The sequence below is a fragment of the Oncorhynchus keta genome, chromosome 13 (genome assembly GCF_023373465.1).
Source record: "Oncorhynchus keta strain PuntledgeMale-10-30-2019 chromosome 13, Oket_V2, whole genome shotgun sequence".
Taxonomy (NCBI): Eukaryota; Metazoa; Chordata; class Actinopteri; order Salmoniformes; family Salmonidae; genus Oncorhynchus; species Oncorhynchus keta.
In genome coordinates this window covers 24,543,649-24,687,827 of record NC_068433.1, presented here as the reverse complement: position 1 = coordinate 24,687,827, position 144,179 = coordinate 24,543,649, and the positions used below count along the sequence as shown (strand labels likewise).

The window sequence follows — 144,179 nt, the reverse complement described above, 5'->3', positions numbered from 1 at the left end:
TATTTATATGCACTGTGCTTTGGGGCTGGTGGTGGTGTACTATGTCAGGCAGCTGTGGGAATGTTCTGTAGTGGCACAGAATGGAACTGCCTGAACCAGGCTTAGAATAGAGGATTGGGACATATTGGAAATTGGAATTAAAAACTGTGGAATTAAAGCATCACTGGTTCTAGTTCTAGATTTCTAGAACCCTGGTGCTATGTTAATTGGGTACTCTGTTGAACAGTCTGCTGGATTTACTTCCAAGCTCCAGATGGGTGACATCATCACCTGTGCCATCGTCGCCTAGCAACAGGAGCAGTGCTGAAAGCCAGGTAGGGGCTTCGTTGGTTGGTTTGATGGTGCCAACACCAAAGGATACTTCGGGATTTCGGCAATGAGGCCCTTTATCATCTTCCCCAGAGTCAGATGAACTCATTGATACCATTTGTATGTATGCAGTATGAAGGAAGTTGGAGGTAGTTTTGTGAACCAATGCTAGTTAGCATTAGCGCAATGACTGGAAGTATGGGTATCTGCTAGCATGCTACCATAATGGCTTGAAGACTATGGGTATCTGATACCCATATAATTCCAGTCATTGCAACAGATACTCATAATTTTCCAGTCATTGTGCTAATGCTAGTTAGCATCTTCCTTCAAACTGCACGCAGAGACAAAAATGGTATCCATGAGTTCATCTGACTCTAGTGAAGTAGATGAAGGGCCTCATTGCCAAGATCCCGAAGTATCCCTTTAATAATAACAAGTGATAGTGTGAATACACATGTGCAGAGCTCTAGTGACCAAATTGATACAGTTGTTGCATTATTGAAGTGTGACAGTTTCACACACGTGTACGCCAGTGGCGGTCAATGTCGTTTATGATGAGGGAGGACGATTTTTTTCATGAGCATGGCCTTATTTCTATTACAGCATTCACCCAGTTCAATGTAACATTTATGGTTTAAAATCATGAAGTATCAAGAAAATTAGATAACAATAACGAAGTCGGAAGTTTACATGCACTTAGGGTGGAGTCATTAAAACTGGTTTTTCAACCACTCCACAAATTTCTTGTTAACAAACTATAGTTTTGGCAAGTCGGTAAGGACATCTACTTTGTGCATGAGTAATTTTTCCAGCAATTGTTTACCAGACAGATTATTTCACTTGTAATTCACTGTATCACAATTCCAGTGGGTCAGAAATGTACATACACTAAGTTGACTGTTTCTTTAAACAGCTTGGAAATTTTCAGAAAATTATGTCATGGCTTTAGAAGCTTCTGATGGGCTAATTGACATAATTTGAGTCAATTGGAGGTGTACCTGTGGATGTATTTCAAGGCCAACCTTCAAACTCAGTGCCTCTTTGCTTGACATCATGGGGAAATCAAAAGAAATCACCCACGACTTCAGAAAAAAATGGTTCACCCGTGGGAGCAATTTCCAAACGCCTGAAGGTACCACAATCATCTGTACAAACAATAGTACGCAAGTATAAACACCATGGGACGACGTAGCCGTCATACCGCTCAGGAAGGACGATCTCTGTCCATGTAAACAGAGATCGTACTTTTTGGAGAAATGTCCTCTGGTCTGATGAAACAGAAATAGAACTGTTTGGCCATAATGACCATCGTTATGTTTGGAAGAAAAAATTGGAGGCTTGCAAGCCGAAGAACACCATCCTATCCGTGAAGCACGGGGTGGCGGCATCACATTGTGGGGGTGCTTTGCTGCAGGAGGGACTGGTGCACTTCACAAAATAGATGGCATCATGAGGAATGAAAATTATGTGGACATATTGAAGCAACGTCTCAAGACATCAGTCAGGAAGTTAAAGCTTGGTCGCAAATGGGTCTTCCAAATGGACCATGACCCCAAGCATTCTTCCAAAGTTGTGGCAAAATGGCTTAAGGACAGCAAAGTCTAGGTATTGGAGTGGCCATCACAAATCCTTGACCTCAATCCCATGGAACATTTGTGGGCAGAAATTAAAAAGTGTGTGCGAGCAAGGAGGCCTACAAACCTGACTCAGTTACACCAGCTCTGTCAGGAGGAATGGGCCAAGCTTGTGGAAGGCTACCCAAAATATGTAATAGGATTCTGCATCGGTTTGTGGTGTAAAATTGAAGGCTACGAATAATATAGATGAGAACTCTCTTGGGAGATAGTGTGGTCTACAGCTTATCATGAGGTATTCTACCTCAGGCGAGCAATACCTCGAGACTTCTTTGATATTAGACATCGCGCATCAGCAGTTATTGACAAATAGACACACATCCCTGCCCCTCGTCTTACCAGACGTAGCTGCTCTTTCCTGCCGATGCAACGAGAAGCCAGCCAGATCTATATTATCTGTGTCGTCATTCAGCTACGTCTCGGTGAAACATAAGATATTGCAGTTTTTAATGTCCCATTGGTAGGATAGTCTTAATAAACCTAGCCTATGAATGAAAGTTTACAATGTAGGTGCAAACAGGTCGAAAGAAAAATTTGAGATGACAGTGACACATGGACAAACAGTGACACATTCAATACTGCCTTGCACATTCTTGCCTGCATCTAACTTATCTAGAGAATAATCAATAGTCAAACAGTTGCAAATGAGAGTTTCTATTGGACAAATTCAGGTATTTTTAACCCCGTTTCGTTTGGTTCTGTTTAAGAAAAGTTTTTCAACAGAGTCGGCGGATTGAATACACCCCTGATCACACATAAACACAGTTCACTTTCATAGCAGCCACGTTGTATTCCTTCTTTCGTCTATGCACTCTTCTCTTCTCACCTTTTCCCTTTGTTTGTGGATTTCAATGAACAACACATCAGCTGCATGTGACAAGGTGAAAAAAAGTTCCCAAACATGTCATAACCGCTACACACAGCCTACATCGTTGTCCCCATATTAGCTAAAGTAACTTCCTAGTCAACATAGCTAATAGAACTAATGTGTTAGTTAACCCGCTACAATCATGCAGTAACATTACAGTGTATAGTCAGTTACACCGGCAGTTACACCAGTGGGACCTGGGCCAGTAAATTAATAAAAACCTAAATCTTACCTAGACTTGGAGGAGTTACAGTGTTGTGTTGGATAGTCATAGCCAGCTAGCTAACATAGCATCACTCTGTTTGAGTAACTAAACTAGCCAGCTGCATGTTGCTAGTTATGTAAGTAAGTGAAAAAAAATGACAATCTCTCTCTTGCTTCTCTTTCATTTTTGAAAAACTGTTTAACAATTGTCCTTCTCTTTTTGGGTCAACTACTCATCACATTTTATGCACTGCAGTGCTAGCTAGCTGTAGCTTATGCATCCAGTATTAGATTCATTCTCTGATCCTTTGATTGGGTGGACAACATGTTGCAAGAGCTCTGATAGTTTGGAGGACATCCTCTGGAAGTTGCCATAATTAATTGGCATAATTACTGTGCAAGTCTATGGAACGGGGTGAGAACCAAGAGCCTCCTAGGTTTTGTATGTAAATCAATGTACCAAGAGGAGGACGGAAGCTAGCTGTCCTCCGGCTACACCATGGTGCTACCCTCCAGAGTGCTGTTGAGACTACTGTAGACCTTCATTGCAAAACAGAGTGTTTTAATCAATTATTTGGTGACGTGAATATATTTAGTATCGTTTTATCTAAAAAGGACCATTTTTTCAATGTTTTACCATTTGTATTTTTATGAGGAGCTTCCACTGGTGTACTGCTACATGATACATAGCTATGAACCCTCAGATGAAATCTCACAAATGGTTTCATATCCTGTCTGGGAGAGAGAAAGAGGGAGAAAGTGTTTGTGGAAAGAGAAAGGAGAGTCAGTCTCAGTACTGGTTTCACTGACATGTTTATGGTGGTTGCTAATGCCATGTTCTGGCTTTTTCTCTCTCCCATGCTGTGGCTTTTGCTTTCACAACATTTGATTTTAGTAGTACTTCAGTGTGGTGTATGTCTGTACAAACGCTGTTCTTTTTCTATACTAGCTTGGGTTTTCCTCAACTCATTTGTTGATGATTGTGCACTAACACCAATATTAATTAGTTATGCATGGTAAGCACCAAATTAATAGAGTCATTGACTGTATAGCGTTCAATACAGATCAATATTGGCGTAGCACTACAGTACTGATATGCTACTGTATACCACAGCCTTTTATTCTTCGTTCATCAATACATATTAGGCCGAGTACTAATATTATGCATCAGACCGACCGGCACACCTTTCAACAGGCTCTGCCAGCCTGGCCTGATCACTCTGCATTCTTACGCATTATCGCTCCTCCCTCTGCCCCCCAGTCGTCTCCCCTAGCAACCAACCAACCAGGCTTGCAATTCGTCGTGCGATGACATCACCGGCTCCTTAGCAGTCAGCTGCTGCAGTGGAGAGGGAGGGGTAGAGAGCGAGAAAGAGAGGGAATTAGGGAGGGAAAGACGATTGGGGGGGGGGGGGAGAGAGACAGAGGGAGCTCAGCTTGTCTCACACACACAGCAAGTCTCTCCGAGGCTGTTCGAAACACGGAGGCTGCTCCCGGATAAGCAGTTAGCCTAGCGACGAGGAGCTAACACTTGGTGAGACAGCTAAATTAGTTTAGCGACCGACTGTCAGTCAACCATGGACGATATCTCAACCGAGGCCGACCCCTATCTACCCTACGACGGGGGAGGGGATACCATCGCACTGCAGGAGCTGCCTAAAAGAGGTACGCCATGATCCCCCCCTCCCCTTCCTTTGAATGGAGTTTGGAGGTTCGGTCTGTTTGTCCATCTGGCGACAGTTACAGTCATGGCGCTGGATAATCTAATGCTGTAGCGCCCTACTGTTGTTATAATAGACTAAAATGGTGTGGAATTGATGACTTAGGTCAGACGGGAGGATTGTCATGGTGAACGTGTTATCTAGCTTGTTGCCATTCTGCGACCATTCACCTGCTCGTCGATGATTAACCTTGACACCCACAATCAATGTGTCTGTCTCTCTCTGTGTGTGTGTGTGTGTGTCATATCTGCGTGGTGAATTAGAAGGGTGTGTAATTCTCCAGGTTTAGCTGAGCTCGTAGAATCAATAAATGGCCGAGGAGGAGCAATGTGTACTGCCTCCATCTTTATTCTCTTAGAATAAGCTGTTTGGTGTGTGTGTGTGTGTGTGTGTGTGTGTGTGTGTGTGTGTGTGTGTGTAGGAACACCTCTACAACAGCTTCCAGATGTTACTCAGCGTGGTGCTGATCCATTTAACATGCAACAGTGTTTCAGTGACAGGGAGGAGGACCTGTTGGGTTGATCTGTGTTGTTCTCTGCCAGATCTCACCAGTCAGTACACCACCTCCTGCACTGTCACGCACGCACACACACTAACATCTATAAAAGCATCTGCTATCCTTCTCATTGCCTCTACAAAACCTATACATTTTCAACAGGATTCAACTATTTATTCAGTGTTATGTGGCTATATCCTGGGTCCTTCTTTCACAGTTAGCTAATATGTTGTGTAATCGTCCCTAAGGCCTAAGCTATTCATGGCCCCAGCACTGAATCATATGCTTTCCTTTAACATAACCTACTACGTCACAAGGTTGACTGATTTGATTCAGCTCAAAAGAAAAGAAAACGACCAAACATCAGTCCTATTCCATCCACTTTCAGTTTTCGGTTGAGCTCCTTCATGTGTGTGTACATTTCCCTCTCTTTCTTATCTTTATTTTTTTTCTTCTGAATGGAGGTTGGAAGTTTGGTTATGTCTGTCCTTCTGGCTACAGTCATGGCACTGGATAACCTGAATGCTGTAGCTCCCTGCTGTTGTTATAATAGACTGGGGTGGAGCTTATGACTGAGGTCAGACGGGAGGACTGTCATGGTGAACGTGTGTTCGTGGATGACAATGTTATCTAGCTGGCTGCCATTCTGCGACCATTCACCTGCTCGTCGATGATTAACCTTGGCACCAACTATCAGTGTGTGTCTGTGTGTGTGTGTGTGTCTTATCTGTGTGGTGAATTAGCAGGGTGTGTATTCTCTGGGTTTAGCTGAGCTCGTAGAATCAATAAATGGCCGAGGAGGAGCAATGTGTGCCACTGCCTCCATCTTTATTCTCTTAGAATAAGCTGTTATGTGTGTGTGTGTGGTGTGTGTGTGTGTAGGAACACCACTATAACAGCTTCCAGATGTTACTCAGCGTGGTGCTGATCCATTTAACATGCAACAGTGTTTCAGTGACAGGGAGGAGGACCTGTTGGACAGATCGGTAGTGATGTCTCACTAGTCCATACATCTCATTCTGCACAGTCACACATGCATATGAACACACAAACTATAACATCTATAAAGCATCTGCTATCCTCATTACCTGTATAAAACCTATACATTGTCAACAGGATTCAGTGTTATGTGGCTATATCCTGGGTCCTTCTTTCACATTTAGATAATATGTCGTGTAATCGTCCCTAAGGCCTAAGCTATTCATGGCCCGCACTGAATAATATGCTTTCCTTTAACATAACCTACCACGTCACATGGTTGACTGATTTGATTCAGCTAAAAAGACAAAAAAATGTTCTAACATCAGTCCTATTCCATCCACTTTCAGTTTACGTTTGAGTTTCTTAGGGCGTGTGTGTGTGTGTATGTTAGTTAGGGTACGTCCCTGTCTGTAAATCTGAGATAATGGTGCGTGCGTGCGTGCGTGCGTGCGTGCGTATTCCTCTTGTTCATTAGATTTCCATGTTAAATGACCAGACACAAAAGACACTGCCAAAGGATCCCCTCTCTCTCTCCTCTCCTGCTTGCACGCTCTCTCTGCTCTCTTCTTGCTCTCCTCTCACTCTCTCTGCTCTCCTCTCTCGCTCTCTCTGCTCTCTTTGCTCTCCTCTCGCTCTCTTTGCTCTCCTCTCGTTCTCTGCTCTCCTCTCGCCCTCTCGCTCACCCTCTCCGCTCGCTCGCTCGCCCTCTCCTCTCGCTCGCCCTCTCTTCTCGCTCTCTCTCTGCCCTCTCTTCTCGCTCTCTCTCTCGCCCTCTCCTCTCGCTCGCCCTCTCCTCTCGCTCGCCCTTTCTTCTCGCTCTCTCTCTCGCCCTCTCCTCTCTTGCTCTCTCTCCTCTCGCTCGCTCACTCTCTTCTGTTGTATTGTGTAATCTGTGGTCAATACATTTAATTAAATAAAAATATGGTTATAAAAAAGAAAAAGAATGGCTAATAAATATAAATACACTATGTATTACAGTCAGTTATATACAATGTAAATACTTCAGGAATTAATGGTCATGGGATGGCAATCATACACATATCTGGCAGTAATATTTACGGTTTCTCCCTCACCCAGAATAATTCCCAGCTTTATATTATTTTTAAATGCACAGAATTTGGGAATTGATTGAGATATTGTCTTGAAAAAAATATTCTCTTATTTGGGAGTATTTCTCACAGTAGAGGAAAATTGCATCTCTGTCTCCACTTCCTCTGTCGTGCAGTGACCACACAGACGCTCCTCTTTGAGTAGCCATCTCTTTTTGTCTCTCCCTGTTTCTATAGCCAATTGGTGGTCGCTGAGCCTGTATTTGTTCAGGATCTGTCTCTGTTTTGTATCCCTGACAGAATAGAGAGATTCTGCCAATTTGTATTCTCTGTTGAGGGCCAAATAGCAATTTAGTTTATTCAGAGTTTACATTTTTATATGAGGATTTAATATCTGTAACAATTGAATTGATGTCCCAGTGTGTTTTGGATAATAAGGTTGTTTAGTGTTTTTAACAGCTGACGGGAATCTTTTCAGGGTTCAGCTCTTGGATTTCCAGTGCTTTGAATTGTAAGAATGTTTTGGGGCATAATTTCAAATGATGTCAAAAAGTTTGTCCTTTTCTTTATATTTACAATTAAAGGGAATCGTCCGAGTTCCGCTCTGCATGCATTATTTGGTACTTTCTTTTGGAGATTTAGGATAATTCTACGGAATTCTGTATATAGATTTTCTATTGGGTTTTTCTCCCAATGCTTATAATCGTAATTATAGGTTGAAACCCAAACCTCGCTTCCATCTTGTGGTAAAATTACACTAATATTTTGCACGATATTTGGATGGGAATATTGACTTTTTATGGAGTAGTGCATTCACTGCCAGACCAAATCCACCAGAGACGCATTTTTGTATTGTCCCAGGTAGTTGTACCACTGGCCATGTTCAACCATGGTATTTCCTCATTTGAAGGAGTGTCGACTGCTCTGATTCTTGGCATTTTTTCCCACTTTATCTCTCTTCTCTCTCTCTACTCTCTTGCTATTCTCGCTCTGCACTCTCTATTTGCTCTATCTCTGCTCTCTCACTTTTCTCTCTCTCCCTCTCAACCTGCCTTTCGGCCACATGATATTCCCTTAGCAGCACCGGTGCAGGCCAGGGTTAGTCTTGGCTTACTGGTCTCCAGCCCCAGTCAGTCCTGTTGCTAAGCTCAAGCGCCTTGATCTGATTTGCAGGACTGTAGTGCTGGAGTAGCCTGATACGGCATTACTGCACAGGAAGCTCCTGTGTGTAACTAAGCCCTTGCACTGAATGGTCACACTTTATCAGCATGTAGGACCTGAACACAAGGTGTGTGCGCATGTGTGTCTCGTGAACTCGTTGATCCATGTTGTGGTTGAATGTCATAAGGTGAATGCACCAATTTGTAAGTCGCTCTGGATAAGAGCGTCTGCTAAATGACTTAAATGTAAATGTAATGAATCAGTCCCTGCAGGCTTCTGTTTCCACAGTGTCATCATTCAGCTGGATGCTGTGTGTCAGCCTACTGTGTGACAATCTACAGTAAAACCATCCACTCCTCCACATAATGAAGCAATTGATATACATTATGTGTCTGTGTCTATAATTTTACCATCAAGAGGAGCAACCTGTTATTACGGTCCCAAAAACCAATTCACTGTCCGCCTATATCTAATTCAGACCTCACCCTCACCACGCACCTACCTGACTACCCCAGTACCAGCTCTACGCACTGTGGCTAGAAACCCCATCTCCACATAGAGTCCAGTCATTTCTGACTCATCATCAAATTTTATTAGTCACATGTGCCGAATACAACCTTAGAGTGAAATGCTTACTTACGAGCCCCTAACCGACAGTGCAGTTTCAACAAATACGGAGAAGAATAAGAGAAAAGTAACAAGTAATTAAAGAGGAGCAGTAAAAAATAACAATATATACAGGGGGGTGCCGGTACAGAGTCAATGTGTGGGGGCACTGGTTAGTTGAGGTAGTATGTACATGTAGGTAGAGTGAATGAAAGTGACTATGCATAGATGATAACAGAGAGTGGCAGTGGTGTGGAGAGGGGGGGATGCTAATAGTCTGGGTAGCCATTTGACTAGATGTTCAGGAGTTTTATGGCTTGGGGGTAGAAGCTGTTTAGAAGCCTCTTGGACATAGACTTGGTGCTCCGGTACTGCTTGCCTTGTGGTAGCAGAGAGAAGTCTATGACTAGGGTGGCTGGAGTCTTTGATAATTTTCAGGCCCTTCCTCTGACACCGCCTGGTATAGAGGTCCTGGACGGCAGGAAGCTTGGCCCCAGTGACCGATTAATCGCAATGACCGATTTAATTAGGGCAGATTTAAAGTTTTCATAACAATCGGAAATCTGTATTTTTTTTTACACCTTTTATTTAACCCTTTATTTAACCTTTTATTTAACTAGGCAAGTCAGTTAACCTGTTAAGTCGACCCTCTACTTTTTCGAACATTCTGTTAAAAATCGCGCAACATTTCAGCGCCCTGCTACTCAGGCCAGGAATATAGTATATGCATATGATTAGTATGTGTGGATAGAAAACACTCAGACGTTTATAAAACTGGTTAAATCACGGCTGTGACTATAACAGAACGTGCGTTTCATCGAAAAGTGCAGGAAAATCTGATCACTGAAAATGGAAATAAATATCCATGCGCGACTTCAAGGAATTGTTCAAAGTGAACCGAATTAAATGAGGCCGAGGTTGCAGTGCCTACAGCTTCCACACGTTGTCTAGAGTCTTGTCATTTGATTCAGCTTTGATTCTTGGTCTAACCGAATCAAGGGAATCGATTCCCTCCGGTCTCCGACCGGATGTAATGTTTTGGTCGAGCTCTCTCCAAGACATTTTTTCGAGACAGACACCTATAGAATTGACATCGCCTCCTGATTAATTTTATCGCTTATTAACGTGTACTAATACCTAAAGTTGCATTACAAAAGTATTTCGAAGTGTTTTGTGAAAGTTTATCGTCGACTTTTTGAATTTAAAAAAATGACGTTACGTTATGAAACGCTATTTTTTTCTGTTTATCACACAGTCTTCATAGATCGATATCTAGGCTATATATGGACTGATTTAATCGAAAAAAAGACCCAATAGTGATTATGGGACATCTAGGAGTGCCAACAAAGAAGATGGTCAAAGGTAATGAATGTTTTATATTTTATTTGTGCGGTTTGTGTAGCGACGACTATGCTAATTATTTTGTTTACGTCCCCTGCGGGTCTTTTGGGGTGTTACATGCTATCAGATAATAGCTTCTCATGCTTTCACCGAAAAGCATTTTAAAAATCTGACTTGTTGCCTGGATTCACAACAAGTGTAGCTTTAATTCAATACTCTGCATGTGTATTTTAATGAACGTTTTGAGTTTTAACTAATACTATTAGCATTTAGCGTAGCGCATTTGCATTTCCAGAGCTCTAGATGGGGCGCCTGCGTGCCAGGTAGGAGCAAGAGGTTAAGAATACATTCTTATTTTCAATGACGGCCTAGGAACGGTGGGTTAACTGCCTTGTTCAGGGGCAGAACGACAGATTTTTACCTTGTCGGGGGATTCAATCTTGCATCCTTACAGTTAACTAGTCCAACGATCTAACCACCTGCTTTACATTGCACTCCATGAAGAGCCTGCCTGTTACGCGAATGCAGTAAGAAGCCAAGGTAAGTTGCTAGCTAGCATTAAACTTATCTTATGAAAAAACAATCAATCAATCAATCAATCATAGTCACGAGTTAACTACACATGGCTGATGATATTACTAGTTTATCTAGCGTGTCCTGCGGTGTGTATTCACGAAAAAAGGACTGACGTTGCTCCAATGTGTACCTAACCATACATCAATGCCTTTCTTAAAATCAATACACAAGTATATCTTTTTTAAACCTGCATATTTAGCTAAAAGAAATCCAGGTTAGCAGGTGAAATTGTGTCACCTATCTTGCGTTCATTGCATGCAGAGTCAGTGTATATGCAAGTTTGGGCTGCCTAATTTGCCAGAATTTTACTTAATTATGACATAACATTGAAGGTTGTACAACATAACAGGAATATTTAGACATATGGATGCCACCCGTTAGATAAAATACGGAACGGTTCCGTATTTCACTGAAAGAATATACTTGTCTTGTTTTTGAGATGATAGTTTCCAGATTCGACCATATTAATGACCTAAGGCTGTATTTCTGTGTGTTATTATGTTGTAACTAAGTCTATGATTTGATAGAACAGTCTGACTGAGCGATGGTAGGCACCAGCAGGCTCGTAAACAGTCATTCAAACAGCACTTTCGTGCGTTTGACAGCAGCTCTTCGCAATGCTTCAAGCATTGAGCTGTTTATGACTTCAAGCCTATCAACTCCCGAGATTAGGCTGGTGTAACCGATGTGAAGTGGCTAGCTAGTTAGCGGGGTGCGCGCTAATAGCGTTTCAAACGTCACTCGCTCTGAGACTTGGAGTGGTTTTTCCCCTTGCTCCACATGGGTAACGCTGCTTCGAGGGTGGCTGTTGTCGGGTGGCTGTTGTCGATGTGTTGCTGGTTCGAGCCCAGGTAGGGGCGAGGAGAGGGATGGAAGCTATAGTGTTACTGGCAATACTAAAGTGCCTATAAGAACATCCAATAGTCAAAGATATATGAAATACAAATCGTATAGAGAAATAGTCCTATAATTCCTATAATAACTACAACCTAAAACTTCTTACTTGGGAATATTGAAGACTTGTGAAAAGGAACCACCAGCTTTCATATGTTCTCATGTTCTGAGCAAGGAACTTAATCGTAAAAAAGCTAACATGGCACATATTGCACTTTTACTTTCTTCTCCAACACTTTGTTTTTGCATTATTTAAACCAAATTGAACATGTTTCATTATTTATTTGAGGCTAAATTGATTTTATTAATGTATTATATTATGTTAAAATAAGTGTTCATTCAGTATTGTTGTAATTGTCATTATTACAAATACATTTTAAAAATAAAATAAAATCGTCCGGTTAAACGGTATCGGCTTTTTATGGTCCTCCAATAATCGTATCGGTATCAGCGTTGAAAAATCATAATTGGTCAACCACTAGTTCGCACTACCCCTTGAAGTACCTTGCGGTCAGAGACCGAGCAGTTGCCATACCAGGCAGTGATGCAACCAGTCAGGATGCTCTCAATGGTGCAGTTGTAGAACCTTTTTGAGGATATGAGGACCCATGCCAAATCTTTTCAGTCTCCTGAGGGGAAATAGGTTTTGTCGTGCCCGCTTCACGACTGTCATGGTGTGCTTGGACCATTTTAGTTTGCTGGTAATGTGGACACCAAGGAACTTGAAGTTCTCAACCTGCTCCACTGCAGCCCCGTCGATAAGAATGTGGGCGTGCTCGGTCCTCTCCTCCTTCTTCCCCAGGTTCCCCCTCCTCCGCCGCCGCCTCCTCTCCCCCTGCCAGCACAGACTGGGTCACTCACAAATCAGGTTGGTTGGAAGGTTACAATATCGAACTGGCTGACTGCTTCTGGCTGGGTGAGACTGTGGTTGTGTCCCAAATGGCACCCTATTCCCTACAACAGTGCACTACTTTTGACCAGAGCCCTGTCAAAAATAGTGCAGTATATAAGGAAGTACAGTGCCATTTGGGATACAACCACAGTCTCACCCAACCAGAAGCGAAAAATGCACAAGTCAGCACAGTCAGCCAGTTCGATGTTGTTACCTTCCAACCAACCTGATTTGTGAGTTGCGTTTAGTGCAGTATATAAGGAAGTACAGTGCCATTTGGGATACAACCACAGTCTCACCCAACCAGAAGCGAAAAATGCACAAGTCAGCACAGTCAGCCAGTTCGATGTTGTTACCTTCCAACCAACCTGATTTGTGAGTTGCGTTTGGGGCTGCGTTTTTAGCTGACTCTACAAGAACAAATGATTTCCCATTGGTCTTCCTCAGGAAGGGAAACACTGCCAGATGAAAGCCATTCACCTAATGTAGCTCTCCCTGCTCAATGGGAGCCTGCCTAGACCTACTTCTCTCCTACACGTATAGGTCCACATCAAAGGACTTGATATAGCCCAATGCTTTCATATTTCAAAGGCTTGGCTCGGGCCTTTTGAAACAAGGCTTTAAAGCATGGAACACACCGAGAATCTCATCGCTGATAGTCTGCCGATATGTACTTATCACAGTGGGGAGGCCGTTCCTTCTCTTGCTAGAACAAAAGCGGTACCTGCTGCGTGCCAACCCGGTAGTGACAAACCTACCGATTTGTACTTGTGGAATTGCAATGCCTATCGGTGGCCAACATCTTGACTATGAGCCAATCAGCGAGCAGGAACCAACACATTTTGTTGTTGAAAAGAGGGCATTTTCTCTGTACAAGTCAGTCACACTTCATATGCAATGTAAGCTATGCGACGTTAGCTAGATACGTGCACAGACGCAATGCACAAGCTAGTTAACAACTAATTAAATCACAATGAATTAGCTAGTGTCCATGAAACAGCTGCCTATATTAGCTTCTGAGTTAGTGCAGTGGCCAAGATAGCCATGTTGTGCTAGCTAGGTAATGTGCTAACATTAGCTAAATTGCTAAACATTTGGCTATGGGCTGGCACAGGCAGTATGGGATTATGGAGAATTAATTAAATAGTTTCTGTTTGAATGTTAAATGACGAGACAGAGGCATTGATGCGAGTAACCAGTCTTGTTCAGTACATGACAACACCTCCGGGTATCTCAAGCACCCTGGTAAAACACAAGAGTTGAAGTAATGACACATTTACCAACAGATGGCATCACTGTGCCATCTTACACCCATAACAGTTTCTTCTAGACTTGAGCGGTATCCAGGTTTTCATATTGTCATATCATACTTTTTCTCATACCGGGATTTACGGTATTACCGGTATAGCACACAAGTTGGCTTTAAATATGAAGAGAAAATCCCATTGGGCCTCTATTACCAGAATGCTAACAAACTAATAGTGAAATCACATAGACGCTGTTAACTAAACGCTAACAAGCGAAAACTAAACTCATTTCAAGACAGGCAAATCCAGCTCATAAAGTTAAACAAGCATAGCTAGCAGTTACCGAATGTCATTTTCTGTGAGTGTGAACATTTACAAGCGAAAGTGAACAAGATAAATTGTTGTGAATAAAAAGTTGTGAAGCATGTTTTTCTGAAGGAAGAGCACGAATCGATTCTGGGGGGGGGGGGAAATAAACTGACGTGCCTAGTTAAATTTAAAAAATGATTGGAGAAGAATGGAGGAGGGGAAAAAAAACTAGTAGGAAGCACAGGGGAAAAAAATGGCAGCGGTACAGAACTCATCCAGAGCTCTTTGACTTCTGGCAGAAAGCCATTATAAGATACACTACATGACCAAAAGTATGTGGACACCGGCTCGTCGAACATCTCATTCCAAAATCATGAGCATTAATAGGGAGTTGATCCCCCTTTGCTTCTATAACAGCCTCCACTCTTCTGAGATGATGTTGGAACATTGCTGTGGAGACTTGCTTCCATTCAGCCACGAGAGCATTAGTGAGGTCGGTCACTGATGTTGGGCGATTAGGCCCGGCTCGCAGTCGCCGTTACGATTCATCCCGATGGGGTTGAGGTCAGGGCTCTGTGCAGGCCAGTCAAGTTATTTCACACCGATCTCGACAAACCATTTCTGTATGGACCTCGCTTTGTGCACGGGCGCATTGTCATGCTGAAACAGGAAAGGGCCTTCCCCAAACTGTTGCCACAAAGTTGGAAGCACAGAATTGTCTAGAATGTCATTGTATGCTGTAGCGTTAAGATTTCCCTTCACTGGAACTAAGCCAAGTCTGAACCATGAATCACAGCCCCAGACCATTATTCCTCATCCACCAAACTTTACAGTTGGCGCTATGCATTCGGGCAGGTAGCGTTTTCCTGGCATCTGCCAACCCCAGATTCGTCCATCGGACTGCCAGATGGTGAAGCATGATTAATCACTCCAGAGAACGCCTTTCCACTGCTACAGAGTCCAATGGCGGCAAGCTTTACACCACTCCAGCCAACGCTTGGCATTGCGCATGGTGATCTTAGGCTTGTGTGGGGTTGCTCGGCCATGGAAACCCGTTTTTAATTAAGCTCCCGACTAACAGTTCTTGTGCTGACGTTGCTTCCAGAGGCAGTTTGGAACTCGGTAGTGAGTGATGCAAAGGTGGCATCCTATGACGGTGCCACGTTGAAAGTGAGTATGGCCATTCTACTGCCAATGTCTATTGAGATCGCATGGCTCTGTGCTTGATTTTATACACCTGTCATCAACGGGTGTGGCTGAAATGGTCAAATCCACTTATTTGAAGGCGTGTCCACATACTTTTGCCTATATATAGTGTGTCTGATGGTAACCATTTAGTAATGAATTTCATGAAGTGTAACTTCATCTCGTGCGTGTTGCACAACAGAGACTTGTCGATTAGATATAGATCGCTATGGACTCATCAGCTCGCTTTGTCCCTTTGTGCTATTTGCAAACAAACACTTGACTGGCTCAACTGTTCTGGGGAACTACGGTAAGCTTAATATTTGAAAATAATGTGACAGGTGAAATGAAGAACGCAATCTGCTTTCTCTCCAAAGGTATTGCACAAGTTGACTGCAGGTAATAACTCAAAGTAGCTACAAATATTCAAATGTATTGAAAAACTTAAAAGAAATAGCTCTGACAGTATTGAAAACCCACCCTGTGGCTTTTTTCAAATACCCGGTATACTGTATTCCGCTTAAGCCTACTTTCTTCATCTTGTTAGATAGTTATCTAGCTGTGGCCATCTGGTTAGTATCGACAAGGGCTTTCACAAAATAACAACATTAGCACAGATCGCTTGGAATCTAGACCATAAGAAATATGCACTGAGATGTATTGCCAAACAACGTTACTGCCACCGTCTGGTTTGGAATATTTTAACAATGCTGAGTGGCTGATGACTTCCAAGGTCTTTTCTGTGTGAACACGACAGACTGCCGACACTCTATTCAGAGGTACTAAGTACTGTCGGCAGGCAAACATTTGACAACCCTACCGGTGTCTGAGTTTTAACCGGTACGGAGGTGTCTAAGATTCCTCACAAATCTTTCTACCCCTGTGTAGGGAAAATAAAAATTGGTTAGGCTTATGTCTATATGTACAGTTGAAGTCAGAAGTTTACATACCCATTAGCCAAATACATCTAAACTGAGTTTTTCACAATTCCTGACATTTAATCATAGTAAAATTCCCTGTCTTAGGTCAGTTAGGATCACAACTTTTTATTTTAAGAATGTGAAATGTCAGAATAATAGTAGAGTGATTTATTTCAGCTTTTATTTCTTTCATCACATTCCCAGTTGGTCAGAATTTTATTATACACTCAATTAGTATTTGGTAGCATTGCCTTTAAATTATTTAACTTGGGTCAAACGTTTCAGGTAGCCTTCCACAAGCTTCCCACAATAAGTTGGGGGAATTTTGGCCCATTCCTCCTGACAGAGCTTGTGTAACTGAGTCAGGTTTGTAGGCCTCCTTGCTCGCACACGCTTTTTCAGTTCTGGCCACAAATTTTCTATAGAATTGAGGTCAGGGCTTTGTGATGGCCACTCCAATACCTTGACTTTGTTGTCCTCAAGCCATTTTGCCACAACTTTGGAAGTATGCTTGGGGTCATTGTCCATTTGGAAGATCCATTTGCGACCAAGCTTAAACTTCCTGACTGATGTCTTGAGACGTTGCTTCAATATATCCACATAATTTCCTTCGTCATGAAGCCATCTATTTTGTGAAGTGCACCAGTCCCTCCTGCAGCAAAGCACCCCCCACAACATGATGCTGCCACCCCCGTGCTTCACGGTTGGGATGGTGTTCTTCGGCTTGCAAGCCGCCCTCCTTTTCCTCCAAACATAATGATGGTCATTATGGCCAAACAGTTCTATTTTTGTTTCATCAGACCAGAGGACATTTCTCCAAAAAGTATGATCTTTGTCCCCATGTGCAGTTGCAAACCGTAGTCTGGCTTTTTCATGGTGGTTTTTGAGCAGTGGCTTCTTCCTTGCTGAGCGGCCTTTCAGTTTATGTCGATATAGGACTCGTTTTACTGTGGATATAGATACTTTTGCACCTGTTTGCTCCAGCATCTTCACAAGGTCCTTTGCTGCTGTTCTGGGATTGATTTGCACTTTCCGCACCAAAGTACGTTCATCTCTAGGAGACAGAACGCGTCTCCTTCCTGAGCGGTATGACGGCTGTATGGTCCCATGATGTTTATACTTGCGTACTATTGTTTGTACAGATGATTGTGGTACCTTCAGGCGTTTGGAAATTGCTCCCAAGTATGAACCAGATTTGTGGAGTTCTAACCATTTTTTTCTGAGGTCTTGGCTGATTTCTTTTGATTTTCCCATGATGTCAAGCAAAGAGGCACTGAGTTTGAAGGTAGGCCTTGAAATACATCCACAGGTACACCTCCAATTGACTCAAATGATGTCAATTAGTCTATCAGAAATTTTCTGGAAATTCCAAGCTGTTTAAAGGCACAGTCAACTTAGTGTATGTAAACTTCTGACCCACTGTAATTGTGATACAGTGAAATAATCTGCCTGTAAACATTTGTTTGAAAAATGACTTGTGTCATGCACAAAGTAGATGTCCTAACCGACTTGCCAAAACTATAGTTTGTTAACAAGAAATTTGTGGAGTAAACTTCCGACTTCAACGGTATGTTACCTGCTTGCCTATTAGTTCACTTACTTGTTTGCTCATCCCTGTGTCCTTCCTTCCCCCTAGAGCCACATCAGATGTGACTAATCATACCCCAGTGTTTGAGCTTTGATCACGTTCCCACTTCCCACAGATCACACCAGGTAAAATCAGTCCCAGGTTTCTGGTATTTCATGTTAGCTTAGCAGTTAGCACCTTGTCTCCTAGCATTTGTTATAGGTTAACCCTAGGCTTCATTAAAAACAGCTTCATTGCATCCTGCCAACTGTGCCAAGCCATACACGGTTAGCCCCTGGATAACATGGTCATAACATGGTTGTGTGAAACAGTCCTTGTGGGTAGATGCCATCCTCACTAACAGACCCCAGCACGATATCACGCATTGCTGGCAAGTTCAGCAAATACACACAAGCGGTGTGTCCCTGACCGCATGCCAAAATGGAGAAGGGTTATGAGGGTCACCAAACCATGGATCATCATCATAACTGAACTAGCTTAGCCTCTACCTTCTGCTGATTTTTCTTCCTCTTTTCTCTAAATATGTATTTACCTGCGTTGGGGCGGCATGTAGCCTAGTGGTTAGAGCGTTGGACCGGTAAAGGTTGTTAGATCGAATCCCAGAGTCGTTCTGCCCCTGAACAAGGCAGTTAACCCACCACGTCATTGTAAATAAGAATGTGTTCTTAACTGACTTGCCTAGTTAAATAAAACATTTAATATGTTAGTTTTGTCATCTATGTACTAGTACTTTCTATTGGACAATGGACTTTCTACTACACTATAAGCCAGTGATGGGCAACTTTGATGGTGGTGGGGGCCACAAAAAATCTGAACTCATCATGATTGGCTGCTGTGGCTTTCTGGTCACATCCATACCAACGCTTGCAGTCAGAGCCGTCCCTAGGTTTTTTAGTGTCCCTAAGTGAAATTTTGTTGCCCCTCCCGCCCCACCTTGCGATCATAACATTTTAGGGGCCTACCTCTTGACAGCGGAGAGAAAACATTGACAGTTTAGATTTAATTTCCTGCAATTTTACACATTTTGACATTGGGCGTAGAGAAAATGTTGCCGTTTTTAAAGCGGAGGGAAGATTATTCAATTTTATAACTAATTTCATGTAATTCTACACATTTTGCCATAGGGTGGAGAGAAATGTTTGCATTTCTCTTTCTCAGGCAAAATATCACCCTGGAAAAATACACAATACACTGTACTGTGTATCAGTGAGCAGAATAGAAGAATTTGCACAACAAAGAATGTCTCTAATTTCATGCATGCCCCCCAATTATTTACCACATACTTGAGACAAAAGCATTCTTTTTTACTTTGTTTTTGGACACAATAGTGACTTTGTTTTTTCTTGGATGAATTCCCACACCCTTGTACAGTTGTCAGTTTCATTACATGAGATTTCCCTCTTTCCCCCCCCCCTTTTTTCCCTTTCCCCCTTTTCTACATGAATGTAGACCTGTCTCTGTGTAATTCCTGTCACTCTGAGAATACTGTGAAGCAATGTTCGATAAAGCACGTACTTTTTAAAGACCCATCTTCTTGACGACTGTGTGCTGTTTTTCAGTGCTACGTCGCCGACTGTGTATCGTATCGGTGTCATTGTTTATTTCCCTCACATCACATCCACAGCAGAGATTGACCTTTTTCAAAATGGCGGTTGGCTGCCCATTTGAGTTAGTGCTGTAGCGGATGAATGGAGATGGAGCAGGGGTGGCCTAAGGGCTCTTCTCAATCTCTGCTTCTGTCTGTCTGTGACGTGTGCGCGAGTCAGCCAGCTCGTAGAAGCTATTTAACTGTCCCTTTTAGATGCTGTGCGGCGCTGCTTCTAACCAGCACAGCCTGACCTGACTGGATTTCGGACATCCGGCATTAGCAATGATCATCGGGCAATGATCGTTCTTGATTATCGTTACGATGTGGATGAATTAATGTAATCATGAAATGTTATTTAAAAAAACATTTTTTATACATACAACCGTTTTTCCCCCCTTATCAGTCATCTTTGGCAGTTGAAACATAGTTTGCCAATTTTTGTATTCGAATGCAATATTGCTACGTGTTCTGTGCTTTTGTAAAGATCAACTGATCGCGCTTAAAGGGTGACCAAAGTTGTGTGGTCCAATCCCTTATTTTGGTGAACTGGAAAGAGCACAGTTGGCGGCAGGCTATATACTGTGTTATACTCTAGGTGTGGCGTAGTCTACTTTATGACGTCTATCCGCGTAGGACCTACATCCTGTAATGCCTGCATCCAAGACACACAAAAATGGCAGACTGTTGCACTGCAGTCAGTGTTGTAATCCTTGGCCAGCGCTCACTTCACAGTCACACCACTACTGTGCCTCTGTTTCCCCCTGTCACAGTCTTACTACGACACAACCTGTTGTGTACACAGAATCATGTGACCGAAGGGAGACCCGCGTGTCCTTGCGCCTATTTTTATGGGGAACCGTTATCTGAGATTGTGAAACGAGTTTCGAGGAAGAGAACCTCACAGACTTGGAAGTAAACATTCTCCTTCACAGTTTAAACCAGAACGACCCTTTTTGGAAGGACATCTTTTAGAACCTGAATGAACTACTGTTTTGAGTCTAACCTCCATGACCAGTGAGTGATTAGTTGAAAGGAACTCAAGAGACCTGGATAAGCCTCGGTTTCTACCTTCTGTGTTCAATCTGCCATCAAGTCTGCAACTGCACCTCCATTTGGCTCCAGAGTGCCTGGGGGTGAGGGAGTAACTGATTAGGATATCTGATTATAACAGGAGGTGTGTGTGTGTGTGTGTGTGTGTGTGTGTGTGTGTACAGCAGTTAGTCTCTCTCCACCATGTCTGGCTTTGGTTTTGAGATGCAGCAGCCAACAGATGGATGGACGGGCTTTCCACCCAATGTTAATTCTCATTAGTTTTCGTAAGCCAGCGGCGTGTGCCGTGCTTCGCAGTGTCTTCCTAATGGGCCCGATAATGGAGCAGATATTTAGTGCTTCCGGGCTGACGCACACAGTGTAAAAAAAAAATGAAAAAATGAAGATGGAGCTGGGGTTTGGCATAATTTGATTTAAGGGATGACTATCATGTGAGAAGAAAGGAGAAAAGACGACAACACCACACACTGTTCAGTCCTCTGCTGGTAGGTTTCAATGTACGGGAGCAGCGTTTTGACTGCGGTTGGTCTTCGTTCAGAGGGCGGGGGGAATCCTCTCCCTTGTCTGATGTGACTGCATTAGTCAAAGATTGGGAGGTTTTCTCTGACTCTGTTACTGTTCCCTCTTTTTTTTCCCCCACCTGGGTTTCTCGGTGCAAATTGACCGGGAAGATTGTTACATCGCTGTCTGACCCAGATGGCTTCTTTGTAGCAGCATTTGACCCATCCAGACTCTGAGCAATCTGTCAGCGAGCTAGTACTCCACCGTTTGCCAGTCTTTCACAAGAACTTTCTCACTGACTTGCGCTCGCTCTCTCTCCTGTAGGATCTAACTACGTCATGTCTAACGGGGGCGGGGTGATGAGTAGCACCACCCACCTGCTGGACTTCCTGGAGGAGCCCATCCCGGGGGTCGGCACCTATGATGACTTCCACACCATCGACTGGGTCCGGGAGAAGTGCAAGGACCGGGAACGCCACCGCAAGGTGAGGACAACATTTACATTTAAGGCACTAGGCTGCTTTAAGAAAAGAAAGGCTGCAGAACCTGTGGCTCTGATGCAATGCATTTTATAGATGGATAACATTTGAGTCATTTAGCTAGTTAGTTAATAGTTACTCTAAAAAGGGGGAGAACTGTGTGTGTGTGTGTGTGTGTGTGTTTCTAACCCTGCTCTCTCTGTGTGTGTGTGTTCGCAGATCAATGCTAAGAAGAAGGAATCAGCTTGGGAGTTTACCAAGAGCCTGTATGATGCCTGGTCTGGGTGGCTGGTGGTGACACTGACAGGGCTGGCCTCAGGTAACACACACACGCAGTCACCTGAGCTCACCTGTACTAATAGCCAGTTACGGGTAATTACAGTAAATGTAGACTCATCATCGACAACATGTATGTTTTTCGTCTTGCTTTTGATGAAAGTCAACGTGACACAGGCTTAAACTATCGTTTCCTTCTTCTCTTCCCTGTCCTCTTCTTCATCCTCTCTCTCTTCCTCCCCTTCCTCCTTGTCCGATCAGGTGCTCTGGCTGGTCTAATCGACATCGCTGCTGATTGGCTGAACGACATCAAGGAGGGGGTGTGTCTGAATGCCATGTGGTTCAACCACGAGCAGTGCTGCTGGGGCTCCAACGAGACCACGTTCGCTGAGCGGGACAAGTGTCCTCAGTGGAAGAGCTGGGCGGGGCTCATCCTGGGCCAGGAAGAGGTGAGAAGGATTTCGTTGACGTAGGTGTTACAGGTTTCAGATGGCTGTTATAAGCACCTCATGTGCTGTAATATAGCAACTTATCGGTGTTATAAGCTAGCGGTTACCAGAGTAGAGAGGGACAAGTCAGGCAGAGGTGAGATAGGTATAAAGTGTCTTGACCACTGTTTAGACTGACTCCATGTTGTTATAGATGACACCAGGAGTTGATTTGGTCGTTCTATATGTGTTCTCCTGATCTAACCTCAGAACAAATGTCCGTATACCCTGTGTCAGTGTATTGACAGTTAATAATATGCTCTTTCTCCTCCTCCTCCTCCTCCTCCTCTGTCCCAGGGCCCTGGTTCCTACATCATGAACTACTTCATGTACATCTACTGGGCTTTGTCCTTCGCCTTCCTGGCTGTGTTACTGGTCAAGGTGTTCGCCCCTTACGCCTGTGGCTCCGGTATACCTGAGGTGAAGTCGTACACATGGATGCACACACACACACACACGCACACTATATATACAGTATATATTGTGATTCAGGAAGAGCGAGAGATGAGGATTAGCCACGGGGAGCAGTTGGAAATGTTTTGTTCGTCTTGTAAATTCTTAGTCTGAAGCCGTTCGGGATATGTTTGGACATTTACCTTTTTTGTTTCTTTTGTTGAATTTAGGGATAGTTTCTTCAACTTACAGATATTTCCCTTACTTAGACATTTAATAAAAAGGAAACTCCAGCACACCAGTGAGCTTAATGCGTCCTTAACGTTTTCAATAGACTCTTACGAACACCTCCCCTCCTCTCCCTTCTCTCTCCCAGAGAACAAAGGACATTTACATTGGCCATGTCTCAAGTACCTCTCCTTCCTCCCAAAGTGTGCACTTGTTCACTTCCCTTCACTGATTTGTAAGGAAATTACCGGTAGAAGAAATATGGTGGAAACTCCCACTAGCCCATGTCTCCACCAATCCAATGCTTTTAGGTTTGTGGGAAGTAGTGAACGAGGGCACACTTCAGGAGGAGGGAGATATTAATGGGAAACGCTTATCTTATTTCTATCCTCCCCCCACGTCTCTGTCTCCCCAGATAAAGACCATTCTGAGTGGGTTCATCATCCGGGGTTACCTGGGGAAGTGGACCCTGCTGATCAAAACTGTGACCCTGGTGCTGGCTGTAGCGTCTGGGCTGAGCCTGGGGAAGGAGGGACCCTTGGTCCACGTGGCCTGCTGCTGTGGAAACATTTTCTCATACCTCTTCCCCAAGTACAGCAAGAACGAGGCCAAGAAGCGAGAGGTGCGTGCGATTATGTGATCTACGGTTCTGTTAGGCGCGGTCAAATACAGTACCATGCAACTTTTATTGTCCAAGTACGTCAAAGAACGAGCCTAAGGAGAGAGCGGATATGGTTTGTGTTTGTATCTGTTGTATTACATGACCGTGTGGAGTTTTGTCTTGAGCCCTTTTCTGTGTCACCACATAGTCGGATATACGACTGTGTTTTAGGTCATTTCCTGTCGGTGTTTCCGCTGACTCGGCCTGTGTTTCTTTTGTTTTTGTCTTCTCTCCGCAGGTCCTATCTGCAGCGTCAGCGGCCGGGGTGTCCGTGGCTTTCGGTGCTCCCATAGGAGGAGTACTCTTCAGCTTGGAGGAGGTACGTTTTATACTGAATGTGTGTGCATGTGCCTGACTGTGTGTCTGTACATTGAATCACAGGCTATAATTTCCTTGCTCCCCTGCACCTGTCTGCCCCCCCCCCCCCAGGTGAGCTACTACTTCCCTCTGAAGACCCTGTGGCGCTCCTTCTTCGCTGCATTGGTGGCAGCCTTCGTCCTCCGCTCCATCAACCCGTTTGGCAACAGCCGTCTGGTGCTTTTCTACGTGGAGTACCACACCCCCTGGTACCTGTTTGAGCTTATCCCCTTCATCCTGCTGGGGGTGTTTGGAGGCCTCTGGGGGGCCTTCTTCATCAAGGCCAACATCGCCTGGTGCCGAAGGAGGAAGTCCACCCGCTTCGGGAAGTACCCCATCCTGGAGGTGATCTTCGTGGCGGCCATTACCGCGGTCGTGGCGTTCCCCAACCCGTACACGCGGCAGAACACCAGCGAGCTGATTAAAGAGTTGTTTACCGACTGCGGACCCTTGGAGTCGTCCCAGCTGTGCCAGTACAGGAGTCAGATGAACGGGAGCAAGGCGTTTGTGGACGCGTCTCCCAACAAGCCGGCTGGACCCGGGGTGTACGCAGCCATTTGGCAGCTGTGCCTGGCGCTCATCTTCAAGATCATCATGACCATCTTCACCTTCGGACTTAAGGTGAGGAACGGCAGGGGGGCAGGTGGAGTGCTGTCCAGTTAATGTGGTTGTATTGGGGAAATGATCAGATCGTGGCCTATTGCAGATCTTCGATTGTAGTCAACACTCCCAAGTAATGCTGATCAGGTTTGGGGTTGAAAGGCATTGAGCAAAATTGGAATTGGGATTTTAGTTCAGGATGTTTTTTCAACAGGAAATGTTCAGAAGTAGTTGGAGTGGTTCTTTGAGTTGTGGTTAATATCCCCAGGTTCCTGCTGGCCTGTTCATCCCCAGTATGGCCATCGGGGCGATTGCCGGGCGTATCGTTGGCATCGCCGTGGAGCAGCTGGCGTACTACCACCACGACTGGTTAGTGTTCAGGGAGTGGTGCGAGGTAGGCACAGACTGCATCACCCCGGGACTCTATGCCATGGTGGGGGCCGCCGCATGTCTGGGTGAGTTAAAAAAAATCTACGTTTATCGGTCGCATACAAAGATCTGCAGATTTTATTGCAGGTGCAGCGAAATCCTTATGTTTATAGCTCCAACAGTGCAGTAATATCTAGCAACACAATAAAATACACATATAATCCAAAAAGGTAGAAAACAAGTAAAGAATGCGCAATATCTTGGGCTGTGATGATCATGGAATTTTGGATGATGGTTATTGGCCAGCCAAATGACTACCGTCTCCGTAATACCGTTCGAATAGCATTTTATTTTTGTGTGTTGTTTACGGGGCCCTATGAAATCCCCCCAAATTAAGTTTTGTTACCTTGGTTTCTTGGTTTTATTTTTCAAGGTTTGTTTATTTTTATTCAGGTTTTCACTCAAATGTTTTACAATAACAACACAATTGTATGTTCTAAGTCCACAACACTGCTATGTTAAGTCCCCCATATCGGGAACTTTAAGCGGTTTTGGACCGGTTCCGACTGCCATTTTGGTGTACAAAGCGCTCTGTCAACGCCTTAGGGTCCCGTGCCTTATAATGGCAGAAATCTATCTGCTCTCCGCTACCACTTTCTCAGCGGAGCTGACTTGGAAGTGTCAGGTTTCATACCTACATTTGCGTAGGGATTGACGTGTCACATTTTCTGGCCTACCCAGACAAAGAATTGATTTACTCTTCCACCGAGCGAGTCATCCCAGCCTGTGAGACGGCATATGAACGAACGGTGACAGTCTTATCGGATCCAGCCTGTGTAGTTGAATCTTGCTGTGATATTCTCAAACGGATTTAGAGCTCTCAAATGTGAATAAATACTGCATTTCATAGAATTGAAACTATACCACTTTCTCTTGGAAATAGATGGACAAAATCACTTCGTCCTTAAAGCTGATGAGTATGAACACATTTGAATGGTGTCTTTGCGCCACTCAGTGGACGTTTAGAAGGAAATTCTCTGTCGGCAGTTATATGAAATAGTGCCAATATTGTACTGTCATTAAGTATGATCATATTTATTTTGCAGTTATCTTATCTTAAAAGTGTTTACTTGAGGCTGACGACTAGCATCAAACCAACTTAAATTATCTACAAAATGAGTTTTGCAACGACACAATTCAAAAGGAAGGATTACAGCTAATTTTTTTCCTTTAACTGTTCGAGATTCACAAATTATTATTTTGATTCCCGTGATTCCATTTACCGCGATTGAACCGAACCCCAACTGCTACAATGGCGAAGTGAATCATTCAATTTGTGAAAAATAATAATTCAAAAGAATCGATTCATATTAATTAAAGGAATCAATATTTTTCTTATATTGGGGCATTCGTTACACAGTCAATTAATTGTATTTTATTTCCATGATGGCCTTCATCCATAAACGTTGGTTACATGGTTATACGGTAATTGTGCCAGTCTAGCGTTATCAGAAAGAGCAATGTCAGAGTCCGGGATATAAATATAAATGGTGTGTATAGACAGTATATGAAAAGGTGTGTACAGCAATAGTTATATAGGATGAGCCATGCTTAGAATACAGTATATATGTATAAAGTGGGTCAAACGGTATGTAAACATGATTAAAGTGACCTGTTTTCAATGCCTTAATATACATGGGAGCACCAGTCTCTAAGGTGCCTGGCAAAGTACCGGCGGTGGCCGGTTAGTGATGGCTCTTCAGCAGTCTGATGGCCTGGAGATAGAAGCTGTTTATCAGTTTCTCGGTCCCGGCTTTGATGCACCTGTGCTGTTTCCGTCTGCGAGATGGTAAGCAGGGTGAACAGACCATGGTTTGGATGGCTGAGGTCCTTGATTACACTGAAGGATCTCACTGGCTGTGGGTCTGTCTGTGTTTTTATGGTTCTGTCTGTTGTTCTTACTCGGTGTCAGTTTCCCCTTGTGATACATTGCTATATGGACTGTGTTGGTCGATTTTTCAAATGTAATCTGTCTTGCTGTAAAGGCTTTGGTCCTCTCCCATGCAACTCTTCCCTTGTCTCCGGGTTGTTGCTGTAAAAGATGGCGCTGTCACTTCTCAGTCAACTTACCTGGTGAATAGTACGTGAATCATTGTGTTGTGCTCCAGGTGGTGTAACGCGGATGACCGTGTCTCTCGTGGTCATCGTGTTTGAGCTGACGGGCGGCCTGGAGTACATCGTGCCCCTCATGGCCGCCGTCATGACCAGCAAGTGGGTGGGCGACGCCTTCGGGCGCGAGGGCATCTACGAGTCACACATCCGCCTGAACGGGTACCCCTTCCTCGACGCCAAGGAGGAGTTCACACACACCACACTGGCGCGGGAGGTGGTTATTTACACACACACACACACACACACACACACACACACACACACACACACACACACACACACACACACACAGTAATCAAAACAAACAAACTTCACAAAAATGATTCACAAGTAGATGCATGATGTTCTTCCATTACTGTGTGACATCAGGTGATGCGGCCGCGGCGTAGTGATCCGCCGTTAGCGGTGCTGACGCAGGACGACCTGACAGTGGAGGAACTACAGGGGATCATCAACGAGACCAGCTACAATGGCTTCCCTGTCATCGTCTCCAAGGAATCCCAGAGACTGGTTGGCTTCGCTCTGCGCAGGGACATCACCATCGCTATAGGTGAGGAGAGATGGAAGGGTGTGTGGGGGGGGGTCTGATTCAACCAGACCCTAAGTTAAACTAGTATTTTATTCCCTTTCAAATACTTTAGCTGCACTTAATTTATTGAGCTGAAACCAATGGAATTGTGCCAAAAGTGTAAACCCTCCCTATCTGGCACTAGAGCTCTGCTACCCGACCCAAGCCTGACAGGCCCCTACATTATGCATCGGGTTAGGCTCGGGGAGGGCCTGTTTTTTTGTTGTTTTGTTTTTCATCAATAACTAGGGTACAGGCAGGACTTGGTAGCACTAACATTTTGAACCTGAGCCGTTTGTTCAAAGTCATATCTGACTAAGATCATAACATGGTGTCAGAGGTGCTTCATCCTCGTCAAATGTAAGACCGGAGACATTATTTCACAAAAAATAATAATGTTACTTGAGTTTGTCGAGAGTATAGAGTGACTCAAAGTAGCAGCTAATTGCTCTCTCATGCCTCGTCATTGAGCAGAGCAGCCCAAGCAGAGCCGTTGCTATGGATACTCCCAGAGCACATGCAGTGTGAGCAGCGGGCAGGAAGTGAGTGACAGACTGAGAGGAGCAGCTAATGGATATACTAACAGAGAAAGTTATTTTGGGTTTCAGGCCGGGCCTTACATTTTACATTTGGCACAAAAATTGGTCCTGGGGAGGGTAGGACCTAAACATCGCATGGGCATGGCTCGGGTACCCCCCCCCGACTTAGAAACGAACCAAATCTCATTTCTCGTTCTCCACCCACCCACCCACCCACTCCCTCTCTCCCTCCCAACTGTCAACAGAGAACGCACGGCGGAAGCAGGAGGGTATCCTGTTGACTTCGCGGGTCTACTTCACGCAGCACGCCCCTACGCTGCCCGCCGACAGCCCGCGGCCCCTCAAGCTGCGCTCCATCCTGGACATGAGCCCCTTCACCGTGACCGACCACACGCCCATGGAGATCGTGGTGGACATCTTCCGCAAGCTGGGCCTCCGCCAGTGTCTGGTGACACACAACGGGTGAGATGAGGGGTAGGGTGGCATGGGAAGGGGTGATGACTGGGGGGGGATCGGAGGGTTGGGAGTTTGTCCAAGCTGGGCCTCCGACAATGTCTGGTGATGCATAAAGAGTGAAACGAGAGGGTGGGGGGGGGGTGTGTGTGCTGGTGGTGGGGGAGGGGTAATCGCTAGGGTGGCTTGGGAAATAGGGCAGGGGAGGGGGGAATGGAAAAGGGATGAGGGAATCACGGCTTCAAAATGGGGGGTGAAAGACAAGGAGGGAACACTGGGGGAAAGAGTCTTCCTACGTCCTCCTTACCTCAGCCTCCGTGTTGGCAACCTGAACTAACACCTCAACAGGCAACACCGAGTTCCCTCAACACAAACCAGACAACACACTCTCAAGGTCTGTTCCAATATACACACACTACTGGAATTGGACATCATGCATTTGAAGTGATATGCTAGTCTGGATAATGGGACGTACTAGCCATGCATCGCCTCACTGTAGAGCGATGCATGGACACTGGGAGCCGTGGTGTTATAACCTGTTATAACCTGTAGGCTGTAACCTGCATGGCCTTTCAGCTAAATGCTAGCTGCGCTACTCTTACCAATATAACTACTGAAATACCACTTAACAAATACCAGACAGGAGACACTCACCAATATACTACCACCATTACTGTAGAACAGGTATCATACAGAGAGGAAACCTATCTAGCTTTATTCAGTAGCATGACTAAGAAGCTCTTAAGGAATGCAGTGTGTTCATTGAAAAATAGTGAGTGTAAATCATAGATTTGAAAAATTCCCGTCATGCAAGTTCGAGACAGAAAATTGTTGTTATCCAGTTTCCTTTGGAGGGACTCGTGTGTCTTGTTTTAGAAGTTGGTGGCCTTCAATTGTACTGTACAAGCTCTGAAGGGACACCTAGTGGTTAAAATAGGAATTACAGGACAGACAGTGTGCATCCAAAAATATAAACGCAACATGTAAGGTGTTGGTCCCATGTTTCATGAACTGAAATAAAAATCCCTGACATTTTAGTGGCACAAAAAGCTTATTTCTCTCATATTTTGTGCACAGATTTGTTTATATCCCTGTTAGTGAGCATTTCACCGTTGCCAAGATAATCCATTCCACCTGCCAGGTGTGGCATATCAAGAAGCTGATTAAGCAGCACGATCATTACACAGGTGCACCTTGTGCTGGGGACAATAAAAGGCCACTTTACAATGTGCCGTTTTGCACAACACAATGCTACAGATGTGAGGGAGTGTGCCATTGGCACGCTGACTGCAGGCATGTCCACCAGAGCTGTTTCCAGAGAAGTGTAGAAACCCTCGTTCTGTGCGTTTATTACCCGGCAGTCATAGTCTAAGTATATGTTTAAAGATGGATGTTTAGACACAGTCAGGAGAGGCAGAGTGACTGAGATTACAGATGACGGCAGTCCTTTTGTTTTTATGCATTTTTCTTTTTGTCATAATTGTTTCGTTTTCTATTGTTTGATGCCACCTTTGGTCTCAATGAATGTATCATTCAGTAGCTATAGATTTAGGCTAAATGTAGAAACATCAGACATACTATATCCTAGGTTATTCATCTACAATACTTGATTCCGTTACTACTCACAAGGTTAGAATCCATTACACGTGAACAAGGAAGTTATTGAAACCGACAGAAAGATGAATCATATGCACGAATAACACTAGTTGGCATCCAGTTGACACACATGCTGATATAAAATCACCATCTGTAGGAGTAGTATATTTATTGACCATTCTTTTTAAAGCAACACTATTAGGATTTGTTTGGCACTTTATGTTATGATTTGACACTGTTATGTCATTTTAAGTTATGTTTATTTATGTTTCTATAAGTTATTATTTTTGTGTTTTGTATGCTTTGTGCTGCTGTCTCTCTCTCTCTCTCTCTCTCTGTCTTTCTCTGTGTTTGCGCGACGGGCAGTCTCCTGAGTAACAGGTGTGTGTTTGTACAGGATTGTATTGGGCATCATCACTAAGAAGAATATATTAGCGCATCTGGAGGAGCTCAAGGAACACACGGAGCCCCTGGTGACTAGCCCCGCCCCCTGTCCCCTCCCATTCCACTGACCTCTCCCCCTTCCCCATTTCTGCCCACCTACCTAGGCGCGACGCATGAAAGTGTAACTGACAGTTCCCGTTTCCAATAGCAACCCACTCGTCTTACTGTGTCATATTTTCAACTCACTCACAAATGCACTCTTTTTTTTGTGGGGGGGGGGTGGGTGGGGTGTGTGCATCCACTTTCTCCTCACTGGATACCCTATCATTCACAAACACAAGTGCCACTCTGTCACTCTCTGGTCTCCCTATTCATTCACTACTAGTCATTAACAACAGTCAGTAAGATGTATATTTGTTTAAAGATCTACTTTAAATGAGTGGTGTTGTTATGGGTCCTTTTAATGTTGGACTTTGATGGGAACTGTCATTTGAAGCTTGATTAGTTAGATCCTCGTCACGTACTATTGCTCCACCGCCATTTCCATCAACGACATGCCACTAGCTATTAGTCCCTTCATCAGTAGTAGGGGCTGCTTCATCTGCTATAAGAAGTTATTATAGAATATAGATAGAAGCATGAATATACTGATTGTATATTGATCTCGTCCCCCCGTCCCTGTCCCAATAACTTGCCTACAGCCATGTAGCCATGCCTATTTTTTGTGTGTGTATCACTCGGCCCATCAAAAACCTTCACACGCAAACATTACATAATTTCACTTTAAAAGCATCCCAAATGGCACCCTATATCCTGTGTAATGCACTTCTCGTTCAAAAGCAGTGCACTATGAAGGGAGTAAGGTGCCATTTTGGACGTAGTACAGTTTGACTCCAATTAATTACTGCTTCTTCCTGTTTTGTTTTCTTTTTTTTTTGTCTTTCTTTTTACCTCTCCCTCTCGCTCCCCCCTCCCCCCCAACTGGGTCACCGTCCGTCCGTCTGTCTGGCGGACCAACAGATCGACGACATCTGACCCGACAACTCGTAGCTCCGCCGGCGTCCCCTTAACCGATTGGCGAGTAACCGGCCGCTACGTGGGAGCGGACCGTTGGTTTTTCTGGGAGGGGGAGATTTAGCATCTAGTGTCCCTGACGTAGGCCTAGTAGAACCCTCCTCCTGAGAGAGTGAACTCTATGGTGGTGAAGTGATGGTGGTGTGATGGTGGTAGTAGCCGTGTTGTGGTAGCTAATACCTATAGTATAGGTAGCCAGCTAAGACAAGCAACCCACATTCAACACCCACCCTGATCCTAAACAGTACCCACCCCTCATTCAACCCCCTCTCACCTGAACTCAACCCCCGTGCCTCACCCGCTGCCTCCCACCTCAACCTCCCTCACTTCAGATCTGGTCCCCTCCACTTCCTACATGTGCCCCACCTTCAACAGGCCTGTTCTGTAGATCAGGGACCGTATTCATGAAGCGTCAAGTAGTAGGTGTGCTGATCTAGGATCAGTCCTTATAATCATATTCGTTAGGATCTTAAAGGCTAAACTGATCCTAGATTAGCACTCCTACTCTATGACGCTTTGAAAGACAGCCCCTCATCACTCTCTCAGCTCAACGTCTGTCTCTCTCGCTCTCCAGTGTCTGCAGATGTTTCTCACGAAATCTCAGTTCAAGAGCACAAGTGTCTGTAGTTATAACAACAACAAAAAAGGCAATTCTAGGAATCAGGATGTCCTAATGGACATCTAATTATTATCCGTTTGCACAATGGTTGCAAACGGTATTTGACCCTCTATGTTTTATATTACATTTCAACCAATTGCGACCTGGCTCTCAGAAAGGAGTAACCTTTTTAAAGGGAGCCGGTAGCAATGAGCCTGAAGACGCTTGACTGGGTGTTCCAGAATGTTTATCCCTGAGGACTATGAAGGTTTGGTTGTTTGGTAAGGCAAGGTGTTCAGTCTTGCTCTTCCTAGTGTGTTCAGTTCATTTCCTCCCTCCAGGCTTCTAACGAGAATCACTCACTCACCATTCTCCCTTGGTTACTCACCTCCTCTCCACCTCGTATCCTTCCTTGGCACCAGTGGGACTCGTGTTTTTGTTGGCATGGTTGCAGTGACACTGACTGTCACGGTTGACTGAGTGGTTACTGTATTCCCTGTTACTGTATTCCCTTGGGCTAAAATGCAGATACAGTTTGGAAGAAATGGAGCATTTGCTTCTCTTGACTGTAGAATTCATCATTATTATTTAGTAATTTTTTAATATTTTTGATATAAAGCAACTTATCATTAAGTGTCAGGCCCCGAAATAATATAGATCCCCAAACGAAGGCCCCAACTGAATTGCCACAATTTTGTCAGTTAACAGAGCCCATTATTTTGGTTAGATAACATGATCTAACCAAATAAATAATATTATCATTCTCTCTCGATTGATTCCACCTTTGTATCCCCGGCCAAAACCACCACCGACCGGCCAACCAACCGCACTAGCCAACAAAAACACGATACAATTCTCTCCCACGCCAACCAGACTGTGCTCCCTGCCAGCTCATCACTGACTAACTCTCTTTTTTTCTCTCTCTCTATCCCTCTCAATCTTTCTCACTCCCCCCGATCTCTCTCACTCGTTCTGTCTCTCACACACACACACTCTCTCACACACTCTTTCTCCCCCTGCAGGCGTCTCCTTGGTATTATCACAAAAAAAGATATCCTTCGTCATATGGCCCAGATGGCCAACCAAGACCCCGACAACATAATGTTCAACTAGTCACCGCCTTCCCGGGTCGTCAAGCTGACGAGGAGGAAAGCGAGGAGGAGGTGGTAAACCTACTGGACGGCCGCGGCTCCACCCTATGACGCACAGCCCCCACCCCCACCCCTGGGACACACCACCCCAAATCCACCTCAATACTAAACCAGAGCCCTCTAGAGGCCACATGAAGGAAGAGACGAACAGACTCTAAAAGGACTTTAAAAATGGCTGCTGTGAGGGATGTTTTGGCCCCTAGGTAGCAGCTAGTACAGGCTGGGGCATAAATACACAAGGAATGCAATTTAAACACACCCCTCCATTTACATACAGAAACATACATACATACATACATACATACATACATACATACATACATGAGATCAGACTCACTCATACACAGATGCCACACAAGCATGCCACTAGCCGAATTGCACCTCCTTCAAACACACCCTTCATGCTCCTTTGTCCTTGTCCTGTTTCTATTGGTTCACGCTGGTGGACATTGCTGTGAGCCTGAAGCCTGGCTACCGAGGTAAGAGGTCAGAATGATCCGCTAGGACGCGAGGAGCGACCTTCAGACACCTCGACTGCTGATTGGCTGTCAGCCCTGCCAGGCTCCACCCCCACTGTGTCCCTCCCTCCCCACACCCCGTCCGTCCTCGAAAGCATTGTTTACCTGTGAACTCTCTTTGAGTGAGAGAATGCATGTGTGCGTTTCACCTCCACGTTCCAATCAGGTTGTCATAGTAACCCGAAACTACAAACTCCCACCCTCCCCCCTAAAAGCATCCGCCTGATATTAGACTGGGCGTTGCTCCAAGGTGTAAGTGTGGGTGAGAGAGAGTGTGTGTGTGTGAGAGAGGAAGGAAGATCAAGGGTACAAGCAGGATGTACTGAAGTAGTTAGTTAATGTCTGAGTGTTGTAGTTCAAGAACAAAATGTCTCTTTCTGATGTATGTGAAAACATTCTGTACAGAAGAGTCCGATACTCATCGGTTACATACCCCCTCCCCTGTTGAAGTAAAGAGTGAAAAACTCTGTGTGTGCGCGTGCAATTACCTTTTGATCTGAGCCAGGTAGGCAATATGCCATAGAGGTGTGTGTGCACGCGCATAAGTATCAGATGAGAAAAGACTTGTCCGTTTCTCCGACAGTGAAGGTGGGCAGTGTGTATATCAAAATAAATAGGAACACTAACTCAAGGTGAAGTTCTGTTACTGGAGGAGAAAAAAAATATCATTTTTTTCTTTTCAAACTATTACTAATGCAACTACTTTTAGAGTATTGATATATACATAATCAAGTAACTTTTTATGGCTTGTAATGAAACAAAGTCAAGACTGGAAAACCACTTCTTTTTTTTTCTTTTTCAAGTGAACAAAATAAATGGATGATTATGAGGATGTTGACGGTAATACTGCACAGTAACCATGTCTTAGATCTTTTACTTTGCTTTAATTAAGCTGCCTCATGGTGTGAGAAATGTGTCTTGTATTTTCCACTGGAGCTTAATCTTTTCTTGCATCTCTCCTCCTCTGCCTCGTCGTCAAGTACAACAATTCAACAGGAAATCTTCTTCGCATTTGTAGATTTAAAATCATGAATTGAAAGGACTGAAATAGGAGGTGCATTTCACAACACGTTTTTTGGGAGGTGTGCCAGTAACTCCTTTTAAACTTCAATAAAGTCTCTTGTATATCTTTGACTTGGGGATATGTAGAAGCACACAGTACACAAAAGGAAATAGTTTTGAACCCTCCATGTGTCAACCTAGACTCATGAAAAAAATAATATAGGATCGTATATCTGATTCACCCTTTAATGTGTGGTTCACCACAGGAAGCAGTGACCTCGATGCGTGCGCCAGTCAAAGGAGTCCCCTCTCGCTCTCTGGCTTTGTTTCAATGACAAGGTGCATAGAGTAGCACCTTAGCTGCTGAGTGAAGGCTATGGGTTGTGTCCCAAATGGCACCCTTCCTCTATATAGTGCACTTCTTAGGGAAAAGGGTGCCATTTGAGGCACATATTAAAGCGTGTGGAGGCAGGTGGTGACTTCATGTTTCTCTCTATTACATTGATAGTCTTAGGTCATATTCATTAGGCACCAAACATAATAAAACAAACAGGGAGGGACTTGTCCAATAAGAAACGGATATTTTCCGTTGCCAAATGTTTTAAAAACGTTTTCCATAGCGTGCCCTAATGCGGGGTTTCCTGGGTCCTCGGTGCACATTTAGTCTTTTTGCCCTAGCACTACACAGCTGTCTCAACCAACTTATCAAGCGTTGATTATTTTGAATCACCTGTGTAGAGCGAGGCCAAGAACTAAATGTGCACCCAGGGTGGGCCTCCGGACCAAGTTTGGGAAACACTGCCCTAATGGATTCAACCCTGCTGTTGGTTGACGAGCGCATCGTCCTTGTTAACCCATGTGGTGTCACAACACTGTTCTTTTCATAACTTCATACTGACTTTTATTTATGGTAGATAGTTGTACATTAATTGTATGATTACATTGATGGTTTGATTGTACATTTAAAACAATGTGTAAAAGTTAATTGTTTTAAATTAAAATTAGAAAATTGCAAAAATGTGTCTGAGTGGGTTCTTAATTCTATTTTAGACATGAACAGGATTCTGATAGTATTGAGGTGAAAGGATGAACACACCAAGTTACTGTCAATCCAACTATTTGTATGGTATTCTACTATACAGCATAACTCATGTGACACTTTTCTCAGTGAACAAGATGAATTTGGTGGTACAGTACACTAAACTCCACCTATGCAAAGCACAATAACGCTGATAGAATCCCCTCAGACCAGAAGCTGCTCTGTGGCCACGGAGGAGGAGCACTGGTGTGATGGTGTAGAGAAGCGGGAGGGGGAACACTAGTGTAGAGGAATGAGGAGGAGGAGCACTGGTGTGATGGTGTAGAGAAGCGGGAAGGGGAACACTAGTGTAGAGGAATGAGGAGGAGGAACACTGGTGTGATGGTGTAGAGAAGCGGGAGGGGGAACACTAGTGTAGAGGAATGAGGAGGAGGAGCACTGGTGTGATGGTGTAGAGAAGCGGGAGGGGGAACACTAGTGTAGAGGAATGAGGAGGAGGAGCACTGGTGTGATGGTGTAGAGAAGCGGGAAGGGGAACACTAGTGTAGAGGAATGAGGAGGAGGAACACTGGTGTGATGGTGTAGAGAAGCGGGAGGGGGAACACTAGTGTAGAGGAATGAGGAGGAACACTGGGTCAAAGAAGAGGGGAAAGAAATTCTGTACCACCCAGACTTCCAAAACAAACCAGTCTTTGTAAGCCTCTTTTCCTGTTAAGAGTTGGGAGCGGAAGAAAGACAGCTTCTAATGCCAGTCAGTTTGCTTTCAGTGCTCGCACAAAGTCAGTTTGCTTTCAGTGCTCGCACAAAGTCAGTTTGCTTTCAGTGCTCACACAAAGTCAGTTTGCTTTCAGTGCTCACACAAAGTCAGTTTGCTTTCAGTGCTCGCACAAAGTCAGTTTGCTTTCAGTGCTCGCACAAAGTCAGCTTGCTTTCAGTGCTCGCACAAAGTCAGTTTCTCTCACACCGAAGTCTCCTGATACAGTACAGGGATCTGGCCTGGCTTCCCATTCACATGCAGCTCTGCATGCCTTTGTACCTGTTAGGCTCCTTTTAAAATCCACTAGGCTATTTCTATGGGAGAGCTGTGTGCAGACTTCATAGAAGCTGGCTTCTAGTGTGTGTATGTACACAATCGCCGCCTGTATGCGTCACATTACACATGCTTAGGTTTACATTTACATTTAAGTCATTTAGCAGACGCTCTTATCCAGAGCGACTTACAAATTGGTGCATACACCTTATGACAACCAGTGGAACAGCCACTTGCATCTAAATCTTGTTGGGGGGAGAAGGGGGGTGAGAAGGATTACTTACCCTTACTTACCCTATCCTAGGTAAGGTTAATGCTCTGCTTCTACTGAACGCTCCTTCCGGCGAAGACTAGTGAGCTTAAACAAGTGTTCACTTGCGCTACTCATCTATAATGACCGCTGTAACTATGGTTACAAAAACAAGATGGCTGCCTTTTCACATGTACATTGGGAGTGAGTGAGGCTGATTGGAGGAATGCATCAGGTGATGAAGTGTCATGGTCCTTTCAGAGAGGGAGAGAGACCTACAGTAAGAAGGCACAAAGCTTTGTTAATGCACGATTAAAACAAACTGGAGGAAACCATGGTAACACAGCAGATAGATTTTATTTTCACTACAAAAAAAAGCCATCAAGAGCATCATTTTAAAGCAGAGCAACATCAAACCCACCTCCCTCCCCCGACTATTAAGCAGAAGGAAAGCATTTTTAGTCCGGTTAAAGACTAACCCAAATACATCGCTTTCATTTCACGTGTAGCCTCTGTTATTAAAGCATGTACGGAAGAGGGTTGGGGTTTGAGACCCATTCAAAACTTAAACATTCAAAAAAGAAAAATGGGAGGGGGGGGTATTGCATACCAGGAAACATAATGGGGACCATAAAGGCTAAATGGTCAAACGTCTAGCATGTAGGAAGTTGTGCATGATCCAAACACCACAGTGGGTCATAATAACAATAATTATAATGATGTCTAATGCAAAGTTTCAGAAATGTTTCAATGAACCACTTACTAGAAAGGCTATAGTGGTCATGTGATTAATTCAAAGGATCGCAGACCAGAAGGCCTGAAACAACTAGTCTTCAATCATCCACAAAATGTTAGTCATGATCCAATTATTGTCGTTAATAGATGAGTTTAATGCATTTGAACTTAACATGATACTGAAATTGCAGGTCCAGGTTGGTTGTAACAGTGGTAGGATAAAAACCCTTTGTGGTCTGCTTAGTAACAGTGATTGCACGACGTCAGCTTGGAGCTAATTTATGAATTGATCATGAAACAGAATACTGCAACAAAATTAAAGCATAATCGTCAAGTCACTTTCATGAAAATCGATTTTCGAGAATGCTTGAATCGAATAACAGACAGCTCTTTTTTTCCCCCTCTGCTCACTAATACGAAACAAATTAAATGGCCCTATACATTGCTTTATACTTACATATATCAAATATTGATTATCCTCTCCTCTCCCCCAATACATTCAACATGTAGATCCATAAGCATGAGGGATGATACGCAATGTCTTATCAAGTAGATTTATTGTAATCCAGACTAGGTTATCATAATACAATCCAGAGACAGACCTACATACGTAGCTAGGTTCGAGATTTAAGCTAGTTCTGTTGAAAAGTGAAATAAAATGACCTTTTCTTGACATATTCTATGTTTTTGAGGGTGGGGTTGGGAAATGCATAGGACAGGATCACTCATCCCTCCTCGGGAGCGTTTGTTTTTTGCTCTCCTGTTTACACATGGCTTTCATAGATCACCTGACCAGGCTGTAGCTTAGTAGTAACCTCTGACTCCACCTCTACCTCCAACCCCACCTCCTCTACTGGCTCCTGCTCAGAACCCTGCTCCTCTTGCTGCTGCTCCTCCTCCTCCTCCTCCAGGTGAAGGGGAGCCAACGGCGGAGGAGACAAGGGAGTGGGCGTGGCCTCAGCCAGAGCCGGAGCCTCCATGGGCAGCGGGGGGTGGATGGACACCTGGATGGCGATGTGCTGAGGCTGCTCGTGCAACGACGCGTCGTCGGAATCTGCTGCAGGGGATCCGGAACGCTCCCTCTCCCGGAGGACGGTGAAGACGTCGCCGGGCCCCACCCCGACCAGGGCCCCCTGCACCAGGGCCGCCCGGCATCCCGATGCCCCATCCAGGTGGTGCCCCTCTGGGGCCTGTCGGAGGAACGTGTGCCTCATCTCCTCAACCCCCACCACCTCCAGGATATCCTCCATGAAAGTGCGGCAGTTCATGATGAGGGGGGGCAGCGGGATGCTGCGGGCCAGCTCCTCAATGTAACGGGCAAACTCCATGGTTTTGAACTGGGTCACCTTGGCCAGCTCCAGGGTCTTGGCTGACGTGATGATGGGGATGCGCTTGGCGATCTCAAACGCCTTCTGGAGCTTTAGAGTGGAAGAGAATATGGAATATAACCTCATTGGACATTTAAATATAGGATGGAAAATATTTCACCATTCAAGAATTATTAAAAACATTACATACCCCAGTTACAAACACACACCCCAAAGGCACTATATCTGCGTACGGTCCTCACAAGTATAGTAAGACAGGACACAAACCTTCTCGGCGCCTTCTGTGCGGAAGAAGTCGTTAATGGCCTTCTCGGTCTTCTTCAGGTGGCTGCTCATCATGCAGAGGCGCGTGATGTTGAGGATCATGATGATGGTGAAGGTGACGAGGCACACGACCACGTAGTAGGCCCCCAGGTCCCCGTTGTGCAGGACCACCCGCATGGTCACCGTGCAGTTGGCGCTGCCGTGCACGTTGGACGCCATGCACGTGTACTTGCCCCGGTCGGCGAACCTGATGTCGGTGATGTTGAGGATGCCATCGTCTGTCAGCAGCCACTTGCCACCTGAGAACGAGAGAGAGCGCGCGTCGCTGAAACCAACGTTTCCATATCATGCCAGCCTCATATTTCCTACTCAGGGCCAGTAGTCCAGTCAGGTAGTAAATGGACAACTCCTGACACGAGTTATCGTAATAATCTACAGGTCGTAAAGGATAGACCTAACCAGAAAATATTATGGAACATTGCAACAAAAACAAAACAACAAAAAAAACATTTCACCATAGAAACAGGGGGCCATTTCCCTTTAAGAACTGTTTGTGGTTCCTTCACATGCATTTCCAGGTTGCAGAGACAGCAGTAGCCAGGCTAAGGGGAAGGTATCTGCTACATTTTGTCGTGACAGTCACGGGTAAGAGCTTTTTATAGCTAGAAGCCCAGGCCATCCTTTCTGCGAAGGCCTTGCATTTTACACTGCATATACAGTGGGGCAAAAAAGTATTTAGTCAGCCACCAATTGTGCAGGTTCTCCTACTTAAAAAGATGAGGCCTGTAATTTTCATCATAGGTACACCTCAACTATGACAGACAAAATGAGAAAAAAAATCCAGAAAATCACATTGTAGGATTTTTTTATGAATTTATTTGCAAATTATGGTGGAAAATAAGTATTTGGTCACCTACAAACAAGCAAGATTTCTGGCTCTCACAGACCTGTAACCTCTTCTTTAAGATGCTCCTCTGTCCTCCACTCTTTACCTGTATTAATGGCACCTGTTTGAACTTGTTATCAGTATAAAAGACACTTGTGATCATTTTGACCCCACGGGGTGAGATCTTGCGTGGAGCCCCAGATCGAGGGAGATTATCAGTGGTCTTGTATGTCTTCCATTTCCTAATAATTGCCCCCACAGCTGATTTCTTCAAACCAAGCTGCTTACCTATTGCAGATTCAGTCTTTCCAGCCTGGTGCAGGTCTACAATTTTGTTTCTGGTGTCCTTTGGCAGCTCTTTGGTCTTGGCCATAGTGGAGTTTGGAGTGTGACTGTTTGAGGTTGTGGACAGGTGTCTTTTATACTGATAACAAGTTCAAACAGGTGCCATTAATACAGGTAAAGAGTGGAGGACAGAGGAGCCTCTTAAAGAAGTAGTTACAAGTCTGTGAGACAGAAATCTTGTTTGTTTGTAGGTGACCAAATACTTATTTTCCACCATAATTTGCAAATAAATTCATTTAAAAAAATCCTACAAATGTGATATTCTGGATTTTTCTCATTTTGTCTGTCATAGTTGAAGTACCTATGATGAAAATTACAGGCCTCTCTCATCTTTTTAAGTGAGAGAACTTGCACAATTGGTGGCTGACTAAATACTTGTATGCCCCACTGTATAGACTGGATTGGTAATTCCCATTTATGTCAACCTATCCCCCTCCCTTCTGATCATTCCATTTCTATTCTTCCACTGTAGGCCTAGTTCTGATCATTCTATTTATATTATTCCACTGTAGGCCTAGTTCTGATCATTCCATCTGGGCGTGCAGACACGCTAGGGTTAACATGTTTAAATGTCCACAGATGGGGGTTGTGCTTACAGCCCAACACCGTGCAGGACGTTTGGCATTTGCCAGAGAACACCAAGATTGACAAATTCGCCACTGGGGCCCTGTGCTCTTCACAGATGAAAACAGGTTCACACTGAGCACATGTGACAGATGTGAGAGTCTGGAGACGCCGTGGAGAACATTCTGCTGCCTGCAACATCCTCCAGCATGACCGGTTTGGCGGTGGGTCAATCATGGTGTGGGGTGGCATTTCTTGGGGGGGGCAGCACAGCCCTCCATGTGCTCGCCAGAGGAAGCCTGACTGCCATTAGGTACCAAGATGAGATCCTCAGACCCCTTGTGAGACCATAGGCTTGTGCGGTTGGCCCTGAGTTCCTCCTAATACAAGACAGTGCTAGACCTCATATGGCTGGAGTGTGTCAGCAGTTCCTGCAAGAGGAAGGCATTGATGCTATGGATTGGCCCGCCCGTTCCCCAGACCTGAATCCAATTGAGCACATCTGGGATATCATGTCTCGCTCCATCCACCAACAGACTGTCCAGGAGTTGGCGGATGCTTTAGTCCAGGTCTGGGAGGAGATCCCTCAGGAGACCATCCGCCAGCTCATCAGGAGCATGCCTAGGCGTTGTAGGGAGGTCATACAGGCATGTGGAGGCCACACACACTACCGAGCCTCATTTTGACTTGTTTTAAGGTCATTACATCAAAGTTGGATCAGCCTGTAGTGTGGTTTTCCAATTTAATTTTGAGTGTGACTCCAAATCCAGACCTCCATGGGTTGATACATTTGATTTCAATTGATAATTTGTGTGTGATTTTGTTGTCAGCACATTCAACTATGTAAAGAAAAAAGTATTCAATGAGAATATTTAATTCATTCAGATCTAGGATGTGTTATTTTAGTGTTCCCTTTATTTTTTTGAGCAGTGTATTTAGTCTTTTGGGGTGTCTTATGCCTAGAATTAGCCATGGCGATTGTATTGTTCATTTGGTTCAGATTCTGAAAGTGTGATAAATTGTGCATATTGACAAGCCATACAAGCTACAACCGCCACTGAGGCTACTAATGGACTAACTGCATGCCTTGTTGTTTTTGGCACAGAGCTCAATTCATTCAATATTTCAAGCAATCTAGGCCTATAAAATACATGCTCAATCAATTAACTGTAACAAACTGCAATTCATTAATCCATTGTGGTTTTCATTTTCAGTCATAATATGATTCCTATTGAGTCGATATTATTTCTTCCTGCAGGACTCTGTCCTCGAGGCCGCAATCCAGGAACCAGCTGTTTTGCACTTGAAATCCATGTTTTATCCTGGAACCCCCTGCAGTGGACCGGTGTTTATGACCTTCCTCTAATTACTGACATTTATTTTCTTGATGAGTTCGAGCTGAACGAATAGGCGGGCAGAGAGGTGCCACTAACTTGTTTATTCCATGGCTGTGTCCCAAATGGCAGTGCCCAAAGGGGCTCTGGTCAAAAAGTAGTGGGTCCTGATCAAAAGTAGTGCACTAAATAGGGAGCCATTCGGGACACAGGCCATTTGTTAAATATTTAAATAGAGGGTGGGGCTGAGGGACAATGGAATCCGTCTGGAAAAAGACCACGTGGTGCTTTGTTGGTGAACAACAGGGAAACAAACAAGTCGTCATGTAAATGTGGAACCACAAGCAAGTAGCCAGCCGAACATTAAATCATGTTACAACATCTGTTGACTATTGAAATGGGTTCTTCTTTGTCTACTACTACATTGATGTGTGAACTTCTCACTAAACTAATCTTGGTATATCCAATGTATTAAGAAGCTCTGTTGTAATCGGGGCAAAATAAATGTCATCCAGGCTATATTTCACCATGGGTCTACATTGGCCACTAATTCTCCCATGAAGTGTCATCTACCATTACAACAACTGCGTAGGTATGTTATTAGACTGTGGCTGGATGGATGATTTCACGTTCCTCCATATTTTGAAAGCTCATCCTGAGTGGGTTGCCGACACACACACACACACACACACACACACACACACACACACACACACACACACATCGATTCAAGAGCCTGAATAGTGTTGGGCTTGAGACGGAGAATGAATAGCGCAGTGCACACACGCACACACACTTAATCCATCAATCCTTCAAGCCGGTCTGTTGTGTCTCTAGAAAACCTGAATGGGTACAGGAAATGTATTCAGACACCGGACGTCCATTTCAATGAGAAGGACTTCTAAATGTATACCCCCGTGTAAAGTGTTCCCAGGCTCACTTCGACACGTGTGTGGAATCAAGAGCTAACAAACAGCGGCAAAAGCCGTGAAAGCAAAAGGAAAGTCATGTTCAACAGGGAAGAAGCGACTCCTATTCAGGGGTTGCACATTGCGTCACAATATTGCTTCGAACAAAGTATCAAGTATCTACAGACAGCCTAAGTAGTGGCCGTGACCACCGATCTGCACCCATATAGGCTAGAGTAGATAGACGACAACTGAATGAGAGAACCACGACAACAACATCATATTAAAAAGCCATTCAAATGTAATGTATCAAGTATCTACAGTTAAGCAGTGGCCGTGACTTTTGAACTCCAACGTCTTTGGAAAAAGAGCCAACTGGCCAGCTTGTTTGATTTGTTGTCATAATAATCATGACATTGATGAACGATTGTTATCCCCCCCCCCATCTGCAGGGTTGGCATTGCATCGTCACTACAATAATCCCCTTCATAGTCATAATAGTCTGTCATAATGTCACTAGTAAAATGTTACCTTCCTTATCGCCCCCTCTTTCCCTGTCCCTCCCTCTCTCTGTTGTCCACAGTTGGACTTAAAATAGCCTTTAGCCTGACAGTTCAAGTTGGTTTGAGAAAAATGTCTGTGGAACAGCTGCTGATTGTGAGGCCAGAGCAACATCAGGGCATTCGTTATAATTATACAAACTTGACTTACTTGTCTCGGTGTCTAGCAGGTCTCCGTGCGAGTTGAACCACTGTACACTCGGGTCAGGGTCTCCAGTGACGTTGCAATCAATCAGCGCGCAGTTGCCCTCACGGGCGATAATCTGCTTTACTTTCGAGAACAGGAGGGGGACAAATCCACCATCTGCCACCGTACCGTTTTCCGTGCTGTTTCCATCTGAAACCGCCGATAAGGCCGCGGTGGCGTGGAGGCTAATAACGGTCAGTAGAAAGAAGCCTAAAGCGTAGCTGCTTGCCCGACGCATTTTTTTGTCTTCCTGACGGTCGCCTTCACCAGATATGAGTTTGTCATGCCACTCGCATCTTTATGCTCAATATATCTCCTGGTGGTGGTAATGAATGGCTATTTGGTATTCTGCTCCGAATCTTGAACCATTCCACTGAAAAGAGAAAAGACAAAGCAACCATGAACATTGTGAACAGTCCGTTGGTTTATTAAACATAATTTTGGTTCAGCAGAGAGATCACCTATTATGACCAGGGGCCCAATGTCTTTGACATTTCTGGTTTATAATTAACCCCCTCGAGCAAATAGTCGATGACTCTGACAACAACAAAAAAAACACACAAAAACAGGGTTTGACTACCAAGCGGACAATGTGACATTGACATTGTTGTTGCAGCAGACTATACTAGTGCTGCTGGAACAGTGCATTTTGTTACAACATAACTAGAGCTGCAATGTAACTTAACAGACATGACATGCCTGTATTTTTATTAGGCCCTAGCTACGTTAGTAGTATTGTTGTCTAAAATCAATTACGAGTTTGATAACAATATTACATCAATAGAAGTATTGATAAGTACCACTGCTAGTTAGTTGACATTTTACATGCAACATAGTAGCTAACCTAGTTAGCTAACAAGTCTAGCTATTTGGGATGTTTTTGCACACTAACAGCTAACGCAACTGGAGGCAAAATCGCGGGGTTTAGCTATACAACTAACGCTAACGGGTTGTAAAAACTAGCTAGCTTATCTGATATAATTTATAGACGACACTATATAAACGGTGAAGTAGCTCACATAATATAGTTAGCTCCATGTAAGGTTGGCTAACAGAGAGAAAAAAAACTAAGATTAGTCCACTAATGTAAGCAATCATAGCTCGCTCGCTAGTTCACTCGCAATAACCTTATCTTGCCGAATAAACGTTTTCCAATAACATCTGATAGCATACTTACAATTTCATTTAGCTTACAGGCGTTCAATCGTAAAGAAGGAGAGATCACAGTGTGTCTTTCGGCCTTTGCTGCATTCCGCTATGTCTTCGACGTCCTCATCGCTCTTCGGTTCTCTCTTGCTCAGCTGGCCGCGTGACACAACATTCGGGTCGCTGCAGTATTCGGCTTCCCTAGAATCCCTACCCGAGTCAAATTACCAACAGGCAGCAAGAAAAAACTAGGTCAGTCATTGGCCACGCAACAACTTTATTATGTGATCGTATTAAAATGGATCCACATGCCCAAAGAAACATGATTGGATTAACTAGAATAGTACAGTACAGTATCCTACGTGAATGTGTCATCAGTGGAATTAGATGTAGATAGAAATGTAGGCCATATTTCACCCCCCAAAAAAATGCAATTAATGAAAATATCACTTATTGTTCCAAAAAACTATTTTACATGAATGAAGTCCATTCATGCACCGGGCTGTATAGACTACTTTTAGGACGTTCTGCTTTGTCTGCCCTTTCTATTGAGTCTTAGACTACAGTTCTTCAAGCACTTAACAGAGGCCAGTGTCTCACTCTGTCTCAGATCCAGGCCGTTTGCCATCATCAACCACTGCATTGTTCATCTGACAGACAGAACTACAGCACTTAAGACTCATGAAGAACCCCAAATGCCAGGGCACTTAATTTTGTGGTTCTATTGAATCCTTTGACTTCACTTTGTATATAAAAATGAACGATGAGATGAGTATTAATCAGAAAATAACTCGTTTACAAACATTAAATCAAGACAATTAGTAACTACTCCACTCGCTCTCCACACTCTCTCCTCACACAAACAGACAGACAAACAGCCATACTGTTGTGGTCAAAAGAATGCATAAAGTTCAGGAGAAGAGAGAAAAAAAAACTGTTTTGCTTAACCCAAGTTTGTCAATTTTGCCTTCCGGAGTGGATTATTGACCGACATCGTCACTGCTTTAAAAGCACAAATCAAACTCTGAAATGGACACAGGCTATTAAAAGACTCAATCCATTGATCCATTCATCAATAATACTAGCTATCTCACATTGGCAAGTGTTGATATTGAGGAAAGTGTGTCATTGACCCAATAGATATCAGGAACACAACACAGCAGAGTTTCGTGGAACTGGAAGTTCAGTTCGAAGCAGGAGTGAGACAGGGGGTTTAAAACTGTACACAAACACTCCTCCTAAGCACCGTACACACAGTGGCCTTGTGTGTCTGGCCTCCACAGCTCTTAAAGCCGCTACATACTGGAGCAGTGAAAACATTCTAAGTCACGTGAAGTCACAATTTTAAAAGGAATCCCAACAAACAACAGTCCTAACCGTTGTAACACCCTGGTGGTAGAAAATGGTAACACGCGAGCACACACACACACTGTAACAAAATATTTTAATTTACTTTCCCGCAACAGAAATCATGACAGTATAACAGTGCATGGATCAATCAACATTTTCTCTAATCTTTACAAATGTATACTGAACAAAAATATAAACGTAACATGTGAAGTGTTGGTACCATGTTTCATGAGCTGAAATAAAAGATCCCAGAAATGTTCCATTTGCACAAAAAGCTTATTTTTCTCAAATTTTGTGCACAAATGTGTTTATATCCCCGTTAGTGAGCATTTGTCTTTTATCAAGATAATCCATCTACCTGACAGGTGTTGCATATCAAGAAGCTAATTAAACAGCATGATCATTACACAGGTGCACCTTAAAATGTGCAGTTTTGTGACCCAACACAATTCTACAGATGATTCAAGTTGAGGGAGCGTGCAATTGGCATGCTGACTGCGGAAATGTCAACCAGAGCTGTTGCTAGAGAATTGAATGTTAATTTCTCTACCATAAGCCGCCTTCAACGTCTTTTTAGAGAATTTGGCAGTGCGTTCAATCGGCCTCACAACCGCAGACCACGTGTATGTCGTTGTGTGGGTGAGCGGTTTGCTGATATCAACGTTGTGAGCAGAGTGCCCCATGGTGTCAGTGGGGTTATGGTATGGGCAGGCATAAGTTACGGACAATGAACACAATTGCATTTTTATCGATGGCAATTTGAATGCACAGATATATCGTAACAAGATCCTGAGGCCCATTGTCATGCCATTCATCCGCCGCCATCACCTCCTGTTTCATGATAATTCACGGCCCCATGACGCAAGGATCTGTACACAATTCCTAGAAGCTGAAAATGTCCCAGTTCTTCCATGGACTGCATACTAACCAGACATGTCACCCACCCATTGAGCATGTTTGGGATGCTCTGGATTGATATGTACGACAGCGTGTTTCAGTTCCCGCCAGCATCCAGAAACTTTTCACAGCCATTGAAGAGGATTGGGACAATTCCCAGTCATGTGAAATCCATAGATTAGGGCCTAATGAATTTATTTAAATTGACTGATTTCCTTATATGAATTGTAACTCACTAAAATCTTTTGAATTTGTTGCATGTTGCATTTATATTTTTGTTCAGCATACATACTGTCTAACATTTCAGTTCAAAACTATGAACGTTTTGGTGTTCAGAAATGCTCGGCTCAAGTAATGCTAATTTAGTTGTGGAGTTGTAAATAGTGTGACACAGTGTTAGCTACCACGCTAGACCAAGGACTGCAAAACAGTGATTACATTCACAGTCATCTCCAAGGCAACATGTGTACCTTGTCTTTGTGATTGCAGGTGATTCAAGTTTGTGGCATTGATTGCTGACTTCAGGAAGCAGAGGGAACATGCCCCGAAACACATCAACGGGACTGCAGTAGAGTCAGCTGGTTTTAAGTTCCTCAGCGTCCACATCACTGTGGACTTGACGTGGACCAACACCACCACCACTCTTGTCAAGAGGAAGCAACAGCGTCGCTACTTCCTAAGGCGGCTGAAGAAATTCTGCATGAGACCTGGGTCCTCTCCAAATACTATCGCTGCACCACTGAGAGCGCCCTGACTGGTTGCATCACGGCCTGGTACGGGAATTGCTCTGTCCATAACCGCAAGGCCCTCCGGCAGGCGGTGAAGACGGCCCAGTACATCACTGGCACTGTGCTCCCACCCATCCAGGGCATCTACTCAAAGCGGTGCTGGAGGAAGGCCCACAGCAGACGGTATCGGAGCACACACACACACACACACACACACACACACACACACAGATACCAAAGTCTTATGATTGGTAAATACTATAGACTATAAATTGTGCCTTCCTGTATTAAACTTATGCTAAAATGTTTCTTCTATTCTACCGAGCCATTAATGTTCATATTCTTTATATTTTATTATTTCTTATGGTTGTTTCATTGTCGAGTAGGACCCTGCAAATAAGCATTTCGTCGGGCGGTGTATCCCGTACATGCGACTAATAAAAGCTAGTGATTTTGTAAAAAAAAAAAGATCTCTGCCAATGAAAATAGTTTGTCGTCCAGTTGGTATCTGATGTGCTCCTCACAAAGATTCCTTGATGAGTGCAGAGAGCCTCTTGAAAGCCTGTGGAGAAAGAAAGAGAAGGTACATTTATTACTCATTTATTGCCTTCAAGTGTGTTTGTGTTTGTGTGTGTGTGTGTGTGTGTGTGGCTGCATTTGCATGTGTGTGTGTTTCTTTACCTCGTCGATCTGTTCCGGTGTGGAGAGGGAGAAGGCCGCTCTGACATAAGGACACGAGTCTGAGCTGTTGATCATGAATACACCTCCAGGGACAAGCAGCACCTACAGTAGGACAACAGAAACATTTTAACCAATCAGCACCTACAACCAAATATGGACACTAAGACAAAAGGGGACAAAACTGTACTGCTGCGGTTGGTGGCTGTAGACCCTATGAGCTTCTGTCATAGTTCATTTGCTCACTCCCTCTCACTCACACACACACACACACACACACACACACACTTGAAGCTCTGAATTATGTATCATAAAACTGCTGCTTGTACAGTAGATTCTGTGTGCTGATATTAAATAAGCTATTACTTTTACAATTTCCCAGACCCACTATGTACATATCCAACCTTCTATAATCTACTGCAATTGGCTTCAATTGTTTGGTGCAGTGTGAAGAAAATACCCAAATGTTAGATTTTAAAAAGCCCCGATTGTGTTTCCTGTTCTTTCCACATAGAAGCAGGCCAATCAGCGTGGATTTGGAGTGTTCTTATGTGGGCGGGGGAAACCGTGGGATTTTAAATCCATTTGCCTTCTTGGATAATGGCAGCTTCACATACTATCCAACATCCTATTTCTGACAAGCACTAGCCCGGGCCCTTAGTGAAAATCTCTTGCTGCTCATCCTGCATGCATGAGTAGGACATTAACGCCAGACAACAAAACAGTAGGGTTACCTGTAGCCAAATTGTTGTTAAAGGAGAAGTTCCCTTAATTTGAACCAAATCTCTATTTTCATTGTAAATGGCATGGTATAGAAGTGCCAATAAACACTTTTTTGGTGGATCTCACTCGCTTTCGAGAAACTTACCCCACCAGTAATATACTTCCTTATGCTTGTTCTGCAGTTGTAGGGGCACAGAAATACCTGAGCAAAAGCTCCAAAACCACACTGACGCTCTCAGTATGCAGATCTTTCGCTGTTCTACACACGAAACTGTGTCGCGCCGAACTTCATCCGCAACGTTGTGTTCCACGATTGTGCGACTCGAGTGATACTTCTCGATGTAGCCCACAATACTTTTCCGTGTGCTCTACATGGAGATGCAGCACTGCTGGATAGAGGAAACGCCTCAAATGGAATATAACATTGCAAATAAAGTTCGGAATGACACAATTTCACGTGTACAACATCTAAAAGACCTGCATCACTATACTGAGAGCATCGCGGTTTCCAAAAGGAGGTATTTGAGTGTTTTTGGAGCCTTTGTTCATGTTTTTCCTGTGCCCCTACAACTGCAGATGAAACATAAGAAAGTATATTGCTGGTGTGGTAAGTTTCTCTAAAACAAGTGAGATCAAAAAAAAAAAAGTGTCTGGACCCTTCTATAACATACCATTGACATCGAAAATAGAGGTTTGGTTCAAATAAAGTGAACTTCTTCTTTAAAGTATCGAAAATATAGAGATATTATAAATGACAGGAACCTCCCAGAGGTACAGCACATCAATGTAAGTGGACTATTTTAAAAACACCAAACATAATCTCATTCAGTCAAACAGGTTGTATTAGTTTAGTCAGTGTATGTGTGAGCTGTGGTGGAACCCAGAGATCAGGTGGGCCTGTAGGGTAGAGTTTAGACTGTGTGTGTGTTTGTGTACCAACCTCCTTCTCCATAGCCTTCTCCATGATCAGCTTCTGGGTGTCTGCGACGCCCTTCACCTTGATCCACAGGAACATGCCTGCAGCTGGGGCGTGCCACTCTGCCACATCTACACACACACACACACACAAGAGGGAAACAGAAGGGTTAGGTCTAGGTATTGTTTGGTGCAGGGATTTTCTTTCTTATTACCCCTTTGGCAAAGCACTACTTCCTCTGATGCTTTGTGATTTTAACAAGGCACTAGCACTGTGTGAGGTGCTGGCTTCACAAGTGTTTTTTTTTAATGTTAGGCTTCAACGGACACAACCATGCGAATGTGAGTGAACCACAAACCTTTGAGACACTTGTCTGCAGAGGAGAGCATGGCATCTCTCTGTGTTCTGTAAAACTCAATCACTCTGAAAGAGATAAGGTTTGTCCATCATACTGTAGAGTGCTGAACTACTCATATTGTAATCAATACACCCCCCCAAAAAAAAAAAATATATATAATAATAATTGCACAACAACACATAACACAAACAACTCATATCTCTAGCTATATTGACACCATTTATGCGTGTTGTTTATACAGCTGCCAGTGGTACGACCTTTGACCTACCCATCTACGTGGTTGAGGAAGCCTTCTTGACCCCAGCCATGCAGCAGCTGGGACACCATGAGCTGGAGAGGGAGAGATTGAGAGAAGGAGAAATGGAGAGAAGGAGAAATGGAGAGAAGGAGAGAAGGAGAGAAGGAGAAATGGAGAGAAGGAGAGAAGGAGAGAAGGAGAAATGGAGAGAAGGAGAGAAGGAGAGAAGGAGAAATGGAGAGAAGGAGAAATGGAGAGAAGGAGAGAAGGAGGGAAGGAGAGAAGGAGAGAAGGAGAGAAGGAGAGAAGGTGGTCAACACTGCATCTGTTGCATGTTCCAGCGCATTGTGTTGCAAATGGAAGCTATAACTCTTTCTGAATTCCATATTGTCTAGAACATTCCATATGTTATATATACCTAATCCTAACTCCCTTCCGTATGTGTGAAAATAACGGGGAGATGTTACAATAACATGATATTCAGCAACAAAGAGCAGGCGTCAGGAGAAGTGAATTAGTGTTGCATTAAAAGGAAAAATCCAGCATCATGTTGATGTGGCCGGTGACACTTTGCTTCTCGAAAGTCCAATTATCTTGAAAACTTGCACGCTGACATGCAAAAAACACTATGTTGGGACTGCATCAACCATGGACTAATGACAAAACTATGTTGGGACTGCATCAACCATGGACTAATGACAAAACTATGTTGGGACTGCATCAACCATGGACTAATGACAAAACTATGTTGGGACTGCATCAACCATGGACTAATGACAAAACTATGTTGGGACTGCATCAACCATGGACTAATGACAAAACTATGTTGGGACTGCATCAACCATGGACTAATGACAAAACTATGTTGGGACTGCATCAACCATGGACTAATGACAAAACTATGTTGGGACTGCATCAACCATGGACTAATGACAAAACTATGTTGGGACTGCATCAACATTTACATTTACATTTAAGTCATTTAGCAGACGCTCTTATCCAGAGCGACTTACAAATTGGTGCATTCACCTTATGACATCCAGTGGAACAGCCACTTTACAATAGTGCATCTAAATCTTTTAAGGGGGGGGGGTGAGAAGGATTACTTTATCCTATCCTAGGTATTCCTTAAAGAGGTGGGGTTTCAGGTGTCTCCGGAAGGTGGTGATTGACTCCGCTGTCCTGGCGTCGTGAGGGAGTGTGTTCCACCATTGGGGAGCCAGAGCAGCGAACAGTTTTGACTGGGCTGAGCGGGAACTGTACTTCCTCAGTGGTAGGGAGGCGAGCAGGCCAGAGGTGGATGAAAGCAGTGCCCTTGTTTGGGTGTAGGGCCTGATCAGAGCCTGGAGGTACTGAGGTGCCGTTCCCCTCACAGCTCCGTAGGCAAGCACCATGGTCTTGTAGCGGATGCGAGCTTCAACTGGAAGCCAGTGGAGAGAGCGGAGGAGCGGGGTGACGTGAGAGAACTTGGGAAGGTTGAACACCAGACGGGCTGCGGCGTTCTGGATGAGTTGTAGGGGTTTAATGGCACAGGCAGGGAGCCCAGCCAACAGCGAGTTGCAGTAATCCAGACGGGAGATGACAAGTGCCTGGATTAGGACCTGCGCCGCTTCCTGTGTGAGGCAGGGTCGTACTCTGCGGATGTTGTAGAGCATGAACCTACAGGAACGGGCCACCGCCTTGATGTTAGTTGAGAACGACAGGGTGTTGTCCAGGATCACGCCAAGGTTCTTAGCGCTCTGGGAGGAGGACACAATGGAGTTGTCAACCGTGATGGCGAGATCATGGAACGGGCAGTCCTTCCCCATGGACTAATGACAAAAATACCAAAATATGTTTTTGAGTGGATTTTTTCATTAACCTCTGTGATGACACGGATTAAACAACTAACGCTCTCTGTCTACTCTCATCTCTATGGGAGAACACAGACAATTATGCCACTAATCTATACTGAGAATGGTACAGTACATTCACAGAATTAAATAGAACACAATATAGTAATATCTCTCTCGATGGTTGCATTTGTCTTGTTGTTGCTATGGTAACTACTCACATTAAAAATGCTGCCAACTGTCTCTTCCGGGCAAATTAACTTAAAAAAAATAACATAATAATAATCAAGGTCGTATTCACAAGCAACCAAATGGGAAGAAGGCAGGCCAAAACGTAGAGGGACTACCTGAAATGTTAACTACCTTGTTTTACCTTTGGAATCTTTTTTCGCTTTCTGTTGGAGAACGTGTTGCTACTTCGTGCACTACTGAAAACGCAGTCTCATGTTTTGCTGTGATTACAGTCACAGGAAAGAAGCCTCATATGGGATTTAAACAATGACTATAGAGACTAGAGGCAAAGTAGAAAATACAACCAAACATCACATGAAAGTAAATATGCCTGAACATATTTATTACTACGTACCATTCGTTTTAAAGGGGATGGTACGGCAGTTTACTAAGACATGCATGCTATATTACTTATATACATGTGTTTCAGAGCGAATGGTGGGTTAGTTTTACTACTAGGTCTACTTTTAAAGGGGAAGGTGATGCAATTTTGAAGGGGGTGATGGGGTTAGAAGGAGAGGTTCATTCACCTGTGTGAAGGTGCTGGTATGCATTGTAGAAGCCTGGATGTGTAGTACCACTCTGTCCACCAGCGGCTTGGGCCCAGTCACAAAGCCTATCCTCAGCCTGCAAAGATAGACACAGAGGGTCATACCTGCAGAGACACACACACACACACACACACACACACACACACACACACACACACACACGGGAAAGGCAGACAGCGGCCATTTCACTGGTGAAGGAACATCACAACAACAACAATGAGCAGTGTGTCCTCTGTCTTTCTAGGCACAGCAGTGCTGCATCCTGTGTGTGTGTGTGTGTGTGTGTGCGTGTGTGTGTGTGTGTGTGGACCAGAGGTCCCCACAAGAATAGTAAACAAACAAACAAACATTTGATTAACTGGGGACTTTTTGTTACTCCCCACAAGGTCAAATGCTATTTCTAGGGGGTCTAGAGTTAAGGTTAGAATTACATTAGGGTTTAGAGTTAGGAGCTAGAATTAGTTTCAGGGTTAAGGTTAGGTTTTTGGGTTAAGGTTAGGGTAAGAGTATGGGTTAGGGAAAATAGGATTTTGAAAGGGACTGAATTGTGTGTCCCCACAAGGTTGGCTGTACAACACTGTGTGTGTGTGTGTGTGTGTGTGTGTGTGTAATACCTACTGGGAATAGCACAAGGTAATTCAATTGTCCACATGAACTGGAAAAACAAGGACTCAATAACCCACTGAGTACACAGCTTCTGACAGTCTCTTGGTAAACAAGTTCTGACAACCACAGAGAGACAGACTACAAAAATCACACTAAATTACCTGGTAATAGTGTAACAACAAACGGAACAGGTATTTTTTTAAACTATATTTTTTAAAGTCTTTGTATGTTTATTGGATATAGAGATATAGAGGTGAAAGGTAGGTCAGAGGCTGCTGAAAGAGTAGTGGGCCGGATTCGAACCCATGCTGGCAGTGGTACATCGTACATGTGCTCCAGAGACAGCGGCTTAGACTGCTAGACCACCCTAGGCTACTGAACAGGTGTCTCTTGGCAAAAGAGATGGTTCTCAATTAGACAAACCTGCATAAATAAAAAGGTAAATTACTACAGTGACTGTACTTCCCTCTTCCTCCCTGACCTCTGACCTCAAAACCCACATAGTTGCCATGGCGATCTGATAGTCTGCCTCACCCTGACGACAGGATCTTTGAGAAGGAGTCTGTCCTGATGATTCTCCCGTCAACGTCCATGGAGAGAAACGTGGGAGCCCAAGGCTGCAGAGAGAGAGAGAAAGACGCATGAGCAGCCTGTTCTATTATATACAGTAGGGGTGATGCCAGTGCAATGTGTCCCAATAAAACATACAAAGTCATAACACATTAAACAATTAAACTAGTTTTACCTTGTCAAACTGTAGGAAGTAATAGGGGTCGTCCTCAATAATAAGGAGGTCATACTGCCTGGCAAGCTGTCAAAACGACAACAAAATCTTGATTCATTCTGTGAAGTAGACCTTTAGGGAAATCAATATTTTACAGAGGCCTGAATTGAACTAGCACAATCATTTCAGAAAGAAACCCTCCCTTTCCCTTCGCTCCCATATGCATGAGTCAGTGACCTGACCAGGACCATGTCAAACTCTGGCCCTATTTGAAAAAGACTGTTAAGGAAATCATTAATAAGAACTAGAACAATGGATTCAGATTGGGTCCCTCCCAATTTCCTTCCCGAATGTCAGTTGGCCTGGTCCCAGATCTGTTTGTGCTGTCTTGCTAACTCAGAGACAGCACACAGGACAGCACAAACAAATCTGGGACAAGGCTATAGACACTATGGTTCAGGCTATAGACACTATGTGTCATTGTGGCTGCAATATACACTATGGCTTTGTACTCTGCAGTCTGTATTCTATTCATTGTACTCTGCAGTCTGTATTCTATTCAAATTGGTTGCCTCCCTTTCCTTCCCTTTCCCTTCCTATCCAATAGAACTCAGGAGAATATTTTTCAATAGAAGCATCTCTAACATCAGATATGTACAGTGCGGTATCCCTCAGGGCAGTTGCCTTGGGCCGTTACGCTTCTCTATTTTTACATATTATTTGCCACTTGTCTTACAAGAAGCTAAAATGACTATATATGCTGATAATTGCACATTAAACACATTAGCACCTACAGCCAGTGAGCTCACTCAGTCTCTCAGCAAGGAGTTACAGTCAGTGTCAGAATGGGTAAAAAAAAACAATCAACTGTTCTTAAATACTTAAATACATCTAAAACCAAAAGCATTGTATTTGGTTCAAAGCATTCTCTTAGACCTTAACCTCAACTGGAGTTGTGCATAAAGGGTGTGACCATTGAACAAGTTGAAGAAGCTGAACTCCTCGGAGGAACATTGGATGGTCAGTTATCATGGTCAAGTCACATTGACAAAGTTGTTGTGAAGATGGGGAGAGGCATGTCTGTTATATAAACATGTTGTGCGTTTTTGACAAAAATATCAACTATACTAGTTGTTCAGTCTTTGATCTTGATACCTGTCCAGTAATGTGTTCAGGTGCAGAAAATACATACCTAGCTAAGCTGCAACTGGCTCAAAACCAAGCAGCACACCTTTCCCTTAACTGCACACACAGAACTGGCATCAACAACATGCATCATAGTCTTTCATGGCTGAGGGTTGAGGAGAAATGGACTACTTCTCTTCTAGTCTTTTTAAGAAACATATGTCTGTTGAAAATGCCTAACCACTTGTCTAATCTATTTGCATACACTTCAAACAGACATACATACCCCACCAGCCATACCACTGTGTGTTTCTTCACGGTAACCAATAAAAAAAAACAGATTTAATATGCCGCTCAGTTATGTGTAGAGCCATGTCCTCATGGAATGCTCTGCCACCACGCAACAACAAAAAAAAGCTTTCAAAAAATTATGGTATCAGAATGCCTCTCCTCTTTCTAAAGATCTAATTGAACTGTACATAAGAATATGAAGATGTACTGTATATATGAATAATGTGTACATAGTATTGTTGTTGTCATCTCTTGGTGTCTTTCCAATATATAACTCCTATGTTTATTTTGAATGTGATATAATTTCGAATGTAATATAATACCTTATGTTGTTCTTGTCTATATCTGTTCTGTACTTTGTCATGTATTTGTACGTTTAATGTGGACCCCAGGAAGAGTAGCTGCTGCATGTGCAGTAGCTAATGGGGATCTGTTTGAATACTTCCTTGAGGTTTCCATGAGGTAAGCACAGATCTAAAAGAATTTGGAGAGGTGAAAGCAAGGTTAACAACCTGTTACTTTAACCGATTCAACTCATTCAGATCTGAGACTACTTCAAGGAAAGTAGGAAGGAAGGATGCATTTCTGAACTATTTGAATAGGGCCTATGGGTCTGCAGACTCTACCGTACCTCGTAGACATCCCTCTTCCTCTGGGTGGTCATGGAGGCCCCGGTGGGGTTTCCTCCATTGGGGATTGTGTAGAGGACCCTGGGTACGGTGCTGTGTGGCTTGTGGACATCTGCCGGGTCCCAGCGGGACAGCACCTCCTTCAGCCCACCCGGGATCATACCGTGCTGATCACTGGGCACATTGATCAGGTTACATCCCAATGGCTGGAGCTTGGGACGGCAAACACAGCGCGTGAGTGTGAGAGTAAATGTGAGAGTGAGTTTTTATAACTATTATTATTAACATTATGTTGTTGTTGTTGATATCTTTATCCGTCACATTTTGATTTATCAACAGTGGCCTTGCCATTCGTGCTAATAACGCTTGTCTGAGTGAGTGAGTGAGTGAGTGAGTGAGTGAGTGAGTGAGTGAGTGAGTGAGTGCGCGACAGAGAGAGAAAGTGATTATGTGTGTGTGTGTGTGTGTGTGTGTGTGTGTGTGTATCTGCGGTTGTGAGTAGAGGTTCTTACTGCAGCGAGAGTTCCAGAATACGTGGGCGCGTCCAGGAGAACGTTATCTCCGGGATTTACAAGCATTTCAAACACCTGCCAAAAAAAAAAAACACAGAGAAAAGTAGTAGAGGGGAGGGCAAGAACAGGACAGGCTCATGGGATCATTAGTGGCCGTCACACCTAACTTACCTTCCTTGCACTTTTCTTTTCTGCTTTATTACGGAACCTTTTACTTACTGTGACTGTGATATGCGCTTGTCGGAGCGAGCTATTTTAAGATGAATACACCAACAGTAAGTCGTTCTTGATAAGCGTCTGCAATATGACTAAAATGGAAATGTAATACCTTGCAGAGACCCTCTTGGCTGCCTGTAGTAACACACATGTCCATCTTGCCCTTCTCAGCGCTGTAGTTGGCTGTAGGAGGGTTGTGAAGTTTCCTCTGAAGGGCCTTCATCCAAGTCAACAGCTCCGGGATTCTATATGTGGTAGACAGAGGCCTAAATTTAAAAACCTACCATTCATAGAGGTCGAATCCTAACTTTAGTTGAACTTTCAAACTGATGTCCATGTGAGACTAAGTGAACATATTGACTTCGGTGGAAATTCAGATTCGCCTCATCGTGAATAACCTGCAGTTACAAGTCACCTTATCTTAACCCTACGTTATCTCACCATTAACCTCATCGTATTTCCTTGGAAAATTGTATTTTGTTCAGCAAGAAATAGACCTAATCACTAATAACAAAACTCGAATAGCAGCCAGGGTATGTTGTAATAAAATGTTCGGTTTTGACATCCAGGGAAACGTTAATTCTAGTGTGCATGATAGGGCGCTTTTTAGGAAGCAGCCTTGGCTTTATCGTCCTGTTCACCCTTATCAGAAGTGATTAAACCAGCGCTGTGGAAAGCAAAGCAGCGGTTGAGAGCACACACGCACGCACACAGGTCGAGAGCTCTACAGACCAATATGAGTCACTATTTACTATTTAGACTGTTGTAAAGGTAGATAAGAAGCTGTTAAGCGATAACCTTCTGCCACCGCCATTAACTAGCATAGGCGTCATGCTGTCCTAACCGTTTCAAGGAACAGCGTTGACCAGTTCAAACACGAAAATAAAACTCGTTTCAAACCATTCATGTCCGCAGGATTCTACAGGCTAAACCCCTGGCTGTGCGTAGAGCTAGTCATGTACATTACTCCGTTGGTGTTGGAGCGCTTTCAAAGGCTATGTCCTTGTTGACTCTTTCCTATTGCGCTCTGAAGAAGCTTCCGCAGACTTTTGAAAGATTTCTGTGGGCTAAGAGATGCTACTTAACAATACACAACGGGTGTGTCCAAGATCGCACCGATTCCCTATAAAAAGTAGTGCACTACACTGAGTGTACAAAACATCTTTCCATGACATAGCTTTCACCTGGTCTGTCTATGATCCCTTACTGATGTCACTTGTTAAATCGACTTCAAATCAGTGCAGATGAAGGGGAGGAGACAGGTTAAAGAAGGATTTGTAAGCCTTGAGCCTTGGGTTGTGTATGTACGCCATTCAGAGGATGAATGGGCAAGACAAGATAGTTAAGTGCCTTTGAACAGTGTATGGTAGTAGCTGCCAGGCGCACTGGTTTGAGTGTGTCAAGAACTGCAACGCTGCTGTGTTTTTCACACGCAAACAGTTTCCCGTGTGTATCAAGAATGGTCCACCATCCAAAGGACACCCAGCCAACTTGACACAACTGTGGGAAGCATTGGAGTCAATATGGTCCAGCGTCGCTGTGGAACACTTTCAACACCTTGTAGAGTCCATGCATTTTTTTTTTAAAGCTACCTTAATTACATAAGTATTCAGACCCTCAGATGCATCCTGTTTCCATTGATCATCATTGAGCTGTTTCTACAACTTGATTGGAGTCCACCCGTGGTCCATTCAATTGATTGGACATGATTTGGAAAGGTGCACACCAGTCTATATAAAGGTCCCACAGTCAGAGAAAAAACCAAGCCATGGGGGTCAAAGGAATTATCCATAGAGCTCCAAAACAGGATTGTGTCGAGGCAGAGATCTGGGCCTCCATCATTCTTAAATGGAAGAAGTTTGGCACCACCAAGACTCTTCCTAGAGCTGGCCGGCCGACCAAACGGGGGAGAAGGGCCTAAGTCAGGGAGGTGACCAAAAACCCGATGGTCACTTTGACAGAGCTCCAGAGTTCCTCTGTGGAGATGGGAGAAACTTCCAGAAGGACAACCATCTCTGCAGCACTCTACCAATCACGTGTTTATAGTAGAGTGGCCAGACGGAAGCCGCTCCTCAGTAAAAAGGCACATGACAGCCGGTTTGGAGTTTGCCATAAGGCACCTAAAGACTCTCAAACCATGAGAAACAAGATTCTCTGGTCTGATGAAACCAAGATTGAAATATTTGGCTTGAATGGCAAGAGTCACGTCTGAAGGAAACCTGGCACCATCCCTACGGTGAAGAATGGTGGTGGCAGCATCATGCTGTGGGGATGTTTTTCAGCGGCAGGGACTGGGAGACTAGTCAGGATCGAGGGAAAGATGAACGGAGCAAAGTACAGAGAAATCCTTGATGAAATCTTGCTCCAGAGTGCTCAGGACCTCAGCCTGAGGCGAAGGTTCACCTTCCAACAGAACAAAGACTAAGCACACAGCTAAGACAAGGAAGGAGTGGCTTCGGAACAAGTCTCTGAACGTCCTTGAGTCGCTCAGCCAGAGCCCGGAATTTAACCTGATCGAACATCTCTGGAGACCTGAAAATAGCTGTGCAGCAATGCTCCTCATTCAACCTGACAGAGAGGATCTGCAGAGATGAATTGGAGAAACTCCCCAAATACAGGTGTGTCAAGCTTGTAATGTCATACCCAATGAAGATTCGAGGCTGTAATCACTGCCAAAGGTGCTTCAACAAAGTACTGAGTAAAGGGTCTGAATACTTATGTAAATGTGATATTTCCGTTTTTATTTTTAGTACATTTGCAAAAATGGCAAAACTGTTTTTGCTTTGTCATTATGGGGTATTGTTTGTAGATTGATGAAGGGGAAAAACGATTTAATCAATTTTAGAATAAGGCTGTAATGTAACAAAATGTGGAAAAGGTCAAGGGGTCTTGAACTTTCCAGAACGCACTGTATATACAAAATAGGGTGCCATTTTGGACAGACCCAATGTCTTCTCGTTCACTGACTCACCCGCTGGAGGCAGAGTACTGCAGAGCCCTCTTCATCATGGTCTCGTCGAAGGTGATCATATCCCCGTTCTTCACCTGGATGGAGCAGGAATGGAAGGGGAAGGTGTTGGGGTTGGGAGCCCCTGCGGCCAAGGAGATCATGGATGGGGGTGACCTTTGCTGGATTTCAGCTTTGGGATGGAGGGGGGCAAGACAGAAAGGTACCAATGAAATAAAAAATATCTGAAAACTGACAAAGAAAAAAAAAATACTAAAGAGAAGTTCTACATGGCAAAACATAGAATATAGAAATACGGAATAGAGCTCTACAACCATGACGACTTACTCAACATGCGGATAGGTGAGGGTTTCCGAGCTGCACTGACAGCTGTCAAAAACCGAGCGTAGTTCATGGCTCCTGTAAAAATCACCTTCTAACAATCAGCACTGACAGAGCAAGCTTGTCTGTGGTGTGTCAACCGCACCTCCTGGGGAATATAGATATACAATGTGACAGTGCATGATGATGACACATGGATTCACTTGCCTACTAAATACTAATGCAATGTTGATTGTTGGGTCAAGTTACAAAACATGGAAATAATGTCAATTTACTTGTTTTATCATGATATAATGATGGGATGCATTCATTACACAAGGGTAAGTTTGAGTGTGATATCGTTGGCACTCACTATGCAGCCCCAAGGGGGTGGGTATAATTTGTGGAACGTTCCAACAGGAATCCGTTCCAAAAACTTCGTAAATAACAAGGTTGCCAACAAGCAACGCATACAGAGACGTATAACAGTAGAATGAGATACCGGGTAGGGAGTGAATCTATGTAATTACGTTTTTCACTCACCACGTTTATTCGCAAAAAAAATGTCTCTTCGTTCTAGTTGCCTCCACCATTTCTCATTCGTTGGTTTAGTTATTATTTCCGGTGTTCCTGCATTTGCGGGTGAACTCTGTTGCGCCTCAATTGGGGAATCGCTGTGGTTGAAATGTAACTAATGACCGCAAGCCCCAGTATTTTATTAGCTAGGTGGCTTGTACACAATTGTTACCGATGATACTGTATATACCTACTCGTACTACAGAAGCATGCATTGTATTTTGCCAAGTTCTCTCTGTGTTAATCCGTTCCCCCAAATATAGCATTCCGACATATATATATACATATATATACACACACACACACACACACACTTTAATCTTAACACAGATGGGATGCTTTACATAAGTAGCTATTTTTTATTAGACACTAATATATATGTCCAATAAATATATATATATATATATATATATATATATATATATTTATTAGACACTAATATATATGTCCAATATATATATATATATATATATATATATACACATACGTGTGTAGTGTAGGTCTTCTTGATGTCCACTAGGTGTCAGCACAGCTTCAATAATGTCACACCAGGTTCACAACATGTTTTTCATGTGGAACAAATCTAATTGTATTTGTCACATGCGCCGAATACTACATGTGTAGTGTAGACCTTACAGTGAAATGCTGAAATGAAGCCCGTAACACATTTTTCTTACAACTAAATTGTTGGTTAAGTAAAAAATAAGAAATAAAAGTAACAAATAATTAAAGATCAGCAGTAAAATAAAAATAGCAAGGCTATATACATGGGGTACCAGTGTTCCTTTCAAGTCCAGTGGTGTAAATTACTTAACAAAAATGTATTTAAACTACTCCACTACATTCTGTTTATATCTGGGTTTTTTTTGTATCTGTACTTTTACTCTTTCTGTTTATTTACAACATTAAATTTTACTTTGCCACATTTCTAAAGAAATTAATATATTTTTTACTCCATACAGTTTCCCTGTCACCCAAAAGTACTTTATGCATTTGAATGCTAAGCCGGACAGGAAAATGGTCCAATTCACACACTTATCAAGAGAACATCCCTACTGCCTCTGATCTAGCGGACTCACTAAACACATGCTTCGTTTGTAAATTATGTCTGAGTGTTCCCATGGCTATTTCATAATTAAAAATACAAGAGAATTGTGCTGTCTGGTTTGCTTAATATATGGAAGGTCAAATAATTTATACTTTTACCACTGACAATTAAGTTTCTTTTAGCAATGAGGTTTACTTAGTATTTTACTGGTTCACTTTTACTTGAGACATTTTCTTTTAACATATCTTTACTTTTACTGAAGAATGACAATTGGGTACTTTTTCAACCACTGTTCAAGACGTTTAGCACCCAATACCCAACATTCACTTGGTGGCTTGAAGTAGGAGTGCTGAACTAGGATCTGTTTAGCATTTGTGAGTAGAATGAATAACATTACTGGTACTGATTCCAGTTCAGCATTCTTAGCCTGAGACATTTCATAAATGCGTACAGAGGAGCACTTTTCTACGATCAGCTTTGCCTAGATCATTCTGAATCAGTTGTCTCTGGAATAACTTTATATGGACAGCGGTGGGTTTGTTTGTAGATCAGCACTCCTTCTCAACACCAGTTGCTGTACCCTAACATTTTATAATCCAATTTCCCTTAATGTCTATGTCCTTCCGGAACCCCACCTCAACATTGTTCTGTCAAGGCAACAAAAGCAAGTTGGCATGCGCTTGAAATGAATTGAACTCACAACCTCTGCTTTGGGAATTCACCACCATATCTACTACTACAACTATTTTTTAACTATCTTAACATGTGGCTTTCTTCAGGGGGACCAAGACTAGGAACACTTTTGAATGGTCTACAAAGAATGGCCCCAGGTAAAAGTTGGCTTTTGCAGAGTATGTTTGTATTGTTACTCCACAGCATAGTATGCTATCACAACTCTATTGAAATGACATTTGAAACAAGGTGTCACTTCATTCTTGCTTTTTGATGGGAACTAGCCCCTTTTCCCCTATATACCTCTGGTTTGTTCTTTCAGACCCACAAAGGCAACAAGAAAGAAGTTGCTACATTAACTGTTTCTCTGGGATTTGAACTAGGGGGTACATACCTCAAGTTAGCTCTTTCATGACAACATCAAAAATGGCTCTCTAAAAACTGCTCTCCTCAGATTTGAACTCTCAAAGTCTAGTTCGGGAAGCAAACGCCATAACCACTACTCTACCAGAGAGACAGGGACTCGATGTTAAGGGGTACTTCAAAATGCACACATCAAAGACAACATTTCAGAGGTGAGAGAATGGTGTGGGGGCTTGTACTTCTTGGGTCCACCAACCGTTCCTCAATCTTCTTTTGATGACTACAAACAGAGATTATGATTCTTCAAAACCTACACTATAGGATGGATGTGTTTAGGAACAGGGGACGAAATTCGAAAGAGGCGTATTTCCAATTACCAACAAATAAACCCTAGAAATGTTATTCCAAAATCTTAATATTGGAACTTTGTCCCTTCATTTGCCTACTACTGTCTATAAGCTATCATAACACGTGGGTTTTTTCTTGGGGACAAGGTATCGGAACGCTTTTGAATGGTCTACAAAGCATGCCCCCAGGTCAAAGTTGGCTTTTGCAGACAAGGATAATATATTGTTACTCCACGACATAGTATGTTATCACAACTCTATTAAAAGGACATTCTATACAAGGTGTCACTTCAGTCCTTCTATTTGATGGGAACTACCCCCCACCCCCCAACAAACCTCAAGTTGGCTCTTTCATGCCAACAAAAGGCACAATCAAAAATGGCTCTCTAAAAAATGGTCTCTTCAGATTTGATCTCTCAAACTCTGGTTTGCAGTGCTGTCACCATAACCACTACTCTACCAGAGAGACAGAAACTAGATGTTAAGGGGTACTTCAAAATGCACTCAACAAAATGCACTCAACAACATCGACTTACCTGCTATATTTGGGGGAACGGATTAACACAGAGAGAACTTGGCAAAATACAATGCATGCTTCTGTAGTACGAGTAGGTATATACAGTATCATCGGTAACAATTGTGTACAAGCCACCTAGCTAATAAAATACTGGGGCTTGCGGTCATTAGTTGCATTTCAACCACAGCGATTCCCCAATTGAGGCGCAACAGAGTTCACCCGCAAATGCAGGAACACCGGAAATAATAACTAAACCAACGAATGAGAAATGGTGGAGGCAACTAGAACGAAGAGACATTTTTTTTCCGAATAAACGTGGTGAGTGAAAAACGTGATTACATAGATTCACTCCCTACCCGGTATCTCATTCTACTGTTATACGTCTCTGTATGCGTTGCTTGTTGGCAACCTTGTTATTTACGAAGTTTTTGGAACGGATTCCTGTTGGAACGTTCCACAAATTATACTCACCCGCCCCAAGGTCCACCAGAGGACGCTATTATTCTATACATCGTTTGGTTTAAAGACATCATAAATAATGGCGCCCCCTGCCAAACCTTTGGGCTAGCTACTATGTTGTTTTGCTTCTGCCGTATGGCAGCGCTGAAGTGGATTATCGTGCACTAAAGGCGGAACAAATATAGGACAAGTAGCAACATATGCACGGAGTTAGACTGAAATACATTGCACAAAAATCTTAACACAGGAATAAATTTCAGATCAACATTTGAGTAATATTTACAACCACGTTTGTTTCATAACTGACCTTGCGTATCTTGTGCTTGATCGTACAGTGGCCGCCGCTGGATAATTTATTTTTCCACTAGCAATAGTCCACACAAGTAACCGGTGTGTGGACTACATTACCCAGGTGTCAAAGATTGAGATTACTGTACCATAATTGTGTAAATTAACTATCTACATAATTATAAACATGTGTAATTGTCCCCAATAATAAAATCGTAACAACCCATCTTAGACAATTTAGGAATGAATCTAATCAGTGGAACAGTCGAGAAGCCGAGTCTAGACAGTACTTTCATGGCAGCAGCGTATCCGAATCCACATTCATAATCGTATTCGAAGCAGCAAGGAAAAGTCTACGTTGCTGCTAGCGTAACTACCTAGCTAGCTGTTAGTTTTGATTTCATTGTCTTGTATATTTTCAAATTACTGTGCATTACTGTCATGTTTATACAAACATCGGGGAAATGCACTGAGGAAAATCAGCTTCATCCTTACCTTGATTCGTGAGCAACTATAGCGTTAATTTATTTGAAAGGCAGCCAGCTAACTAGTTAATTATTACAGCTAACGCTAGCCAGCTAAGTTAGCTACCTTTAGTCAGTTGTATTTTGTCAAGCGACAACACATGTTGGGCTTGCAAATGTTTAATCAAAGTAGAATTTGCTACTTATCACGCTATCAACGCACATGACAACTCTCGAGTAGTTTTGCTCGTCCCGTGATGGCATTGATAGCTAGATAGTTACAGTAAACATTTTGTTTACCTAGCGAACAGTTGCTGACGACTCTTCCATAGATCGAGCAATGCCAACTAGCTAGGATGTAGACTAGCAGAACCCGTTTTCTGGTTTTGAATTGATATATACAGTCGTTTCAATGGGGAAAAGGAAAGACATGATCCACCCAAGGATTATTTTAGGTGAGTTGTTTGTTTACTGTTGATGTTATGCGCCCGTGTCTCAAGCATGGTTTTGAATTGGAACATTTTACACCATCATTATTGTCTACCAGACATATAACATATTATGAAGTGTCCAGAAGCCACTAACGTTAGCCATTCTTCTGAAACATACATGGCAACATAATTATAATAATAATACATGCCATTTAGCAGACACTTTTATCCATAGCGGCTAACAGTCAGCCATGCATTCAGGTTGGGACGGCAGGTAGCCTAGTTAGAGCGTTGGGACAGTAACTGAAAGGTTGCTGGATCGAATCCTCGTTCTGCCCTTAAACAAGGCAGTTAACCCACTGTACTCCGGTAGGCCGTGATTCTAAATAAGAATTTGTTCTTAACTCATGTGCCTAGTTAAATAAATAAATTGATGGTCCCAGTGGGAACCAAGCGCCATACTCTACAAACTGAGCCCATAACAACACTATACACTACCAAATAGGCCTGACTTTGTATATCTTGTCTACATCTCTATTTGTTGTCTGTTACTACAGGTGATGGAGGCCACGTGGGCGTACAAAGCCTGAATAGTAGGAAACACAAAAAACACAAGAAGCATCACCGCGACAACGGGCACAGCTCCCACTCCGAGGCCCTGGAGGCAGACTCCGGGATTGTGTTCAAACCCCCCACACAGCTCAGACTCAAGATCAAACTGGGAGGCCAAACACTTGGGACAAAAAGGTGAGACCTCGCTGCCATTTTAATAGTCTCGCTTGACAGACCTTTTTTTTTGCGCAACAATTTAAGTCAATAAGTCATTGTTTTAGTTAAAGTATGATGTAATATTTGGACTTGAAGTGACAAATCCGAATTGCCCACTTCGTGCAAATCCGCATGAATGCGTTGTCTTTTCCTTTGATGTGACGTACAAATTATTTTCAGCCTACGTTTTATTTCAGGGCTGGGTTTTATTTGAATGATACCACCCATTAGCATGGCATTGTTTATTAATCAGAAACAGCTGCAAAGTTCTTCCTCTTCATGACTGAAATCAGCCTTGTCTCTTTAGCCATGGAGCAAACAACCATAGGGGGTGGTGTACATTTGTTTTTTTTTCACCACTTTTTACATCTTAGCAGAAAAGTATCATAATCCATTGGATAATTAGTCCATTTTAATTTTTTGGTTCATCTGGATTTAAAAACAGATACCTGACAATTTTATTTATGGTATAATTGCGTTATATGATAGCATTTTGTAAACCCGCTCCCCCCGTTGCCGCAAGATGAATGGCTTTGACCACTAAAGTGTATCTTCGCCACACGCTCCACTGCTTTGATTGGTGTAACGTTAGCTAGAAACCACAAGTGTCTATCCAGATCATGAAAAGGCACCGGCGAAATAAATTCAAGGTACTTATAGTCAGTCACTTGTCGTTTGCGGCATTTATGAGCAAAGTCATTGTAGCCTATCATTTCACTTCCCTGTGAGAACCATGAGCACAGGCTGACTTGGTGTGCTGTACCGCATCCAAAGCCTGCCAGCAGCCTACCAAAAGTTGCACCGTGTCCATTACAATGAAAAAAATAATAATTGTTGATATTCAATCTTTCAATAGTTATCCATATTACCAGAGTTTTGTCTTGCTCTAACATTTTTATTTAATTTTTAATTTGACCCTTATTTTTTATCAGGCAAGTTGACTGAGAACACATTCTCATTTGCAGCAACAACCTGGGGAATAGTTACATGGAAGAAGCGGGGGGGATGAATGAGCCAATTGGAAGCTGGGGATGATTATGTGGCCATGATGGCACGAGGGCCAGATTGGGAATTTATCCAGGATACCGGGGTTAACACCTTTACTCTTACGATAAGTGCCACTAGATCTTTAGTGACCACAGAGAATTAGGACACCTGTTTAACGTACCAACCCGAAAGATGGCACCCTACACAGGGCAATATCCTCCATTTTTCTATGGGAGTTTTGCAGCTGCAATAAAGGGAAGATGCCAAAATTTTGGAGATAACAATAGATAATTGGCAGCATCTAATGGGGATCCATAATATATACAAATAGGCCAGTGGTTTCCATATGTGGTGAAGTTTTCCCTAAATCCAGCTGGCTAATCTTTTGAATACGGTGGAGTTAAAACAAAATTTAAACAGCAACAACATTCGCTAGCTAGATTAGCAAGATAGCTAGCTACACTGACAGTTGTCAGTGTCCTAATTGTTGATGTTTATCAACTCCACATGGAAATTCCCAATTCGTGACTATGTACAGTACAGTACCGTCATTCTTCGGAGGTGAAACCTAAACGTGCATTTCTTCTGTATGACAGGAAATGACGTCAAAATAGTGGCAGCAACTTAAACGTATGGTGTGTTGTTCTCTCTCTCCTTCTTTTCTCATGAACCAGTGTGCCAACGTTCACTGTGGTCCCTGGTGTAGCCCATTCCCAGTGTCCTCTGATGATCGTGGACGACGATGACGACTCTGATGATGATAAACCTTCTGAGGGTGTTCCACTTGAGCAGTACCGGGCCTGGCTTGGTGAGTGCAAAGGTCTGTCTCTTACACTCATTATATCCACTCATGTTCAATATGAAAGTAATTATGTGCTTAATGTGATTTATTTACTATATATACACTCCATATACAGTGCATTCTGTATAAACTGAAATGACATTTGAGTAACTATTCAGACCCTTAACTCAGAACTTTGAAGCAGCTTTGGCAGTGATTACAACCTCGAGTCTTCTTGGGTATAACGCTACAAGCTTGGCACACCTATATTTGAGGAGTTTCTCCCATTCTTCTCTGCAGATCCCCTCATGCTCTGTCAGGTTGGATGGGGAGCGTCGCTACACAGCTATTTTCAGGTCTCTCCAAAGATGTTCAAGTCTGGGCTCTGGCTGGGCCACTCAAGGACGTTCAGAGACTTGTCCTGAAGCCACTCCTGCGTTGTCTTGGCTGTGTGCTTAGGGTTGTTGTCCTGTTGGAAGGTGAACCTTCGCCACAGTCGGAAGTCCTGAGTGCTCTGGGGCAGGTTTTTATCAAGAATCTCTCTGTACTTTGCTCCGTTCAGCTTTTCCTCGATCCTGACTAGTCTCACAGTCCCTGAAAAACATCCCCACAGCATGATGCTGCCACCACCATGCTTCACCGTAGAGATGGTGCCAGGTTTCCTCCAGACGTGATGTTTGGCATTCAGGCCAAAGAGTTCAATCTTGATTTCATCAGACCAGAGAATCTTGTTTCTCATGATCTGAGAGTCTTTAGTTGCCTTTTGGCAAACTCCAAGCCGGCTGTCATGTTCCTTTTACTAAGGAGTGGCTTCTGTCTGGCCACTCTACCATAAAGGCCTGCTTAGTGGAGTGCTGCAGAGACGGTTGTCCTTCTGGAAGGTTCTACCATATCCACAGAGGAACTGTGGAGCTCTGTCAGAGTGACAATTGGGTTCTTGGTCACCTCCCTGACCAAGGCCCTTCTCCCCCGATTGCTCAGTTTGGCCGGGCGGCCAGCTCTAGGAGGTCTTGGTGGTTCCAAATGTTTTACATTTCACAATGACTGAGACCACTGTGAAACTTTCAACTCTAGAAATTGTTTAATACCCTTCCCCAAATATATGCCTAGTTTGAGAAATAGACGCCTCACTGGGAGCTTCATTAAATAGTACCCGCAAAACACCAGTATCAACGTCAACAGTGAAGAGGTGACTCTGGGATGCTGGCCTTCTAGGCAGAGTTGCAAAGAAAAAGCAATATCTCAGACTGGCCAATAAAAATAAAAGATTAAGATGGGCAAAAGAACAGACACTGGACAGAGGAACTCTGCCTAGAAGACAAGCATCCCAGAGTCGCCTCTTCACTGTTGGAGTTGAGACTGGTCTTTTGCGGGTACTATTTAATGAAGCTACCAGTTGAGGACTTGTGAGGTGTCTGTTTCTCAAACTAGACACTCTAATGTACTTGTCCTCTTGCTCAGTTGTGCACCGAGGCCTTCCACTCCTCTTTCTACTCTGGTTAGGGCCAGTTTGCTCTGTTCTGTGAATGGAGTAGTTCACAGCATTGTACAAGATCTTCAATTTCTTGGCAGTTTCTCACATGGAATAGCCTTCATTTCTCAGAACAATAATAGACTGACTAGTTTCAGAAGAAAGTTCTTTGTTTCTGGCCATTTTGAGTCTCTAATCGAACCCACAAATACTTCAGCTCCAGATACTCAACTAGTCTAAAGAAGGCCAGTTTTATTGCTTCTTTAATTAGAACAACAGTTTTCAGCTGTGCTAACATAATTGCAAATGGGGTTTCTAATGATCAATTAGCCTTTTAAACTGATAAACTTGGATTCGCTAACACAACGTACCATTGGAACACAGGAGTGATGGTTGCTGATAATGGGCATCTAACGCCTATGTAGATTTTCTATAAAAAATCTGCCATTTCCAGCTACAATAGTCATTTACAACATTAACCATGTCTATACTGTATTTCTGATCAATTATGTTATTTTAATGGACAAACTATGTGCTTTTCTTAGTGACCCCAAACTTTTGAACGGTAGTGTATGTATTCACACCCCTTTGCTATGACACTCCAAATTGAGCTCAGGTGCATCCAATTTCCTTTGATCTGTATTTATTTGCATACATTTCTAAAAAGACATGTTTTCACTTTTTGTGGGTAGATGGGTGGGAAACAAATCAATTTTGAATTTAGGTTTTATCGCAACAAAATGTGGAATAAGTCAAGGGGTATGAATACTTTCTGAAGGCACTGAATAAATAAGTTCACTGCACAAGGCAAATGTTTAATGTAATTTCAGTGAGCCTGTTTCTGTCTTTGCCAAACATCAAGTGTTTGAATGAAATGGCATGCTAATCCCTATATAGTGCACTACTTTTGACCCTGGTAGGGCACTATATACAGAATAGGGTGCTATTTTGGATCATAGCCATGTCTTTTTAATATCATAACCATGCACTTGTTTTCTTTCTGTTCCCTGCTTCTAGATGAGGACAGTAACCTGGACCCGTCTCCTCTGCCAGACATGGACTCAGACTCCCTGGGTAAGCCGGTGGACGAGGAGGAGAAGTGGCTGGACGCCCTGGAGAAAGGAGAGCTGGACGACAACGGAGAGTTGAAGAAGGAGATCGATGAGTCCCTGCTCACAGCCAGACAGGTAATGTAACAAGAGAGCAGGCCCCAGACCAGTCTGTCATATCAAAGTAGGGATGACTTTCACTTGACCACGTGGCTTGATTCAGGGAATTTTGCTACGACAGGTCACAATATGATCTGAGAAACGGCTATAAGGTAAAGGAAAATTCCAGCCAAAAACGTTCTTTTGGTATTTGTTTCATTAGTGAATTGTTGATATAGTCCCTAAATGTTTTGCATGGCAGCAATCACGTTAAGATATTTCTGTATTTTGAAAGTTATGTATCTTAACTTGATTGCTGGCATGCAAAACATTTAGGGACTATATCAACAATGGGACTAATGAAACAAATACCCAATGTTTTCGTGTGGCGTTTTCCTTTAAAAACTTGAACTATTTATGTAAAGCTTTAAGTCTACATCCTACTGACCCTGAATGGTTGTGTGTGCGTCTGCCTTACAGAAAGCCCTCCTGCACAAGCAGCAGAACCAGCCTCTCCTGGAGCTGCCCATGGGCTACAAGGAGAAGGAGATGACCACCGAGATGATGCAGAAGAGAGAGGAGAGCGCCCGCAAGAGGCGCCTGCAGGCGGCCAAGAAGGCAGAGGAGAACAAGAACCAGACCATCGAGAGGCTCACCAAGACCTCCAAGGCCAAGATCAAGAGTATGAGGGAACGCAAGTCCAAGCAGGCCCAGTGTCCCATGGTCCGCTACTGTGACTCAGCCCAGGGAATGGGGATTTCGTTCCCAACAGGGGTGCTTGCCCCAACCCCTGCTTCCCTGTGCCCCCCTCCCCTGGCACCGGTAGGCTGCGGGATAAACGGGTGCAGTAATCTGAAGAGGTACTCGTGCTCCAAGACTGGGATCCCTCTCTGTAGTCTGGACTGCTACAAGAAGAATCTGGTCCTTGTTGTGGAGAGTGCTGCTTGAATTTGACCGTTTTCAAATGTTTTGGCTTGCTGGCAGTTTAGACTCTTGGGCTAAATGGACAATGTGTAATTTTTTTGTATTTTGAGAGATTATGAAAAGGCATTTTATTATTTTTTTCTCTGTGTGATGTATACTATCAAAAGAGTTCAAACCAATGCGTCAATCAGTCAATTTAGTCCTGATACTAGGATGACATAAGGTAGGCTACAGCCACACCAGGCCCTATCAGACAGCAAGTATTTATTTCTAGATCCTTAGTTTGTGGAAGTCCACATAATGTAGATTGAATAAGACTTTAAGAAGGCAAGCTTATTTTTGTAACAGCAGGACAGAAATAACAGAGCGCTGTTTGCCTGATGATCATGAAGGACTTTCATTTGTATAAATATATGAATGGTTTCGTGTTAATTTTGGCAAACAGAAGCCGTAACGCATAACAGCAGTAACATGTTTGATCAATTGAGAAAATGACCCAGAGGACACCAAAATATGTTTTTCTTTTAATTGTCACAACTTATTACATTTCCATACAAAATACTGTACATCTTAAATAAAATATCATAACACTTATCTTGCTCCAAAACAGCAACATGAATAGAACTCTACCCAAGGCTGTGTTGCCATGCCAATGTGGAAAGGATAGCAGGCAAGAACAGTCATTATTTGGTCAGTGCTGTTTGGGATCCTTGGGACGTTCCGAACCTTAACCCTTACCGTTTTACATTTCACCCGCAATGGCGTGACGTAAGAGTTGGTATGTCCCAAGAATGCTGTTTAGACTTTTCCCATATTATTTGGTCTGGCACACTTTAGCTAACAGGAATGTCAGAACCACAGAACTAGAATGAGACTTGCTATGGCCAGAACAGCAGAACAATGCTTTCCCTGCAAACTCACATCTACCCTTTAAAAAAAAAAAATCCAGCATGTTTTCTGAGGTATTATTACTCAGTTTTTAGTTCATCTATTCATTACATAGGGAGCCATTTTGGACACAACATAGCATCTGATAAACCCAGGGTATATTTAAACATTTTTATTAACTAGGCAAGTCAGTTAAGAACAAATTCTTATTTACAATGACAGCCTACCAGGGGAACAGTGGGTTAACTGCCTTTGTTCAGGGGCAGAACGACAGATTTTTACCTTGTCAGCTCGGGGATTCAATCCAGCAACCTTTCGGTTACTGGCCCAACGCTCTAACCACTAGGCTACCCGCCGCCCCCAAAACCTGTTTAGTAGGCAAGCGTAGTGGGATGTTACAGATAGAAATGTCATGAATAGAGCTGACGCGCTTTCTTTTACCTCATGTTTGGTCCACAAAACACATTTCTATCTGGATGCAGTCCTGCTGTTCCACTGGAGCTGATCCAAGACTAACAGAACAACCTTGGTCCTGTGAGGTTTCCTGTTACCTGCCGTCAGGTGATCAAGGCACAAGAGGGAGTCTTTAGATCCCAGAATATCTCCGACCGACTGCAAGCAGGCGTTGACGTCAACTGGGAAACCTTTAAGACCAGGGTTGTGTTCATTAGGGAAAACCGTAGCAGAATATTTTGTGATAGAAAACGGGAACAAGCATTTTTCTTATTGGAGTTTATGTACTCCCCCGTCTGTCTGTTTTCTTCCGTTTGGTGCCTAATGAACAGGGTTGTGCTCTGGGGTTGTCTGGTCTGCCGATAGGTAGTAGTGTTACCAGAGTTCATAAGAGACTGTCGGCAGACAGCTCGTCACAAGGCCAGGCCGAAAGACAGGCGGAAGGCCATCTCCACGGGAACCTCTGCCACGGAGTCATGGAAACACACGTAGAATTCCTGAGGGACGGGTTCGAGAAGCATCCGGCTGGAACACAAACAGATGGAAATGGCAGTGTGTTTCAAGCTGGAGTATAGGCAGGACGTATAAAAAAACTCAATCAAAACAAAAAGCACTAGATGTCCAGAGAGTAGACATTTACATTTACATTACATTTAAGTCATTTAGCAGACGCTCTTATCCAGAGCGACTTACAAATAGGTGCATACACCTTATGACATCCAGACAATACCGCAGCAGCGCCTTGATAAATGGACATCTCTATGCCCAGTATATCTATGTCTGAAATTCACTGTAAGCCAGAGCCCAACTGTTACATGTTGGTCTGCTATTCTCAGCCTCTCACTCAAAGTTAACTGGTTTGCTTCACATTTCTTTACTTCACCACCCAGACAGACCTCTCTCTCACTGAGGGCACACACACACACACACACTGAAACGCAGAAGCATGTCCAAAAGCAACAGTCGAGACACCCCAAAGTGCCATCAGTCATTACTACAAGGACAGCCACCATCCCTACCCTACATTCACCCCCCCAAAGAAAACACAATATAGAATTCATAACACTGACCCTATATAGCAACAGAGGCAAGATAAATATCATTCTTATGACACTCAATCATGTACAGTGACGCTCACACTATGTAAGGCAAGCACAGACAGTTGACTTGGTTATGTCTCAAACGGCACCCTACACTCCATAGTACATTGACCAGAGCACTAAATAGTGCACTATATAGAGAATAGTGTGCCATTTGAGATTCACACTGAAACACGGTGTCCTCTGACGTACCCTAATCCCCATATAAGCACACTACTTTTATCCAGAGTTCTAAATAGTGCACTACAAAAGGAACAGGGTAGCATTTAGTATTTTGTTCTGTCACGTACCCTATAACCCAGTAGGTCATGGTGGGGGCTGGCTTCCTCTGGTCGGTCCAGTTCTCAGGTTTACACTGGAACAGAACTCCGTGTTCCTTCACTGGGCCCAGCCCATGGGTCCCCTGGGGTCTGTCTGTACCTGGCCTGCCCTACTCACACAAAGAGAGGTCTAAGAGGTTAAACATAAACACACACCACCTTTTTTATTACAACATAGACATTCTTACATACAGGGATATAGTGTGTTTGCAGTAGCGACCCATCACATGTTGGTCCCATGTTTCATGGGCGGAAATAAAATTAACAAAGCCGCAGACAAACATGGTATCTTTCTTAAAGTAAGGCAGCTCCAAAATGTAGGTGTTTCAGCCTAGCTCTGTGGTGGAGGGGTAGCCAGCAAAAAGTTTATAACCATCTTAAACTATTCCATATATTAGCTTAGTACCCCCCCCCTCCTCCAACGGCTTGAACTTTTATAGGTTCATGTCTTAATTGAAATTACGGCTTGCCTCTTATCCGCTCATCGCTCCCTTATGCCATAGTTTGTACATCTCCATTGCTAATATTGTTTATATAGGTCTATTCCATTTGTATCTTATTCGTCATTTTAGGGAATGTTGGAATGATTTCATTGTTTTGCTTACTTTGTGTATTGTAACTAGCTCATGTGCTTTTCGTCAAGTGGGAGGGCACACTATATAATGTTGTTGGGTCTAACAATGTATGCCAGTGACAGTCTCTTCTCATTCAAATATTGGTTTTCAATAAAAAGGTTCAGTAATAGACCGATGTAAATCCAGTTGATATTGAGAGGGTTGTCTTGTTTGCGCATTGCGCCGCCTGTGCGTCTGTATATTGTCTATGAAGTGGATCCTCGTGATAGTATTTTCCTTCCCTTTTAGACCACGTAGGCCTAATAAAATCTTCAAATGGTAAGCTAACCATCTCTCTCTCGCTCCATCTCTGTGTGTGTGGTGACTTAAAGAAGAGTAAAGTTAACATAAGAATAAGATAACATAAGAATAAACATGATGAATTTAATGAACATTAAATGTAGTAATGCTTGTGTATGGTTCAAAAGTCTAAACTCATGTCGACATTCGTTATTATAGAAGGAGAATGTGGTTCTTATTGAGTTACACAAATACACAAGGAGTCAGTGGAAACCATATTTATTTAAGCAAGTCAGCTATATCAGCTAGGGTTTTTAAAAAGGCAGTAAAGGAGACTGAATGAACAGTTTCGCTGCCTAGACGAGTCTCCGCTGAGAGCCATGGTGCTGAAAGGAAAGCTCTGCTGTTGGGACCGCTTTATGTAGGCCTTAACAGTTTGCGGGCACCGTTTGTCACCGTTATAGTGCAACTAACGTATTGTTTAGTGTTGTGTAGTGGCTTTGCTGGCATGCAACTAAAAACAAAAACTGGGTAGGTTTGCCCCACATGCTAAAATCGCCACGGTGTGTGTGAGAGAGAGTCTGTCTGTGTGTGTGTTCCGTTCTGTATCTTACCCTGGGCGGCAGACTCCGCTGGAAGGCAGCCCGTATGGACAGGCAGCAGTGGTGGAAGTTGCGAATGAGCTGAGGGTGGATGGAGCCACTGAGCTGGGCCAGTTCCCTGTGTGTAGGAGCGATGAAGATACCCTGCACCTTCTCCATCAGCACATAGTGGAACAGAGTGTTCTCTGCCCCAGACGTCAACCTGGCCAACACAGAACAGAGAGAGATTGGAATGGAACAGAATGGAAGAGAATGGGGTGGAATAGAATGAGATGGAATAACATTTTGAATAGTGTGATATGGAATAGAATAGGATGGACTTAAAGGATGGGACCACAGCGGAGAGGAGATTTAGGACATTATTACAACGGGGAAGGATAAACTAACTCCTAACACCGCTGGCCTGTTTCACTCACTTCATAGTGTTGTACTTCTCCCCTGTCTCTCTCTCAGTCAGACTCTTCTTCAGGGTGCCCAGGTAGAACGGGTTAGGATGCTTCATCCTGGGAATCTAAGGGGGGGGGGGGAACAACATTGGTATTTGACAAAACCCAGTGTATCACTAAATATCGTGCTCTCCCAGCAGTGTGTGTTTGTGCCCTTTTATGTCTGTCTGTAATTTAATAAAGTGTGCCGTGGAACATAACTTTTTATAAGATAGAAGGATGAGGGACGCAATGGGGGAAGGAAGGTTAAGACCCTACTTTGAAAATGCTCCCACTGCCTCGACTCCCATCAGATCCTCCAGAACCCAGCGAGTCTCTCTGGCCGACCAGCTTCCGGGCCGAGTCCGGGGTGGAGTGCGGACTGAGTCCAGTCGGCCTTCCTACACCCCCACCCGACTGTCCCTCGCTCCCGCTGTCGGACTGACTCCTCTTGGAGCTAGGTCTCCGAGCGCCTCGTCCAAACAGGCTCCGGCCCACCACCTTTCCTCCTCCCTGGTCCGAGGAGGGAGGCTTCACGCCCCCGGCCAGCTTGCTGAGGACAGGAGACGAGGCAGCCAGGGTGTCTAACCTGAGAACCACAATGGAAACCTTTTGTGTCATCCTCAATTTTATCTATGCACTTATTTATACACAATTATTTTACTTCTACACGTTGAATTTTTTTGTTTTTAAAATGGTCAAACTAAAAACAACCTGTCACGGACGAACGAGGGGAGGAACCAGTCAGCACAGGAGAGGCAGGGGGCAGGCGGGGCGGCCAGGCGTTCCTCCATCCCTAAGTCCAGCTCCTCCAGCTGTAGGAGGGTAGCCTTGACCTGGTCCACGTACACACAGTCGGGCCCTGGGGCCCCCGTGGCAGGGGCCGCACAGCCACTCGCCTCCAGGAGCACACACTGCATGAAGTGCCTCTGGGGGAGAGGGAGCGGTAGAAAGAGAGAAGGAGAGAGAGAATGTATGGGATAACAGATGTCTGTGTGTAGTTGGTATCCTGGAACACAAAACTAGAGTCAAATGTTGGATGTCTGTCTGAGGGGACAGCTAGAGGGGAAAGAGAACGAGGCGAGAAATAAAGGTAGAGAAAAAGAGCAAGAAATGACACAAAAACAAAAAGGTGACACTCATTAGAGTAACTGACGGAACATAGAATCCTGCATTTTCAATGAAGACCCTATATGTCATTTTATATGTACAGTACCAGTCAAACGTTTGGACACACCTACTCATTCAAGGGTGTTTCGTTATTTGTACTATTTTCTACATTGTGGGACGTGCAAACCTGTCATCAAGGCAAAGTGTGGCAACTTTGACGAAGCACAAATATAAAATATATTTTGATTTTGTTCTAACACTTTTTGTGGTTATTACTACATGATTCCATAGGAGTCACTTCATCGTTTCAGTGTCTTCGCTATTACTCTACAATATCGAAAAAATATTCCAAATAAAAAAGACAAAACCCCTGGAATGAGTAAGTGGGTCCAAAAGTTTGACTGGTACTGTATGTATCTATGGTCTTACCAGTCCCACTATGAGTAGGAAGTAGCGTCCCTGGGGCTGGCAGTAGCCAGGCATGGTACAGTGGTTGCTAATGGTCTTGGTCTGGTGGATCTGTGAGCGGTGGCGAGGGAACACCTCCCTCCAGACAACCAGCTGGCCCACGCGCTGCTCTGAGGCCAGGGGGAGGAGACAGTAGTGCTGGCAGTAGAGAGAGACGTCAAGCAGGTCCTCCTTGGGGAGGTGGTTCGCTATCAGATAGCCCTGGGGTTGGACACAGGCAGAGAGACATACACGTCGAGAGACAAGAGACAGAGTACACACACACACAGGTTGGACACACACACACACACAGATAACACAATTGAATTTAGAATTTTTACTAACACAAGTCGCCCCATCGTATTGGAGTGCCAGACTCTCTCAATACAAAGGTCATGAGAATGGAGACTTGAACCTAGAGAACAACCTTCTACAAATCATGAATAATTCAGCATCAATTGATAGGCTGATGTGCCATCCAGAGAATGAGGGGTTACAGCATGTTATTCTGGGTGATGATATCCTATCTACAGTGCATCCGGAAAGTATTCAGACCCCTTAATTTCTTCCACATTTTGTCACGTTACAGCCTTATTCTAAGATGGATAAAATATTTTTCCCTCCTCATCAATATACACACAATAACCCATAACAACAGAGCAAAAACAGTTTTTTTTTACCAAATGTATACAAAATTAAAAACTGAAATATCACATTTACATAAGTATTCAGACCATTTACTCAGTACTCTGTTGAAAAACCTGGCAGCGATTACAGCCTCAAGTAATATTGGGTATGACGCAACAATCTTGGCACACCTGTATTTGGGGAGTTTCTCCCATTCTTCTCTGCAGATCCTCACAAGTTATGTCAGGTTGGATGGGGAGCGTCGCTGCACAGCTATTTTCAGGTCTCTCCAGAGATGTTCGATTGGGTTCAAGTCTGGGCTCGGGCTGAGCCACTCAAGGACATTCAGAGACTTGTCCCGAAGCCACTGCTGCATTGTCTAGGCTGTGTGCTTAGGGGCACTGTCCTGTTGGAAGATGAACCTTTGGGTTTTCTTCAAGGATCTCTCTGTACTTTGCTCCATTCATCTTTCCCTCCTCGATCCTGACTAGTCTCCCAGTCCCTGCCGCTGAAAAACATCCCTACAGCATGATGCTGCCACCACCATGCTTCACTGTAGGGATGCTGCCAGGTTTCCTCCAGATGTGATGCTTGGCATTCAGGCCAAAGAGTTCAATCTTGGTTTCATCAGACCAGAGAATCTTGTTTCTCATGGTCTGAGAGTCTTTAGGTTGTGCCAAGCGGGCTGTCATGTGCCTTTTATAGAGGAGTGGCTTCCGTCTGGCCACTCTACCATAAAGACCTGATTGGTGGAGTGCTGCAGAGATGGTTGTCCTTCTGGAAGGTTCTCCCATCTCCACAAAAGAACTCTGGAGCTCTGTCAGAGTGGCCATCGGGTTCTTGCTCACCTCCCTGACCAAGGCCCTTCTTCCCAAATTGGCTCAGTTTGGCCGGGTGGCCAGCTCTAGGAAGAGTCTTGGTGGTTCCAAACTTCTTCCATTTAAGAATGATGGAGGCCACTGTGTTCTTGGGGATCTTCAACCCTGCTGACATTTTTTTGGTACCCTTCCCCAGATCTGTGCCTTGACACAATCCTGTCTTGGAGCTCTACGGACAATTCTTTCAACCTCATGTCCTGGCTTTTGCTCTGACATGCACTGTCAACTGTGGGACCTTATATAGACAGGTCTGTGCCTTTCCAAATCATGTCCAATCAATTGAATTTACCACAGGTGGACTCAAGTTGGAGAAACAGCTCAAGGATGGTCAATGTAAACAGGATGCACCTGAGCTCAATTCCGAGTCTCATAGCAAAGGGTCTGAATACTGATGTAAACAAGGTATTTCGGTTTTTTATTTTTTACAAATGTGCAATCATTTAGTAAAAACTGTTTTTTCTTTGTCATTTGGGTTATTATGGGTTATTTAGAATAAGGCTGTAACGTAACAAAATGTGGAAAAAGTCAAGGGGCCTGAAAACTTTCAGAATGCACTGTAAATAATCATATGTAACTGGCTCCTTCTTCCTATCCATCCAAGGGTGTCTGTCTGTCCCTTCTGTGAAGTTTCAAGTTTCTCTGTGGGCCCAGGTGTGTGTGTGTGTGTGTGTGTGGAAAGGAGAGCGCCCCAGCAGATAGTTGTCAGGTGTGTGTGTGTGTGTGTGTGTGTGTGTGTGTGTGTGTGTGTGTGTGTGTGTGTGTGTGTGTGTGTGTGTGTGTGTGTGTGTGTGTGTGTGACAAGACACTCAACCTTGTAGAACAGACAGGAACCCAGTGTCACGTAGAGACGCCTCATGCCATAGAAGTCCTCTGACTGCCAGAGAGAGAGAGAGAGAGAAGAGAGAAAAAATAATTAACAATTTTAGAAGGTCAGACATGAATGATTAAGTAGTGGATCTACTTCCTGCCGGTCTATCCCCCCCTCTCTCTCTCTCCACCACCCCTCCCTCCCAGCCCTGCTTCGTTTAATCAGCTAGAAGATGCAGGTATAAAGAATCCTCCATTACATGAAATATACACAGGCCAGTGCAGAAATACTCACTACTAGACCCTACACAGGGGAGGAGACGGCTGGTGGCTCCGTTTTAATGGGAATGGGGATGAGCATGACACCTTGTCTACTTCCCAAATGGCACCCTATTCCCTACACAGTGCACTGCTTTGGCTAAAGCCCTATGTCATGATTTGACTTACCATTTCTCCGAAATCTGACGATTCAAAGTCTGAGAGAACAGTGTCCACCTCCATCTGTGGACAGACAGATAATCAGAGACCATAGAAGTAGAATTCAGATGCAGCATGACGTATTTCTGCATTCACAAAAGCGGCAGTCAGACATGCTCTGTGGAGCTAGACATGGAAAAATTGCCTGACTCGTCGGCAGGAGCACATGTCATTTTTACCGCCAGACAGCAGAGGGCAGCAAAGACAATACATAAATCCAACAGGGTGGAAGGGGGGCCCATTAAATATTCTTTAGCAAGAGCAAATTGCTTAAACGTGTCACTGACTTGACAGCCTAAAACATCCTGTGCCCTAAAACATTTCAGAAGAACGTAAAAAGCGAGGCGCAAACAGCAAATGGTGAAGACATCAATGAAGAAGAAGACATCTTAAAAGTGGCCCATCACAACCGTGGCCCAAAGTGGTGGCCCATCCCCAGACCTTTATCTCAGGGGGCAGAGGGAGCCACCGGACCGCTGGCAGTCCGTCCAGGAAGAGAGTCCCCGATAGGTCAGTGGGCGTGGCCCCAGAGCTGTCTCTCAACCTGGAAGGCTGGATGAGCTGCTGGAAGAACAGGCAGAAGAAATGGTCCAGCCTGGGGGCGTGGTCCGCCTGGCAGAATGCACTGTGGGTGAGCGGAAGGAGCGATGGAGACAAGACGGAGGGGGAGGAGGGGGAGAAAGGGAGGGATGGAGAGAGGGATGGTGTGGTGGAGGGAGAGATGAGATGAAGGGGTGGAGGAGAGAGGGATGGAGGAAGCAAGGGGAGAGAGGGGGACAGAAGGAGGTAGAGAAAGAAGTGGTTAGTTCAAAGAAGCCAACAACCTGTTCAGGTTTGATGTAACAGCATAAATGACCTTGCTTCAAATGAGAAGCCAGAAAGGTTGGGACCGCTTGAACCAGGAAATCAAACCGGTGTCCAAAATGGCACCATATTCCCTATACAGTGCACTACTTTTGGTCAAATTCAGGATGCATCCCTGCTGTCAGCACAACAGACCTGTCCAGAGAGCCGTGCATCACCTTGAGAGTCCTCACTGCGCCTCCCACTACCGTCTGCAGATACAACAGAGGAACCCTGGGGAAGAATACGAGGGGAAAAACACAGTCACATCCACGAGGAGTAGGTCAGAAAAACACTCCGAACCTCAGCTACTTACCAACCATTTTATTGATCAAATATTCTGGAAGGGATACAGCATTTAGTTGACATATGGGATTGGCTGAGACAGCGTATTGAATATGGAAGCATGCATTGGATGACTTTGCCGTGTCGGTACCTCTCAGCAGGCAGGGCGATCACCAGCAGGTTGTTGCTCTCCTTCCAGTAGCCCACATGGACCAGCTGTTTATTGAGCAGAAGAGAGGAGCTGAGGAGAGGGGGAGGGAGTGGGAGGAGGAACAGGTGCAGGGGAAAAGACCGAGAAGAAATACGATCACGGCATGAATGAATGGAATTTCTACATTTCGGACTTTGGTAGATCTCAGAGCCGCTTGAAGTGGGTCTGACTGGTGATAGGTAGAGATCAGTGGGTGGGGATTTTCCTACACTACCTGACTATCTGCCCCCCGGTGACATTCTCCAGCATGTCAGACAGAGTGAGAAAGATCCCTCGGACTCCTTTCAGCTGACTGGACGCCTCAGACACTGGGTACTGGTACAGGATCTCCTGCTACATGGAGGCACACACACACACACACACACACACACACACACACACACACACACACACACACACACACACACACACACACACACACACACACACACACACACACACACACACACACACACACACACACACACACACACACACACACACACACACACACACACACACACACACACACACACACACAGTCCGTTAGAGAAGAAAGCACAGGGCAGGATCTAGGTACAGTCTTTGTCATTAGTATTCTCCACACCATGCTGTCTGCTATGAAGGGTGTGGAGCGGACCACTTCAGAGAGAGCGGGGGGCGGGGAATTAAGGAGTAAGGCCTCATAGCCATGGAAACAAGGACAAAAGCTCTGATAATTCTTACAATGCCAGACATTCCCCTCTGGTTCACCAACACACTAGCCTCGTGGAGAACCAGGTTTCCCTCAACAGAAAGCCTGGGGAAGTCCATGGCACAAAATCAGCTATAAAAAAAAGGATGGGCATACAGTGAAAAACTTTGGTGGAGGTGCTCACGACATTATTATTGCCGTAGGTGCAACGGTGAGTGAGTGACAGTGAGTGAGGATGGCTGCGAAATCGCCGATTAAAAATCCTGTTAAAGTATGTTGATGTAAGCCGTGTTTGTGGTGAACCGTACGCCTGGAGCCGGAACAAACATCATCTTTTGCAAGGTAAATTGTATTTATTGCGACCGGACTACACACGGGCTTTAGAAGAGATAACGGAGCCTGTCACACATTGCCTTTCCTGTGTCATTTGTTGTTTGACAGCCAAAGTGTACCAATGCGGTCACAATTCACGGTGATCTATGAGACACGCCCCCCATTCTCATCCAATGGGGCTGCAGTGGACCGGGTTGAGAGCTTCAAGGTCCCTAGCGTTCACGTCACCAACAAACTATCATGGTCCAAGCACGCCAAGACAGTCGTGAAGAGGGCACGACAAAGCCTTATCCCCCTCAGGAGAGTGAAAAGATTTGGCGTGGGTCCTCAGATCCTCAAAAGGTTCTACAGCTGCAAAATCGAGAGCATCCCGACGGGTTGCATCACCGCCTGGTATGGCAACTGCTCAGACTCCGACCGCAAGGCACTACAGAGGGTAGTGCGAACGGCCTAGTACATCACTGGGGCCAAGCTTCCTGCCATCCAGGACCTCTATACCAGGCGGTGTCAGAGGTAGGCCCTAAAAATGTTCAAAGACTCCAGCCACCCTAGTCATAGACTGTTCTCTCTGCTACCGCACGGCGGTAGCCAAGTCTTGGTCCAAGAGGATTCTAAACAGCTTCTACCCCCAAGTCATTAGACTCCTGAACATCTAATCAAATGGCTACCCAGACTATTAGCATCCCCCACCTCTTTTATGCTGCTGCTACTCTCTGTTATGATCTATGCATAGTCACTTTAATATCTCTACCTACATGTACATATTCCCTCGACTAACCGGTGCCCCACACATCGACTCTGTACCGGTACCCTCTGTATATAGCCTCGCTATTGTTATGTTACTGCTGCTCTTTAATTATTTGTTACTTTTATTCCATAAAACTACATTGTTGGTTAAAGGCTTGTAAGTAAGCATTTCACTGTAAGGTTTATGTGACGAATACAATTTGATTCGATTTGTATTTGGGGAGTTGCTGCCATTCTTCACTGCAGATCCTCTCAAGCTCTGTCAGGTTGGATGGGGAGCGTCGCTGCACAGTTATTTTCTTAAAACCTGTTTTTGCTTTGTCATTATGGGTTATTGTGTTAAGATTAATAAGGAAAAACATTTATTTAATTCATTTTAGTATAAGGTTGTAATGTGACAAGATGTGGGGGAAAAATCAAGGGGTCAGAATACATCATATCAAAATATAAATTCACAAATAATCTCAATAATCCTAAAACTAAATAGGACAATAGCAAAAATATCCCTGCCTGCACACATTTAAAGGTTTGGTATCGCATTTTAGGCTTGAAAGAGACATCTTTAAATAATTTTAATCGCAGCAAATGTGTTGCCGAGGTTGTAAGAATATCAGATAGCATTCTGTTTTGAAAAATAAATATATTTTAGATAGGGTGTGGACTCTATGCCATGACATTCACACATCTCGTAATGCTCCCAGTGTACCAAGTAAACCACGTTGACTGAGGTATGACGGTACAGTGTAGTCATGGTATTAGTGTAGTTCCACTGTCATTGTAAGATTCAGGGCTCACTTGCAAAAAGAGACCTTGGTCTCAATGGGACTCCCTGCTAAAAGAAAGGGCAAACCCCCCAAACATTGGGTGTCATTTCGGATACACCGCGAGACAGAGCGGAAAAGGACAACGCCAACTCTGTATTTAGGAGCCACCACAGGGCAGAGGGAGGAGAGAGAGCATGTCTGAGCAAATTTCAAGTCTGCTGAGCGCAAACTTTAACAGTGTGACAATTCTGTGCAACTTCCGTGGCCCGTTTACTGTGAACACTGAGGCTGTACCCGCTTTAAGTTACAGTTTTAACTGTGACCAAGTAGGCTACTGTGGCTATTTGATCGTAATGTAGGCCTACCAGAGTGGCCTACCGTCAAACGCAATGGCCGAAAATGCACCCCATAACATTTTAACATGGAAGTAGATGTTCTATCATACAGCCTACAGTAGCAGCCAATGTGTGGTGTTCAATGTAGACCAACCATTCCACGAGAAAATAAAATTAAAAAACATGCAGGGCTTGGCATTAACCTGTTTATCCACCTGTCTTTCAGACAAGGAGGTGACTGAAAATGTTGTGCTTGACGCAAGAAATCACTTTACAAAATTACATGCATTATTATCCCCATCTCATTATTACAGAGAATAAGACAATGTATGCTACCCTCTGCCTATTGGCTACTTATCTTATTCAAGATGTCTCAAAATACAACACTCGCTTTGATCTCAAAACAAGCGCATCTACTCGGGACCGCCCATACTGTAGCCCAATCCAGTCAAAATTGAACGGCACAGATCCATATATGGCTATGGCTATTTGCATATAGGCCTGCCGCAGCACTGACTGGTTATGTAGAGTACGGCCTGAGTCATGCCGGTCAAAGCAATAGAATCCTACTCCAATGCGCTCTGCCTACAAGAAAATCTCTTGCAAAGTTAGTTTTGCATACTATGTCTTGCATAGTGCGTTTTGTTATGGTACGTTACATTGAAAGTGGCTAATATTGCGTTGACTCGATCACAATTCTCACAGTAAAACGAAATGTTAATAGTGTTACCTAAAGGGGAAAACTCTAGAAAGTTGAGTGAAGTACAGTCTAGTGCTTCTCTGCGTAGGCTGATATTTCTTCTGCGCAGAATTGCGAGGGGAGCTGCACATGCAGGAACACTGGCTACTAGTCTACCTCCCCACAGAGCAAGAAAACAGGAGCCCTGGATCAGCACTTCACTACAAAATCCTCTGACCTCGGTGCTCTGTTCCACCGTGTTTGACTTCCACACGTGCCAGTTTCCCGGATACAGATGAATATATATATAATAATATATATAAATATATATATAATATATGAAGCACTCCCCTGGTCTAAACAGCATGATCAGTATAGAATCTCCATTGAAAGAGATTTTTAAGTCCAACAATAAACCTGAACAGTGTCTGCGAAATGATGCTGCTTTTGTTGATGTTATTTATCGGATTACTATCATGGTTAACTTATTGCTGCAAGGTTAACCTAGGCTGGGTAACCTGTTGGAGCTAGTAACATAAGCATTTTGCTGCACCTGCTATAACACCTGCAAATCTTTGTACGCTACCAACAATGTTTGATTTATGTATCGTCAAAGGATAGCATCAGGAAGCCTACCCGCTCTGGTAGGCTTCCAGATCCAACAGCAACCATAACTCACACACACACACACACACACACACACACACACACACACACACACACACACACGGAATGTATTCAGACGCCTTGACTTTGTCCACATTTTGTCACAGCCTTATTCTGAAATGGATTGAATCGTCCCCCCTTATCAATCTACACACAATACCCCCAAAATGACAAAGCGAAAACAAGTTTTTCGAAATTTTAGCAAATGTATAAAAAAAATATATATAAGAATAAATATCTTATTTACATCAGTATTCAGACCCTTTGCTATGAGACTTGAAATTGAGCTCAGGTACATCCTGTTTCCCTTAATAATCCTTGAGATGTTTCTACAACTTGATTGGAGTCCACCTGTGATAAATTCAATTGATCAACATGATTTGGAAAGGTACACACCTGTCTATATAAGGTCACACAGCTGACAGCTCATGTCAGAGAAAAAAACCAAGCCATGAGGTCGAGGGAATTGTCCGTAGAGCTCCGAGACAGCATTGTATCGAGGCACAGATGTGGGGAAGGGTACCAAAATATTTCTGCAGGGTTGAAGATCCCGAAGAACACAGTGGCCTCCATCATACTTAAATGGAAGAAGTTTGGAAACATCAAGACTCTTCCTAGAACTGGCTGCCCGGTCAAACTGATCAGGGGAGAAGGGCCTTGGTCAGGGAGGTGACTAAGAACCCGATAGTCCCTCTGACAGAGCTGTAGAGTTCCAGATGGGAGAACCTTCCAGAAGGACAACCATCTCTGCAGCACTCCACCAATCAGGTCTTTATGGTAGAGGCCAGACGGAAGCCACTCCCCAGTAAAAGGCACATGACAGCTGCTTGGAGTTCGCCAAAAGGCACCTAGAGGACTCTCAGACCATGACCAACAAAATTCTCTGGTCTGATGAAACCAAGATTGAACAATTTTGCCTGAATGCCAAGCATCACGTCTGGAGGAAACCTGGCACCATCCCTATGGTAGGGATTGGGAGACTAGTCAGGATTGAGGGAAAGATGAGCTGTGTAGCAACGCTCCCCATCCAACCTGACAGAACTTGAGAGGATCTGCAGAGAAGAATGGGAGAAACTCCCCAAATATAGGTGTGCCAAGCTTGTAGCGTCATGCCCAAGAAGCCTCGATGCTGTAATCGCTGCCAAAGGTGCTTATATAAATGTAATATTAGTTGTTTATTTTTTTATACATTTGCAAACGATTGTAAAAACCTGTTTTTGCTTTGTCAATATGGGGTTTTGTGTGTAGAAAAACAATTGAATCAATTTTAGAATAAGGCTGTAACGTAACCAATTGTGGAAAAGTCAAGGGGCCTGAATACTTTCCAAATGCACTGCACACACACACACACACACACACACACACACACACACACACACACAGAAACAGACACACACACAGGACACACAAGAACAAGGTCACACACACACACACACACACACACACGAGAGAGGAACTGACCTTGTTCTTCTACTCCTACTTCTGTTTCTCCACTGTGTGTGTGTGTGTGTGTGTGTGTGTGTGTGTGTGTGTGTGTGTGTGTGTGTGTGTGTGTGTGTGTGTGTGTGTGTGTGTGTGTGTGTGTGTGTGTGTGTGTGCTGTTGGATCTGGAAGCCTACCAGAGAGGTAGTTCTGTTCTCTAAAGCTTCTGCTTTTGTCAGAAATAGGGGCATTTTCTGACTGTTCGAATACTCACATGATTTATATTTTTGTACTCGAGTACTCAATTGAAAAAAATAATAACACATTTAACACAAGGCCCAGACTGGAAAACAATATGTTTGCATTTGTCTATATGCCAACCGCATGCAACAATGCTCAATTTATCAAAACTATTACAGATATCAAATCCTAACTGCTATATAGCCCCATATACAGTATTTTCAGTCAATAAAAAAGCAAGTGCAATTTAAGATTAATTTATTGAAACCGTAATATCAACTGGTTATATTATATCGTGGAACACAATCTTCAAAAAGGCAGTAACCTTAGCAGTGGACCTTGCTTGTGGAAGCCTATGGCTCTGCAATGGCATAAGAACAGATTTTTTTTTCCCAAATGAAAAAAAAAAGATGCCGGTGCGAAGTGACGCGCATCTCGCGTCTGGAACAGTTATCCTCAAAGAGGGATCATTTGAAACGGGGCTCAATTTGGCAATTTTAAAGAATAGAAATCGTAGTTAGAAACCAAAATCTGTCTTATTTTCTCTATACAGATATTCGATTTAATTTATTCTGCCGGTTGTTTGGAATTTTCTAAATGAATTAACACGGCATGGTGATGAATTACGGCCACGGCATCTGTTTGGTGCTTAATGATTCTGATGAAAATACTCCGTCTTTATCAAACTTGGATATTTTCAATGGAACCGGACTATGCTTTGTGGGGTTATAACCTAGGATAACCTATTCTAAAATGGCACAAAAGTTCGCAAAGTAGCCTAAGCAGAAAATAGACGGGGCGAAATTACCCCAAAACTGCAGCTCGTTGTTGGAACACATATTTTCCTTACTTCAATCAACCAGTCAATTTTTGAATTTGTTATAAAACTGTTATCATTTGGCAGTGAATGTAGCTAGTGTATTTCCCATCAGTTAGATACGTAATTATAGGCATTTCTGTAGGCCTAACGGGAGCTTGCGTGCGCTCTCGGCACAAGTGTGTGGAGGGAACGGTCGGAACGCAATTGAGTGAATGAGACACCGGAGGAGGAAAGGGAATTTAAGGAGAAGAACTGTGTGATGCTTGGCTTGATTTCTTTTTTCTTTTCTTTTTTTACAAATGGAACCCTAGAGTCAAAGCAAAATAATGTTGTCTTCCAAGGCACATTTTTTATTTGCCTGTTCGTGCAGCCACAAAGCACATTCCACCAAATAGTTTGACAGTATTATTTTGTAATTTTTTAAAAAGTGATCTCTGGTTAAAGATCGAGCTTTTGATGTCCGTTTGAGTGTTCTAGTACTCACGCCCGTCCCTAGTCAGAAAACACAGACTGTATACCACCAAAATAGGTTGGTTGTTCTACGTCCACAACGATGCTTTAACCACACCAGGAGACCCCTTTGAGGTCTGGGGGAGAAAGAAAACACAACACAGAACTGATAGGGCTCTCTATCTCAAAAGAACGATGGGAAAACAAAACTAACTGATTGCGCCTAGACTTGCGCTGTGAATGTAAAAAAAGATCACGGTAGAGGTTACTTTTAACCAGGCCTTGGATCAGATGACCCTACCCCCAGTCTTACAATTTTATCTATGGCCTCTTGTCTTTAGTAGTAGCACTACCTAGGGTATAGGGTGCATTTCGGACAAAGTCCAACTGAACTAACCTCTTCTAGTGGGGAGTCTGGGTCCAGTTTGAGTGACAGGTACATGACAATGTGCGGGATGTGTCCTATAGACATCTGGAGCTCCACCGTGTCCTCGCCCCACAGCAGACGCACCAGCTGGCTAACCGAAGGAGAGGGCCTGAGCCTGGGAGCAGAGGACATGTCCACACCTCCCTCCCCTGGTCCTCCTGGACTGGCTGTCTCCAGGGTCAGCTTCACCTGGGAGGGGAGGGGAAAGAGAAAGCAGGAGAGATAAACTAAGACCTAAAGACATCATCATCTTTTCACCACATTCTAAAAACAGCCAGTGCGAGTTTTCCCTTTTCAAACACTGTAAAGAAAAGGCGGTAGGCTGTGGGTTTGGCTACAAAACAAAAGCCGGCAGTGACTTTGTATGACTCTGGAGAATCACAGTCGGACAGAATCGGCAGGGGGGGACTACACTGTGATCATAATAAGGCCATAAACGACATTTAATCCAGTCCATTAGGGCTGACGCGTCATTTATTTGGACTAGCGCTACAGGAAAGCAGGAAGGGTTCACGTAGACAAAGCTCAGGAAAAGAGGAAGTAGATGTGATTCGTTCAGGAAAAGAGGAAGTGGATGTGATTCGTTCAGGAAAAGAGGAAGTGGATGTGATTCATTCAGGAAAAGAGGAAGTGGATGTGATTCATCCAGGAAAAGAGGAAGTAGATGTGATTCATTCAGGAAAATAGGAAGTAGATGTGATTCATTCAGGAACAGAGGAAGCAGAGTAGGGAGACAGGTAGCCTAGTGGTTAGAGTGCTGGACTAGTAACTGAAAGATTGCAAGATCGAACCCCCGAGCTGACACGGTACAAATCTGTCATTCTGCCCCTGAACAAGGCAGTTAACCCACTGTTCCTAGGCCACCATTGAAAATAAGAATTTGTTCTTAACTGACTTGCCTAGTTACATAAAGGTCAAATAATAATAAATAGAAGAATGATGATTGATGGAGAGAGAAATGGATTATATTCCTGATCACTGAAAGAGAAGCAGGATGGATGTGTGTGAGAATCAGAAACAGATCCTGCTGCATGGCCCAGAAGAGTGCAGCTCTGTCATCCTCAGAGCTCTTTGCATGACACACCACCATTCACACAAAGCTAAGCAAGCACACTAAGGACAGGCCTGCACACGGAAACACGTAACAGTATGGTGGAGAGATGCATGCTACCATTTACAGATGGCTTATGTCTGTGCACTCTTGTATTTCAATTATATTAGTCCTTAGCAGGCCTCTTTAGTGCTGACAGGTTACTGCCCAAATGCATACATGTACACACTAATAGAATACTGTAGCCTACACACACAGACTTAAACAAACTGGAATACAAATGTGAAAAAGAACTGTGTACACGCGCACACACACACATACAGTGCTGGCTCTGGGCAGTAACCTGTCAGCACTAAAGAGGCCTGCTAAGGACTTCTGGTTGACGTTAATTGAGACGAATCAGAACCAGGTGTGTGTGTGTGCGTGGTACACTCGCAGGACTGTGACACTGGAAATGGTCTGACTCTCTACCTCTCCGAGAAGTGTTCACACTCCTAATGGAGTTAAAAGGACTGGAGTCAGAAATGTGGTAGAAAGTTCATGCTTACACCAGTCCAATGCTTTCAAAACTTTGAAGGGTTCGTGAGCAAGTCCTTTACAAAGACTAAGCATTTATTACTTGTATTTTGAATTCATCCATCACTCTAGGGCGAGGGCCAGAACATCTCCAGACACTGTCACCAGAAACCCACAAACCGTTGAGCAGCGCCAGGGAAGGCGCCAGGCCTGGGCCGGACGCCATCTTGGCTCTGCAGGGAACAGTAGCCTGTTATTAGGAGAAGGGCCTAACTGTGATGAGTGAGTCCTTCTGACACTATTCTGCACACACACACACAAATGTCATAGAACAAATTCCTTTTACAATGAATAGAATAGTACAATAGACACTGCCAGACAGGCTGAAGGGCTGCGGCACTACGTTCTCTCATGATAAATAATGGGGATGTGGTTAGGTTGGAGGGTGCTCTCGGCAGATTCCTGCCTGTTGATGTCAGTGATCCAGAAAGACAGATAGAGAGACAAAGGGGCATAGGGAGAGAAATAGAGTGAGAAAGAGGGAAAGAGAGAGAGCGAGAGAGAGGGGAAAGGAGAGACAGAGAAAGACAGAGGTAAAGAGAGAGATACAGATAGACAAAGAGAGACAAAGGGACATACACACAGAGAGAGAGAGAGAGAGAGAGAGAGAGAGAGAGAGAGAGAGAGAGAAAAGAGATTGAGAAAAGAGAGAGAGAGAGCGAGAGAGAGAATTCGAGAGAGAAACAGCTAGAGACAATTGACATATATATAGAAAGAGGGAAAGGGGAGACAGAACGGAAAAAGGGGAGAGCGAGAGAGAGAAAGAGAGGAGAGAGAAAAGAGAGAGAACGAGAGAGAAAGAGAGAAGAGAGAAAAGAGAGAGAAAAGAGAGAGAACGAGAGAGAGAAAGAGAAAAGAGAGAGAACGAAAGAGAGAAAGAGAGAAGAGAGAGAAAAGAGAGAGAGTTGGGAAAGAGAGAGAGGGGTGGGGAAAGAGAGAGCGCGCGCGCAAGAGAGAGAAAGTAATACTGATGATACTATACTATGAGGTCAGGCAGAGGGCATGGTGGTCCAACCTCAATACAAACTGCTGCTCCGCCCATATAATTGCTACTGTCTACCACGCTTTACCTGGGAGGGCCATTCACACACATGACCACATACATACAGCCAGCCAGACGCTCACGCTCACGTGCGCGCACACGCACACGCACACACACACACACACACACACACACACCACCGAAGTTTCCACTGACTATGTCAGTAGAGCTCCGTCTGACGAGAGGCCTTGTTGTTTTTTCACATCTCTCTCTCCTCCTCCTCTCTACAGTGTAATTTACTATCTGGCTTTCCACGTATTCTAATCAGCTGTGCTTTCAGTGGCCGCAGCATAATGGTCGTTTTCCTGTGTTTTCTCAAACAACTCCCGCCGCAGTCTGGCCTCTCTCCTCTCTCTCCTCTCTCTCCTCTCTCTCTCTGTCGGCAAACGCCATCACTCCCGCCGACACTGTAATTTACAAATTCCTCCTTCTTGAGGCCCTGTTTTGACCGTGTGAGGAGACGGATTTGGAAAAAGCTTGAGCAGTTTTCTGAATGGCGATCAAGGTGTCATTTCCCCGACTTGGACAGTTTTCCTCATGTAGATAGGTGGTGATTGTTTCCTACTATATACGTTTTGACAGCCGAGTGAAGCCAGATGGCAGTGGAAAAATATTTCTATATTCGGCATTCTACTTCACCATACATTCTACAATGGATTTACATAAACTTAAATACCACTTTCTGGATGCAGGGAGAAAATTAAACGTGAAGAAACATCCTCTTCCCAAAGCTTAGTTAGAAGAGCAATCCTGAACAGACACTTATTGAGATTAGCTGTTTTTTTTTAGGGGGGTGGGGGGTTGGCTGGGTTTTGTTAATTGATTCATTGTCCAAAGCAAGATAAGCAGCTGGTATTCTGACTTGAGATCCACACACTTATCTTGACATCTTATGCACGCCACACGTCTCACATTGACGTCAACGAATGAGTCACGTGGAAGTTCGAGTTGCACCCTTTTTTTTAAATGTATCTCTACTGAATTGGGACACCTCAGGGCATTCTAGCCTCGTGAATCTGTCCAGAGCCAAAACATCCATGTGGTTTCTAATAACACATTCCAGTGACCTCCAAGACCTCTCTTTGAACATGTGGGACAGTGGAGAGCTCTTGACTAACAGTCTCGGTCTGCCTTTGCGCGTGTGTTCGTGTGCGTGAGTGTGTGTCTCTGCCTTGCGTGTTAGTGTGTGTGTCTGCCATGAGTGCGTAGACCCCAGATTGTAACACTTCTAAGCAGAGCAGACGTGTTGGTTCGGGGGGGGGGTTGTCTGTAAATTGAGTTCTTTCATTGGCTGCCGTTTCTGTTTCAGAGGCTGTGTCCGAAACGCCGCAGCCTGCATCGTTAATAATGTGACCGGGGCTCATAATACAACAACAACAACAACAACAACGACAAAGTTCTGTCGGCGGTCTTTCGCATACTTTCATATTTGCAGCGTTTCAATGTTGTAATACACTTAACTTCAGGAACACACCACATAGCGGAGCATAATTCTATCTAACTGCTGTTCATTTAATGTCAGTAAGGAGTTGTGTGGGTGGGCTTGGAACACACACATACACCTACTAGAGCTGGGCGATAGGGACAGAAATCCATATCGATAAATGGACTAAATTAATAGGATAACGATATATGGAACGATACATTTATGACGTTGCTAGTCCCATGTGGCTCAGTTGGTAGAGCATGGCACGTGCAACGCTGGGGTTATGGGTTCGATTCCCATGGGGAACCAGTACAAATATGTATGCACTCACTACTGTAAGTCAATCTGGACTATAAAAATTGTATTACCCTTTAAACTATTTAACTAGTTTGAATGTTGTAGCTATAAATTGACCCCAGAATTATTGCCAACCAATCACAGTGCTGCAATGGATAGCAACTGTGGTCTAGTTCAGACACCTCGGTCAGCACACGTTTCAAACACATGAAAGCCAATGACGGCAGTGGGAAAACCTCACAGTTTTATTTTTTTAAATGTATTGTTTAAATTGTTAAATAATTGATCAGCGCGCCAGTTGTACTTGCTACTGTGATTCCTGAAATGCATGTTGATGGGAGTATTTTTCAAATCTGAAATTATACTTTTGTTACATTGTTTGCTAGCTCAGCTGGTTAGCTAGAGCTCAGTCTCATTGACCACCTAATGTAGCTATTATTAGTATTAATAAATTCCATCTGTTGTCGACATCAGGATACAATTTGAGAGCACTAGTTAGCTTCAAAAGTGGTTATTAGCTTTGACTGCATGCTGGCAAATTCAGAATCCTTCGGTAGCAACACTACAAACATAATTTTACCAGGTTCCCGTGAAGCAATTGTAATGACAGTCCACCTCAACAGACCCAAGAGTTTCCTGTTTAGCAAGAGGTAGTCTGTGATTCATTTCACTGTGCATTAAAAACACAGTTTGAGATCATTGTGAGGGGATTTTGCCAGTGGGGAGGAGGAATTGGTCTTCCTGGGAATATATTGTCTGAGGTTGCAACAGTAACCAAGGGGGGCGGGGCTTAGTGAAGGGTCAATTGTCCCATTAACAGTCAGCCATATTCTTTTTGGTTTATTGGCTATTAACACACACGCGCACACGCACACGCACACGCACACACACACACACACACACACACACACACACACACACACGCACACACACATACACACACACATACATACACACATACATACTCACCTGGGTAGGACCAGGAATGCAGGACAGAACCCTCTCAATGTTCTCTGTGGTAACATCCACATCGTCTACTGCGACCAGGTTGTCACCTGGGACGAAGAAGAAAGTCTCACTCCCAGCGTCACGTTACATATAGACAACTTAGACTAAAAGGGGAATAGTGACATTCCTGTAAAAGTACGTTGCGCCACATTGCGTAACCTGTTCAGAAATAGTATAGTTTTGTTGAGGAGCACAGTGTTTGGCATGACAAGGAGGGGCAACTGGCAAAGAGTGGAACATATACAAAACAGACCGGTATCCAGTCAAGAGATACAGTCCACAGATCTAGGAACAGCCAGATGTCCTGTTGTTTGTTTCTGTAAAACAACGAGTTTCACCTGCCTCTGTGCAGACTCGTGCCCGTTCCAATCAACCCTAACACAGATTCCACCTTAGTTATTTCAGTTAGTTAACTAGTCTAATTGCTTTAGCATGGACTGGTAGGCTACATGAAAGTCATGGCTTTTAACACTAACTCATGTGGATAGTCTTTAGTATTCAGCAGTTTTGTTTTTTGCATTCCTTGGGCTGCCCAGAACGACCGTGCCCGGCCTCTACAAACATCAAAACTATTTACTGTAAAACACAATGTTATAAGTCTAACTTTATTTAATATAAATGGTGTCAATAAAATAATTTATTGCATTCTATACCATTTGTATACGACTGATCCCTGTGGCTGTGTCTGAAATGGCAAAAGTAGTGCATTACATGAAGAGAAAAGGGTGCCATTTGGGACGTACCCAGAGTGATGGTTTTGTTACACTCACCTATCAGTATCTGTGCACACTTGACGGCCGGGCTGTTGGGCACCAGACCGTGGACAGTGATCCTCTCCTCCCTCCTCCCTGCGGGGTCTCCCTGGCCCCTGCCCCAGGAGGGGCGATGCACCACCCCCAGAAGGGCCTCCAGTAGACCCCCTCTCTCCGGGGGAGGAGGGGAGCAGCTCCCCAGGCGTTTGGGGTTCAGGTAGAGAAACACTTCCTTCAGCTGCTGGACCATCACCCCCACCCTCTGCCCTGCCTGGTTTTTCAAGATGGATACTGGACGAGATGACGAGTCTTCGCCTCCTCCGTCGGGCCCTCTGCTCTGGGATGGTCGCCGCTTCCTCCTAAGGATCCTGGCCAGTCTTTTTAGCTTGGGCTCTCCTTTGGTTGGAGCGCCATCAGGAAGCTTCCTGGACTCGTCGCTGATGATCTCCGCTTCCTTCTCGCTGAAGCGGACGTGATTGGTGGAGAGGCCGTGATTGGCGGCTGCCTGAGCCAATGCCGCCGCTTCCTCGCCCTCGCTCAGTTCCAGGTAGAAGAGCTCGCCGTTCTTCTGGACGTCATCCAGCCATTCTGGCTCTAGGTCGCTGGGAGTGAACCGACAGAGCATGGAGTGAGTGAAACTGTGTGAGCAGAGCCAAAAGGGGTGGATTGTCTGTCCAGGAACTCCTTCAGACAAGGAGTATCAGGTTATTTGAGCATGAGCAAGAAACACAACTCTGGCTTGCGGATTAAAAGTATGTCCTAATTATGCTGAACAAAAATATAAATGCAACATGTAAAGTGTTGTTCCCATGTTTCGTGAGCTGAAATAAAAAATCTCAGAAATGCTCCATATGCACAAAAAGCTTATTTCGCTCAAATGTTGTCCATAAATTTGTTTACATACCTGTTAGTGAGCATTTCTCCTTTGCCAAGATAATCCATCCACCTGACAGGTGTGGCATATGATTAAACAGCATGATCATTACACAGGTGCACCTTGTGCTGGGGACAATAAAAGGCCACTAAAATGTGCAGTTTTTTCACACAACACAATGCCACAGATGTCTCAAGTTGAGGGAGCATGCAATTAGCAGGAATGACCACCAGAGCTGTTACCAGATAATGTAATGTTAATGTCTCTACCATAAGCCGCCTCCAACAATGTTTTAGAGAATTGTGCAGTACGTCCAACCGGCCTCACAACCACGTGGAACCATGCCAGCCCTGGAACACCACATCTGGCATCTTCACCTGCGGGATCATCTAAGACCAGTTACGAGGACAGCTGGTGAAACTGTGGGTTTGCACAACCGAATAATTTCTGCACAAACTATCAGAAAGCGTCTCAGGGAAGCGCATCTGCGTGCTCGTCATCCTCACCAGGGTCTTGATCTGAGTGCGGTACGGCATCATAACCAACTTCAGGTGGACAAATGCTCACCTTAGACGGCCATTGGCACACTGGAGAAGTGTGCTCTTTACGGATGAATCCCGGGTTTCAACTGTACCGGGCAGATGGCAGACAGTGTGTATGGTGTCGTGTGGGCGAGCGGATTGCTGATGTCAATGTTGTAAACAGAGTGCCCCATGGTGGCGTGGGGTTATGGTATGGGGAGGCATAAGCTACCGACAGAGAACACAATTGCATTTCATCGACGGCAATTTGAATGCACAGATACCGTGACGAGATCCTGAGGCCCATTGTCGTGCCATTCATCCGCCACAATCACCTCATGTTTCAGTATGATCATGCAAGGACCCATGTCGCAAGGATCTTCACACAATTCCCGGAAGCTGAAAATGTCCCAGTTCTCCCATGGCCTGCATACTCCCCAGATATGCCTCATGCAGCGTGTTCTGGAATATTCTGGATCGACGTGTACGACAGCGTGTTCCAGTTCACGCCAATATCAAGCAACATAGCCATTGAGTGGGACAACATTCCACAGGCCACAATCAACAGCCTGATCAACTCTATGCGAAGGAGATGCGTTGCGCTGCATGAGGCAAATATTGGTCACACCAGATACTGACTGGTTTTCTGATCCACGCCCCTACCTTTTTTTTTAAAGGTATCTGTGACCAACAGATGCATATCTGTATTCCCAGTCATGTGAAATACATAGATTAGGGCCTAATGAATTTATAGCAATTGACTGATTTCCTTATATGAACTGTAACTCCGTAAAATCTTCGAAATTGTTGCGCGTCACGTTTATATTTTTGTTCAGTGTAATTTAGAGCATATTAGCCGTCAATCAGAATATGACAGATGAGTCTCTCATTTCCCCACTTCAATCCCTGTGTAAAAAAAAACGAGTCTCGCATGATAGATGCTATTCAAACGGGTTAGTATAACACAATTATACTACTGTACAACTACTGAACCTCTGTTAAACAGCCAAAAAGGTATGATAGTCCATCTTCTGCACTCTGTTGTGGATCAGCGTTTAACCACCGTCAAGGGAGAGTGGTGACTGAAAAGCACATTTTTAAGAGGACAACGATCATGTACATTGTGTAATGGTTTATAACATATAATGAATGCTCTTATAATTTGATAATACTGGAAAACCGCTCCATTTGCATGCCGTTTTATTACCCCTATCAGCTTCTCTCGTACTCATCCTCAGGACATTTCTGTTCCAATTCATCATGTGGCATTTGGGGGAAGAAAGAAAACAACAAGACTGGAGAAAGACTGGATATTGTTTGTTTTTAGTCAAGCAGAGAAGAAAGAGGGAAACCCACACCCCCACCCCCGCCCCAAGAGAGAAAATGCCCCCAACACTGAGAAAAAAAGAAAACTCAAAAAATTCAACCAGGCATTTTTTTCAGCCGGTCAGTCTCCCTCTAAATTAAGCTGTGTCGCCTCTGTGGTAGGCTCTTGGAAACCACATCCATAAATTCACGAAGGATGGTGAATAGCATATCATTATTTATGAAGGTTAAGTTTCCAAATTGGAAACAGAAATTTCCCAAACTTTGAAAGAAAAAAAAAAAGAGTCGATTCAATAGGCCAAGAACAGTGCTACAGTGACTGTTCCTTTTGCTTCATCCATATTTTCTCTTTCATTACCCTCTGCATCCCAAATGGAACCCTTATCCCCATTTATGAACTGGGTGGTTCGAGCCCTGAATGCTGATTGGCTGACAGCCATGGTATATCAGACCGTATACCACGGGCATGACAAAACATGTATTTTTACTGCTGTAATTATGTTGGTAACCAGTTCATAATAGCAATAAGGCACCTGGGGGGGGATTGTTTGCATGTTGCATTCATATTTTTGTTCAGTATAATTAAGGTTTAGTGTAGCCTCGTGGTTAGAGCGTTGGGCCAGTAACCAAAATGTTACTGGATTAAATCCCACAGCTGACAAGGTCAAAAAAATAATCTGTCGTTCTGCCCCTGAACGAGGCAGTTAACTGGCTGTTCCAGGTAGACCTTCATTGTAGATAAGAAATGGTTCTTAATTGACTTCCCTAGTTAAATAAAGGTTACACATCAGAATGAATGCACGAATGAGCCTTTATAGCTTCATGAGAGTATATTAAAAAGTGTTTGGATGTTATTAAACTGATGGGATACAGCAAACCCAAAATCATGCATTAACCAAGACTACTCTTCCCCTGTGTGTGGACGGTGGTTAGGTTAATGCATGATTTTGGCGGAAAACTCGAGATGCATGCAGATGCGCGCGAGTCCCCGAGACAGCAGGGTGACGACAGGGAGAATGTGCATGGCAAAATGAGCGATAGTGAATCAACAGTCAGTACGAGTACTCCGAGTAAGAAAAACATGTATATTATTGCTTGTTGCTTTAGAAGAGACAGAAAGAAAAAACATTGGGCTGTGCCCAATAAATACCATGTTAGCTTGCTAGTCATCTTCCATCAGCTGCCAGTTCCACCTCAACTTCATAACTTGACAACCGAGGCAGATCACTGGAAGCGACTAGGTTGCACACTCACTATAAAGTGGTGTAGTGGTAGCCGAGTGCCTGTTGATTCACTATCGCTCATTTTGCCATGCACATTCTCGCTGTCGTCGCCCTGCTGTCTCGGGGGCTCGCGCGCATCTGCATGCATCTCGAGCGTTCCGCCAGACTTTTTAGTAGCCATTATTCAAGTTATTAAATGTGTTCGACAACACGATACAAGTTACTCTAAACTTCAAGTAAATCAGTTCGAGCTAGTTGAATGAGCATTGGCAGTCTTTCGCCATGTTGTCTGCATACGTGAACTTCAAATTTGCCACGTGACAAAAATTGTCTCGGTGTGGTTGGCTGATCTTCACGTTGCCCTGACAACGTGGACGCTTTCCGTTTGCTGGATAGAAAAAAGACGAGTGGCACAGAATCACCCATGCCCCATCTAGACACAAATGTACGTGCAATAAAAAGAGGTTGACTGAATGCATGTTTCGATGCAACAACTTTGATAGTAACAAAAAAATGCACTACCTCTTATTGACTAAGCCTAAACTAAGCAAACAACATAAAATTTGTAGGATAAACTCTGCTAAACGTGATACAAATGTATTTCATATTTGCAGAGTATCTAATGAAATCACAAAGGTTGCAAAATCTAAATAGCTTGTTAAAATGTACACTATCTCCCTATGAATAAGATGGGCATGGGTTGAGCACTTCTGTTTCCCCCGCCCCACGAACTGCACGAGGCCTTCAAATCCTCTATGGCATACTTTAAAACAAAGCAACAATAGTCAATGCGAGAAGAAACACAAAAAAAACGTCTAAATAGTTTACCAAAACGTCTACATAACATTTTCACATAAACTCCCCTCATCGTTGCCATAGCATGCATAAATATACTGACCTGTATAGAAGCACACTGCGTATGGAATCAAAGTCTTCTAAATTCTTAGAAAATGGTGTGGACGTTTCTCCATCTGTAGCAATGTTAAACATGATTTATATTTCATATTTTCACGGACAGGATGAGTTTAACATAGATTAGCAAGGCTTTCAAACTACACTTTTCCATTCCAGACAAAAGTTCAGATGGTTTAAAATGAATCGTGCCGTTTAGGACCGGTTATCTGCCACCAGTCTTCTTCTACATATTTAAATACATTTTAAAATGTTTAAATCCCCAGTCGTGGTCCGGTATTGAAGGTAGAATCCGTGCACTAGTCAGAATGAATAACCTGGTCTAATGCTGCTGTCGATCCAAAAAAAAACAGAATAAACTTTCCTCACGTCAATCACTGACACAAGGGCACGCAGTTCCTCCCCGATGCCTTTGAAGACGAGAAGAAAGCGGCCCTGAATACTTCTCCAGACTCCAGTATGTTCAGCAAGCTCAGTAGCACATGCACGAGTTGAGCCGCTTCTTGTCGAGCGGGTGTACTTGGCAGGTGGCGTAAAACGACGCCTCTTTTGCTCAATAGATGTAACTATGAATTCACTACTGGGCTATTACAAGCCTTTGTTGTAGCACTTCATATCTATTTTGTTAACATGTATTTGTTTGTATGGTACAATTGTAACAATCACGAAAAACACGTATTACACTCTTCCTCAATAATGTCGAATTTATGTACAGAAAAGTGTATACTTCTGTTTATTTTATTTGTCGCTTGTGCAGAATGTCAAAGGTGGTGTGCGGTCACAATTATTAAAGAAATTATCAAGATTGAGATCTACGTTACCAATTTATACTAATGAATAACGTTCGCCAGTACCACTCTGATTTTACTCCCTTCCTCCAAATCACCAGGGATAACAAGGAACGGTCATCAAAAGCAGAGATCGAAAGAGTAAACTCTTCAATCTCTACCCGCTTCGCGCTCAGAAAGGAGTACTAAACTTTTCATTACGCTATGCTCCAGTTCTTGTACCACGAGCATACTATTTTCAGTCATGGTGACAACACCAAATCTAAATTGTACAGACAGAAGACAACGCCGACAAAACGGTTTTGTTATTCTTGTTCCGAAAAAACATAAAAAGTACTCACTAAATGAAAGATACAAGTCAGATATTAAATACCCACAATGCTATCTGGTGTCACAGTCAACGCATCATATAGGTCATTGGCTGAGTAATGTTGACAGTGAGAGTAGTCAACGTGGTAGCTCCTTGTGGGCGTGAAGCCAACTGTTGCTCGGATGAAAATCTAGCATCAATTGAATGACTTTGTGTTCGGGATTAGTCATAGTGGCTGTATACTGACATTCAAAACATTACAAATAATATCCTTATCAAGAGTACTTTTTTTTTAAAGAGATGGGAAGAAATTATTTAGAAGTTTGTTAACAAGCAAGCGCTCAAACAAGTGTATGTATATTAAATGTGTCCGGCGAGAAATAGGAGATTTTCAGAGTACTCTGTCAAAATTGTCGGACTGCCACAAAACGTCACAAAATTAACCATCTAGCAAGTCAAATATGCTCAACGTTGAATGTTTTAAAAAGGTATCATTCATTTTGCATACGATTTAAAACTTTCTAACCAGTCAAAATCATTTTTCATTAAATTTGATGAGATTTGAATGAAACTAGATCAAGTAGTATGACCAAAGTATAAACAATGACTGTTGCTTCTACACTGCTAAAGTGTGATCAAAAAAATACTGAGCCCTCCCCCTTGTCAAGCACATGGATTCAGGAGGCGGGATGGAGGTGGGATCATCAATTCCATGACAAAGGTCCTTCTCCCCAGATTACTCAATTTGGCTGGGCAGCCAGCTCTAGGAAGAGTCTTGGTAGCTCCTAACTACTTCCATTTAAGAATGATGGAGGCCACTGTGTCCTTGGGGACCTTCAAAGCTGCAGAATTTTTTTTGTAATCTAAAAAATATACATTTCAAGGAAAACGTTTTTATATCATTTGTTAAATGTTTAGCTAACATAATATAATGTAAAAGTATGCATTACGGTTTCTGTAAAATAATAAACGTGGCATCAGAAGATAACATACCATCCCGTGAGGTGTTGAGGGAAAGACATTACCTATAGATTGGACATAATCATAGAGATAACAGGAAATACACAAGCCGTAGGCTACATCGGAATGTTGGCTTCCACAGGAAAAACTGTACATTTCTAACATTTAATTAAATCAAATCAAATTTGTCACATACGCCGAATACAACAGGTGTAGGTAGACCTTCCCGTGAAATGCTTACTTAGACCTTAACCAACAATGCAGTTCAAGAAATAGAGTTAAGAAAACATTTACTAAATAAACTAAAGTAAAAAATGAAAGGGAACACAAAATAGCCCATTTGATTAATTGTTCAGCCGTCTTATGGCTTGGGGGTAGAAGCTGATCAAGGAGCCTTTTGGACCTAGACTTGGCGCTCCAGTACCACTTGAGTGCGGTAAGCAGAGAAAACGGTCTATGACTTGGGTGACTGGAGTCTGACAATTTTCTGGGCCTTCCTCTGACACCTAGTATATAGCGCCTTACGTCGGATCCCGAGTAGTTGCCATACCAGGCGGTGAGGTGATGCAACCTGTCAGGATGCTCTCGATGGTGCAGCTGTAGAACTTTTTGAGGATCTAGGAACCCATGCCAAATCTTTTCAGTCTCCTGAGGGGGAAAGGGCGTTGTCATGCCCGCTTCACGACTGTCTTGGTGTGCTTGGACCATGATAGTCTGTTGGTGATGTGGACACCAAGGAACTTGAATCTCTCGACCCTCTCCACTACAGCCCAGTCGATGTGAGTGGAGGCGTGTTCGGTGATGAGCATTGTGGGCACTATGGTGTTGAACGCTGAGCTGTAGTCATTGAACAGCATTCTCACACGTTTAAATGAACAGCATTTACGGTTGAGATTTAATGATGTTAGTAAGGAATCGATATCATGTCAGTCAGAAGTTCAATGGTAGGCGACAGCCACATGGTGGTACTGTTGCCTAGGCACCTCCATACCTCTTGCCTACAGCTATAGTTATGGAATTGTTTGTGTGACAGGGTCCGCGTCTCGCCCGCGGCCAGAAGCTTCCACGATGCCGCCCTCTTCTGGCTTATGTCATTTCATCAGCCCCTTTCAAAGAATATACATTTCTTACCACTGTTCGATTGTCATGTTCTGTGTCCTTTAATGCATTTAAATCAAATACTTTGCCAGTAGTAATTTTGATGAAATTGCCAAATCTACTGGCAAACTATTAAATTTGGACTCTGTCCCGGCACCCCCCTGTATATATTGTTATTTTTTTACTGTTCCTCTTTAAATTACTTGTTACTTTTATCTCTTATTCTTATCCATATTTTTTGAAACTGCACTGTCGGTTAGGGGCTCGTAAGTAAGCATTTCACTGTTAGGTCTACACCTGTTCTATTCGATGCATGTGACTAATACAATTTGATTTGATTAGGAAGGGCAGTTGTTGCCACTGCACTTAACGAGAATGCCACCCAAATCGTCCACAAGGTGGAAGCAGATTGTCCATTTGTATTTACCTGCTGGACAGACATAGCATCCCAAATGGCACCCTATTCCCTATAGAGTGCACTACATTTGACCAAAGCAACTTTATAGGGAATAGAGTGCCAATTGAGATGCACAGAGAGAAATAACCTCTAAATCCCAGAGGTTTGTTTGAGTTATGTTCTACTGCAATCTTACATGCTTGAGGTATAGAAGTTAAGTTTCCCCGGACCACGGCTACAGGATCCGATGATCATTTCCCTAACCTTAACCATCAAGAGGTGGGAGATATATCTGACCCTGTATCAGTGGTTATCATGCAGATCCTACTCCTGCAAAAAGGTGGTTGGACCCGTCTACTCATTAGGGTTTATGTGTAAAGATGATAATGTTGTGTAAAATTGCATTTAAAAAAAATAAATCAAATCAATCAATACATAGAGTGATGGGATGAAAGTAGTTTCATGTTTGTTTTATATCCCATTAAATTTATATCCCAGTGTAAACCTTGTCTATCACACACACCTCGATGTCAACGCTAATATATAAGAGGGACAAAGACTTGATGAAATCTTGGGAAAAAAACACTTGCAAGTTTATTGATTCACAAAATTATTTGGGGGATTTATTTTATAAAACATACCAGAAAGTATTGATACCCCTTGACTTATTCCACATTTCGTTACAGCCCGAATTCAAAATGGATGAAATATTTTTTTTTCTCCTCACACAAAAATCCCCATAACGACAAAGTGAAAACGAAATACAGAAACATCTCATTTACACAAGTATTCACACCCCTGAGTCAATACTTTGTAGAAGCACTTTTTGGCAGCAATTACAGCTTTGAGTCATCTAGGGTATGTCTGCATCAGCTTAGCATATATCTTCTTCATCAAATGTCAATTCAGGCTGTAACACAACAACGGGTGAAATACGTCAAGAGTTATGAATACATTTTGAAGGCGCTAGACTGCACATTAACTAATCATTGTGTAGTGTAGGGGCTCCCGAGTGGCGCAGCAGTCTAAGGCACTGCATCTCAGCGCTAGAGGCGTCACTACAGACCCTGGTTTGATTCCAGGCTGTATCACTGCCATAGGGCAGTGCACAATTGGTATCAGAGTGTCGTCCGGGTTAGGGTTTGGCCGGGGCAGGCTGTCATTGCAAATAAGAATTTGTTCTTAACTGACTTGCCTAGTTAAATAAAAAATAAATAAAGTAGTCTTGCCAAAGTGAGGTTGCAGGAATGGACTCCATCCCCGTCACTATTCTTACTTTTCTTCGGCATTAATCAAACCTGTATAGCCTGAAAAGACTGATAAGATAAACATTTACTTGTACAGAGTGGCTACGACCTGTGTTTGCCCTGTTTCCGTGCAATAAACAATCTTACGCTCTGTGGCATGTGTTACTTTATGCAGCTGCTGCTGCCACTCCTCAGCAGCTGCTGCTCCCACTCCTCAGCAGCTGCTGCTCCCACTCCTCAGCAGCTGCTGCTCCCACTCCTCAGCAGCTGCTGCTCCCACTCCTCAGCAGCTGCTTCTCCCACTCCTCAGCAGCTGCTTCTCCCACTCCTCAGCAGCTGCTTCTCCCACTCCTCAGCAGCTGCTTCTCCCACTCCTCAGCAGCTGCTTCTCCCACTCCTCAGCAGCTGCTTCTCCCACTCCTCAGCAGCTGCTTCTCCCACTCCTCAGCAGCTGCGTCTCCCACTCCTCAGCAGCTGCTTCTCCCACTCCTCAGCAGCTGCTTCTCCCACTCCTCAGCAGCTGCTTCTCCCACTCCTCAGCAGCTGCGTCTCCCACTCCTCAGCAGCTGCGTCTCCCACTCCTCAGCAGCTGCGTCTCCCACTCCTCAGCAGCTGCGTCTCCCACTCCTCAGCAGCTGCGTCTCCCACTCCTCAGCAGCTGCGTCTCCCACTCCTCAGCAGCTGCGTCTCCCACTCCTCACTTATCTCTGCTTTGAACGTTCCAAAAACATTAAGACATGATCAACATGTACAAACCACGTAGTCTAGGGTTAATCAAGTCAACAAGTAGTAATAACAAGTAGTAATAACTGGGTAATAATAATATTACTGGTTGGAACAGTAGTAGTAACCAGAAAATTCCCTATTTATACAGTACCAGTCAAAAGTTTTGCAAGTTCTCTCATTACACCCCGCTTTTCCGCAAACTCCACTGGCTTCCAGTTGAAGCTCACATCCACAACGACAACATGGTTGTAAGTGGTGCGTAACTGGCAGCAGAGAAGTCAGGCGCAGGAGAGCAGAAATGGGTAACAGCCGGAGCACTTTAATGATGCCAACACAAACGGAACCCAGAACAGCAAAATACAGGTTGAAACAACCATTCGCCAACCAGTCAGAAATGCACAAAACACTTACAACAAACAATTCCACACACAGACATGGGGGGAACAGAGGGTTATATACACGTCAAATAAATGAGGGAATGTAAACCAGGCGTGTGGGAAAACAAGACAAAATAAATAGAAAATTAAAGGTGGATCGGCGATGGCTAGAAAACCGGTGACGCCGAATGCCGCCCGAACAAGGAGAGGAACCGACTTTGGCGGAAGTCGTGACAATGGTGCTTACCTACAGAACAGCAAGAGGAACTGCCCCTCCCTACCTTCAGGCTATGATCAAACCCTACTCCCCAACCAAGCACTCCATTCTGCCACCTCAAGTCTCTTAGCCCTCCCACCCCTACAGAGGGCAGCTCCCGTTCCTCCCAGTCCAAGCTCTTCTCTGTCTTGGCACCCCAATGGTGGAACCAGCTTCCCCCTGAAGCTAGGACAGCAGAGTCCCTTCTCATCTTCCGAAAACATCTGAAACTCTCCCTCTTCAAATAGTATCTTAAATAATCCTTCTCACCTGCGGTGATGGCATGGTGGCCCAGAATGAGTGTGATTGCTATGAAGATTTGTCATAACAACAGCAGATCTACAAACGGTTTGGCCTACGAACTAATATAGTTTCCACCCTATAGAATGCGGAAACAACCCCAACAAGTGTCACGGGACTCGCCTAAAGGTAACCCATAGAAATGAACCGACGTATGGAGGTAGTTTTGTGCCAACAAAAATAAGGGGTTACATATGTGAGGAGTTAAAATATTTCCTGAGCTTTCTTATATCTCCTAGACAGGCACTTCAAAACCTTGTTCCTTATTCATTTTTGGACATTTATGAATGTGTTATTCAATGCATTTCTATGGGCTATAGTATTAAAGGCCAAATGTAATATTTTATCAAATAATTTTTAAAAATATTTTGGGGGGATACCTAAAGGGGTCCAAATAGCTAAATGATCCCTGGTATTACTTTCTTAAAACAATTCCATATGTCAAGCTTAGAATGCGATTCAGCAGTTATATTGAGTTGAAGTGTTGCAGCAAAAAAATGGAAAAACAAGACAAAAGATTGATAGCGCTTGTTTGATTGGACAAAACAGGAGGTGAATATGTTATGAAAAAATTAACAAAAGTTTGGACACACCTACTCATTCAAGGGTTTTACTTTTCACTATTTTCTACATTGTAGAATAATATTAATAGTGAAGACATCAAAACTATGAAATAACACACACGGAATCACGTAGAAACCAAAAAAAAGTGTTAAATTAAAATATATTTATATTTGAGATTCTTCAAAGTAGCCACCGTTTGCCTTGATTACAGCTTTGCACACTCTTGGCTTTCTCTCAACCAGATTCATGAAGTGTTCACCTGGAATGCATTTCAATTAACAGGTGTGCCTTGTTAATGAGTTTGAGCCAATCAGTTGTGTTGTGACAAGGTAGGGGTGGTATACAGAAGATAGCCCTATTTGGTAAAAGACCAAGTCCAAATTATGGCAAGAACAGCTTAAATAAGCAAAGAGAAATGACAGTCCATCATTACTTTAAGACAACGATCAGTCAATCCAGAAAATGTCAAACTTTGAAAGTTTCTTCCAAGTGCAGTTGCAAAAACCAATAAGCGCTATGATGGAACTGTCTCTCATGAGGACTGCCACAGGAATGGAAGACCCAAAGTTACCTCTGCTGCAGAGGATAAGTTCATTAGAGTTACCAGCCCCAGAAATTGCAGCACAAATAAATGTTTCACAGAGTTCAAGTAACAGAGACATCTCAACATCAACTATACAGAGGAGACTGCGTGAATCAGGCCTTCATGGCCAAATTGCTGCGAAGAAACCACTACTAAAGGACACCAATAAGAAGAAGAGACTTGCTTGGGTCAAGAAACACGAGTAATAGACATTAGACCGGTGGAAATCTGTCTGTTGGTGTGATGAGTCCAAATTTGAAATTTTTGGTTCCAACCTCCGTGGCTTTGTGAGACGCAGAGAAGGTGAACGAATGATCTCCACATGTGTGGTTCCCACCGTGAAGCATGGAGGAGGAGGTGGATGGTGTGGTGGTGCTTTGCTGGTGATTTATTTGGAATTCAAGGCACACTTAAACAGCATGGCTACCACAGCATTCTGCAGCGATACGCCATCCCATCTGGTTTGCACATTTGATTTTCAACAGGACCCAAAACACACCTCCAGGCTGTTAAGGGCTATTTGATCAAGAAGGAGACTGATGGAGTGCTGCATCAGATGACCTGGCCTCTATGGATGTTGTAGAGCATGAACCTGAAGAAGCGGGTCACTATTTTGATGTTTGCAAAGAACTACAGGGTGTTGTCCAGGGTCACGCCAAGGTTCTTTGCACTCTGGGAGGGTGACACTTTGGAGTTGTCAACTGTGATGGAGAGGTCTTTGAGAGGGCAGGCCTTCCCCGGGAGGAAGAGCAGTTCCGTCTTGTCGAGGTTGAGCTTGATGTGGTGGGCAGACATCCAAGTCGAGATATCTGCCAGGCACGCAGAGATGCGTGTCGTCACCGGGGAAGGAGAAAGTAGTTGAGCGTCATACGCATAGCAATGATAGGAGAGACCATGTGAGGATATGACAGCGCCGAGTGACTTGGTATACGAGAGAAGATGAGAGGGTCTAGAACCGAGCCCTGGGGGACACCAGTAGCGAGAGTAAGTGGTGCAGACACAGATTTTCTCCATGTCACCTGGTAGGATGCAATCCAAGAGTGTGCATAACCTGAGATGCCCAGGCCTGAGTGGCTGGAGAGGCAGATCTGATGGTTCATGGTGTCAAATGCAGAGGACAGATCTAGGAGGATGACTTCATAGGAGAGAGTCAGCTTTGGCAGTGCAGAGAGCCTCCGTGACACAGAGAAGAGCAGTCTCGGTTGAGTGACCCGTCTTGAAGCCTGACTGGTTAAGGGTCAAGAAGATTGTTCTGAGAGAGATAACAAGAGAGTTGATCAGAGACAGCACGCTCAAGTGTTTTGGAAAGAAAAGAAAGGAGGGATACCGGTCTATAGTTTTTCAGATGAGTAGAGTGTTGGTTTCTTGAGGAGGGGCGCTGTTCCCCTCGCTCGGCTGCTTTCTCGGGTTGGATTCAGACGCTTTCGTTTTGAAGGGAAGATCATAAAATCACAGAGAGGAAAGATAAATAATGTATAATTTTCATTGGTCTGGCTTCCCTTGGCAACGATAAATGCACACCACTGATAATATAGCCAGGTATGTTCATTATCTAGCTACATCAAAATGGAGACACCAGACAAAGTCTTTTTAGGCTTAATGTTAAAACAAATGAAAATGAAAATAACCTCATAAAAATATTATATTCTCTACTGTCACCTCATATTCATCACTTGATCTCAAATCCAAAATGCCGGAGTATAAATCCCTAATTAAAGTGGTAGCTTCATTGCCCAAACACATACTGTACTGTGTGGTGAGGAGTTGATGTTGTCGGCTGCATTTCTTGCCCGAGATGTTTTCATTTGTAATGACAGGACGTTTTCTTTTTATGCTTGATTATTTAATTTGTTATCAGCATAATTAGTTTTTTTCACCTCTCCTGAACTCTTTCCAAGGCAGATTTTACCGCCTGTGTTGAAATTGTGAGTGGGTGGGGTCTTCCCAAATTGGCTTTCTTGAGGGGAGGCATATCTTTAGTGGGTTGAAGAGGTCCTTGTGGAGTGGGGCAGGAGTGGGGCATTGTAGACTTTTTCAAATCATTTTGTGGGTTATTTCAAGTCTCTTGTAGGTTATTGCGAGTCTCCAGATATGTGATGTTTGCCAGGACAGGGAGGAAGGGAAACGGGGCGGATCGTAGTGTGCCAGACAGTGATGATTTTCATGGTTAAAGTTAATTGAATTGCCGTGTTGTGTTGCAGTATTAACGGCCTGTTTGCAAACAGAATGGATGATTTTGGGATTGGATTTGAAAAACGCAGGCTTCCTTCTTTTCACTTCTTCATAAAGCCCAGTAATGTGGGGTGAATGGAACGTTGTCAACCCTCTGTATATGTTTTTATATTGTGGTGCCAGCATCATGTTATGTGCATCCTAACGGTAGCTACAGCTTAAGCCTCTCTTACCTCAAGAGTAAGTAACATAACAGACCATGATGGTGGCTAGTTTCATGAACCATCATGTGTAACTTAAACTTAGCCATTCATGCACATGCTGTCTCCGGTCTCTCTCCATGTCTTGTGTTCAGACCAGACGCTACACATTTCGTTGTCCTCTGTCGGTCTCTCGCTCTCTTCCTCTCTGATAGTCTTGGCCATCTCAGAGCGGTGCCAAGGCCTCTGCGACTCTCCTCTCCTTTAGAGCGAGTTACTAATATTGACAACTTGAGGTTGTTATGCAGTTGCTTCTCGCCTAAGTAACATTCACATGTTGTGTTTTTCTCTCTCCTCGTCTTGAACATCTGTGCTGTTACTTCTCCTTCCAATTGTTTGAGATGAGTTTTTTCACAACTTTGCATGGAAAACAAATGTCTTTCATAACTCTTCAACAAGCTGAAAGCTTGTTCTCTGGCCTTATGGAAAATTCCTTTTTAGTTAAGAAATGAATAGGAATACATCACCAGTGTCCAACTCGACTCGGAAGACACGTTTAGACTTAGATGGGCAACTTGGGACACATTAGGGATGAAAATATCATTTCCACCTGCAGAAATTAGTCCAATAACATATTGGTAAAAAATGATTTGTTTAAATAATTGTTTACATATTTTTAACAGATATTATCAGGTATGCTATTAGCAATGAGCATTATTACCTTTAGCCCAACTAATGCAGCATAGTATATTATATGTATAAATGCATGGGCTGAAGCATGGGGTTGCCTATCTGTAATTACCCTATTAGACTTATCGATAACACTTTACTTGACACAGTGTCATAACCATGTCATAACATGGTCGTAACACTGTCATGACCGATATATTTACACCTGTCGTGACATATATTGTGCTATTTTATGGCTGGTTATGACACCTACATAAGATTGTAAAAAAATAAATAAACATTTATTCAAATGAGTTTTTTCCTTTCCAAGAAGTTTCCTTTCATTTGAAAGTTTGTTTCTTAAATCCTTTGTTGTTGTAATGAATTCTTTACAGTCATGTTTTTTCCCCGTCATATTTTAAACAACTTATAGTAAATACACGTTAAGCATTATGACCATCATAATCATATTAGCCAGATGGGCATGTACTTCGTGATATGACTGATATAATGGCCTTTAGTCAAAAAGAGGGTGTCTTGTCCTGCTCCTGAAATCTGCTCCTGCATTCATCCCAGTCAGCAGCAACAGAACATTGGGTTAGGTGCATGTCTAACATGAATGTGTGCACAATTACAATGATATTAAATTATGGTCAATTAAAAATATATAAATATATGTCACAACAGGTCTAAATAGGTCATGACAGTGTTATAACCTGTTATAAAATGGTCATGACAAGTTATGTCAGCTGTTATGACATATACAAGAGTATGTGGACTCCTCTTCAAATTAGTGGATTTGGCTATTTCAGCCACACCCGCTGCTGACAGGTATATGAAAATCAAGCACACAGCCATGCAATCTCCATAGACAAACATTGGCAGTACAATGGCCTTACTGAAGAGCTCAGTGACTTTCAACGTGGCACCGTCATAGGATGCCAACTTTCCAACAAGTCAGTTTGTCAAATTTCTGCCCTGCTAGACCCAGTCAACTGTAAGTGCTGTTATTGTGAGGTGGAAATGGCTAGGAGCAACAGCTCAGCCACAAAGTGGTAGGCCACACCAAGCTCACAGAACGGGACTGATGAGTGCTGAAACGCTTAAAAATCGTCTGTCCTCAGTTGCAACACTAACTACTAAAGTTCCAAACTGCTTTTGGAAGCAACATCAGCAGAAGAACTGTACGTTGGGCGTTTCATGAATTGGGTTTCCATGGCCGAGCAGCCACACACAAGCCTAAGATCACCATGCGCAATGCCAAGTGTTGGCTGGAGTGGTGTAAAGCTCACCGCCATTGGACTCTGGAGCAGTGGAAACGCAGTTCTGGAGTGATGAATCATGCTTTACCATCTGGCAGTCCGACGGACAAATCTGGGTTTGGCGGATGCCATGAGAACCTGCCTCAATACACAATGCTAAATATAAAGTTTGGTGGAGGATAAATAATGGTCTGGGGCTGTTTTTCATGGTTCGGGCTAGGCCCCTTAGTTCCAGTGAAGGGAAATCTTAACGCTACAGCATATTATGAAATACTAGATACGATTCTGTGCTTCCAACTTTGTGACAACAGTTTGGGCAAGGCCCTTTCGTGTATCAGCATGACAATGCCCCTGTGCGCAAGGCGAGGTCCATACAGAAATGACTTGGGAAGAACTTGACTGGCCTGCACAGAGCCCTGACCTCAACTCCATCGAACACCTTTGGGATGAATTGGAAAGCCGAGTGCGAGCCAGGCCTAATCAACCAACACCAGTGCCCCACCTCACTAATGCTCTTGTGGCTGAATGGAAGCAAGTCCCTGCAGCAACATTCCAACATTAAAAATATATATTTCACCTTTATTTAACCAGGTAGGCCAGTTGAGAAGAAGTTCTCATTTACAACTGCGACCTGGCCAAGATAAAGCAAAGCAGTGTGACAAAAACAACAACACATAGTTACACATAAACAAAAGTACAGTCAATAACACAATAGAAAAATATATGTACAGTGTGTGCAAATGTAGAAGAGTAGGGAGGTAAGGCAATAAATAGGACTTAAGAGGTGAAATAATTACAATTTAGCATTAACACTGGAGTGATAGATGTGCAGAAGATGATGTGCAAGTAGAGATACTGGGGTGCAAAAGAGCAAGACGGTAAGTCATAATATGGGGATGAGGTAGTTGGGTGTGCTATTTACAGATTGGCTGTGTACAGGTGCAGTGATTGGTAAGATTCTCTGACAGCTGATGCTTAAAGTTAGAGAGGGAGATATAAGTCTCCAGCTTCAGTGATTTTTGCCATTTGTTCCAGTCATTGGCAGCAGAGAACTGGAAGGCGGCCAAAGGAAGTGTTGGCTTTGGGGATGACCAGTGAAATATACTTGCTGGAGCGTGTGCTATGGGTGGGTGTTGCTATGGTGACCAGTGAGCTGAGATGGTGGGGCTTTAACTAGAAAAGACTTATAGATAACCTGGAGCCAGTGGGTTTGGCGACAAATATGTAGTGAGGGCCAGCCAACGAGAGCATACAGGTCGCAGTGGTGGGTAGTATATGGGACTTCTGGTGACAAAACGGATGGCACTGTGATAGACTGCATCCAGTTTGCTGAGTAGAGTGATGGAGGCTATTTTGTAAATGGCATCGCCAAAGTCAAGGATCGGTAGGATAGTCAGTTTTACGAGGGTATGTTTGCTAGCATGAGTGAAGGAGGCTTTGTTGCGAAATAGGAAGCAGATTCTACATTTAATTTTGGATTGGAGATGCTTAATGTGAGTCTGGAAGGAGAGTTTAGTCTAACCAGACACCTAGGTATTTGTCCACACATTCTAAGTCAGAACTGTCCAGAGTAGTGATGCTAGTCGGGCGGGAGGGTGCGGGCAGCAATCGGTTGAAGAGCCTGCACTTAGTTTTACTAGCATTTAAAAGCAATTGGAGGCCACGGAAGGAGTGTTGTGTGGCGTTGAAGCTTGTTTGGAGGTTTGTTAGCAGTGTCCAAAGAAGAGAACAGAACAAACAGAACATTGTTTTTTGAGGATAGCCTGCTGAAGTTGTTCGAGAGATGTTCAGTTTGCAACGGAACATGCAACATAGAGAATACGCAGACATGCCTTCGCTGTGAGCATTCCTATAAAAGGTGATGATTCATTCAAAACACCCATAGATATATGTGCCTGAAGTCTGGTTCATCCTTGGGAGCAATTTCCAAACGCCTGAAGGTACCACGTTCATCTGTACAAACAATAGTACGCGAGCATAAACACCATGGGACAACGCAACTGTCGTACAGCTCAGGAAGGAGACGCGTACTGTGCAAATAAATCCCAGAACAACAGCAAAGGACCTTGTGAAGATGCTGGAGGAAACAGGTACAAAAGTATCTAAATTCACAGTAAAACGAGTCCTATATTGACATAACCTGAAAGGCCGCTCAGCATGGATGAAGCCACTAATCCAAAACAGCCGTAAAAAAGCCAGACTATGGTTTGCAACTGCACATGGGGACAAAGATCGTACTTTTTGGAGAAATGTCCTCTGGTTTGATGAAACAACAATAGAGCTGTTTGGCTATAATGGCCATCATAATGTTTGGAGGAAAAAGGGGATGCTCGCAAGCTGAAGAACACCATCCCAACCGTGAAGCACGGCAGCATCATGTTGTGGGGGTGCTTTGTTACAGGAGGGACTGGCGCACCTTACAAAATATAAGGCATCATGAGGAAGGAAAATTATGTAGATATATTGAAGCAACATCTCAAGACATCAGTCAGGAAGTTAATGCTTGGTTGCAAATGGGTCTTCCAAATGGACAATGACGCCAATCATACTTCCAAAGTTGTGGCAAAATGGCTTAAGGACAACAAAGTCAAGGTATTTGAGTGACCATCACAAAGCCCTGACCTCAATCCTATAGAATATTTGTGGGCAGAACTGAAAAAGTGTGTGCGAGCAAGGATGCCTACAAACCTGATTCAGTTACACCAGCTCTGTCATGAGAAATGGGCCAAATTTCACCCAACTTATTGTGGGAAGCTTGTGGAAGGCTTGCTGAAACGTTTGACTCAAGTTTAAATTGTTTAAGGCAATGCTACCAAATACTAATTGAGTGTATGTAAACTTCTGACCCACTAGGAATGTGATGAAAGAAATAAAAGCTGAAATAAACAATTCTCTCTACTATTATTCTGACATTTCACATTCTTAAAATAAAGTGGTGATCCTAACTGACCGAAGACATAGAATATTTACTAGGATTAAATGTCAGAAATTGTGAATAACTGAGTTTAATGTATTTGGCTAAGGTGTATGTAAACTTCCAACTGTACAACTCCCTACTACATCGCACAGTTCAGGCTGGATCTGATTTACCTTTAGAGAAACTGTGCTGTGTGTGTATTGAGCTCACAGAAAGAAAGAAACTCAGCAAAAAATAAACATCCTCACTGTCAACTGTATTTATTTTCAGCAAACTTAACATGTGTAAATGTTTGTATGAACATAACAAGATCCAACAACTGAGACATAAACTGAACAAGTTCCACAGACATGTAACTAACAGAAATGGAATAATGCGTCCCTGAACAAAGTGGGGTGGGTAAAAATCAGTATTTGGTGTAGCCACCAGCTGTATTAAGTCATACAGTACATCTCCTCCTCATGGGCGGTACCAGATTTGCCAGTTCTTGCTGTGAGATGTTACCCCACTCTTCCACCAAGGCACCTGCAAGTTCCCAGACTTTTCTGGGGGGAATGGCCCTAGCCCTCACCCTCCGATCCAACAGGTCCCAGAGGTGCTCAATGGGATTGAGATCCGGGCTCTTCGCTGGCCATGGCAGAACACTGACATTCCTGTCTTGCAGGAATGGTACCACATGAGGGAGGAGGATGTCTTCCCTGTAACGCACAGCGTTGAGATTGCCTGCAATGACAACGAGCTCAGTCCGATGATGCTGTGACACACCGCCCCAGACCATGACGGACCCTCCACATCCAAATCGATCCTGCTCCAGACTACAGGCCTCGGTGTAACTCTCATTCCTTCGACAATAAACACGAATCCGACCATCGGATGAGACAAAACCGCGACTTGATTTGTGCCCATAGACTACGTTGTTGCCGGGGATGTCTGGTGAGGACCTGCCTTACAACAGGCCTACAAACCCTCAGTCCAGCCTCTCTCAGCCTATTGCGGACAGACTGAGCACTGATGGAGGGATTGTGCATTTAGGATGTAACTCGGGCAGTTGTTGTTGCCATCCTGTACCTGTCCCGCAGGTGTGATGTTCGGATGTACCGATCCTGTGCAGGTGTTGTTACACGTGGTCTGCTACTGTGAGGATGATCAGCTGTCCTTCCTGCCTCCCTGTAGCACCGTCTTAGGCGTCTCACAGTACAGACATTGCAATTTATTGCCCTGGCCACATCTGCAGTCCTCATGCCTCCTTGCAGCATGCCTAAAGCAGATGAGCAGGGACCTTGGGCATCTTTCTTTTGGTGTTTTTCAGTCAGTAGAAAGGGCTCTTTAGTGTCCTAAGTTTTCATAACTGTGACCTTAATTGCCTACCGTCTGTAAGCTGTTAGTGTGGTGTTAGAGGGCCAGTAGGAGGCACTCTTTCCTCTGGTCTAAAAAATATCCAAATGCCCCAGGGCAGTGATTGGGGACACTGCCCTGTGTAGGGTGCCGTCTTTCGGATGGGACGTTAAACGGGTGTCCTGACTCTGAGGTCATTAACGATCCCATGGCACTTATCGTAAGAGTAGGGGTGTTAACCCCGGTGTCCTGGCTAAATTCCCAATCTGGCCCTCAAACCATCACGGTCACCTAATAATCCCCAGTTTACAATTGTCTCATTCATCCCCCTCCTCTCCCCTGTAACTATTCCCCAGGTCGTTGCTGCAAATGAGAACGTGTTCTCAGTCAACTTACCTGGTAAAATAACGTAAAAATAAAATAAAGTGTCTTAACGACCGTTCCACAGGTGCATGTTCATTAATTGTTTATGGTTCATTGAACAAGCATGTTTCCGGAAACCGTGTTTAAACCCTTTACAATGAAGATCTGTGAAGTTATTTTGGAATTTTACTAATTGTCTTTGAAAAACAGGGTCCTGTAAAAGGGATGTTTCTTTTTTTTGCTGAATTTATATCCAAAATGGAATTCAAAATCATTTAACCGATGTCGGTCAATTAGTTGTTTAAAACAGAAAAATCACCAGTATTTTGGTTAAATCGCTGAGCACTACTCTATGGTAGTGACAAGAGGAAAACTGATGCACTACCCAATTTCGAAATTGCACCTTGTGCATTCTACCACTACAACTTTCAAGAGTAAATTGAAAGCCAGACTGAGTTCCTTAAAAAAAATAAGAACAAATTATGCCGACCCCACAGTTTGGATCCACTGCTGTATTGAATGGAAACTTGACTATTTTTCAGTCTGATCAACTGTAGGGTTCCAACAACAGCAGCTGCATAGTCCAGCCTACTATGCGCCGTGTCCCTCCGACCAGGGTAAATTATTTATATTTAAACTTGGGCTGACTAGGCTACATAAACTTTTTCAACCCCAAATTATTAACTGGATGAATAAACCCAATATCTGACAGACTGTGAGTACATTTTTAATTCGGCACAACAGTTGCATAGGGCAAGAGTGGACTCCACGATGCAAACAAGCAGAAAGCAAGCTCAGCCCTGTGAGTTTTATTGACCAATCATGTTGCTTCTCTATGTCTGTTTATAGAATCCCTAGTCCTTCTTTTAAACATAATTCATATGAACAAGTACAGGGTTGCTGCAGTTTGACAGAGTTTTCATCCTCCCCAAGGCAAGGAGTTTTTCCAGGAGTTAAAAAAATAATAATTTAACCACCTGATTAGAAAAACTCTGGTCCCATCATAGCCCATTTTAAATATTTTTACAACAAATTAATCATGTCATACCTTATAAGGTCCAGAGTTTTTCCAGAATTTAGCCAGGACACCAGGGTTAACACCCCTACTCTTACAATAAGTGCCATGGGATCTTTAGTGACCTCAGAGAGTCAGGACACCAGTTTCATGTCCCATCCGAAAGACAGCACCCTACACAGGGCAGTGTCACTGCCCTGGGGCATTGGGCTATTTTTTGGACCAGAGGTAAGAGTGCCTCCTACTGGCCCTCCAACACCACTTCCAGCATCTGGTCTCCCATCCAGGGACTGACCAGGACCAACCCTGCTTAGCTTCAGAAGCAAGCCAGCAGTGGGATGCAGGTTGGTATGCTGCTGCCAGTGGGTGAGCCTATGCCCTCCCAGGCCCACCCATGGCTGCGCCCCTGCCTAGTCATGTGAAATCCATAAATTAGGGCCTAATTAATTAATTTATTTCCTTATATGAACTGTAACTCGGTAAAATCGTTGAAATTGTTGCATGTTGCGTTTATATTTTTGTTCAGTGTAGTAATTTGAAATAAGGTTGACTCACAACTTTTGCTTGGAGGGATGATTGCAGAACAGAACTACAGAGGACAAAGAACTTACTCTGCTTAATCTATAGATTCATCCTTTCTGTGACTGCCTCTCGACGACGAAGCGAGCAAGTTTCTTCACCCAGCCAGAGTGAGAGTTCAGGCAGATCTTCTCTCCACTCACCAGACCAGCACTGGAAAACAAGACACAGTCACTGTGGCTGTACAGACAGCTCCATGACACATCCACTGTTTATACAGACACTTCCACTGTTACAGACAGGGGTATGTCAGCTCATCATTACTCTCCAGATTATATTACAGATGCTTTGTCAGGCTCATTTGCATCAAATGTCAGACTTTTTTTGGGAAATGAGGTGAATCCATTTCTTTGGAAGTTGGAGTAATATTTTGGGATGTTCACACTGTTTCCACTCTAAAAACAGACAGGAGATTGGGGTCATTGAGTTTGATACATGTGCGAGTAACTTCATGGGAAATGTGTTCCACGCTTCTGTCTGGAGGAATTGCAAACAAATTAAGCCCCTACTCCCTATGAACGTGGGTAGACCTGAGGGGATTGGATAGGTGAAAGCAATATGGCAACATTTCACCTGGCCAATCAGAGGTCCAGATGGATATACCACCATATTGTTTACACCCATCCAGTCCTCTCAGATCTCCACAATTGCCTAGAGGGGCTAGCAGCCAGTCTCAAATCAATACCTAACCCTCACCCTTGGCCCTAACCCTTGGATTCTGCAGATCTGTCAGATCTAAGCAATGTGGTGGAAGCTCCGACACTGCACTACTTATACCTACCCAGACCCGACAGATCTGCAAACATCAAGGGGTTAGGGCCAAGAGGGAGGCGGTAGGGAGCTTACAAGAGTTGCCTTGTTAATCCGCTGTCACAAGAACTAGAACGAGATTCACTTTCTATAATCTCACTCCCTTTCTCTGCTCTGAAAGACATATCTCCAGCGTTGCACGTTGTAATTTATTTCCTTATATAATCATAGGGTTATAGAGGAGCTGCAGCACCCTGGATACATTTAACTCAATGTGGGTGTGTGGGGGGGGGTGAGAGTTAGACTACTGCTGTCTGTTTGGAAATAAATGTAATAATTCAGAATAGTGTAACAAACCTGTAAGGCCACCGAAACTCGCACATTGTTTGTTGACTAGCGTAAACAGTTTAGGACACTGATCTCCCATGGAATAATCAAGTTGATAGTTCATATGGAGGAACAGACAGTGCACCCCAGCAATGACCAGCCCGCAAGCAACGCCTTCCCAAAAACTCTTCCTCAGCATGCCTCCCGCATCCTCACATTCAGCAACTCATTTGCATAACATTGTGTGATAGGCTGAGAGACTTTTAAATGTGTAAAACATTATACCAGGAGAAAGCCTATAATTTTGCCCCAGAGGTTCAATATCTTATTTTATTATTGCGTAGCTGTAGAGTGTATACATAAAACAAGGCATAGCTTACAGTTGGGAATACACTGCAAATACAGTGGGGAGAACAAGTATTTGATACACTGCTGATTTTGCAGGTTTTCCTACTTACAAAGCATGTAGAGGTCTGTAATTTTTATCATAGGTACACTTCAACTGTGAGAGACAGAATCTAAAACAAAAATCCAGAAAATCACATTGTATGATTTTTAAGTAATTCATTTGCATTTTATTGTATGACATAAGTATTTGATCACCTACCAACCAGCAAGAATTCCGGCTCTCACAGACCTGTGAGCTTTTTGGACTAAACTCCACTCACCGTGTTTGGATGAAGAAGAAGGATGAGTACAACCCCAAGAACACCATCCCAACTTTGAAGCATGGAGGTGGAAACATCATTCTTTGGGGATGCTTTTCTGCAAAGTGGCAAGGACGACTGCACCGTATTGAGGGGAGGATGGATGGGACCATGTATCGCGAGATCTTGGCCAACAACCTCCTTCCCTCAGTAAGAGCATTGAAGATGGGTCATGGCTGGGTCTTCCAGCATGACAACGACCCGAAACACACAGCCAGGGCAACTAAGGAGTGGCTCCGTAAGAAGCATCTCAAGGTCCTGGAGTGGCCTAGCCAGTCTCCAGACCTGAACCCAATAGAAAATCTTTGGAGGGAGCTGAAAGTCAGTATTGCCCAGCGATAGCCCCGAAACCTGAAGCATATGGAGAAGGTCTGTATGGAGGAGTGGGCCAAAATCCCTGCTGCAGTGTGTGCAAACCTGGTCAAGAACTACAGGAAATGTATGATCTCTGTAATTGCAAACAAAGGTTTCTGTACCAAATATTAAGTTCTGCTTTTCTGATGTGTCAAATACTTATGTCATGCAATAAAATGCAAATGAAATACTTAATCATACAATGTGATTTTCTGGACTTTTGTTTTAGATTTCGTCTCTCACAGTTGAAGTGTACCCATGATAAAAATTACAGACCTCTACATGCTTTGTAAGTAGGAAAACCTGCTAAATCGGCAGTGTATCAAATACTTGTTCTCCCCACTGTATGTCAATGAACAAACAGCAGGCAGACAAAAACAGCCCTTTAACAATATTTCAAATACAATCTCGGGAAAACACAGGTTGAAAAGCAATTGGCTCTTGTTGAAATAGAGAACATTCTAAATCGGGCTGCTGAAGGCTACCAAAATATTTCATCAAGTTCCAAATATTGTTTTAAAAAGTCAAATCAGAGAGAAAAAGAGCCTTTGAGCTGTGCATCGTTGGGTGAGGCAGTGAAACTGGATATCACTTTTAAAACTATAATTTACTCCTCATATTGTACAATGTGTGTCTCCACACACCTAGGTCTAGGCTATTGATGGATTCAAGACAGTGTCGGTTTATCTATCTCAGATCCTCAGTTTGTCAGTTTCAAAGATGCCTGTCATTCCGATAATTTGCGTGGTACTATGGTGCTTTCAGGACAACTGGGAACTCTGGGGAAATCATTACGTCAGAACGTTTGAGCTCTAAAAAGAGGCTTGAGTTCCAAACTTGGAATACAGAGTTGGATGACCGTTCAAAATGAATTTGCCCAGTCGGTTTTAGTTTTTTTTTCCGGAGTTCCCAATTGTCTTCAATGCACTGGTAAGAAGTAGGAGATTTCCCGAATTCCGAGTTCCCAGTTGTTATGAACACAGCATTAAAGATTATGCCAAGGTCTTCAGTCATTCAATCATGGCGGCAGGGTAGCCTAGTGGTTAGAGTGTTGGACTAGTAACCGAAAGGTTGACAAGGTACAAATCTGAGCTGACAAGGTACAAATCTGTCATTCTGCCCCTGAACAGGCAGTTAACCCACTGTTCCTAGGCAGTCATTGAAAATAAGAATTTGTTTTTAACTGACTTGCCTAGTAAAATAAAAAAAGTATATATATATATATATATTTTTATGTTAAAGGATGTAGAATTGCATAAAATGCATTTATAAAAATACAAATATTTTCCCGGACCCTAGGCCATATTTTCCCCATGTGTGCAATGCCTCTACTCTACTGCTCTATGCAAATGTGATGATGTGCATGCAATGTTTTATTATAAAGGTCATTTTATTTTTCTCATCCGGTACCTCCGAGCTCCCCAAGTTACCCCCCTCTTGTGCTCACTTTTTGTTCTGGCACCTCCCGATACACAAATGAAGCACTGCTTTCCAGGCTTTATAAGATCTGGCATGTGTCCCCAATGTTGTCAGGCAGAAATTCGACCATAGAGTCACTCACATGACCTCTGTGGTCTTGCAGTGTGGCCCTCTGGGAAGGATCTTGACGCTCTGTCTGGACTCCAGCTGATTACACAGGCATTGTCTGTTGTAATCCCTCCCGATTGGGTGCATACCAAGAACAATTCATCAATCTTTTAGTTCATACAATCCAAAGAGATTTTGTTAAAATATGTTTTCATTATTTTGTTTTGTGTATTGGATAGAGACAGAGTCCATTATTGCAACACAAAAGTGTTTGCTCTCTACAGTTCCTCATTCACATAAACACACACACACACACTTGGAGAGACATCTAAGGAGCTGGCCCAATAAAAGTTAACTTTAAGGTCCAGTGTTTACTGATGATATTCAGTTGTAAACTGTCAAATGTTCTGTACTTTTGTACTTTTCTTAAACAACAGCTGTAGACTAACAGTGAAATGGTTACTTACAGGCCTTTTCCAACAATCCAGAGTTAAAGATAAAACAAAATAGAAATAGTGACACGAGGAATAAATGCACAGTGAACAATGAGTTGATGTGCAGGGGTACGAGGTAATTGAGGTAGCTATATGTACATATTGGTAGGTACAAAGTGACTAAGCAAAAGGATAGATAATTGACAATAGCCACAGTGAGTAAATGTGTGTGGCGTCAGTACACGTGTTGTGTGGGCATATGTTGTGTGTGTTGGGGTGTCAGTATGAGTGGGTGGGTAGAGTCCAGTGTGTGTATAGAGTCAGTGAGAGGGAGTTAGTGCAGAAATGGGTCAATACAGGTAGTACGGGAAGCCATTTCATTAGCTATTTAGCAAGTCTTGTTCAGCAGTCTTATGGCTTGGGGGTAGAACCAGTGGAGGTTGGTGACTTGAAAAATTGAGGATCATGGGAGACCCACGGTATAGGTGAGTAAACGCACGGAGACGACAAAGTGTGTTTCGAAAATCGTCAAAAAGACTCATTATTTTAACCTAAAGCATTTAATAAAGACATTTATTGTACCATGTTATGGGGAATGGGAATGAGAGGGCTACTTACACTGTGTTGGAAAGGGACCACAGCAGTGAATGACTGAGGGTATGAGGCATGAGTCGAGGTGTTCAGAGGCTTGAGTTCAGTGCAGGGCAGGATTTGACTGGGAAGACAAAAAACAATAACACAACACACTACGCAGTTAGACAAAAGAGCTAGGAATGAGTTAGTCCAAGCAAGGAGTAAAATCATTCGTGTGTAACAATGGGGATTGTGTATGTGATTGACTCGACATACAGGAATGAGAGAAAATGTAGAGGTGTACTCACAGTGCTTGGAGAGGAACCATTCAATGTGCCAGTGGAAGAGTGGACACATGAGACATGGCTTCATACACCTTGGGGCTTGGAGTTTTTCCTTATATATGTTAACCTAACTAGGAACACTCTGGACCCTATAAAAGGTATGACAGTGATTAATCAGCCGTAAAAAGGTTTTATATGGGCTATGATTGGACCAGATTTTTCTAATCAGGTCACATGATTGTTTTTCACTCTTGAAAAAATCTCCTGGCCCTTGGGGGCCCTGAAAACCCTGTCAAACTGCATCTACCTTATACTTGTTCCTATAAATTATATTTAGACTAGATTAGGAGGGGGATTTCCTCTACCCAGACACATAGACAACAACTGATAGACAATAGAACTCACAGGGATGAGCTAGCTTTTATGCATGTTTACATCATGCAGGCCTATGCAGCTGTAGGCCTTACAAAACATTTACTCACATCTGTCGCCACTATGTTGATTCATTAATTCCAGTTAATCATTATGGATTAAAAACGTATATGCAGCCTAGCCAGCCCAATTTTTAATATAAACTCAATTTGAGCACATTCACGTTTTTTCCTGACACACAAACGGACTATAAATACATAACGTTACCAATGAGTTGACCCTGACCGGATAGACAGTGGGCATAGGCTGTATGCAGCTAGCCTACAGTTGATGAGACTGAAGAATAATCTTGTTTTCATCCCATACAGCATGTCAGATTTCTAATGTTTAGGTGTAGTTCAGGCTGCTGCAACATTTATATAATGCGTTTTTGAGTGTCTGTTCGGAGTGAGTATGTGTTATCATCTTTGCTAAATAAATACCAGAGGAAAGTGGAAAGCCTACTTGAGCACACGCGAAAGAATGCGCAGCGTCATTCTCTTTAATCTTTTAATGGATTATGTGCTGGAATCATTCAGAATTGTTTTCGACATCCCAAAAAAGAGTTGAAAGTTCGATAAGTTCAGCAAGTAAAGCATCGTAACGTGCAATTACCTCTGCAAGCTCCTTATAGTTGCCCTTGTCGGCGGAACTTTATGAAAGGCGGCTTGATGAAAGGATTCCTTCTTAAGGCGAGGGGGGCAGTATCCTGAATTTCCGGGTGACTGACGTTTCCAAAGTAAACTGCCTGTTACTCAGGCCCAGGAGCTAATATATGCATATACTTGGATAGAAAACACTCTGAAGTTTCTAAAACTGATTAAATAATGTCTGAGTATAACAGCATTGATATGGCAGGGGAAAACCAAAGGAAAAATGTTTTCTTTTGAGGTCACAGGCCTTTTCAATGCTAGCCTATGGGATATACAAATAAATTGGACCCAGGTTGCAGTTCCTATGGCTTCCACTAGATCTTTAGAAAGATCAGTCTTTAGAAAGGGTTTCAGGCTTGTTTCTTGAACAAGTAGTTGTAGTTTATCCAAGGTGTTCTCATCAGGACAGGTAGACTTTTGGAGCGTGTAAACGAGGGCACACTCTTCATTAGTTTCCTTTTCTATTGAACACCCTTCTTTCCATCTGAAATATTGTAGTTTATTTACATATTAGGGTACCTGTGGATTGATTAGAAACATTGTTTGACTTGTTTGGACGAAGTTTATCGGTAGCTTTTTGGATTCCTTTGTATGCATGTTGAAGGAGTGGATTGCGGGAAACCAATGATGCCAACTAAACTGACTTTTTTGGATATAAAGGACTTTATCGAACAAAACAAACATTCGTTGTGGAGCTGGGAGCCTTGGGATTGCAAACAGAGGAAGATCTTCAAAAGGTAAGTGATTTTATCACTATTTGTGATTTTTGTGAAGCCGGTGCTGGTTGAAAAACTATTTTGATTTGGGGCGCTGTCCTCCAGATAATCGCATGGTATGCTTTCGGCCGTGAAGCCTTTTTGAAATCTGACGACGCGGTTGGATTAACAAGAAGTTAACCTTTTAAATGAGGTAAGACACTTGTATGTTCATGAATGTTTAATACTTTGATTTTCTTATTCTGAATTTGGTGCTCTGCAATTTCATCGGATGTTGTCTCAGGTGGACTGCTAGCAGTCCGCGATCCATAACATGCTGACCAGACCAGACATGTCGCGTGCGCGAGCATTGCAAAATAAATGTAGAAATCCATGTTATTCAATTATTGCACCCACACTGCTCGCGTGCGTCAACGAGAGTCTGTGTTGCAAAGGGCTCAAATAGAAGTCATTCCTATTTCTGACGCAGATTGTGCTGCAAGTCCTGCCTCCTCATTGGTTTATAGAAGCAGGTACCCACGTGTCATCTCCTCATTGGTTATACCCACTTGGGTATTGAAAGATGAAATGTTTTACCAGTTGTCATGGTAATACTATGAAAGTATAGATGCTAATCACCATATAAGTTCAAAGATGAAAAAGCCTGGAAGTAAGAGAGATAACTAGAAACGATTCTGTTGACCGTTTTATGTGTGGATTAATTGGCGGGGTAGAGGACCTTGCGCATTTCAGGTAAAATAACAACTCAATGTTTATATCCCAGGACAAATTAGCTAGCAAGTGCAAGCTAACTATATAAATTGCCATACATGTTTAATGCTTTTTGACCTGTCCCCAAATTAATGTCATTGGTTTAGAGTTTGTTTTGATATTTCAACCTACGTGTCGTTTGGTCTACACCAAACGCGATCAACATAAATTTATGCACGATAGTGAACGCGCGCAGACTGTTTGGGTTCCGTGTAAGAGGTTTTAACAATCTATACTTTTGATCAGGTGGTATTGAACACCCTCACCTTTTCATTCTTCTTCATGAAACTGATCTCAGGCAGTGGTCCACCCTCGCTTTTAATTCACACTTTTTCCATGTACCCCAGAGAATGCAAGGGGTTCTTCGACAAAAAGTCCACACGGACCCAACATTTTCAGCAGCGTTAGCTATTCTACCATTCTGGCGCAGAAAACTGCACACTCGTGCTGGTACAGTAGTTAGCTAGCCATTTAAATTAGCAAGGCAAATTTAAATAAATTGCCTTTACTGGACACAAAAATAAAGTTCTTAAAGTAAGAAAACAATTTATAATATTCCTCCTCAGACTCATGTCATTTGAAAAAAAACTCATTTGAATTTAATAATATCCAAAAATGCTGAACTATCCATTTTCAGTCTTAATCCCTATCCAATGATGTCACCAAGCTTCTCAACAGATAGAATCCCCATTACGCTCTGTGGCACAATCCCAATACAAATCAATAGGTTAATTCTCTGATCCTAATTTGATGAATGGACGGACAACATGGTATTTCTTCCTCCAAAAGCTTTGATTGGTTGGAGCACGTCCTCCGGAAGTGGTCATAATTACCATGTATATCTATGGAAGGGGTGAGACCTACGAGCCTCCTAGGTATTGTATTGAAGTCAATGTTGCCAGAGTAGGATGGAAGCTTGCTGTCCTCCGGCTGCACCAAGGTGCTACCCCAGACAGTGCTGTTGAAGTTACTGTAGACCTTCATTGCAACATATCCTATTTTTTATTTAATCAATTATTTGGTGACATATGCATATATTTAATATTGTTTTATCTAAAAAGGGAAACTTTTTAAAATGTTTCACTATTTTTACTTTTATGAAATTTCACTGAGGAGGATGGTCCTCCCCTTCCTCGTCTGAGGAGCATCCACTGGTAGAAGCTATTCCGTGTCCTGTTAGTTCCAGACTTGGTATTAGACAGACTGTATTATTGTGTATATACATAGGATGACCACAGGGTGTGATGTGATCCTCTACATATTAACTTGTTTAACTATGATGAGCATAGAAGCCATTAACGCCATCTCGCTCTACACATTACAGTACATTAAAAAAACTATACAATAATGTAGATGAAGATAGAAACGAATGCCGACCAACACAGTTAGGCAAACATTGTGGGTTTTGTAGAAATGTCACAAATAGAGCAAAGGTGATTCCTTATTCCACATGTCACATGGCATGCTTGTTCTAAATAACATTTCTATATAGAATGTTTCTATATTTGGGTCTAACCATTGGCAAAGAATATATAGTAGTTGCCCACTAGAGCCAGCAGGAGACACAGCTTCATGATAAAGAGGTGGTAAAGAGGCCTTGTAACCTTGATAGGACTTCCTGGGGATAAATAAAAGTTAAAGAAATACAATTAAATAAAATGTTAACCTGTCTAGTGCGGATGGGCAGGCGGGTGATGATGTGATGGTTTCTAAAGGCATCTGCTGTAGCTCCCTCAACAATAACAGATGGAGATTTCTTCAGGAATGTCCCTACCGCAAGTATGTGTTTCTGTGTGTGTTCACACCATGTTTACCAAAAGGTAGTCATGAGCTGGTCTGTCTCGTGTGCCTGCAAGGCAGAGGTCTGGAAAATAGCAGGGGCCATCTAAGGTTGGAGACACTTAGCAGTGTAAGCCTATTAAACACAGGACACCTAAACAACTTAGGGAGTCATACACAAGGTAAATACTGTGTGTCTGATCACATAAACTGATGTGAAGATACAGTGGGGAGAACAAGTATTTGATACACTGCCGATTTTGCAGGTTTTCCTACTTTAAAAGCATGTAGAGGTCTGTAATTTTTATCATAGGTACACTTCAACTGTGAGAGACAGAATCTAAAACAAAATCCAGAAAATCATTGTATGATTTTTAAGTAATTAATTAGCATTTTATTGCATGACATAAGTATTTGATACATCAGAAAAGCAGAACTTAATATTTGGTACAGAAACCTTTGTTTGCAATTACAGAGATCATACGTTTCCTATAGTTCTTGACCAGGTTTGCACACACTGCAGCAGGGATTTTGGCCCACTCCTCCATACAGACCTTATCCAGATCCTTCAGGTTTCGGGGCTATCGCTGGGCAATATGGACTTTCAGCTCCCTCCAAAGATGTTCTATTGGGTTCAGGTCAGGAGACTGGCTAGGCCACTCCAGGACCTTGAGATGCTTCTTATGGAGCCACTCCTTAGTTGCCCTGGCTGTGTGTTTCGGGTCGTTGTCATGCTGGAAGACCCAGCCACAACCCATTTTCAATGCTCTTACTGAGGGAAGGAGGTTGTTGGCCAAGATCTTGCGATACATGACTTGTTCTCCCCACTGTATATATTCTACTAAGACATTAAACTCAGAAATACTCTAAGAAAAAAATATGAACAAAAGTTGAACCTATTCGTCTTAAAACTGCTGTCATTTGTCACACAGGGCTGGTTTCCCAGACACAGATTCAGTCTAAACTTAGTTCGGGGCTAAAAAAGCATGCTCAAATTAATGGAGAATCTCAATTTAAAAAGACTTTTAGTCCAGGACTAGGCTTGATGTATCTGTGTCTAAGAAACTGGCTCCAAATGTTGTTCTCTGCATGTGCTTCCCACAAAACTAATGCAAATAATCCGGGCTCATTCTATTTCCATGTTCTCACAATGAGTCTTTTTCTTAAAGTATTGGCACCATACCAAGACCTCTGTGTTTTGGTAAATGAGGGTTTTGGCCAGGATACAAAAGAAGATGCAATGACTTGTGCTCATTGTCTTTAGTAATAACCTTCAACAGTAAGTCACATGCTGCAGCTTCTGCAGGCACTGTGTGAGACATTGTCATCACCAGGTCAAGGCATCAAAACACACTGCCTGCATCCCAAATGGAACCCTGTTCTATATATAGAGCACTATGTTTGACAAGGGCCCATAGGGCTCTGGTTAAAAGTAGTGCGCTATATAGGGAATTGTGGGACATAGGGAACGACATTTAGTTTACCAACAGCTCTGCCATTGTCTTTGCTATAGAGCTTTTTTTGTCTGGAAACCAAAGGCTTGACTGAAAGTGGAACGTTATACAGAGACAGTCAGCAGATATGAATATGTTGTTTTTATTTGCTTGCTTGGACAAGTTAGAAAATGAAAGCATCAATAGACAGACACTGTCTTTAAGTCCTGTTATAAAGGACTGTTTTCAGTTACCTATATGCAGCTCTCTTCTTAAGGACTCCTCCTTCTGACCCTACCTGTGTTTTTCCACAGGTGAAGATATAATGAACACATATAAGTAGTAAAACATATTATATGAAATAAACATACCAAAACAATGAATGGACATATAATTCATATAAGATGATATATTTGGGTGTGATATATGAGACGGTAATGAAGTCGTGCGTGGATAGAGAAAATGGGCACACAATGCCACATCTACCCTTCCACTCAAGATAATTATTTCCCAGTGCAATATCCCAATCGGATTCATAGTATTCTAGTGGGTGCTTCAGAATTGGTCGCTGGGAAGGCAGTCCAGTTGAATCATGCCCATCATCTGGTTGACAAGTGTAACAGGGCAGGAGTGACGCTTCCAACCTCTTTAGAACGATTGCTTTCCTGCATTCTGCAAAATAGAAGACAAACAAGTCAAACTAGCTAAGGACATTGCTTTTGTTAACCTCTACGGGATCGGTGCCCCCCTCCGTGGGACGGTTGAGCTAACATAGACTAATTTGATTAGCATGAGGTTGTAAGTAAGAGAAAAGATTCCCACGACGTAGACATCTGATATAGGCAGAAAGCTTAAATTCTTGTTAATCTAACTGCACTGTCCAATTTACCGTAGCTATTACAGTGAAATAATACCATGCTATTGTTTGAGGGGAGTGCACAATTATGAACTTGAAAATGTAAACCAATTAGGCACATTTGGGCAGTCTTGATACAACATTTTTAACAGATATGCAATGGTTCATTGGATCAGTCTAAAACTTTGCACATACACTGCTGCCATCTAGTGGCCAACATCTAAATTGCACCTGGGCTGGAATAATACATGATGGCCTTTCTCTTGCGTTTCAAAGATGGTACAAAAAAACATGTTTTTCTTTGTTATCTTTTTAACCAAATCTAATGTGCTACTTTATCCTACATTCATTTCACATTTCCACAAACTTCAAAGTGTTTCCTTTCAAATGGTATCAATACAATGCATATCCTTGCTTCAGGTCCTGCGCTACTGGCAGTTAGATTTGGGTATGACCAGGCTATGATTTCACTAATTAAAGGCAATGGCAGCAATGCACTGCCATGGACTATATTATTCAGTTAAGGATTGTTATTACCTTTTGGTTGATCTCTCCACCAGAATCTTCACCAAACGTTTCTTTGGGTCCAGGCAGAGTTGACCTCCCCTTTTGAGTGTGACACTGAAAATAATTAAAGGCATAGTTCATAGATGATCCATAGGCTACTTTCAAGGTCAGGAATTACAAACCATCCCTTTAATTCACTTCAAAATGTGCACCAGTACCCTTTGAGCACATTCTTGAACTTTATTTAAATCACAAGTTAATTTTCATGTTTTTAACACTTAGTCTGAAGATCACTGTCAAAACAATTAACCTGATGATAAACTATCAAGGTGTCGATTTATCATTTGAGGGACAACAACATTTTTAGATCATTGTCAAAATGTATTAATAATCATACCGGTTACTGATTATAAATGCTCAGTTATGTTGATTTATCATTAGAGGGAGGGATACACTCACATGACTTCAGTCTTTGAACAGTGTGGGCGAGGAGAGAGGTGCCACACACTCTTCAAATCCCTGAACGGAATAAGACCAGCCTGCACTTTGGGGCAAAGGCAGCGTAGAACCCGTGGTTGATTTATCCCTATAGAGAGGTAGGGTGGAAAGCACAATGGCTTTGTCTTAAAACTCTTGGTTCAATTTCAGTGTTTTTCTTTCATGTGTATATATCTATGGTTACGGGTTAGGGCTAGAGTTAGGGTAAGGGTTGCTGCTGTAAACACAGTATAATAATGAGTAGTAGTTACATTTAGTTATTCATTTGTATAAACATGGATAATAACCCAGTAATAAGAACACTGTCATGTAAAGAGTCGCCAACACTACTGGAATGTTGATTAGTTGCTAAAACTTCAAATTAAAGTACCCAGCTTATAAATGCAGTAGAATAATAAAATACATAATTAAGTATACAATATTAAGTGATGAATTAATGATTATTTACCTTCAGTTGTTGAGAAGATGGACAGAAGGGTGAGCAGAATGATGGTTATGCTTGCGGTGTTCATGGTGATATACGTTTACATGCAACCCCGTGGACGACAGCTTTACTGTAGGTCTCTAATGGTCTCTAAGGATGATTCTGTTGTGGGATGAGCGTGTGGCGGCTCTAATCAAGTGGCTTAGCAAATAGAAGAAGAGCTGCCCATCTGTCTGCTTGAGCTTGGAATTCAATGCAGGCTGTTTCATGTCAACCCAAAACCACTTTCTCACGCTCTCTCGCTGTCTCTCACTCTCGCTCTCCTGCTGTCTCTCACTCTCACTGTCTCTTGCACTCACTCTGGATTTATTTGAAGACAGACATGCCATCTAAGCAGAATTGCAAAGAAAAAGCTATATCTCAGACCAGACAATAAAAATAAAAGATTAAGATGAGCAAAATAACACAGACACTGAACAGAGGAACTCGCCTCTTCACTGTTGACGTTGAGACTGGTGTTTTGCGGGCACTATTTAATGAAGCTGACAGTTGAGGACTTGTGAGGCGAGGCGTCTGTTTCTCAAACTAGACACTCTAATGTACTTGTCCTCTTGCTCAGTTGTGCAACGGGGCCTCCCACTCCACTTTCTATTCTGGTTAGAGACAGTTTACACTGTTCTGTTCAGTTTCTTGGCAAGATCTCGCATGGAATAGCCTTCATATCTCAGAACAAGAATAGACTGACAAGTTTCAGAAGAAAGTGCTTTGTTTTTGGCCATTTTGAGCCTGTAATCGAACCCACAAATGCTGATGCTCCAGATACTCAACTAGTCTAAAGGACAGTTTTATTGCTTATTTAATCAGAACAACCGTTTTCAGCTATACTGACATAATTGCAAAAGGGCTTTCTAATGATCAATTAGCCTTTTAAAATGATAACCTTGGATTAGCTAACACAACGTGCCATTGGAACACAGGAGTGATGGTTGCTGATAATGGGCCTCTGTACACCTATGTAGATATTCCATTAGAAATCAGCCGTTTCCAGCTACAATATTCATTTTACAACATGAAAAATGTCTACACTATATTTCTGATCAATTTTATGCTATTTTAAATGGACAATTTTTTTTTGATTTTCTTTAAAAGACAAGGAAATGTCTAAGAGGCCCCAAACTTTTGAATGATATTGTACAATAACAATTATTACATATTTCTGCAGGGTCAGGTGGAAACAACCAACCCAGTTACACATGGACAATCCATTGGCTGTCCCTGTGACTGAATAAATAGCAACGCATTACAATGAAGAGAACAGCTTCTTGTACTGCGTTCCCAGACACATTTTTGAATGAATTGGCATTGTTTATTTTCTTTTATGATGTTATTTTTCATTACAAAAGCTACTACTAAATGATCTTCCCTCCATCAACAAGTCCTTACATACTGGAAGTTATTGTACAAACACAACTTCAGACCACATAACAGAATATATCTGTTGTTTCTCAACGTACCAATTTGGAACAAGTGTTTATATTTTAGTGCCTGGATGGAAAGGAATGTATTGTCTGTTGTTCACTTGTTAGATAGGAATGGGAATATTATGCTGTGTGAGGATCTCTGTGTAAAAATCGACTTTCAGTGCAATCGCCAACTATTTGGCTAAGTTATTTAGAGTATCCCAATGTCTTTTGCACTGATGGTTAGAAACACAGTACCTCATATGGTCGACATCCCTCATTTGTCATCATTACTGATTGATGGGCATAATTTCACAAGTGATAAATTGCCTAACAAAGAAACAATGTATTTCCTATGCAATTCAGCAGAAATTCCACATCTCAAATGTATACTAAGCCTATTATTAGGACATTTCTTACTAATTACTTGTCTTTTCATATACCATCTACAGCGAAGGAATTGTACTTCAAAATATTTTTAAATAACTTTCCTTAGGCATGGATTCAATTGTGATCACAATAACAGTGTATTTTGTGACTCAGAAATTGAAATAACAGACCATTTGTTTTTCCTTTGTGCTTACATTACTACATTTCGGAGTGACATGTATGACTGGTTAGAAACAAAAATCTTTCCAATAACCCAGTTCACTAAAGAAAGTATAACTTTCGGTATAATAATGGAAGATAGGAACATAGAAATTCTATTGAATGTTCTATTTATTTTGGGTACATTTTATATTCATAAAAGTAAATGCATAAAAAAACACAGCTTTTGCTTATTGCTTTCCAGAAATAATTGTTGAATTCATTTTTTTACTGAAATGTATGAGTGGAAAAAACGTTGGCAAAAGGACTCCTGAAATTGATGAATGAATTAGAGTTATTAGAAGACCCCATTGCTTATTTGTAGCCTATATTTTATTTTCGTATGATTTATTTTGGTTTGTTTACTTCATTATGTTGTACCTCCTGTGCGCTCTGTTTCCCACTTGAATGTATGTTATGATGTTTTATGGGGAACAGATGAGAGTAGTGCATTTATTCCCTTGTTTACGTTTGCTTTTCTGCTCGTATAAACAATGGCTTGACTTACTTTAGATAAGTTTAGAAATGTTTGGGAAGGTTGGGTATGGTGTGGCTATTATTAAGCTTTGGCTACCGAAGGCCTATGATATGAAGGCGGTGTGCCCCAGTGCTCCGACAGGTGAACTTGTGGTGAGGAAGTCTACTTCAGGCCTACCAGAGTTACTCCTATGATCTGACAATTATAATGCTCATCTTTGTACAATATTCTGATAGAAAATTAACAAATTAAACTCCTTCTGTAGTTTATACCTGTATAGCAGATGCAGTAGCCCTCTGACATAATGAAATGCATGTCTGTGTCATGGCATGCCGTCGGCATATCTCTATATCTCTCTCTCTCTGTGGTTAGGACTATGCTTCTCTTCCTTTTATATAGGCTATACAGTACCAGTCAAAAGTTTGGACACACCTACTCCTTCCAGGGTTTTTCATTATTTGAACTATTTTCTACATTGTAGAATAATAGTGAAGACATCACAACTATGAAATAACACATATGGGATCATGTAGTAACCAAAAAAAAGTATTAAACAAATCAAAATATATTTGATATGCCTTGATGACAGCTTTGCACACTCTTGGCATTCTCTCAACCAGCTTCATGAGGTAGTCACCTGGAATGCATTTCAATTAACAGGTGTGTCTTGTTAAAAGAGAGTATGTGGAATTTCTTTCCTTCTTAATGAGTTTGAGCCATATCAGTTGTGTTGTGTCAAGGTACGGGTGGTATACAGAAGATAGCCCTATTTGGTAGAAGGCCAAGTCCATATTATGGCAAGAACAACTCAAATAAGCAAAGAGAAATGACAGTCCATCATTAATTTAAGACACGAAGGTCAGTCAATCTGGAAAATTTCCTGAACTTTGAAAGTTAAGTGCAGTAGCAAAAACCATCAAGTGCTAAGTTCATTAGAGTTACCAGCCTCAGAAATTGCAGTCCAAATAAATGCTTCAGAGTTCAAGTAACAAACACATCTCAACATCAACTGTTCAGAGGAGACTGTGTGAATCAGGCCTTCATGGTCGTATTGCTGCAAAGAAACCACCACTAAAGGATACCAATAAGAAGAAGAGACTTGCTTTGCCCAAGAAACACGAGCAATGGACATTAGACCGGTGGAAATCTGTAATTTGATCTGATGAGTCCAAATTTGAGACTTTTAGTTCCAACCGCCGTGGCTTTGTAAGACGCAGAGTAGGTGAAAGGATGATCTCTGCATGTGTTGTTCCCACTGTGAAGCATGGAGGAGGAGGTGTGATGGTGTGGGGATGCTTTGCTGGTGAAACTGTCAATTTGTTATTTAGAATTCAAGCCACACTTAACCAGTATGGTTACCACAGCATTCTGCAGCGATACGCCATCTCATCTGGTTTGCGCTTAGTGGGACTATAATTTGTTTTTCAATAGGACAATAATCCAAAACACACCTCCAGGCTGTGTAAGGGCTATTTGACCAAGAAGGAGAGTGATGGAGTGCTGCATCAAATGACCTGGCCTCCACAATCACCCAACCTGATCCCAATTGAGATGGTTTGGGATGAGTTGGACCACAGAGTGAAGGTAAAGCAGCCAACAAGTTCTCAGCATATGTGGGAACTCCTTCAAGACTGCTGGAAAAGCATTCCTGTCACGCCCTGATCGAAGTATTTTGTGTTTTTCTTTATGTATTTGGTCAGGCCAGGGTGTGACATGGGTTTTTGTATGTGGTGTGTAGCTTAGTGGGATTGTAGTTTAGTGGGGTGTTCTATGAGAGTCTATTGCTGTCTAAGGTGGTTCTCAATCAGAGGCAGGTGTTTATCGTTGTCTCTGATTGGGAGCCATATTTAGGCAGCCATATTCTTTGGTTGTATTGTGGGTGATTGTCCTGAGTGTCTTGATGTCCTTAGTCTGTGTTAGTTTGCACCAGTTAAGGCTGTTTCGGTTTTCACTATGTTTATTGTTTTGTAGAGTTTGTGTTTTGGATTCGTGTTACGTTGTGTAAATAAACATGGATCACAATATACGCGCTGCAGTTTGGTCCGACTCTCCTTCACCATTAGAAAACCGTGAAAATTCCTCATGAAGCTGGTTGAAAGAATACCAAGAGTGTGCAACGCTGTCATCAATGCAAAGGGTGAATACTTTGAAGAATCTAAAATATATTTTGATTTGTTTAACACTTTTTAGTTTACTACATGTGTATATGTACATGTGCACATATGTGTTATTTCATAGTTTTGATGTCTTCAATATTATTCTACAATGTAGAAAATGGTCAAAATCAAGAGAAACCCTTGAATGAGTTGGTGTCCAAACTTTTGGCCGGTACTGTATACAGTGCATTCGGAAAGTATTCAGACCCATTGACTTTTTCCACGTTTTACAGCGGTATTCTAAAATAGATATATTTTTCATTTTACACCCAATACCACTGAATGACACATTTTTTAGAATGTTTTGCAAATGTATTAAAAATAGTCAACTGAAATACGTTATTTAAATGACTATTCAGACCCTTTGCAATGAGACACGGAATTGAGCTCAGGTGCATTCTGTTTCCATTGATCATCTTTGAGATGTTTCTACAACTTGGAGTCCACCTGTAGTACAGTCAATTGATTGGACATGATTTTGAAAGGCACACACCTGTCTATATAAAAGGTCCCACAGCAATTTGGGGAGAAGGGCCTTGGTCAGGAAGGGGACCAAGAACCCGATGGTGACTGACAGAGCTCCAGAGTTCCTCTGTGGAGATGGGAGAACTCTCCAGAAGGACAACCATCTCTGCAGCACTCTACCAATCAGGCTTGTATGGTAGAGTGGCCAGACGGAAGACACTCCTCAGTAAAAGGCACATGACAGCTCACTTGGAGTTTGCCAAAAGGCACCTAAAGGACTCTCGGACCATGCGAAACAATATTCTCTGGTCTAATGAAACCAAGATTGAACTCTTTGGCCTGAATTCCAAGCGTCACGTCTGGAAGAAAACTGGCACCATCCCTATCGGGAAGCATGGAAGTGGCAGCATCAGAGCCCGGACTTGAACCGAATCGAACATCTCTGGAGAAACCTGAAAATAGCTGTACAGCGACACGCCTCATTCAACCTAACAGAGCATGAGCCGATCTGCAAAGACGAATGGAAGAAACTCGCTAAATACAGGACTGCCAAGCTTGTAAAGTCATATCCAAGAAGACTCGAGGCTGTAATCGCTGCCAGAGGTGCATCAACAAAGTACTGAGTAAAGGGTCTGAATACTTATGTAAATGTGATATTTCCATTTTTAATCGTTTTTGCAAAATGTTCTGAACCTGTTTTTGCTATGTCATTATGGGGTATTGTATGTAGATTGATGAGGGGGAAAACAATTTAATCCATTTTAGAATAAGGCTGTTATGTAACAAAATGTGGAAAAATTCAGCGGGCCTGAATACTGAATACTGAGTATTTTGTTTTAATGACAAATAAAATCAATCAACCAATTCAAACTGTGCAGCGGCCAATTGAGTTGAAAAGAGACATCTGTTAGCAAACAAACATTTAATGACATTCAGAGATTGTCAATCCAAGCCTTCGATACTGGGTAAGCCTACAAGGTAGCGAGAAATGTATTTTCTGTTTGTCAAGATTGACATAGTCTATTTATTGTGGTGTTGAAAATGCAAACCATGATATGGAGGTGCCCCTAGTCTGTATGATTTTTTTTTCATTGGTTGTGCGGTGCATTGTCACAGAAACCTGATGGTGGAAAATGTGTTTACATATTGTCCCCAGCACAAGGTGCACCTGTGTAATGATCATGCTGTTTAATCAGCTTCTTGGTATGCCACACCTGTCAGGAGGATGGGTTATCTTTCTCTACCATAAGCCGCCTCCAATGTCATTTTAGAGAATTTGGCAGTATGTTCAACCGACACAACACAGACCACATGTATGGCATCGTGTGGGCGGGCGGTTTGCTGATATCAATGTTGTGAACAGAGGTAGCTGTGGGGTTAGGGTATGTTCAATGTAATTATAAATATGGCATCAAAATGTTGAAAATCTGATTTCCCCCAAGCTGATCATTTTCTGCAGCCTGCTCAGATCGTAGTGTAATGAAACAGGCAGACAGAGTGAGTGAGCTTGTCCTGTGGTGTTAGGTGAATCCCCAACCTTCATGCCCATAGCCCTGAGTGGCATCAATTGTGCCACCAAAGCATGCTGAAGTGGCTACAGTTAGTTTTGGTCATAAACATTATTTTGAGTAAATTCTATGAGGGGGGGGGGAGCATGTTCATTTTTTCTGACACTGCAAAGGGAGAGTCATGTGAGGGGGGGTTCATAATGTTTTTAGGACAGCTTGAGTTGGGGATCAGCCCCTCCCCTCCAGTTAATTTCAATCAGTCCCTAAATTATTAAAATGTAAATCTGTGTGTGTGCAGAGATACACACTTGTTCCTCTCGGATGGTCCTGGTGAAATCTGGTCCTTATTCCAGTAATCTGATGACATCTATTGGCCTATTTGGGAATTGAACAAGTGTACTGTACTTATTCTGAACTGTTTATGGAGGGAGCCAAGGACCAGAGAGCGAAACGAGGCAATCAGGCAGACTGAAGGAACACTTTACCAAACAGAACACAGAGCCAGGTAGAACATTGAGATGATGGAAGTAACACTGAATTACAGTAGAATAATGTAGAGACTGACAAAAGGCTAAATTCAGACTAGGTTAACTTATTTTTATTTCACCAGTTTGCTGTAATAATTTATTTTTAAAAATGCATACCTGAATGGATAGATGTAAACATGCAATACTTTACTGATAAATAACAAGTAATTCAGTGTCACACAGCAGAATATCCTATGGTAGAAAAATATGACAAAATATAAAATAAAGTGACAACTGACCCACGTTTCCTGTAATAATTGATTACATTATTTTGCATACGTAAATGGATAAATATGTAACGAGTTATTGATCACTAAGAAATAATTCAATGTCACATAGCAGAATATGGTAGGAAAATACAACAAAATATCAAATGAAAGTGACAAAACGATCAAATAAAGTATATGCTCACAATATTAGTCAGTGTAAAGGTTCATATTCAAAACCCAACACTGTTCATCCTCAACTATAACACTGGTGTCAAGCATCAACGAGTTTTTTTTCTGAACAGCTTGTTGACTTTTCCCTGAGCTTGTTATGTGCAGCTAGTACATCTTTCTGAAAACTGTACTTATTATTTGTAAAATGCTTCAACCCTCTGAACGCATCTCTAGAATAAACCCTCTCAAGTAGACCCACTGCTTAGTCATTTTCCGGTAAACTGCACTGATAACGCCAACCGTATAACTGAGGTACTGTAGCCAAGCAGCCTACTGGTTAAAGTGCATGGTGTCCTATTCTTGGTGGGTTTGGAATATGAAGGGCACTGTCCGGACTTGTTGTGCATGCTCTCCTCACTGAATAGATTGTATCCCGGTGGTTATCAATATTGTGATAATTCTCATTAAGGCTCCTATCCTACTTGAATTTTTTTTTAAATGGATGAAAACATTTGGCCACAACATTCTAACCGGCGACACGGTCTCTAATCCTGCCTCGGGTCGCAAGTCTCACAGCTAATACGCGCGGAGAAAATTATTCATTTTTTGGCTCTGGGGAAGAGGCGTTCGATTCGGTCGCTCAGCCTCCTTCATTACACACAAACAAGTTCTGGTCGGGGTGATGGCTCTTCACCAAAAAATTGTCTGTTTCTCTCACGAACTGGTAGAATTGAACTTGGGCGCGAGGTCCTTCCGCACAATCATGTCCAGCAGGGCTCGTTTCTGGTAGGATTTAGCTTTGTTGTTCACCTCACTCTATGCGGGGTGATAAGAGACTTTATGAAGCCTCGACAACTGTACCACGGTGTGGCTGCCTTTACACGGAACCCAAACCGGCTGCGCGCGTGCGCCATCGTGCATAAATGTATTTGGACCCCCCCACACCAAACGCGATCACAACATGCAGGTTAAAATATCAAAACAAACTCTGAACCAATTACATTAATTTGGGGACAGGTCGAAAAGCATTAAACATGTACGGCAATTTAGCTCGTTAGCTTGCACTTGCTAGCTAATTTGTCCTATTTAGCTAGCTTGCTGTTACTAGCTAATTTGTCCTGGGATATAAACATTGAGTTGTTATTTTACCTGAAATGCACAAGTTGCTCATATCCGCCAATTAATCCACACATAAAATGGTCAACTGAATCGTTTCTAGTCATCTCTCTTCCTCCCAGGCCTTTTCTTCTCTTGACTTTATATTGTGATTGGCAACTTTCATAAATTAGGTGCATTACTGCCACTGATCTCAGTTGTCTTTCAGTCACCCAGGTGAGTATAACCAATGAGTAGATGACACGTGGGTACCTGCTTCTATAAACCAATGAGGAGATGGGAGAGGCAGGACTTGCAGCGTGATCTGCGTCAGAAATAGAACTGATTTCTATTTTAGCCCTTGGCAACACAGACTCTCATTGGCGCATGGAGCAGTGTGGGTGCAATAATTGAATAACATATTTCTACATTTATTTTGCAACGCTCGCGCATGGTGTAGTAAGCCTGTTACTAATGTCTGCATCAAGTGTAAATTAAAGTCATAATGTGCATAGTTTACATTAATTAAATCTCAACCATAAATGTCAGAAACATACCATTTTTCCCGTGCAAGCAGACATTCCGACGTACCCACATTTAACTATAATGTAGCCCACGCTTGTGTATTTCCTGTTATCGCTAAGGGCCTAGAAAACATTATGTCCAATCTATAGTTAATCTGTCTTTCCCTCAACACCTCACGGTTTGTTATTTTATCTCGCTGTATACAGAACTAAACGTTGTTAGCCAATCACATACTGTGTTGTTACCAGTTCCCAGTTCCCAGTTGCCAAAATCAGACAACCAATAATTGTTGCGTCCACTGCTTTCAGTCGAATAGAGGTGCTATTCGGGCTCCTTAGGATGTCCCTTCAGTCGAATAGAGCAGTTCATAGACTTTCCCAGAGGGTCTGTGCTATTCGGGCTCCTTAGGATGTTCCTTCAGTCGAATAGAGCAGTTCATAGACTTTCCCAGAGGGTCTGTGCTATTCGGGCTCCTTAGGATGTTCCTTCAGTCGAATAGAGCAGTTCATAGACTTTCCCAGAGGGTCTGTGCTATTCGGGGTCCTTGGGATGTTCCTTCAGTCGAATAGAGCAGTTCATAGACTTTCCCAGAGGGTCTGTGCTATTCGGGGTCCTTGGGATGTTCCTACCTCTAACAAGTATAAATGTAAAATGGTTAGGTTTAGTGTTAGTTTAGGGTAAGGAAGTCCCAAGGAATCCGGATAGCAGTGACCATTCATAGAGTGAGAGACTGGCACGGTATTTGAGACCTCCACAGCGACACACATTCTTTTGTTTGATTTTTTTTAGAGCCAGCAGAAGCAATTTTCGAGTGTCTGTCATAGATAGTTTCCTTAGAGACGATGAAAAGAATTACCAAGATGTCCTTGATCCAACTGAGGAGTAAGTAGGCTATATTAAGTTGTGATTATCGTTAGGAAATATTTAGGCCTACTGTGTTTTATAAATCCAATTTGATTTATTTGAAAAAAATTGTTTTTGTTGATAACGTATTGTCGAAAGCACGTAGGCAATATTATTTACTGTGTCGATAGGGGAGTAGGCTGGCGTACATTTGACTTGTAAAAGACACAAACACGTAATCCAATCAAAGTAATCAAAGATAAAGCGTTGCTCCTATTGAAATGTAATGTGTTTTTAGTGTGTATTCTGTTGCATTAAAAATGTCACTTTTGCCTATTAGATCAATTTCAGTGTGTGCATGTGTGACTTGACTTAATCCATGTTCAGGTGACGCCATTCCATGTCTTTATTGCGTTGTATGAGAAGGCAGTTTGGTAGAAGGTGGTATAGACCGTTTGAGGACGCTACACAATCACCCCTGGAGGAGGTTCTTGGGACACTGCTATTTAAGTCTGAGCAGAGGTTGACGAAAACATTCAAAGGTGGTGATGCTTATATATTGCGTTTTATTTTGAAAACCAGGCAGATGTTGGAGTAGAGAATGAAATGGTGTAAACTGAACAGGTTGAACTTGTTGAGTACTCTCTTAGAAAAAGCCGTTCCAAATGGTTATACGGCTGTCCCCATAGAAGAACCGCTTTTGGTTTGAGTAGCAACCCTTTTGGTTCCCATGTAGAACCATCTGTGGAATGGAACACAAAAGGGTTCTACCTGGAAACAAAAAGGGTCCTCCTATGGGGACAGTGGAAGAATCCTTTTAGGGTCTAGATGGCACCTTTTTTCCTGAGCGTAGGCCTATATTAACGTGGTTTTCTATAAAAAAAAATTAATGCAAATTAATGCACAGGCCCTGTGCTTCTCTGGAGGATCACCAACACAATATGACTAAAATGAGCAGTTCTAATTTGCACCGTTATACAATTATTACGAGACTGGATACAAGTAGCTAATTCTGGCAACATATGTTCTAGCATTCATTTATTGAGGCAAGCAGATCAGAGATGTCAAGGTGGTACACACGAGTATGCTACAGTATGTGTATAGTGTACATAACCACTACCAATAGACCTTTTTAAATAAGCATTTAGTCAGCCAAATAATTACTCTGTAAAACACGGAATGCAGTTACTCTATTGAACTAGTAGGATGAAAGAATTGACACTCAGACAATTACAGTGTACATGAAATACATTATGGAATAACAGAGTACATGACTATCACCAATAGGTTAAAACAACGTTGTAACACGTGTCTTCAGTTCAGAATAGTCTCGAAGTGAAAATATGTGTCTAACACACATGAGCTTGGTAGCAAGTTCTCAAAGTAAGACCAAATTCACTGTCCTTTTAACCAAATTCAAGCAGAAATTCACACCGAACT

The 144,179-nt window shown here is 43.1% G+C and overlaps 6 protein-coding genes and 1 pseudogene across 19 annotated transcripts in view; 2 read left to right on the top strand and 5 right to left on the bottom strand.

Annotated features, from left to right (window-relative positions):
* Positions 1-35,154, top strand: part of clcn3 (chloride channel 3) — a 75,824-nt gene extending 40,670 nt beyond the window's left edge. For 2 of the 6 annotated variants that reach the window (XM_052459820.1, XM_052459817.1), the window contains 13 exons: positions 21,448-21,608; positions 21,822-21,921; positions 22,140-22,327; positions 22,664-22,786; positions 23,403-23,609; positions 23,887-23,967; positions 24,078-24,626; positions 24,874-25,060; positions 27,143-27,360; positions 27,516-27,696; positions 28,499-28,715; positions 30,700-30,775; positions 33,381-35,154. In XM_052459820.1, the coding sequence (XP_052315780.1) occupies positions 21,462-21,608; positions 21,822-21,921; positions 22,140-22,327; positions 22,664-22,786; positions 23,403-23,609; positions 23,887-23,967; positions 24,078-24,626; positions 24,874-25,060; positions 27,143-27,360; positions 27,516-27,696; positions 28,499-28,715; positions 30,700-30,775; positions 33,381-33,560 (2,454 nt within the window). In that variant the 5' untranslated portion in view covers positions 21,448-21,461 and the 3' untranslated portion in view covers positions 33,561-35,154. Of the gene's footprint in view, positions 1-4,432; positions 4,684-21,447; positions 21,609-21,821; positions 21,922-22,139; positions 22,328-22,663; positions 22,787-23,402; positions 23,610-23,886; positions 23,968-24,077; positions 24,627-24,873; positions 25,061-27,142; positions 27,361-27,515; positions 27,697-28,498; positions 28,716-30,699; positions 30,776-31,706; positions 31,764-33,380 lie in introns of those variants that run through there. The other 4 variants (XM_052459819.1, XM_052459818.1, XM_052459821.1 and 1 more) reach the window with 4 other exon arrangements.
* A 2,532-nt stretch (positions 35,155-37,686) lies between these two features.
* LOC118392746 (microfibrillar-associated protein 3-like) lies at positions 37,687-45,863 on the bottom strand. Its single transcript, XM_052459815.1, has 4 exons — positions 45,637-45,863; positions 44,424-44,832; positions 39,679-39,974; positions 37,687-39,501 (listed from the first exon to the last, which is right to left on the bottom strand). The coding sequence occupies exons 2-4, from the start codon at positions 44,695-44,697 to the stop codon at positions 38,848-38,850; spliced, it is 1,224 nt and encodes a 407-aa protein (XP_052315775.1). The 5' UTR covers positions 44,698-44,832; positions 45,637-45,863; the 3' UTR covers positions 37,687-38,847.
* Positions 45,864-47,032: 1,169 nt separating this feature from the next.
* On the bottom strand, positions 47,033-66,645 carry aadat (aminoadipate aminotransferase). Of its 5 annotated transcripts, none has more exons than XM_035783770.2 (14): positions 66,513-66,645; positions 61,506-61,647; positions 61,182-61,350; positions 58,323-58,455; positions 57,995-58,069; positions 57,485-57,694; positions 55,459-55,524; positions 55,248-55,330; positions 54,087-54,183; positions 51,524-51,585; positions 51,256-51,320; positions 50,922-51,028; positions 49,262-49,363; positions 47,033-49,142 (listed from the first exon to the last, which is right to left on the bottom strand). In XM_035783770.2, the coding sequence occupies exons 2-14, from the start codon at positions 61,570-61,572 to the stop codon at positions 49,101-49,103; spliced, it is 1,278 nt and encodes a 425-aa protein (XP_035639663.2). In that variant the 5' UTR covers positions 61,573-61,647; positions 66,513-66,645; the 3' UTR covers positions 47,033-49,100. The 5 variants fall into 5 exon arrangements, with proteins under 5 accessions (XP_035639663.2, XP_035639662.2, XP_035639661.2 ...); XM_035783769.2 differs by lacking the exon at positions 66,513-66,645 and adding an exon at positions 66,244-66,377; XM_035783768.2 differs by lacking the exon at positions 66,513-66,645 and adding an exon at positions 65,768-66,001.
* Positions 66,099-73,316, top strand: LOC118392122 (INO80 complex subunit B-like). 2 transcript variants are annotated; one of them, XM_035783774.2, is made up of 5 exons: positions 66,099-66,667; positions 67,201-67,390; positions 69,073-69,206; positions 71,668-71,837; positions 72,279-73,316. In XM_035783774.2, exons 1-5 carry the CDS (start codon positions 66,625-66,627, stop codon positions 72,744-72,746), a joined length of 1,005 nt encoding a protein of 334 aa, XP_035639667.1. In that variant the 5' UTR covers positions 66,099-66,624; the 3' UTR covers positions 72,747-73,316. The 2 variants fall into 2 exon arrangements, with proteins under 2 accessions (XP_035639667.1, XP_035639665.1); XM_035783772.2 differs by having other exon boundaries at positions 69,073-69,218.
* A 139-nt stretch (positions 73,317-73,455) lies between these two features.
* On the bottom strand, positions 73,456-102,570 carry LOC118392119 (protein inturned-like). 4 transcript variants are annotated; one of them, XM_035783765.2, is made up of 17 exons: positions 101,600-102,570; positions 96,776-97,359; positions 95,967-96,052; positions 90,576-90,794; positions 83,264-83,379; positions 82,990-83,079; positions 82,710-82,787; positions 82,152-82,335; positions 81,681-81,734; positions 81,238-81,300; positions 78,904-79,143; positions 78,079-78,293; positions 77,644-77,953; positions 77,356-77,450; positions 76,952-77,141; positions 75,454-75,593; positions 73,456-74,588 (listed from the first exon to the last, which is right to left on the bottom strand). In XM_035783765.2, the coding sequence occupies exons 1-17, from the start codon at positions 101,689-101,691 to the stop codon at positions 74,477-74,479; spliced, it is 2,868 nt and encodes a 955-aa protein (XP_035639658.1). In that variant the 5' UTR covers positions 101,692-102,570; the 3' UTR covers positions 73,456-74,476. The 4 variants fall into 4 exon arrangements, with proteins under 4 accessions (XP_035639658.1, XP_035639657.1, XP_035639659.1 ...); XM_035783764.2 differs by having other exon boundaries at positions 83,264-83,382; positions 101,600-102,568; XM_035783766.2 differs by lacking the exon at positions 101,600-102,570 and adding an exon at positions 100,629-101,543 and having other exon boundaries at positions 83,264-83,382.
* Positions 102,466-102,666, bottom strand: LOC118392803 (uncharacterized; annotated as a pseudogene).
* Positions 102,667-130,576: 27,910 nt separating this feature from the next.
* LOC118392643 (permeability factor 2-like) lies at positions 130,577-133,218 on the bottom strand. Its single transcript, XM_035784684.2, has 4 exons — positions 132,739-133,218; positions 132,252-132,378; positions 131,823-131,906; positions 130,577-131,101 (listed from the first exon to the last, which is right to left on the bottom strand). The coding sequence occupies exons 1-4, from the start codon at positions 132,800-132,802 to the stop codon at positions 131,029-131,031; spliced, it is 348 nt and encodes a 115-aa protein (XP_035640577.1). The 5' UTR covers positions 132,803-133,218; the 3' UTR covers positions 130,577-131,028.
* Positions 133,219-144,179: the final 10,961 nt, after the last annotated feature.

Excerpts from the sequence above, each read along its gene's own strand:
- LOC118392122 (XM_035783772.2), top strand. The coding sequence starts at position 66,625 with ATGGGGAAAAGGAAAGACATGATCCACCCAAGGATTATTTTAG. Across the intron at positions 67,391-69,072 it reads CAAACACTTGGGACAAAAAG|TGTGCCAACGTTCACTGTGG; the intron begins GTGAGACCTCGC and ends CTCATGAACCAG. Across the intron at positions 71,838-72,278 it reads CCCTGCTCACAGCCAGACAG|AAAGCCCTCCTGCACAAGCA; the intron begins GTAATGTAACAA and ends TCTGCCTTACAG.
- LOC118392119 (XM_035783764.2), bottom strand. The coding sequence starts at position 101,691 with ATGTTTAACATTGCTACAGATGGAGAAACGTCCACACCATTTTCTAAG. Across the intron at positions 97,360-101,599 it reads CGCAGTGTGCTTCTATACAG|CGACCTAGAGCCAGAATGGC; the intron begins GTCAGTATATTT and ends GTTCACTCCCAG. Across the intron at positions 96,053-96,775 it reads GTGTGCACAGATACTGATAG|GTGACAACCTGGTCGCAGTA; the intron begins GTGAGTGTAACA and ends TCTTCGTCCCAG.
- LOC118392746 (XM_052459815.1), bottom strand. The coding sequence starts at position 44,697 with ATGCGTCGGGCAAGCAGCTACGCTTTAGGCTTCTTTCTACTGACCGTT. Across the intron at positions 39,975-44,423 it reads CCTGCTAGACACCGAGACAA|GTGGCAAGTGGCTGCTGACA; the intron begins GTAAGTCAAGTT and ends TCTCGTTCTCAG. Across the intron at positions 39,502-39,678 it reads GCACAGAAGGCGCCGAGAAG|CTCCAGAAGGCGTTTGAGAT; the intron begins GTTTGTGTCCTG and ends TCCACTCTAAAG.
- aadat (XM_035783770.2), bottom strand. The coding sequence starts at position 61,572 with ATGAACTACGCTCGGTTTTTGACAGCTGTCAGTGCAGCTCGGAAACCC. Across the intron at positions 55,525-57,484 it reads GGAAGAGGGATGTCTACGAG|CTTGCCAGGCAGTATGACCT; the intron begins GTACGGTAGAGT and ends TCGTTTTGACAG. Across the intron at positions 54,184-55,247 it reads TCAAAGATCCTGTCGTCAGG|GCTGAGGATAGGCTTTGTGA; the intron begins GTGAGGCAGACT and ends CTATCTTTGCAG.
- LOC118392643 (XM_035784684.2), bottom strand. The coding sequence starts at position 132,802 with ATGAACACCGCAAGCATAACCATCATTCTGCTCACCCTTCTGTCCATC. Across the intron at positions 132,379-132,738 it reads CATCTTCTCAACAACTGAAG|GGATAAATCAACCACGGGTT; the intron begins GTAAATAATCAT and ends ACCTCTCTATAG. Across the intron at positions 131,907-132,251 it reads TGTTCAAAGACTGAAGTCAT|TGTCACACTCAAAAGGGGAG; the intron begins GTGAGTGTATCC and ends AATTATTTTCAG.